Here is a 144179-nt window from a genome sequence, read left to right on the forward strand (position 1 = left end):
AGCCAATGCTAAAGAATTAAAAATAAAAAAAGCCATAAACATTTCTTAAAGCTCTAACTGAAATGGTCTGAGACCTATTGCACTGTGTGAGGGTGAGGGGTTGAGGGTGAGTGAGGGTGAGGGTGGGTGAGGGTGAGGGGTTGAGGGTGAGTGAGGGTGAGTGAGGGTGAGGGGTTGAGGGTGAGTGAGAGTGAGGGTGAGTGAGGGTGAGGGTGAGTGAGGGTGAGGGGTTGAGGTTGAGGTGTTGAGGGTGAGTGAGGGTGAGGGTGAGTGAGGTGTTGAGGGTGAGTGAGGGTGAGGGTGAGTGAGGTGTTGAGGGTGAGTGAGGGTGAGTGAGGTGTTGAGGGTGAGTGAGGTGTTGAGGGTGAGTGAGGGTGAGTGAGGGTGAGTGAGGGTGAGTGAGGGTGAGTGAGGGTGAGGGGTTGAGGGTGAGTGAGGGTGAGGGTGGGTGAGGGTGGGTGAGCGGTTGAGGGTGAGTGAGGGTGAGGGGTTGAGGGTGAGTGAGGGTGAGGGTGAGTGAGGGATTGAGGGTGAGGGGTTGAGGGTGAGTGAGGGTGAGGGTGAGTGAGGGTGAGTGAGGGTGAGGGGTTGAGGGTGAGTGAGGATGAGGTGTTGAGGGTGGGTGAGGGTGAGGGTGAGTGAGTGTGAGTGAGTGTGAGTGAGGGTGAGGGGTTGAGGGTGAGTGAGGGTGAGGGTGAGTGAGGGTGAGGGGTTGAGGGTGAGTGAGGGTGAGGGGTTGAGGGTGAGTGAGGGTGAGTGAGGGTGAAATTTGTAACTGACATTGGTTTTCCCAAAGGAAACATTCTCTGCACTCATCCCTGAAACCATTGAACAGAAATACGCCAAATTCTAATGGCACAGCAGTCTTTTCGTCATCCAATGCCTCTTTTTGATGCAATTAATTCTTTTTCAGCTGTTTTGGAGATGGAAGCGAAAATGTGACTATTAGGAGTACATGTGCCAATTAGATGTGTGTAAAATATATATATATATACTGCCACGACTTCCTTCGTTTTTTGCAAAAGAGTCAAGCACTCCAAGGGGGTAGCGTAGTGGATCTTTATTTAGCAAACAACTCCACCAAACAGACGCTTTTCGGAAAATCCTTAGTCAGTGTCAACTATGATCACTGCGAGGAAGCTATTTAAACTAATTGACGTCACCCGAGTAACAAACTCGATGACGGTAGGGAACACTCTCACAATGCATCGATAATGGCGGCCATCTTAGCATGGTACTTTTCATTGCATCACAATGCTTACTCTTTAAATAACATAATCCTTCTGTTAGAAAACAGTCCTTAAATGTGCAGTTATGGCAGTATCATGCCCCTACATACAATTTCATGTGCCGGTTACATTTGTGTAAAACATTCTCATAATTATTTATAATTCACAACAATCAATGCCGTGTATCAGCTTTCCTGGGGTTAGCGCGGGACGATCTCCCGGGTCCCAAAACAAGCTGAATGCTGGTATTATGGGGCCAGCCGTCTTATCGGGTGGTACTGGATGTTGTTTGGGAGCTGCAGTAGGCGGTGTGAGGATACTGGATGGAAGAGAGGGGAGGGGAGAGAGGGGAGGGGGAAGGGAAGAGAGGGGAGGGGGAGGAGAAATGCGACACGGCGGGAAGGGGAGGGGAGTCTTTTCGTCATCCAATGCCTCTTTTTGATGCAATTAATTCTTTTTCAGCTGTTTTGGAGATGGAAGCGAAAATGTGACTATTAGGAGTACATGTGCCAATTAGATGTGTGTAAAATATATATATATACTGCCACGACTTCCTTCGTTTTTTGCAAAAGAGTCAAGCACTCCAAGGGGGTAGCATAGTGGGTCTTTATTTAGCAAACAACTCCACCAAACAGACGCGTTTCGGAAAATCCTTCGTCAGTGTCAACTATGATCACTGCGAGGAAGCTATTTAAACTAATTGACGTCACCCGAGTAACAAACTCGATGACGGTAGGGAACACTCTCACAATGCATCGATAATGGCGGCCATCTTAGCATGGTACTTTTCATTGCATCACAATGCTTACTCTTTAAATAACATAATCCTTCTGTTAGAAAACAGTCCTTAAATGTGCAGTTATGGCAGTATCATGCCCCTACATACAATTTCATGTGCCGGTTACATTTGTGTAAAACATTCTCATAATTATTTATAATTCACAACAATCAATGCCGTGTATCAGCTTTCCTGGGGTTAGCGCGGGACGATCTCCCGGGTCCCAAAACAAGCTGAATGCTGGTATTATGGGGCCAGCCGTCTTATCGGGTGGTACTGGATGTTGTTTGGGAGCTGCAGTAGGCGGTGTGAGGATACTGGATGGAAGAGAGGGGAGGGAAGAGAGGGGAGGGGGGAGGGAAGAGAGGGGAGGGGGGAGGAGAAATGCGACACGGCGGGAAGGGGAGGGGGCGGAGCGGGTGGTGCTGGATGTTGTTTGGGAGCTGCAGTAGGCGGTGTGAGGATACTGGATGGAAGAGAGGGGAGGGAAGAGAGGGGAGGGGGGAGGGAAGAGAGGGGGGAGGAGAAATGCGACACGGCGGGAAGGGGAGGGGGCGGAGCGGGTAAAACAAGACGGACGTGCACGCGCTTTTAAGCATAATGCGCATGCGCATTGAGCTTAAAAGTCACGGGCACTGCAAGGAATCGCCACGATTCCTTGCAGTGGATAAAGAGTGGATAAGCCCCCATAGTCTCGCTTCCTCGATGCGCATGCGCATCGACAGGCGAGACCTAAAAAACAACAACGCACAAGCGTGTGTGAAAAGTCCTGAATGATTCTGTGATTCCCATTCTGGCAGGTTTACGTTTTATTTTGTTCCCAACCCGAAACCACATGGTCTATAAATAAACAACTCACGTATGCTGATACCAATGTGTCTCCGTGCCTGCTGCTACTATTGTGCTACCTATGCAGGTCCTACTTTATGCACGACATAACACTAACTTCAGCCAGCAAATACATTCCTGGCCGATCTAAAAGGCTAACTTACGCTAGTAGATAAATTGCCAGCTGGCCAAGTAAGAGGCCATTCATCGTATTCTTGTGCAGTTAGCAGAACTTTAGATTGTAACATTACTGCATATGTGCGCAATGTTTCGAATTTGACTTATGTAATGATGCATTTCTTCGTTTTTTTACCGGTGTTATATAGCACGAACTCGACTTGTAGCGCTTTGCACGAGCACCAGTGATATTACACAAGGATATATTACTTTTTTCTACGCATGGGGAGATTAAGTGATTTGCCCAGAATTACAGGTTAAGCCAACGCCAAACTCGAACCCGGTTCCTCTGTTTCAAAGTCTGCATCCTGGTTTGCATGCCGTAGGCCGGGTAATGAATATATAAAACCACATATATAGCTAGATGGAGCTATAAGTTTCATGAAGCTATTCGTATGCTTCTAAACCCCTGGCTCCGCCACAGATCAGATCTTTCTTCTGCATGTATCGAGTCTGTCCTGCCGCCGAGTGGGCTTTCCGTTTCGAATGACTGGAGTACAAGTCTTTCTATTCTTTCCATGAATTGTCACAATGGCAGCACAATAATGACTCTTTCGAGGGAGGAGTGACGTAACGCGTGACGTCTTTGAAAATGACAGCCACTAGGGAGCACAATACGGAGTAAATTAAATGTTGTGTTTTGTGCAAACATGCAGGCTCTGGAGCGGAGAGCGAGCGTCCCCCGGTGTTAAGCCGCCAGACCGAGTGCTCGAGGAATGTCTGACCGGTGCAGCCGGGGCTCGGCTTGTCCGCCCCCATCACCTTACCCAGGAGGCTTTGCGGCGGTCGGCCGCCATGCTGTGTTAGGAGCTAAGATGGCGCAGGGCGGCGGTAATGCTGGGCTGCGGAAGCCGCCTGCAAAGGAACCTACGGATTCCACCAACACCGTGGATCCTGCCTTCCTCGACTTACTGCGCCAGTACCATGAGAGCGACAAGCAGTGGGACGCGCGTAAGCAGTTCATCATGCGGCACATGGCCCAGTACAATGGCCCCGGACGTATGGACCAACTGTTGGCTATGTCTATGGTGTGGAGCAACCACGTCTTCATGGGCTGCCGGTGAGTGCAGGGGAAGGAGCTGCGCGTGGGTGCATATTTCTGTCTTCACTACCCAAAATTGCAGCGTACACGTTGGTCTGTGACATGACCCCAGCAGCTTGACCTCCTCTAATCGGTAGATCTGCCTCCACCGAAGGGTATAGAGACAGTCGCGCAGGAGAGCAGATTGCTTTAGGAAATCGAAGGCTAGGTGCATCACAGTCCGTTCTCGAACTGTACGAAGTTGTCTAATAGTGTGCAGTGCTCGAGGGATGCTTTCAAGTAAAACTGGTCTTCATTAGAGATATATAAAGTTACAAACGGCTGCTAGTTATCTTTAATGCCATCTAATTACATCGGAATGCGCGAGCGTGGAGAGAGAGGAACGGAGACCTAGAGGGAACAAATCTAAGGGAAAAAACCAGAGTAAATTACAACACCAGTTACGATATTTACAGAACGCGAATCGAAACTGGAAGTATCCTCGTTTCGATCGTTAAAAAAGCACACATTATATACAAAGTATAAGAGGAGGCAGGTGATGAAGTAGTATCATCAAGGCTAGGTGAGGGGAACTCGGACTATTGCAGTTAGGTTGACAGCCCTGCCAAGTTCCACGCATTAATCGTTAAACGAACGCATTTTTATGTGGTGATCTACATCACCGCATTAAAATGCATTTTTAGCGCCTTGGCCACCCTTGCGTGCTTGAGCCTACTTGTGTTTAAGCAGGTAGTTATCATGAGAAGACGGAACAACAGATGAGTAATTAGAGAGAAAGCAGGTGTATTGGTAAGGGCAGGCAGTGGTGTTCCGATGACAGGGCTAGACCAGCATAAAATAATCCGCGAAAGGAATAATCTGTGCTTAAAAGGGGATGGGAGAAAAAAAGCTGTAGTTAAAAATGGAAAGAGGTATTAACTGAGATAGAAAGACATAAACGGAAGGCCGAGGTCTGAGTAAAGCTTGCAGAAACTAGTTTGGAAATGCATGGCGATTATGTTGAAAAGGTTAGTCATCTTGCAGGGGGATTGTAAGTATTTTAAAGCCCCTTCCAAAACATAACATTGTGTGAGATGAACCTCATTACATGGACGACGTAACTTTTTTTCAGCTGACCTTCAAGTTTCCTGCAAAATGTCACACATAATACATTAAAATGTCACACATAAGTACACAGTAGAATTAGAAATGTCACAAATAACCATACATGCTACTTGTCAGCTATGGTTTCAGTATCTTGGGGGAGGTTGGCTAAGGGGTCAACTAGCCATAATATCTTTGAGGAGAGGGGCTTTTAGCTCAGTTTTTAAGATCGACAATGAGGTAGTGGTCCGTAATTTCGGGGGTAGTTAGTTTCAAATTCTAGTCACACTACCTGGGAAGTATTGAGGCATGAGTTGTTCCTTTGTAAGGTTGGAGGCTCCAACAGCAAAGCTTCTGCATTTCATGATTGTTTCCTGAAAGCTTTAGTTTGTTCGCTAGGTACTGAGGAGTGGATGTATGCAAGGCCTCGTAGGTGATACAGACCATTTTATAAATCATCCTGGTTACCACGGGGAGCCAATTGAAAAACAAAAGAGGGGCCCTGAATCTAAGGCTTAATGACAAGAGGGAAACAACCCGCCAGGGCGAGAATACTAGAGAGAAACATGGAAATGGGTGTTCCCTAAATACCAGAAGAGACAAAGTTCTAATCACACATTCAGCTAGCCCACACAACCACAAGAAAGATGTATTTATTCAAAAAGAATTTTTAATTTTAATTTTTTATATGTACATTGTTTTCATAGAAAAATCATTTCATTAAGACAGTGGAATAGTATCTGAAAAACTTTTCATAATCATATACAGAAATACAGTATAAAAACTAGGACACGCAAAGATAATTCAAAAGAGGCACAAAATACATTCACTCATACACTCAAACACACCTTTTATACAATCAAATACATACACAAACATTCACATACGTATCACCACACACAAAAGCGCCGACGCGCGTTTCGGACAAGTGCCAATACAGGCTTCCTTCATCAGGGCGCACTTGGTATAGAAAGCAGGCAGACACAGTAAATGACGTCTGACACAGGGTCCTGGGAAGCGGTCCTAGTAGCAGCAAAGGCTGAGGGTGGGTATTCTAGGGGCCCTCAGAGAACGGGACCACTAAGATGTTTCAGAGGAATAGCAGGTAATTGGCAAAAAACCAGATATAAAAGGGATCCAGTAGATGCATGCGCTCGCTAGACGGTCGAAATTCGGAGCAACTCAATTTCAGGGGCCTGTAGATAATCCAGGCGAGGTTCAGGGAGGGAGCTGAAGTTCCACTGCAGGTCAGGGGGGCACAATAGACCAGCCCAGTGTCTTTTAAAAGGGTCCCAGAAGAGCCAGATAATAAAAAACTCTCCAGATAAATGAAAGTACTAATAGAAGGGCCAGGAATCAGAATTCGATGGACCTCAGTAAAATGGTCGGCTCATGTCCTCTATAAATGGAAAAGCAGCATCGTTGAGCACGAACTTAGGCAAAGTTAAGACAGAAAAGCAGAAAGCCTGAGACGACCCAAAGGTCTGAACTAAATGAAGACCACGATGGAGGCAGCGGCAACACTCCTTCTCCCTGCGGCGGTGGAATTCGCCGATGAACGGGGAGCCAGCTAAGATTGACGAGCATTGGCAAGTAATTGCCGTTCTTTTAGCCTCATAGACAAAATGTGCAGCTAATGTAAAACTGATTTCAGAGAGGTGAGGTGGGTCTTTGGTAGATCTATTGAGTTACAATAGCTGATTCTGGAAATAGCCAGAAATTGAGTAATATGTTTCAGGTCTAGCTCGGGGATGTAGCTATGGATTCCCCAAAGAAGGCATAGTTCCTGGCCATAGCGATGATTTGAATTTGAAGGTTGAGCCCTTTACCTAGAGTGATTCCCAGAGATTTGGCACTGTCAACGATGATGGGCTTGCTGTTCAGGATGTTGAGTGTATCCTTCCAGGTTTATACTGGTGGTGGGGAATTCAAAGAGGAAACAACAAATTTGGTTTTGCAAGGGTTCAGTCTTGGGTTGTGAGAGGTCATCCAGCCTTGAACAGTTTATGGTGTTGGCAAAATGGGAGATGTCATGTGTGGATCCAGTGGCGGCTGGTGTGAGGGTAAAAAGGTGAGGTGGTGGGCGGGGACGACAACGGAGAAGGACAAAAATGAAATACAAATTAGAACTTACCTCCCGCATTGCAGCTCCTCTGATCTTCGGGCTCCACTGCAAGCAGCACAGGCTCCCAGACTTCCCTTTGGCCAATCCTGACGCAGCTATTATGTCATGAGAGCAGCATCATGATTGACCAGAGCGCCCTCGATTTGCGCTCCCATGGAGACTGGGTGCCTGTGCCTGCTGTCTTCAACCCAGCAACACAGATGAGGTTAAAAAAGCTTTGGGGCACCCAGCGGTTTTGCCGGCCGTCATGCACACTGATAAGTGCCCACCACTCCCCCTGCGCCTGCCCAAGCAAAAGTGAAACAAAAATGAACACAATGTATTATCATTTTATATTTGCCCTTTTTGAGACTGCTGATGCCGTAGTGACGCTCCTCCACCATAGCCGAGGAGTAGCTGCTGTGTTGGTCAGATATTTAGTCAAAGCTGGATGTCATCTGCATACTGATTTGATATAATCCCAGCCTTTCTTTGTCGGTCTCCCAGAGGGTCAGTATAACACTTGACCCTGGTGTCTGGAAGCCTATGGTGATTTACTGTATCAAAAGCCGCCACCAGGGCGAGGAGAACAAGGAGGCAGGAGTTGCCAGAGTCTAGGACTTGAAGAGGTTCATCGACAACTTGAAGCAGTGCTGTTTCTGTACTGCATCTTTGATTGAAGCCAGATTGAAATTCGTTCAAAAAATTATTGCTTTTTGATGTGTTGGGCGAGTTGTTTGGCAGCACATCTTTTGATGATTTTTGCAAGAAAATGTAGGTTGGTAACAGGGCGAAAGTTATTTAGGTCATTCACATCACATATTTTGGGAAGTGGAGTGACTTGGCCAGTTTTGAGGGAATCTGGGAAAGATCCTTGGCTGAGCGAGAAATCAACTAGTTCTGTCCAGTAGGGGGTCGTGTGTGTAAAAGATCTTTGGGAATAGTACTCTGGATAGGGTCCACAAAGTGATTTAAGGGTTTTGTTTTCATAATGTTTCAAGTAAGTTATTCTCTTCGATAATGTCAAAGGTTTGCAGGGTGTTTCTGGCTTTGCAAACCGTGTTGGTGATAGGATATTCATTGCGGTATAGGAGTGATTTCACTTTGGAATCAAAACATTGTGATAACTCTTCTGCTTTCTTGGAGGGTTCATAGTTTGATGGAAGCATGCATGGGATGGCTGGTAGCTGTTTTGATCAAATCGAAGCATTGCTTCAGTCGATTTTTGATGTGCCAATTAGGGATCTGAAGTGATATGCTTTCTCATGGAAAATTTGCTTTTGATAATGGATCTTGCATTGTGGTGGCATGCCTAATTAGTGGTGGAAGGTGCCGGTTTCTTTTATTATATTGAGATCTCAAGGTTTTTCCTTCCTTGAATAGGGTCTTAGTGAACCAAGGAGCAGATGGTGGTGTTCTTTTCTTTTTGCTTTGGAATGGGGCTTACTCATCAAGCAAAACATAGAGATTTTCGATATAGTGGAGACACTGAACTGGGAGTTGAGACGAATGGGGGCGAGGGGGAGGGGGGGACTACCTTCGTTGCAGATTTGCTGAGTTAAGATGAGTAGATAACCCAGAAGCTCATAGGAAACCGCCATGAACCTAGGAACAAGAAGATCACACGAGACATTTCGCAATTTCAAAGATGCACTCCTGTATTCAAGGATGATCTTGCAAAGGCAACAGAAAGCCACACCAAGGAAATGGAGACGAGTCTCCAGAGCCTAAACAGGCGGCCTGCAGACCCGTGTGGCTGATTGAGGAACTATAAACGTGTTGGACGCTAAGTTTATTTTGTTAACAAGGGGGGAGATGTAATACCGTGATGCAGTCTAGTGGTTGGGGTGGAGCTAACTGGAGGAACAGGAACGGGAGGAGCCAGGGAAAGACCTCGGGGCAGTTAGTGTAGGGACAGGGTCGAGGTAGGATGTATGAATAAAGGCTCCAAATGGAATGCATCATGTGACTGTTGTAATTTAGTAGCACAATGCTACACCCGCCTTTGCCCAATTGCATGCTGTCTTAGCACGCAAAGACCAATAGGAAAAATGCTAAATAAAACAACAACGCACAAGCGTGTGTGAAAAGTCCTGAGTGATTCTGTGATTCCCATTCTGGCAGGTTTACGTTTTATTTTGTTCTCAACCCGAATCCACAAGGTCTATAAATAAACAACTCACGTATGCTGATACCAATGTGTCTCCGTGTCTGCTGCTACTATTGTGCTACCTATGCAGGTCCTACTTTATGCACGACATAACACTAACTTCAGCCAGCAAATACATTCCTGGCCGATCTAAAAGGCTAACTTACGCTAGTAGATAAATTGCCAGCTGGCCAAGTAAGAGGCCATTCATCGTATTCTTGTGCAGTTAGCAGAACTTTAGATTGTAACATTACTGCATATGTGCGCAATGTTTCGAATTTGACTTATGTAATGATGCATTTCTTCGTTTTTTTTACCGGTGTTATATAGCACGAACTCGACTTGTAGCGCTTTGCACGAGCACCAGTGATATTACACAAGGATATATTACTTTTTTCTACGCATGGGGAGATTAAGTGATTTGCCCAGAATTACAGGTTAAGCCAACGCCAAACTCGAACCCGGTTCCTCTGTTTCAAAGTCTGCAGTGCTGGTTGTTACGCTAAATCCTGGTTTGCACGCCGTAGGCCGGGTAATGAATATATAAAACCACATATATAGCTAGATAGAGCTATAAGTTTCATGAAGCTATTTGTAGGCTTCTAAACCCCTGGCTCCGCCACAGATCAGATCTTTCTTCTGCATGTATCGAGTCTGTCCTGCCGCCGAGTGGGCCGCCATGCTGTGTTAGGAGCTAAGATGGCGCAGGACGGCGGTAATGCCGGGCTGCGGAAGCCGCCTGCAAAGGAACCTACGGGTTCCACCAACATTGTGGATCCTGCCTTCCTCGACTTACTGCGCCAGTACCATGAGAGCGACAAGCAGTGGGACGCGCGTAAGCAGTTCATCATGCGGCACATGTCCCAGTACAATGGCTCCGGACGTATGGACCAACTGTTGGCTATGTCTATGGTGTGGAGCAACCACGTCTTCATGGGCTGCCGGTGAGTGCAGGGGAAGGAGCTTCGCATGGGTGCATATTTCTGTCTTCACTACCCAAAATTGCAGCGTACACATTGGTCTGTGACATGACCCCAGCAGCTTGACCTCCTCTAATCGGTAGATCTGCCTCCACCGAAGGGTATAGAGACAGTCGCGCAGGAGAGCAGATTGCTTTAGGAAATCGAAGGCTAGGTGCATCACAGTCCGTTCTCGAACTGTACGAAGTTGTCTAATAGTGTGCAATGCTCGAGGGATGCTTTCAAGCAAAACTTTACAGTAAAACTGGTCTTCATTAGAGATATATAAAGTTACAAACGGCTGCTAGTTATCTTTAATGCCATCTAATTACATCGGAATGCGCGAGCGCGGAGAGGGAGGAACGGAGACCTAGAGGGAACAAATCTAAGGGAAAGACCAGAGTAAATTACAACACCAGTTACGATATTTACAGAAGGCGAATCGAAACTGGAAGTTTCCTCGTTTCGATCGTTAAAAAAGCACACATTATATACAAAGTATAAGAGGAGGCAGGTGATGAAGTAGTATCATCAAGGCTAGGTGAGGGGAACTCGGACTATTGCAGTTAGGTTGACAGCCCTGCCAAGTTCCACGCATTAATCGTTAAACGAACGCATTTTTATGTGGTGATCTACATCACCGCATTAAAATGCATTTTTAGCGCCTTGGCCACCTGTGCGTGCTTGAGCCTGCGTGAGTTTAAGCAGGTAGTTATCATGAGAAGACGGAACCACAGATGAGTAAGTAGAGGGAAAGCAGCTGTATTGGTAAGCGCAGGCAGTGGTTAAGCAGGTAGTTATCATGAGAAGACGGAACCACAGATGAGTAATTAGGGAGAAAGCAGGTGTATTGGTAAGGGCAGGCAGTGGTGTTCCGATGACAGGGCTAGACCAGCATAAAATAATCCGCGAAAGTAATAATCTGTGCTTAAAAGGGGATGGGAGAAAAAAAAGCTGTAGTTAAAAATGGAAAGAGGTATTAACTGAGATAGAAAGACATAAACGGAAGGCCGAGGTCTGAGTAAAGCTTGCAGAAACTAGTTTGGAAATGCATGGTGATTATGTTGAAAAGGTTAGTCATCTTGCAGGGGGATTGTAAGTATTTTAAAGCCCCTTCCAAAACATAACATTGTGTGAGATGAACCTCATTACATGGACGTAACATCTTTTTTTCAGCTGACCTTCAAGTTTCCTGCAAAGTGTCACACATAATACATTAAAATGTCACACATAAGCACACAGTAGAATTAGAAATGTCACAAATAACCATACATGCTACTTGTCAGCTATGGTTTCAGTATCTTGGGGGAGGTTGGCTAGCCATAATATCTTTGAGGAGAGGGGCTTTTAGCTCAGTTTTTAAGATCGACAATGAGGTAGTGGTCCGTAATTTCGGGGGTAGTTAGTTTCAAATTCTAGTCACACTACCTGGGAAGTATTGAGGCATGAGTTGTTCCTTTGTAAAGGTTAGAGGCTCCAACAGCAAAGCTTCTGCATTTCATGATTGTTTCCTGAAAGCTTTAGTTTGTTCGCTAGGTACTGAGGAGTGGATGTATGCAAGGCTTCGTAGGTGATACAGACCATTTTATAAATCATCCTGGTTACCACGGGGAGCCAGCTAAGATTGACGAGCATTGGCAAGTAATTGCCGTTCTGTTAGCCTCCTAGACAAAATGTGCAGCTAATGTAAAACTGATTTCAGAGAGGTGAGGTGGGTCTTTGGTAGATCTATTGAGTTACAATAGCTGATTCTGGAAATAGCCAGAAATTGAGTAATATGTTTCAGGTCTAGCTCGGGGATGTAGCTGTGGATTCCCCAAAGAAGGCATAGTTCCTGGCCATAGCGATGATTTGAATTTGAAGGTTGAGCCCTTTACCTAGAGTGATTCCCAGAGATTTGGCACTGTCAATGTTTATGGGCTTGCTGTTCAGGATGTTGAGTGTATCCTTCCAGGTTTATACTGGTGGTGGGGAATTCAAAGAGGAAACAACAAATTTGGTTTTGCAAGGGTTCAGTCTTGGGTTGTGAGAGTTCATCCAGCCTTGAACAGTTTATGGTGTTGGCAAAATGGGAGATGTCATGTGTGGATCCAGTGGCGGCCGGTGTGAGGGTAAAAAGGTGAGGTGGTGGGCGGGGACGACAACGGAGAAGGACAAAAATGAAATACAAATTAGAACTTACCTCCCGCATTGCAGCTCCTCTGATCTTCGGGCTCCATTGCAAGCAGCACAGGCTCCCAGACTTCCCTTTGGCCAATCCTGACGCTGCTCTCATGTCATGAGAGCAGCATCAGGATTGATAGAGCGCCCTCGATTTGCGCTCCCATGGAGACTGGGTGCCTGTGCCTGCTGTCTTCAACCCAGCAACACAGATGGGGTTAAAAAAGCTATGGGGCACCCAGCGGTTTTGCCGGCCGTCATGCACACTGATCAGTGCCCACCACTCCCCCTGCGCCTGCCCAAGCAAAAGTGAAACAAAAATAAACACAATGTATTATCATTTTATATTTGCCCTTTTTGAGACTGCTGATGCCGGAGTGACGCTCCTCCGCCATAGCCGAGGAGTAGCTGCTGTGTTGGTCAGATATTTAGTCAAAGCTGGATGTCATCTGCATACTGATTTGATATAATCCCAGCCTTTCTTTGTCGGTCTCCTAGAGGGTCAGTATAACACTTGACCCTGGTGTCTGGAAGCCTATGGTGATTTACTGTATCAAAAGCCGCCACCAGGGCGAGGAGAACAAGGAGGCAGGAGTTGCCAGAGTCTAGGACTTGAAGAGCTTCATCGACAACTTGAAGCAGTGCTGTTTCTGTACTGCATCTTTGATTGAAGCCAGATTGAAATTCGTTCAAAAAATTATTGCTTTTTGATGTTTTGGGTGAGTTGTTTGGCAGCACATCTTTTGATGATTTTTGCAAGAAAACGTAGGTTGGTAACAGGGCGAAAGTTATTTAGGTCATTCCCATCACATATTTTGGGAACTGTAGTGACTTGGCCAGTTTTGAGGGAATCTGGGAAAGATCCTTGGCTGAGCGAGAAATCAACTAGTTCTGTCCAGTAGGGGGTCGTGTGTGTAAAAGATCTTTGGGAATAGTACTCTGGATAGGGTCCACAAAGTGATTTAAGGGTTTTGTTTTCATAATGTTTCAAGTAAGTTATTCTCTTCGATAATGTCAAAGGTTTGCAGGGTGTTTCTGGCTTTGCAAACCGTGTTGGTGATGGGATATTCATTGCGGTATAGGAGTGATTTCACTTTGGAATCAAAACATTGTGATAACTCTTCTGCTTTCTTGGAGGGTTCATAGAGTTTGATGGAAGCATGCATGGGATGGCTGGTAGCTGTTTTGATCAAATCGAAGCATTGCTTCAGTCTATTTTTGATGTGTCAATTAGGGATCTGAAGTGATATGCTTTCTCATGGAAAATTTGCTTTTGATAATGGATCGTGCATTGTGGTGGCATGCCTAATTAGTGGTGGAAGGTGCCAGTTTCTTTTATTATATTGAGATCTCAAGGTTTTTCCTTCCTTGAATAGGGTCTTAGTGAACCAAGGAGCAGATGGTGTTGATCTTTTCTTTTTGCTTTGGAATGGGGCTTCCTCATCAAGCAAAACATAGAGATTTTCGATATAGTGGAGACATTGAACTCGGAGTTGAGACGAATGGGGGCGAGGGGGAGGGGGGACTACCTTCGTTGCAGATTTGTTGAGTTTGCTGATGTCGATTATCATGATGTTGTACAACCAGGAGGTCTCTCTTTTTGGGTGACCTCATCACAGCATGAGAGTTGTATTGAAGGATGAGATAGTGTTTGGAATAGTCTACTGGAATGGGTTCGTCGACTGAGAGCAGGTCTTCTTTAGAGATTAATAAATCATGTATGGAGCCATTTTGTGCATTGGTTTAAGGCTGTGTTCTAACAGTTTGTGGAGAGGAATGTGGCAAGCTGGTTAAATGAAGAATCAACTGCGTTGCCCCAGTGAAGTTTAAAATCAGCTAGAAAGATCACTTTGTCAATTTGTGTTGATTGGTCACTTGCAAGATCAATGTATTCCTCAGTGAAGGCAAGTTGTTACCCGGTGGATAAATGACATTAAATCTGATCAGAAAGTTGTACACCTAGTTATAAATTTAGGCATTGGAGTGTGTGAAAAGTACCATTGGGGAAACTTTTTGCATTGTAGGGCTCTGAAAACTCCAGCCAGCCTCCCCAGATTGTGTTTACTTTGTCATTTCTGATGATGGAATACGTTCGGAGGAAGAAGGTCAAATATGGTACGAGTTGTCATTGAACCAGGTCTCAGTTAGAATAGTTTTTTAAAATTTTTTTTTTTTCTCGGGACCTGTATAATCATTCAAGCAGTACACTCCCTAAGAAGGGAAACATGGTGCATAGTGAGTAACGTATCAAAGCGAGGGGTCAAAAAAAAAAACTCACCATAGAATGCAACCAATAAACACAGTATATCCCCGATCAGGATATATTTGTGATACAAAGTCAAGTGAAAAACTTAACTGTTAAGAACTAGGCAGAAATTGACAGGACAGTGTAGTAGATATGTTTACAGATAACATAGATTGACGCAATCCAACCAATAAGTCCATCTCATCCTCTCCCCTGGATGGAGCTACAGTGTGTACGATAACAGATGGACGGGCTTTTATGTGAAGGATCTGCTGGCACTGCGGGGCTGGATGCTGACCGAAATGGAAGAGGATATCATTGCATTCTGCAGATTATTACAGTAACCTCTACCCCACCGCCAAGACCAGACGGCCATTCCTGATCCCCCAAGCCCACCCGATCATGTTGGCCAATGGAATGTCTCTGTGAGACTTAGTAGGTTTGTTATAGTATGCCAGGCCTCAAAAAACTTAAAAATGTTAATAGACCTGCAGGTCTAGTGACTTAAATCTACTTGACGTAATTCTAATGATCTTAACGCATAAAAATGTTTTCAGATTGTGTGATCCTGGGCAAATATTTGAATTCACTGAGCCGCCATTTTTTTTTTTTTTATCACATATGAAAAGGCCTTCAAATACGAGAGTTCAGCAGGTCTGCTGAAGAAAAGCACGTTTGTTTGATTTTAATAGCCCAAACATCACTTTTAATAATTACATACCAAAAAAATTAAGTGGTAGCACCCTCCTGTGCAGTCACCAGATTTTCAATAGAAATGGCCACAAAATTCCCACTAACTTGCGGTTTTACTGATAAAACTATTTAGCATACAAAAATGTTTAGAAATCGAGTTTCTGCAAATATTTGTCATTTGCAGATCACCAAGTAAAATGTGCTTTTGTAATTCTGGACACATTTTGAAATATTTACTTTTCATTTACAAGCTGTGTAAATTATGTGCGTTAGAAAAAAACGTAATCTTACATTTGTTTCACCTAGCTAACTTGACAAAAACCTCTAATAAAAGAAAGAAAAGTAAGCACCATTTTCATGCACACGATGAGCAGCAATTAGTAACACGCATTTACGATGCAATGGCCTCGGCATTATTAAAGGTAGAGCTATTGGCATTGCTCATGACATTTTTTTTTTATATAAAACATAAATAAATGGTATTGTCATTTACAATGGCAATAGGTGAGCATTAGAGAGTATTTGCGGACACAGCCACACACACACACACAGAGCCGCGCACACACACAGAGCCACGCGCGCACACACACAGAGCCACACACACACACACACACACACACACACACACACACACACACACACACACACACACACACACACACACACACACACACACACACACACACACACACACACACACACACACACACACACACACACACACACACACACACACACACACACACACACACACACACACACACACACACACACACACACACACACGCACAGGACAAAAGGACTGGCTAAGAAAATAATGTTTAGTGCCTCTTTTCTCTCCTGATCTTGCACAGGTAGGACAAGCCAAAAGCGACTTGTATTAATGACCACACAGGATGTTTGCAGCAGGGATAAAGGCTTTACTGGTACCCAGCACGTAGCAGCTACTGGCTGATCATTGTCTGCGGGGTTATGGTTTCAGATGCTAATACCTGCACTGGAACAATAATCACAACAATCAATTAAAGAGAGCCTTTCAAGCGAGCAAAGGGACATTACAGAAACTCGAATGAGACGGAGAGAAATTCGAATGTTTGCTTGCAGGCAGCTGCAAAGGACATGGCCTGGACCCCTGCGCAGTGAAGCTATGTCACCAAGAACGCTTAAAAGAAATGCAAAAGAGATTAGGCGGGTGGCAGCGGCTGATAGCAGGGGCACGCAGAGCGAGCACTACAATCAAATCTGGGGACAGCAGCCCTGATCAAGAAGGGCCCATGGGAGGCCATCGTGCATATTCTGGGGCCTGAGGGCTATTTCATTACTGAAAATGAATGATTAAAAAAGTGCCAGGACAGAGTCTTGGAATTCAGAAATGCATTCAAAAGAGAATATGCAGTAAAAAAATCACACCTAAATTATATAGTGCATTATATAGTGCTTCTTCCTCTGACAAGGCGCTGAAACTCAGTTTTCTGCACCAAAAACACTATTCAATTGTACGAACGGCTTGCTAGAGCCACGTTCAAAGCACCTGCCTTGGAACGTTAAATAAATCCTGCTCCACGCTGAGTATGTTGATAAAGAAAAAAACAAGGGAGGGGCTGTGCCAGAGGCACGAGGAGTTGTGCCAGGGAGGAGGAGGGATGAGCTTGCCAGGGCAGAAGTGACTGTGCCGGGGGCATGGGGTGAGTGTGCCAGTGTAAGTGTGCTGAAACGAGGTCTGTGGACCGTGGCTGGGTTATGCTAATCAGATGAGGGTTATGTCAGGGTCAGGAGGGGTCATGCCAGCACAGGGGGAGCCGTGGGGGTGCGTTCTCTGTGCCAGTGACACAAGGGGCATGCTCTCCAGAGATAGTCTGCCCTAGCGTGGGGCCAGGGGGCATTGCCACAGCGCAGGATACGGCAGGTGCATAAGGAGTCATACACGCCAAGCTATTATTTCTAAGGCAGAGGTTATGCCAGGTCTGCGAAGGACGGTGGGCTATACCAGCTCTGGGGGCAGCGCTAGGGCCGGGGCACAGAGGGCAGAGCCCCCACGCTACACCACACAGGGCTGAGCCCGTGCAGGACCCATCCCACTCTGGGACTGGGGCCGTGCTAGGGCACCTGGAGGCATGGCTCTGGGGGAGGGGCATGCAATCCTTAAAATTAATTGATAAACGCGCACTCCCAGACATATATACATGCATGACCCCTAATATTATCTAACAATTAGCCGATACTCGAATATGACGTATTGATACACACGTACATAATTACTAAATGCACCATACGGTCTTCTTTCCCACCATCTCCGTGTCTCCAAAGAGGAGGGTGGCACACAAAACAGCGCCTTGATGTCTCAAACTCTTAATTTTTACTTTAAAATGACATTAAAAAAAAAACTGTTCCACTGAAAGAGCGCAACATTCTATATGTATATATTTAAATATATTTTAAGGAAAGGTATTCATCTGCGACCCTACGACTGATATCTGAAATGTGCAAACGCTAAATCTATTTTATGTTATTGTGTTTTTATCTAGGAACCAGAATCAATATTGCTATTTTATGCCCTTGTACGGCTATAATCAATAATATCCCTATAATGGCATAAGAATCAGATCCATATTTAAGTAAATAGCCCTTGCAGTCCAAGGCACGGCAGAAGCTACTTCCTTGGATTCCTAGAAAGCACGAGTTCTTTCGACACACCAAACCTCCAGCAACCTGGGAAATCCCCGTTTGCTTTGTTTTGATTTGTAATAGAACTCCTGCGAGCACTGTAAGAACGGCCAGTTCTTAGTGACATCTTTATTGACGTCTTATGTCCAACCTTACGTCAAACCCGGCACCTTTCAGGTATAAATATACCAACGTTGCCTTATGGAAACACAGTGATGGTTTTGGAGCAGAGCAGCTATCTACTTGCCGAGAGCCCAGCTGATGCGAGAGCCCACGTACGCTGCCCCTCCTCTTTGACGCGCTGAGAAAGACGCTGTATTTTTCTCCAGCCGAGAAAATCCAGCTCTGGCGTTTCCAGCCTACCCTTGCGGGTTGCTGGGATATCGAGTCCTGAAAGAGAGATACCAGACCTCCTGCATTCTTTTCCCAAGGTACGGTGCTGACTAAACCCTTAGAGAGAATTTTTGAACCAGATTCTTGGCAAAAACCACCAACTTAACTTAAACTGCTACTTACTTACTCCTTCCCACGTATTAGGCTTAGGTCAGGTACACCGGGGTAGGCGTATTTTAGTAGCACCAGTTGAGTACGTTAGTCAATGTATATATGTATGTATATATTTGATCCATTTTAAAGTATCTTATGGCTAAGAAACCATATCAATGCTTTTATAGTATTATTTCATAATACTCCTTTTACTGTACGCACATTACTTTATATTAAGTATTGCAATTGTGGCAATTCATTTCTCTTGCATGTGAAGGAAGACTGCTCAATAAATTATACCTTTTATTGAAAACGCCAGTCTTTCTTCTCTGCACTCTGGTGAAACTAAGAACGCACAATTGACTGAGTGAAATAGCTGTCTATTGTTTTCACACGACTCTAGAGATATACTCTTATTCTGAGGGAGCAAAGTTGTCATGTTATATGGTTGTCGGAAGCTAATCCCTTCTTGTCTATCCAGGGAGGTTAAACTCCTCCTCGTTTATTCGCGAAGCTTTCTAGTGACCTCTGAGCTAGCTGGCAAACCTTAAGTCTAATGTAGTCAGTAGAGACCTAGTCGACCTCAGTCCTACGTCTACACCGCTGAATATATTATTCCAATGCGCAGAGCCTATTGGGAATATAGGAACTACACTACATGGTGCCCAACGTTTGGTAAGGCGATAAAACTAACGCAAGACGTTAGAGTAACTCAGTCGTGCTTTTTCACACAGACCCTTTTTCCCGTAAATACGCCAAAAGACGTCTGGAGTGGGTAAAAGGTTAAAATCCGCCGGAACTTAGTAGGAAGAGATTCCTATGTAGAGTTTTGGTTTAGTCAACGTTGAAGGATACAGTGTTCCAAAATATTGTGCACCTAATCTTTGTTTCCTTGGGGACCTGCTCTGCAAACTTTCATTAAAACAATGTCAATTAATGGCGACAACAACGAAACTGGTGAAGCTGCAGTAGATGTGAATCAACGGGGTTTCGATGTTACAGGGTTTAATGAAAATGAACCGGGTGCAATTTATCATCCCGGCAAATTTAAGAAGAACTATCACTCTTAAACTTATAGAAAACGGACTGACATCACGAGGTGGTACAGTCATATTCGTGGTAGAGGCCCATGAATATCGGCAGACAGAGGTATTCTATTCATGGATAAACTTTCCAGCAGCAAACGCTGTAACACACGAATTCCACTATTACAAAATAGAGGAACCTCCGGATGAATTCACTCCTTTCGAGGATGTTGAAATCCCACTAAATTACCAAGAGCACCTGCTCTGGTTTAAAGGCGCCCTAAAACATAATAATCATATCACCAGGCTCGGTCCACTAGGTAGACCAGGAGCAACGTGGCCGGTTCTAGCCAGCTACACAGCACAACCAGACATCGAAAAAATGTCAGACCGGGAACTTTTAGCCCAGCTAAAAGTACTAATTAAAATTCGTAGACAGTTAGTCCAATATGTAATGCGTACTGCAACAGTCCACAGCTGACCCCTCATCAGGGAAACACAAACAAAATTACACCACAGAACATACAATCATGTCTTGGTAAAACACCCGCAAAACGGGAACAAATTCCATTCTGGCTAGCACAAAAGATAACTCAAATATAGGCGGTATTTCCGAATACTACCCCTAGTCAGAAACACAGAATTCTGACTATCAGCCTTCCACTGGGGGTCACACCACATGTGGAGGATTGTGACACTTGGGGCACAGTCTTTGCTTCCATTTACACAAAAACACATGGTGTTCCGTCTCTGGCGGTAATACCAGATGTACTAAGACAGATTCAAAATGAATACGGTCCAGAACCTGCTTTAACTCTGGGTATGAAATTACTGAAAGACTTCAAGCAGGTCTCGGCTATATTAGTATCCAACATAAAAGGAGAAGCAGCATCTGTGGCGATCCGCCAGAAATTGAAAGAAACCGATATAGCAGACCAACCAATTGAACTTGCCAGAATCATAGAAAAATCCTATGAAGAACTAGGTAGAGATAGTTTGGGTGGGAAACCGGTAAAACCCCCAACTAACTGAAAATCCTGAAAAGATATTTATTAAAAATAATCTAAACACTCCAAAAAGGAGCTGGGATGGAAATAAACAATCCACTCCCAAAGAAAAAAGATTCCAGTCCAGAGGAAGGTCTCCTCGGCGGAGAGAAAGATCTCCGGACCAAGGGCACAAGTCTTCCCAGAGGGAGCCCTCTGAGAAAAGATACAACCTTAGAAATAGGGATAATTTGAAAAAGCCTGATGGATATCAAGATATTGATACACGTCCCTCTCGATCTTTTCAGACTTCCTCGCAGAAATCGGAAAGAAGAGGACGGTCAGAACAAAGGGAAGAGCACGTCCAGTCCAAAGACAAGGAACCTGCTCAAAGTAAAAAATTAAAATTTCCAAGAAAGAAGGTAGCAAGTATTAAAATAATCAAACATGCCGAGGATACTGAGGACACAGCTGAAAAACGGCGAGTGGGCCCAGACCATGCTAGACAGCGCAGCAGAAGTGACAATAGCTTGCAAGATCCTGATGAATCATCTGGAGACAGTGGACACGAATGAATACATTCAGGTGGAAACTGCAGATACCAGAGTTAGCGAACCTCATAAAATATACGAAATGACATTGCGTATAGAGGGAGATAAGGCTAGGAAAATAAGGGGTCTGTTTTGGGATAACCTTTCAAAAGGCTATGACATCCTATTAGCTGAGAAAGACTGGCCACCAGAGTTTGTCAGGGAGTGCCCTCATGGCGAAGAAATGATTATGCCCGCCTTCTCAAATCATATTCCAATTCATAGAAAATACACATTCAAGAAAATGGGCAGTAGCTCAAGCACCTGCATTATATAAGAATCATGTAGAATGGGATGAGGACTCTCCTCCTCACAAAATCCAGTTAAAATGTCAACCAACTGCACAAAGGCAGTACCCAATTAAGCAAGACGCTAAAAAACAAGTCGGGGAGATCTTAGATCAACTTGAATACCAAGGGGTGATCGAAACATGCACCTCTTAAATGAACAATCCTTTGTTTCCTGTCTCCAAACCAGACGATTCATATTGTCTAGTCTTGGACTGCAGACACCTTAACTCATGTTGCAAGACATTTGCTGTACAAAACTCGCACAGTGCAGCACTAATGAATAACATTATTCGCAAAAAATTCAAAACAACATTAGACATCTCTAATGGATTCTTTTGTCAAAACATTGCACCTGAAAGCAGGTATTTAACCGCTTTCTCAATAAAGGGGTCACAGAAAAATTTCTGTCGACTCCCACAGGGATTCAAGAATAGCCCAGGATTATTCTCAGCAAGGGTAACGGAGTTACTACAAATATATGATGATGAGGCTTTTTCTTATGTCGATGACTTCTATCTCACAGATGATGACCTGGGTACTCACTTGAAAATAGTGAACACCATAATACTTGGGTTTGCAGCTGGGGGTTACAAATTCAACTTTAAAAAGTCACGAATTGCCCATTTACCAGTCCTATTTTTAGGTCTCGCGACCTATCGATGTGCGCAAGCGCATCGAGCGGAGCGAGAATTCAAGTGGCGAAAACATCGTGAAACCAAAGGGCTTTCAGCCCCGCGGTTTTCATGCAGTTCCCGTGTACATGCACGCGCATCGCATGCAAGCCCAGCCTCTCGCATTCCCAGGCTCTCCCGCCCCCATCCGGCATCAGGCTTCTCCTCCCCTAGCAGCACTCCTCCCACACCAGCAACTCCCCCCTCCTACACCAGCACCTCCCCTCTCTCTCCTCGCAAACACAGCCTTGCCGTAGCAGCACTCCTCCCACACCAGCACCTCCCCCTCCCACACCAGCACCTCCCCTCTCTCTCCCCGCAAACACAGCCTTGCCCTAGCAGCACTCCTCCCACAGCAGCACCTCCCCCCACACCAGCACCTCCCCCCTCCCACACCAGCACCTCCCCTCTCTCTTCCCGCAACAGCACTCCTCCCACACCACACAGAGGATTCAGCAGCCGCTCTCACCAGCTTGTGGCTCTTGCAGGCAGTCTCCTCTAATCAGGCCCGGCCGATGCACCACGCTCCTGATTCAGCCGTATTGCAGGCCTCACCCGGGCCTCATGTTGTCTGCCGCAGAGAGCTATCGGCACTTTGCAGGCATTCTCCTCTAATCAGGCCCGGCCGATGCACCACGCTCCTGATTCAGCCGTATTGCAGGCCTCACCCGGGCCTCATGTTGTCTGCCGCAGAGAGCTATCGGCACTCCGCATGTTCCACCCAATGCAGGGCGGCAGCAGATCCAGATCACCAGGGCGAGCCAGTCATCTCATCCCCAGTCGCCAGCAAACCGGCACTTTGCAGGCAGTCTCCTCTAATCAGGCCCGGCCGATGCACCACGCTCCTGATTCAGCCGTAATATGTACAGTATCAAATCCCACTTTATCCAGGGTATGAATGCCGATGCACCACGCTCCTGATTCAGCCGTAATATGTACAGTATCAAATCCCACTTTATCCAGGGTATGAATTTCGGAAGAACTTAGATTCTAAATTATGCAGAGAGGGTTAAACCTCTCTACGAATTAATAAAACCTGATTTTAAACCAATCAATTGGACTCCGAAACACACAGAAATTTTGAGATCACTGCAATCAGACATGTTAGCTAAAACAAAATTACAAACTCGCGACAACACACGCAACCCTGTAATCCGAGTCATCCCAGGAAGATGCGGATTCACGTACCTGACCTCTAATGAGGGAGAAACGGTACCAATAGCTTACAAATCACATTTGTACGCAGAAGCTGAAAAAACATTCAGTCTTACTGAGAATATTATAAATGCGGTGCGAACTATTGTAGCAAAAGAAAGAGCCCAAGGCAAAAGAATAACTGTTTTTACAGCAGAATCAGCCCTTGAGGCGTTATTAAGCCCAGTTAATCTAAAAACAGTGGCATTAGATCCAAAATGGATACAGTGGGAAAATTCTCTTGCAGCAGAAGACGTGAAATACTATTTTGACCCGAACATGAAAAAACTGAAAGATCTAAAATACGAAGAAGAATATCCTCTGCCAATCGAAATTCTGCTTCTCCAACAGTACTCTTGTATAATCTATACGGACAGATTTACACAACATTACGATGTGGATAATAAATCCTACAATGCAGCATGCGCTGTTGTTAAAGGTCACTGGCTCTGTGGTAAATTCAGACCAAAAATAACAAAAGCTGAATCACTGAGAAACTGTTTGGCTCAGCGAGCTGAAATTAGATCTTTAAAGATGGCGCTTGAAAATGCCGATCGTGAATTCCCGACACTAATAGTGTGCGATTCGCATTTCTGCGTCAAATCTTACAATAATGACTTGCAGAACTGGGTTCAAAACGATTACAAAGATGACACAGGTGCCACAATAAAGCATAAGAAGCTTTGGGAACAGGTAGTTCTTTTACAGAAAGAACTACAGAAGACTCACATGATACATACACTGAGTCATCAACGTGATGGCGTTCACGTTGCAGGGAATTCATTGGCTAATACAGCCACAGCAGAAGCAACTCAACCGGCTTCCGTAGCCACAAAAAAGCGTTCAGAAAAATACACAGACGGGGAAACCATGCTGGCGGTAAAAACGTCTTCAAAGGGCGACTGTGCAGCACTACTCGTGAACTATCCACTCAATTATACATACATAATTGATGCAAACTCCGTTCCTTTTGCTCGAATCCCTGGAGTGGGGGATAGAGTAATTCCAAACACGAACAGGAGAGTCTTCTTAATAGCGGATGCACACATGGGATTGGGTCTAAGGCACCGAGAGATCAAAGAATCTCTGAAAGAATTACAATCATAATACTGGTGAGCCTGCAACATTACAAATTTGCAAAGAGCTGTCCAAACTGCAACAGAGATCGCAGTGGTTAACCGACCGGAGTATTGCCATGGCCATTTTTGTAGTTAGCATATAGCATGTAGTTATCTATAAGTAAAATTCAGCGTCCCATTTAATTTATTTTTAAGACTAGATTCACTTAAAAATACAGACCCCAGCGCTCGGCTGACGCCAGAACTGTTATAAAAGATTTGCGAGTCTTTATCTGCACATACGCAATTGGCATGCTACATTCTGACCAGGGTCCTGCTTTTAGCTCTCGAGCTTATAAGGAGGCCATTACCAGCATGAGCATTGCATTGCGGTACTCTTGTCCCTTCCATCCTGAGGGAAATGGGATTGTGGAAAGAAAAAACTGGGACATAATCTATAATGGCAAGGGTATTAGGCTCGGGTGATGGGTGGGTCCATCATTTAACAAGTGTCCAACGTAGTCTTAACAATCTGCCAAGAAATTCTGTAAAAGGTTTCAGCCCGTACGAACTATTGTTCAGAACTAGAATGTATATTCAGGATTTAGATAGTCAGACTTCAGTGGTAGAAGATAAGAAAAAATGCTTTGACATCAAAGATCGTTGAAACAAGAAAAGCCCTGAGCAACATAAAGTTAAAACAGCAGCCAACAGCCACTGAAGATAAACCACCTGTCCCAGCAAGGCCTGTCTGGATTCCAAAGATTGGGGATCTGGTCAGAGAGAAGATCGCGGTGAAGACGGAATTTGGGCCTTCTTACAGAAAAGCAGTACCTGCCTTAGCTGTCAGCGGAACAAGATCAGTTGTACTACCACCCCTTGCTGGTAAAAAGGAGAACCGAGTTGTATCCATCGACCTGGTAAAACCACAGTCATGTGGCCAATAATAAGTAGTAGGCCCAGTGGACTCCCAAGAAATAGCAGAATACCAAAATTTGCTACAATCCAAGAGGTTCAAACTGAGAGACTAATCACATTTGATAAAGCTACAGTGAATAAAAAAGGACTATGCAACAATGCCATGGAACTTGTGCCTCTTGCAACCCAAATTGAAACAGTTCGTCAAGAAACACCTGTCTACAACGATGTTGCCTCAGACTATGCTAATGAAAGAAAAAATGAAAAAACAAAGGAAAATTTGGAGGCAATTCCAACAATTGACAGAACTGCATCTGGCTACTTCATCAATTTCGATAACTTTTCTGAAAATCCGAGCGAACCTTAAACGCCAGCAACAAAAACATTCAAAGACAAATTAACTGAACTCTTTCATCAACTCGAAGAAACCTATCTGATTTCTCCATGGATTGAATTTTGGATTGTGTTCGGTGTAATTTTCCTCCTGCTTTGGCTCATCATGGTACTTTGTTTGGGAAAATTCATTGAGGGAAAATACAGTACAATGGACCCAGCAAGTCAGAACATCAACTTGATCCTGAAGCCACACAAGTCATCTCACATCGAGAAAAGAGAACTATCATCAGTGAATGACACAGCCATTCCAATACCCGGCAGGGTAGCTTGGCACAAAACGGATTACGAAATCTATGGCCCGGTTGAACTCTTGAAATATCCACATCAGTTCAAGGTTTCATTAAGTGACTTTGTAAAACCAAGTACATTCTCTGATGATTGGGACTTTGAAAGCATAAATAATATGATGTCAGATTTAGTATTATCAGCAAAATTTACAGAACATGATTATTTGCAAGGTTCATCGAATTATGAACAGATGTATTGCTATACCCACTATGCAGACCACTATTTGCATAAATCTGCTCAACCTAGAAATATTTTTAAATATAATCAATGGGAACATTGTGCAACTCCACCTAAAAGCAGTTCAAAAATATTTTAGGAGAAATTCCCATACTTCTCAGGGTTTAACACAAGTGATGCAGAAACATTTTATTATAAACTGTTAGATAAGACCGGGATAAAAACTGTTGACAAATACTAAATTGATTTATTCTGAAACATTTTATGAAAAAATGATTACATTTGGTTTTGATTTCTGGAAAAACAACATTGAAACAAAAACCATCTGGGGTACAAAAGAATGGCAGGTCCAAGGTTTAGAAGCATTATTTCGAGCCTGCCTGATCCCAGAGCAAATAATGTTCTTGAATGACACCATTCAACTTGTCTTGGCCTAGCTAAGATTAAAGACTTAAGCAAACCGTCTATTCCAAAGCCAATACCTGAGAGTAATACCACTACAGATATTGAGATAGACGTATCCCATATTTTACACCAAAACAGAACACATCCTGATTGGAAAAAGTGGTTGATCTGGCCAACAGACACAAATAACTGTCAAGATAGATTCCTGAACAAAAAACAGGGGTTCAAAATGACCAAACCAGACCCTAGATACTCCCAGAGACAACATCCAGGGATAGTAACAACATACAGTGTAGGGAAACTATGCCTTGAATGGCTACAGACATACACACTGGCTGAAATTAAGCAACACTTGACTTAAAGACGGTGCTGACTTGCGCGATTTCATAATGGGACCATGCAAACAGCGTCAAAAACGTTTCATAGCGGCCGGTATATACGCTGCGTACAACGAAGCTTGGAAAGTAACTCAAATTGAGACAGCAGAGAAAATACGAGAAATAGATCGTATTAATTTGGAAAAATCACTTTCTGTTGTGGACAATGGGTTAATGACTCTGTCCTCCAGAACTCCTGCGAGCACTGTAAGAACGGCCAGTTCTTAGTGACATCTTTATTGACGTCTTATGTCCAACCTTACGTCAAACCCGGCACCTTTCAGATATACATATACCAACGTTGCCTTAAGTAAACACACAGTGGTGGTTTTGGAGCAGAGCAGCGATCTACTTGCCGAGAGCCCACGGACGCTGCCCCTCCTCTTTGACGCGCTGAGAAAGACGCTGTCTTTTTCTCCAGCCGAGAAAATCCAGCTCCGGCGTTTCCAGCCTACCCTTGCGGGTTGCTGGGATATCGAGTCCTGAAAGAGAGATACCAGACCTCCTGCATTCTATTCCCAAGGTACGGTGCTGACTAAACCCTTAAAGAGAATTCTTGAATCAGATTCTTGGCAAAACCAACTTAACTTAAACTTCTACTTACTTACTCCTTCCCATGTATTAGGCTTAGGTCAGGTGCACCGGGGTAGGCGTATTTTAGAAGCACCAGTTGAGTACGTTAGTCAATGTGTATATATGTTTGTATATATTTTATCCATTTTAAAGTATCTTATGGCTAAGAAACCATATCAATGCTTTTACAGTATTTCATAATACTCCTTTTACTGTACGCACTTTACTTTATATTAAGTATTGCAATTGTGGCAATTCATTTCTCTTGCATGAGAAGGAAGACTGCTCAATAAATTATACCTTTTATTGAAAACGCCAGTCTCTCTCTTCTCTGCACTCTGGTGAAACTAAGAACGCACAATTGACTGAGTGAAATAGCTGTCTATTGTTTTCACACGACTCTAGAGATCTACTCTTATTCTGAGGGAGCAAAGTTGTCATGTTATATGGTTGTCGGAAGCTAATCCCTTCTTGTCTATCCAGGGAGGTTAAACTCCTCCTCGTTTATTCGCGAAACTTTCTAGTGACCTCTGAGCTAGCTGGCAAACCTTAAGTCTAATATAGTCAGTAGAGACCTAGTCGACCTCAGTCCTACGTCTACACTGCTGAATATATTATTCCAAAGCGCAGAGCCTATTGGGAAAAATATGCTCTGCTCCAAATCCACCACTGTGTGTTTCCATAAGGCAACATTGGTATATTTATACCTGAAAGGCGCCGGGTTTGACGTAAGGAACTACACTACAATGTATGTATCTCCCTCTTTCTTTTCATAATATATGCACACACCCAATTATTTGTATGTGTTATATGCTCATATCCGATAAATGATCTATTGATTTTCGGTCATTTAATATTGTTTTATAAAGGTGACCGGAATACTATTAAATGCGCCCTGAAGTCTTAGTTAATGAAAGTAAACGCCCTCATATTATCTATCTACACAACCGTCGGTCGTGCGTGGGTCTCCGCTACCCTCCTGCCTGTCGGCAGCCCAGAGATGAATGGACACAACGTTTTTGTCTATGGTGATAAATGTATACGGGGTGCCCCCCACCCCCCCCCCCATCATTGGGGAGGGGAGGCAATATATGTGACAGATGTGCAGAGTTCTGTACATCCACGAGTGATGACAGTACACATACACACCGGAAGGCCCTGGCGCCGGTGTGCAGCGCGCTGTGAAATGCCTGCACGTGTGTCCAAACTGAATGGCCAGAGGTGTTCCTTTCATGAAGGGGCACATGCCCCCCGGGGTATTGTGTGCAGTGGCTGCAGGGGACACACGTGGCCCTGCCCAGGACGGTGCACAGACCACGTGCCATATGATGTGGCTCTGTATATATCGGCGCCACAGACTTGGGGGCAGATTGATCCTGAAATGTGACCACCCCTGCGACTATTGTACACACCCCCATACACCCGCGTGAGATATACACACACTCTGCCCCGGCCATGCGTGCACTCCCACAGTATTACATGGTGCATACTGCTCAACGCCCCTTCTCCACGCAGGGGGGCCAGTAATTCCACTTTTCACGATAGGTGTATTTCAGTGACGCATGCATGCATACCGCCCCTGGTTCTGAATAAGTCTACACTGAACAGTGAGCACACGCATAGTGAATGTGTGCAAAGCCACGCATAGCGTTTGTATCATTAATGTCCGCACACACACTTCTCCTGGTCAATGCAGTGACAGGTAGGCTTTCCCTTACAGGTGCATATTTAAATGATTAAAGAATGCGCACGTATAGCCACTAATAGTACAAATACCTGCACCCCAAGGGGCGAGGCACGCATACTCACCGTAATAATGCGCGCACCTCTGTGCATGTCAATATCACAAACACACGCACACCCTTCTCGGGGCAATGGCAGGGTCTATCTTTTTTCACAGATGCTTGTCTAAGTGACTAATACATAGGCATATACATTGTACCCCAGCGGCGGATGCACGCAAACCAGTGCGGACTAACCTGTGCAGATTATGGCATATCATTACTATACACTCACTCGGGCACGCCCCTCTGTGTCCGTGCATCGAACAGTTACTCTGTTATTGCCAGATGCATTCAAGTGATTAATGCACTAGATAGTAGGCATAGATATAGTACCTACTAGCATATATACGTTAACACCTCAACCGTGGGTGCATGCATTATAAATAAGTACACAGATGCGTATTGTTATTGGTGAATGCACGCTGGCTTCCTATTCCTGGTTCGGGTCTCTGTACAGGTGCATTATTAATTACCGATGCAGATTTCCTGATCAGTGCGCACGTGCACTAACTTTGACTGCGCGTATGCCCGCAGCCGGAACCACCCTAAGTAATTATGCAGATCTGTGCAAGGTGTCGGTGCACTCGCGCCGCGCCCGGATCAGTGTACTGAAGTGATGCCTTATTAATTACTGATGCAGATTTCAGTAACCAGTGCACACGTGCGCCAGGCGCGGAAGGGCACACCTGCTCGCACGCACAGTCTGCCTAAGTAATGCATGCATATGTGCGAGTACGTGGTGATTAATGTATACGGCGCCTGCCCTTCCTCTGTAATATATGTATACATACACCTTTACAGTAGCTCGGCAGCTCATTGTGCATGTCTGCTGCGCTGGGCTCCCAGCCTGCAGCCCTCTGTGCCTGGCTCCTGCCTCCCCGGCTGCTGCTGTCTGTGCTGGGAGCCCCCTGTCTCATGCCCGGGCTGCGAGCGTGTGCGGATCCGAGCCTCGCGCTGGCCTGGGGCATCCTGCAGCCCCCGCACGCTCCGCCCGGTCCCTGCTCAGCCTCCCCAGGTTGTGCATCTCTGGGGCTGGGGTTTGTCTTCTCCGGTGGCAATGACCTCTGAGCCCCGGGCGCGGCCGGCTGCCCCTGCTTTGTCCGGAGGGGCGGACAGACCTAGAAGCTGTGCCCAGTGCAAGCCGAGCCCACCCTGCCCTGCGGAGAGGGCTGCCTCTGAACTGCTGACTCTGGCTCTTGGAGAGCGTTCAAGGACTTCGGGGCTCCCGGATCCAGGCTCCTGGACAGGCTCCACGGGGAGACATCCAAGAACGCATCCTTGTATATGTCACCACAGTGAGTGCTTTTACACTTGGTTCTCTGCTCTGTGTACGTTTGTATTTCTGTAGGGGACAAGGGGGGCGGGAACGGAGACACGGACAGCAGGAGGGAGAGAGGACGGATGGACAGCGGGAAAAAAAGTAAACTCCACAATCGCCCACGAAACAAAGGGGCGGGGCTTAAAAAAAGACCAACTCCCACAAATCTGCTCCCACAAAGATTGACACATCTCTCTTCCAATGGCTAGCCTCCATTTATGGAGTAGCCAATGGAAGAGAGAGGCGGGTTAAAGCCCAGTACTGAAGATCAAAATTTCTCGGCTGCGCGACACTGCTGCGCAGTGTACGCTAGGCCGAGACCTAAAAAGACAAACTGACATTTGACCTCTCCTTGAACAGACAGCACGTGTCGAGATAAAACAAGATTTTAAAGGCGTCTTTATTTAAAGGCATCTTTATTGCTCATTCAGTTTCAGGACTGACGCAACACCTGTTCCTTTTCAGCTGAAGTTCATTTGCCAAAACCAGCTAAAAGGTTCTATAATTAGTTGAACCAGATAAAGTCTGACTTGCCATAGCAAGTGGGCGAGTAGATTTTTTGAGGCCTAAATGCAATATATCAGAAATTTCAAGCTTATGTTCCATTGCTGATCTGTAATTATGAAGCATGCAGAATAGAGCCGATGTGTATGATTTGGTGTAAGGAGTGTCCGGTGTTTTGGTTGCAATCGGGAAGATATTTCTGTTGGCCAGTCTTCTTTAGGGGAGACTAATGTTTGGATCAAGTCAGAAAAATAATTGGTATTTGGTTACATATCATTTGCCGGGTATGGACAGTAGGGAGGGTGAATGTCAGGGTGTTGTAGCTTGTAATATCGGCTTGAGAGAGGTAGAGAGTGAATCTCTTGGGGTGAGGGTGGTGAATGCTCCTGGCTATTGGGTATCGGGGTAATGTGCCTTTTGTTGGGGTAATTGAGTCAAATGCAGCAGATAGCCTGGAGCTTAGGTGGGAAATAGTGGTACCACGTTGGGAGAGTGTTGAGGTGAGGTTAAGTTTGTGTTCTAAGGTGTCCTGTGAAAAAAGAGTGGTGCGATGTGATAATTTGTTGTTGGAGGATAGTTATGAGTCGTATTCATAGTAATAATTAGTGAGGTGATATGCTGTTTGTTGTAGGGGTTGTGCTATCTAATTAGTGCAATGCTAGTGGGATACTTTCACACAATTTCAGTCTAGTCTGCTTTCCACCTGATTAGCAATAAAAAAAAAATAGATGTTTATTACGCTATGGGAAATTTGGTCCCTGGCTGTTTTTCTGATGAGCGCCGTTTCAAACTTTGGTCTCAATATTCCTGATGCATTTTTAGGTTTCGCCTGGGGCACGGAGCTCCTAGCTCCGCCCCCAGGAGAAATCTTATGTCTCTACAGTGTACTGCTTAGTCCCGCCCTCTGTTCCATTGGCTAGCTCCATAAATGGAGGCTAGCCATTGGAACAGAGATCTGTCCGTCATGGCCGGACCAGATTCGTGGGCGTTCCTGCATTTTTTTTCCCTCTCCACCCTTTTTGCATAGTCATTGGGCGGTGGGCGGAGTTTGGTTTTTTTTTTGGGGGTGTTTGTTTTCGTCATTATGCCGACCACGGCTGCCGGAAGAAGTCCAGGTGAGTGCGTTCCTTCCCCCCCCCCTCCCGCTGTCCGTGTCTTTCCCGCCCCCCCTCCTGCTGTCCGTAACCGCCCCCCCCTCCCCGTGTGCCCGTAGGTGCTTGTTTTTCTGAGTAAGGAGACCCCCCCCCCTTGCCCTCAGGGGCTGAGTCTGCCATGAGAGGAAAACAAATTCCTAGTGCTGGGAAGAGAGCTGACTAAGCACAGTACTCCGAGGCCTCCAAAGGGCCCGAAACGAGCCTGGCTGGGCCGGGGACAGACGCACGGGGCCCTGTGAATATTGCACCTCGAGCACTCCTCCGCCCGGCTTAATCGCATCCTCTCCCGTACCCTTACGAGTCCCTCTGTCGCCCCGCCCCGCCCCCCCCCCCACCTACATTCATGTCTGCGCCCTCGCTGCTCTTCTGTGGTGCCCCCCCTTTGGTCATGTTCTCCGTTTTAGGACTTCTTTTAATAATCTGTTGTGTGCTGGGAAATGTAGTCTTCTTTCCCTTTCCGTGAGGCAGATAGCCATGTCTTGTACATGAAAGGGCTAGATCTGGAAACCTGGTGGCCTGCTGACCGGGGGTGACCCCCAGATACTCAATCTAGTGGTCCTCTCATTCCCCTCTACTCCTGTACGTTGCCTCGTAAGTCTCTCAGGACACCTTTCGGCCTGGTGAACCCATGAAGTATTGTCTTTCCCAGTTAGTCAATAAGTGGAGGGGAACATTTCTGGGGAGGTTAAGGGCAACTACGATTTTCACGGAGACTGATCTCGTTGAAGTGTGTAGGGGCCCAGTGTGTAGCTGCCCACTACATCTACACAGAGATTAGAATAATAAAACCCAAGAGGTCCGTCAGAACCAAACCTTTGATAGGCGTCCGCCAGCAGACACGGGTCGGGGGGGGGGGCAGGGAAGGTGACCGACCCGAACACTGCGCTGTGCTCGTCCACCCTCCCTCCATCTCCCCCACAGTACCCTCTCGCAGTCCTGCTGGGCCCCGGCGGCTTCTCCCACTCTGGGCCATCACAATCCTCGCTGTCCCCATTCTCTGCCTCTCTATTCCCGCTATGCCCGTCTCATCCCCCCCCCTTTGCTCGCTGCCACCCCTCACTGCTTCAGTATAACCGGGTCAGTGTGGAGGGGGCTGGCTTCCTTGTGGGCCCCTTGCATCGTGGTGCCCGCTTCACGTTCAGACATGACAGCGGTGACAGTCAGCTGAGGCCTGGCTTCGATTACAGATGCCAGGCCGCTTCCAGGGTCTTGATGTGGTTGTGGAATGCATCGGCGTTGAGTGTCTGGGAAAGACCCCTTCGGTATTTATTTATTTATTTTATGCGTTTTTATATAGCGCAGACTTTACCCGAAGGTGTCTGAGCGCTTCACAATAGGAACAGAACTGATATATGAGGAGAAAATTACAAGTGAACAAATGACAAATTACAAAAGCAGACGTTAAGTTACATGAGGCAAAAGTGAAAATTGTGAGCAAACAAAATACAAGAGGAAGCAAACGGTGCATTGCAGGAGGAAAAAGTGACATGTGTGCAGGTTACAAACGCGTACAAAATACAAGTAGAGGTAGTACTGCAATAAATGGCAGACACTCAAACACAAGAACACACGTTACATAGGCAATGGTGGCACTTGTGCAAGTATCTAAAGCAAACAAAATGTAAGAGGTAGCAAACAGTGTGTTACAAGAGAAAAGTGACGTGTGCATGTTACAAAACAGTACCAAACACAGGTAGAAGGATAATACTGCAATAACTGGCAGAACACCCTGGGAAGGCACTTCCATAGTCATGGAAAAAAGGATTCTCTATAATGTAAGGTCTTCCTTCAGATAATAGAAAGGGTGTGAATTAAATTTGGAAGTGTCTTTGAAGGAGAACTTTGAGGTCAGTTTTGAAGACCTGGGAGGAGGTGGTGGTCCGGAGCTGAGGCGGAAGTGAGTTCCAGATATTCACTGCGTTGCCTGAAAAGGATTGGGCCATCGATCTTTCCTTCTTGAAAGTGGGAGGTTCAAGCAGTAAACTTTCCGCATTATGTGATGGTCTAGAGCCTCCAGAGAGTTTCAGTTTATTCGCCAGGTTGCGAGGAGAGGAGGAGTGCAAGGCTTTGTGGGTGATACAGGCAGTCTTGTAAATAGATCTTGCCTCGATGGGAAGCCAGCGGAGGGTGGATAACATGGGTGTGAAGTGGTTGCTTCTTTTGGCCCCATAAATGAAGCGAGCTACTGAATGGAGAACAGATTTAAGGGGGGACAGGTGGGATTTCGGGAGGCCAGTGAGAAGAGAATTGCAGTAGTCCAGCCTTGAGAGGACCAATGATTGGACCAGGGTTTTAAGGTTCCCCCCTATCCCCCTCCCCCCCCCCCCCCCCCCCCCCACACCAGGAAGAAGCAACAAATTCCCCAAAGAAGGTGCAGTTGGTATCAAGCAGACTTTGCAATGGAGTTGATGTGGGAGATAAGATTGCTTTGTTTGTCGAGTATGACGCCCAGGGATTTTGCGCTGTCGACAATGATGGGTTTATTGTTAAGTAGATTCATCTGATCCATCCATGATTGAACCGGGGGAGGAGAAAGTGAGGAGGAGAGGAGGAGGAGGAATTCAGTTTTGGAGGGATTCAGAATCAGTTGATGTGTTGACATCCAGTTTTGAATGGAGTCCAGAGTAGAGCTTAGGACGGAGAGATCGTGAGTGGAGGCAACCTTGAGGTAGATTTGAATGTCGTCTGCGTAGAGATGGATTTACTTAGATTTCCCATTGGTTCTAAATAGAGATTGAACAATTTCTTTATGCCTTTATGAACACCTTGACCTACCGCCAAAGGAGATGAAAGACTGTTCGCTATTTTGATCATTTGGGATCTATCAGAGGGGAAGGGAAGCAAACCATTTAAGCACAGTGCCCTCCATGCCCGTTCTCTGTTGAAGAGTGTTGAGGAGAGTGTTGTGATTGACGTGGCCGGTCAAACCCGGCTGAGTAGGCTTGCCTCTAGCCAGGCAGCCCGGGCAGCCCCGGACACTTCGCCCAGTCGACTCCAGCTGAGTGGTCATGCCTCCAGCTTGCGAGCTCTGGAAGCTGTGTCCAGTCGACCCCAACTAAGACGCTTCCCCATCCCCTCCTTTGAGGAGTTTTGCGGCCTGGCACGAACGGTGCCATCGGGTTCTCCGCTTGACCCATTGCCACCCAAATTCTGAAAGACATTTCAGGCGGAACTCTTCCAGCCTTTGTACTCAATCTGCCTCCAGTCTTTGGACTCGGCAACGGTTCCCGAGTGCTGGAAGCTGGCAGTCGTGTCACCACTGCTTAAGAAACCGACTCTGGACCCCGCCTGTCTTTCCAACTACAGGCCGATCTCTTTGCTCCCTTTTCCTATTAAGATCGTGGAAAAGTTGGTGACCCGCTCCCTTTCGGGCTTCTTGGAAGAAATCGGGTGGTTCGATGAGACAGTTTAGTTTCCGTCCAGCGCATGGGACAGAATCCGCGCTGTTAACCGTACTTCACAATCTTCGTTCGCGTGTCGATAGTGGTCGGGCAGCCTTTCTGGTGCTGCTCGACATGTCGGCCGCGTTCGATACGGTTTGCCATCGGACCCTCATCAGGAGGCTAGAGGAGTGCGGGGTCACAGAGGGGGCAAGAGACTGGCTGGTATCCTACCTCAACAACCGGCAGCAGATGGTCGCGCTTCCTCCTTTCCGATCGGAGTTGCGGAAAGTAGGGCAGGGGGGTTCCACAGGGCTCGGCCATCAGCCCTATACTTTTCAATCTTTACCTCCGCCCTCTGGTCCAGCTTATAAAATCTTTTGGTATCTCGGCTTTCAATTATGCTGATGATACCCAGCTGGTCTTCTCCCTGGAAGGAAATAATGCGGTCCCGCTGGAGACATTCCATCGCTGCATGGCAGCTACAGCGGATTGGCTTCGGGCCAATTCCTTGCAATTCAACAGCACAAAGACCGAGGTGCTCCACTGCTCCATGGACCGGATTCCTCAGGTACTTCCGGAGAACTTCTGGCCATCTACTTTCCCCGAGACCGTGTCGGCCGCGGAGTCCGCTCGTAACTTGGGGGTGATTTTCGGCCCAAATTTACAGCTGGACATGCATGTTAATAAGACCATCTCCACGTGCATGATGCTGTTGCGCATGCTGCGTAAAGTCTTGCCCCTTCTCCCTGAGCAGGCCAGGCCGGAAGTAGTGCGCGGGACCATACTGAGTCGTTTAGACTACTGTAACGCGCTGCTTCTGGAGGCCCCAAAAAATCTGCTGGAGAAGTTACAACGGGTGCAGAACATGGCCGCTAAGCTGGCTCTCTCTCGCGCTAACCTTAGCTCCTCCACCTTCGCCTTAAGGGACCTACACTGGTTGCCGGTGCACTTGCGTGTATTGTATAAAGCGGCGTGCCTAGTGTTTAAGGCGGTACATCGACGGGGCCCAGTACCACTGCAGAATATGGTCGCTTGGTACTCTGCCTCGCGGTCCCTTCGCTCTTCTTCGGCACAATTGCTTGTGGTTCCGAGGTTCCAGAGAGTAAGGATGGGTGGCCGCTCGTTTAGTGTCGCAGCGGCCAAACTCTGGAACTCCCTGCCACTCCCTTTGAGAAGTCAAAGGGACTACTTCCCGTTTAGGAAAGCCCTAAAAACGCATCTCTTCCCTAGGAATGTCTGAGCAGTGGAAGTGCTGTTGACCGGATCTCAAGCGCCAGGATGCCCTTGGGGCGACAGGACCGCGCTATACAAGTACACCTACAATACAATACAATACAGTGTCAAAGGCTGCAGAAAGGTCAAGAAGAATAAGAAGACAGAGTAAGCTATTGGCATTGTAAATGACAGTGCCATATATTTATCTGTTTTCAAAACCAACACATAAATAAAAAGTTTGTCATTTACAATGCCAATAGCTCTAACTTTTCCGAAGGCAAAACCGTTGCATTGTAAATGCTTGTTGTTATTTTACTGGAGACGTGAACAGGAGTGACAATTAACCCCACCCCTTTGATCTGCCCATTTTAGTTAAGAGCTTTCACAAGAACTGTCAATAACTAATTAGACATGCTTACTAGAGAAATGGCTTTGATTTTCCAGGTACTTGTAACTTGTAAACTATACTCAATTGACCTGGATTTAGTAAGCTTCTAAAAGTTTTTAAAGTTTCTGCTTTTTTGTCAGATAGGGAACAAATCCAAGAAAACGAATCAGGGACCGTGGTAGGTAGATTGGGAGCTATGTAAGGATCATCAAAACAGTGTGTTGCTAATTTTAACACATCAACCAAGAAGATGGCTATAGACCTTTTTTGGTTCATAACAGCATCTGTTTTAGTCTAACATGAACCCTATAATCCAATATTATTTTATGAACTGTATATTGGCCATCTAAATGCATGTGCCCATTTTGCTGAAAATCACTATTTTGTCAAACCAAAATTATTTTCCACAGTTTCACTTCGAGTAATGGTTATAGAATTGCAGCAGGGGAGGGTTGGCTGTGGTCGTGGACTAAGAATGGATTTCCACAAATTCATTAGTAGTATGCCACGTGTCAGTACTCAGTTACTCTGGCTGAGGGGTTGGGAGCATAAATTCTCCTGCGCCCATATATCACCCAGACTGTATTTTAGGAAGGTATTCCATATGAATGCTGACGGAGCGAAAGGGCAAATTTTGAGGGGCCTCTGTGTCGCCCCTCCCCCTTTTTTAGGTCTCTGAGTCAGCGCATGAGCTGCTGTGCGAGACATTCAGAAGCGAGTTTTCCAAGTGCTGCCCGCATGCTTTTTCCAGCCGCCAGCTTGCTGTTACGCGCACAAGTGTGCGCAACGTGCACAGCTGCCATGTGGCTTTATCCTGTGAATCCGATCGCTATAACTTTCGCGGCGTGCACACACAACTCCCGGGCTTCTTTTCAGGCACTTCAGGTGCCCACTTCTTTTAAATCACTTTTGCGGCACGCGAGCACATGGCCCCCGTTCCCACTGTTGCGCATCCAAGACCCAGGCCCCCTCCTTTTGCTGTTTTGGTCACCCCGGTTATAAGGAGCATTTCACAATCGGCCATATATGTTAGCACTACTTTTTCTTTTGACTCGGCTTGTGGTTTAGGATTCTTGTGTTTATTGGTGGCCCCAGGAACCTTGGTGCATGTGCCATTGTTAATTTGCTCTCCATGTGGGTAACCCCACACCTCACTACCTGACACGCTCACTTTCGGTGGTACTGCAGTCTTCATGTGGGCACCCTGTGGCTAGTTAGTCTTTATTAAGCCAATTCTCGGCTTGTAGACAGCACTTTTATACCATTTTAATGTGTTCTCATTGTAGGCTTCCATGTGCCACACTACTTATCATCTTTTCAGGCACCCCGCCGGTGTCCCCATGAAGCACCTGTGAATAAAGTGTTCCGTTCAGCAGTCTAGTCCTTCTTGCCCCAAGCTGCTTCCAGGAATGTGTCCCCCGCAGGCACATCGGCCTTTAACCCCTTCCATGCTGATGACGGCCCCAGCCGTCCTGCATCACGGTGCTCGTGTGCTGATGACGGCGTGGGCCGCCATGAACCCGCCCACTCTTCATAACGGGCGCAGAATCGCGGCCACGTCCAAGGGGTTAATTACCGCACTCCCTGCTCGACTATCAGCACAAAGACTCACGCTGGCGCTTTCAACAGTGGATTCCTTCCCCTACTAAACTCTCGTTTCACTCTGTTCCTCGGCCCAGTGGCATTCATCCCCAGGTGAGCGAGCGACTCTTCTGTTTGGCGCTTGTATTGATCATTCACTTTTGTAAGCGCTTGTGTGTAAACCTGTAGCAGTAATGTCCAAAAAATGCACTGCAACTCTTGTTATATTTCTCTAGTAATTGCGCTGTTTGTCCTATGTACCTTTCTGATTATTTTAGAAGGAGAAAATTAAAGAAAGTAGTTTTAGCTGTATTCTCGAATGGTTTGCATGTCTAAATTTTCTACACAGCCATATGTACCTGCTTGTTTGAAAAACTGAATGATATTGTGTGTTTCCCACTAGTAAACATTCAAAACTTGCAGACGCCCTTAGTTTCATATTTTCATTCAATTCAATCTTGTAATTTTTTAATACTTTTTATGGCTCTTGTAGGTGTCAATAACATGCCTCCATTTAGTTTTTTGGTTATTCCACCCCCAAAACCATACCACTAACAAGAACTGTCTAACCCAATATGTCGACCCTTAACAAGCTGTCGTGCTGAAACAATATTTCTACTTGTATTGTCACACCAAACCTTGTCGCTTCTTCTTCTGTCTTGCAGTTAAATGTTTATCCATGGCCTAAGATACGACTGTGGAGAACTTAGTCACTCATTTTGTCACCCCTCCCCAAAAAATACAAGCTAGTGCCCAGAGGCGTAGCTGCCATTGGTGTACACAGGGGCCCAGAGGCAAGAGGGGCCCATTGAATCCTGATTATTGTTGTATTTTATCATTCAAGCATCAGTCAGGCGCACATTTCCGTCCATGCACTAGGGCCCATTTCACACTTTCTAGGCTACTGATAGTGCCCCATCAGTTTATGACACTGCAGTGGCATTAGGAACAGTCATTGGCATAGCCAATATGTCTCGCCTTTGGGGCCTTATAAGTGTTTAACCATGCAGCAGTTAATGTTGTTGCCCCAAGGATATTGTGCTGCATAACTAAATACTTATAAGGTCCCAAAAGCGAGACCTATTGGCTATGCCAATGCTTGTTAAATGTGTTCATTGCATTCTTCCATGTATAACTAATCCACTTATCGCATAAAGAAACAATATTCTTGCCTGGAGAAGAGAAGTCAGGTAGATTTTGTCCATGTTTATTCATGGCAATATCCAATGTAACATGAGTACGCTACCTACTCATCCTACATACTCAATTGATCGTGGAGGAGCAAGCATACCCAACTGGGGTAACAGGAAGCACACGTTAGCATATGGATAGAAAAATTGGAGGAGAAAATTTCAGAGTCAACTGCAACAAACGCATTCAAATTTCGATATGAGCACTACAAAAGAAAAAAACAATCAATATGAACCATGTAGGGGAGAGGATGTGGCCTAGGGGCTAGGGCGGCCGACCTCCAATCTGAGGAACCAGGGTAGAGTCTCGGCAGGTACGCTCAACAACCTGTGATTCTGGGCACATTATTTATTTATTTATTTATTTATTTATTTGAAAGTTTTATATAGCGCGGACAAGATCCTTGCGGATATCAGAGCGCTTTACACAGAAGGGGAGCATGAGGGAGCATAGTCAGATAGGTAAATCAGAGGAGCAAACAGTACATAGTCAAACAGGTAAATCAGAGGGAGCAAACAGTACAATCAAGTAACCCATGCATAGGGTGCAATATGAGGTAACGATCGGTGCATTAGAAACAAGTAGAGGTATAATACTGTAATAAAAGGCATACATTCGCTAGTTGATAATAGTCTAAAGAGGTCATTTCTTAGGGTGCTATATGAGCTAACGATCAGTGCAATATAGACAAGTAGAAGTATAACACTGCAATAAAAGGCAGATACTCGATAATTAATAATAGTCTAAAAAGGCCATTTCTTAGGGTGCTATATGAGCTAACAAGTAGAAGTATAATACTGCAATAACAGGCATACATTCGCTAGTTGATAATAGTCTAAAGAGGTAATTTCTTAGGGTGCTATATGAGCTGACGATCAGTGCATTATAAACACGTAGAAGTATGATACTGCAATAAAAGGCAGACACTCGTTAATTGATGAGTCTAACAAGGCCATTTCTTAGGGTGCTATATGAGCGAACGATCGGTGCATAAAAAGCACGTGGAAGTATGATACTGCAATAAAGGCAGACATTCGCTAAGTAAAATGAGTCTAAAGAGGCCATTTCTTAGGGTGTACAATCAAGTAAACCATGCATAGGGTGGAATATGAGCTAACGATTGGTGCATTAAAAACAAGTAGAAGTAAAATACTGCAATAAAAGGCATACATTCGCTAGTTGATAATAGTCTAAAAAGGCCATTTCTTAGGGTGCTATATGAGCTAACGATCGGTGCATTAAAAGCAAGTGGAGGTATGATACTGCAATAAAGGCAGACATTCGCTAATTAATGGTAGCCTAAAGAGGCCATTTCTTAGGGTGTGTGCAAGTAGTGAGAGAGACTAGTCCAAGATGGCCGACAAAGAGAAGGAGAGAGACCAGTCTAAGATGGCAGCCAAATTATAGGGATTACAGAGTTTGGTTTCCCTTTCTACTCTGGGAATGTCGAGTTAGTCCATCTTCCATGTTGATTGAGGGGGAGAGCAGAGTTCAGCTTCTATGCTGCTGGATGATTTATCTCTGTTTTGCTGCTACCTGACCTCGTTGGTATGTAGTTTCATGGTCATCTGGTGGGCAGGGGTGCGACTTATGGTTCCAGCTTTATGGCCCCAGCCAGATTAGCAAATGGAGAGTGAAAAGCCCGCGAAAAATACCAGTCACATAAAGATATCAGTTTAAAATTCCGGTCAAAGCGTAAAAAACAGAGTTAAAAAACCTCCATGAGTATTTAAGATGATGGGATTGCGAGTAGTAGCCCTTCGAGTCGCCCCTAAAGCTTTTCAAGTAGTTTTGTGTGCAGTATTCCAGGCAGGGAATGAAACGACTTGCATGGGTGATAGGGTAAATAGCTCTGCGAGCAGTTACCTTACAAGTCACCACTGACGCTGCTGCTCACATCAGGTTTATCCCTAGTTGCGCAGTGGTTACCCCCAACACACAGGCAAACAGGGTATATCGGCACTGTGAGGGGGGAGGGGGGAAGCCTCCCGCCACAACGCCGCCCCAAACATCCAGACAATGACACACCGGAGCCGTTCCAGATGCCCCCGTTCCGTACTCACCGCACCGCTGGAAGGAAAGGGGGGGGGGGGAGGCCTCCCGTCGAAGCACCACTTAAGACACACCACAGGGCACACCGGAGCCGCTCCAGACTCCGACCGCTCCCCTCTGAAAGAATCCTTGGGAGGGCGCAGGGGGGAGCGCTCGTTCACCCGCGCCGGCTCAGCCAGCGCCAGCCCCCTTTCACCCGTCCCTCGCGACACCGCTCGGTTGGGCACACCGGAGCCGCTCCAGACGCCGACCGCACCGCACTGGAAGAGTCCTTGAAGAGGGGGGGAGGGAAGAGCGGTCGTTTACCCGCGCCGTCTCAGCCAGCGCCAGCCCCCGTTCACCCGTCCCCCGCTACACCGATCCGTTGACCGTAGGCAGGGCATCTCCGCGTACAAAAGTCAGACTTTAATCTCCTTGTGCCTAAAAAAATTAATGTGTCAGTCTGTAACACAACTGGTGCTTATATAAAGCGCTCTGATACCTTCAGGTCTAGTTTGCACTATATAAAATAAACAAAAAAAGCATGTGCATATAATCCTCCCGCCTCCCCATCTCCTTGTGTCCATCCAGTTTCTTTATCCTGTATCAAGACTCAGTCTTGTCTAGCGGCACTGGTGGTGCCTATTGGGGGACATTCGGTTCCCATGCCACTTGGACCCCATGGAAAAAGTGAGCTGAGTGCCGCCTCCTGCTAAGCACAGCTCTTTAAACAGGGTGATGTTTCCTTCATTGGGGGTGGTGATCTGAGTTCGCCTCTAGTTTCTCCAGGTAGACATCCCAGTAGTTTAATTGGCCCCCACTCCCCTTTTGCACAACATTCTATGTGCCGCTAGTTCAGCTACAGCTCATTTATGCATTTCAGCCCGCCATCAGTTCAGAGGGGGTTCTGCGGCTGATTTCCACGCCATGGCTATGCAGCACTTTGCTAGAGTCAATGCCAGGTTTTGAAATCTCAGCAGCCCCTTCATCTTCTTAGTAAAGTACCCTATTTCTAGTATACAATGGATAGGGTCCAGTGGGAACAGCCAGCCCGTTACAGTCTGTGTGACATGCAGCCAGAAGGAGGATATCGCCACACACGACCACACCATGTGTATGACGTCTGCTTCCTCCATCCTGCACCTAGGACACTTAATATTCACCCCTGGATACATCTTTGTGACCCTATTCATGTTTAGATATGTAGGCTGCAGGAATTGAAATTGAATAATTCAGAACAAAGCAATGCGTGTTACCATGTCTGAGATTTTAGTTGTCAGCATAGTCCTCCTCCAGTCTCCTAGTGTCTTAGTTCCCCCAGCAGAGTGCTGCCCTCCCCAAAGTCAGTACAGCCTCTAGTGGAGCCCAAATGGATGACTGCTCCCGGTCAGAGCCACACGTCCTCCGCATCACTCCTGAGGGCCGAGTAGAGCAGAAACTGTTCCAGTCCATAATCTAGTACCATCTCTTCGGAGGTATGCGCCTCTTCGTCAGTCATCACTTCCACCCAAGATCGGATCCCTGCCTCCTCCCAGTCCGGTATGTCTCCCTCAAACCAGCACATTCTAGCATGACTCGTATCAGAAGGCTGGGAGCATAAGTTGTGGGTCTCTCACCTCCACAGGCGTACCGCCTCCATGTCTGTAGGGCTGCCTGTCGTAAGAGACAGACTGAGATCCTGGAGGGGAATGGTGTCTAGGGGTCTGTGTAAGAGGGCTCGTCCACCCAATTCTTTCAGTATTCCAGTTCTCGTTTAAAAGGGCATTTAACTTGGTAAGGGCCACATGTCCTCTACCGTTACCCCATATCAGGTTTGCCAGTAAGCCCTGCAGTTCCCTGAAAAATGACTTCCTTATGACCATCGGAATGGCCACAAGGAAGTACAACAGTCTGGGTAACACCAGCATTTTATAAATAGCGATCCTACCCATCTGTGACAGTTGCAAGCTGGACCAGAAAGGGAGCAATCTACATCTGGAGGTCATTGGCAATTGATTCGGAGTCCCAATATACTCCGAGTCATCTAGTAGCAACATAACTCCCAGCAGCTTGGTAGTCTGCTTTTAGGTACACAAGCGCATCGTCCATGTATAGGGATATGATGTGTGGGTCCCCCAGTATCGTGAGGCTCCACTGTGATGTTCGGTCTCGTAATAAGCATGCCAGTGGCTCCATTGCCCGGGCGAAGAGCAATGGGGACAAAAGGCAACCCTGTCTTGTCTCCCTAGTTATTGAAAATGGGTCTCTTATTACCCTCCCGGTATGCACCCAAGTGACTGGCCTAGTGTATAACAGCACCTCCCCTCCGTCCCCATCTGAAAAAGGACATCCAAATCCCTTGTGTTGCATGAACGCCAAAAGATCAGGCCATCCAAGGGTATCAAATGCCTTCTCTGTCTAGGGCTGCAACCCAACCTACAGTTTCCGTGCATCCCGCCCAGCCCATGATCTAAAACAGTGGTCTCTGATTGACGGACATGTTATGCCCAGCCATAAAACCATTCTGGTCGGAGTGTACAAATGTGCTAGCGACCTCTGCTAACCGATAAGCCAAGATTTTGCGAGCATCTTATAGTCCTAATTTAGAAGGGGTAAGGGAAGATAGGACGTCACATTGAAGGGGTCGCTGCCGTGCTTAGGGAGAACAACGATCACTGCCTCCCTCATGGAGTTCAGGAGGAACCCACAGGACATCGCCTCATTATAATCATTCAATAACCCAGGTGCCAACTGAGCGCGGAATTTGATTGGGAATCCGTCTCTGCCTGTTACCTTACCACGTGCTGCCTGTGCTTTTGCTCCCTTTACTTCCTCTCAGGATAACCGGCTAGCCATTTCTTTCCAGTGTAGAGGACTGACTATGGTGAGTTTTAACCCTCGCTAGATACGTGGAAACCGCATCTGCTGTTACCACTTAGGTCTCCCTATGCAGTCCCTTATACTAGCAACCTGCAAATACCGCATTGACCTCAAGATGGAGTTCACTACCAGTGGCGAGATGTTATTGGACAACTGGGGGATTCCGACCTCAGCCTAGCCAATAAGCGACCAGCTTTGTCTCCCTGGTCATGTTGTCGCTCAAGGACTGTGTTGCAGTCTGTTAGACAGTCTGCTCGAGTGTCTTATAGTACTTTAATAATTCTATCATTGCTGTGCAACTGTCTTGGCAAATCACACATTTTGTCAAGCATCCCAATGTGGTCCTCTATGGTAAGCACTTTTGTTGTCAATCACTTCCACACACCACACAACTTTTCCAAATACTATCCCCTCAGAACCCCCTTGAACGCGACCCAGCTAACTAGGGTATTGGAAGCAGACCTCTCAATTTTGTGGAAGTATTGTTATGGTTTGACCTATTTATGTGCTGACTCCCATGTCGTCTAAAGCAGATGCCAAGTAGCAATCTCATGTCTGGGTCGCTCCCACTTGAGTGATTTCAGCAAGGGGTTGTGATCTGAATGGTTCACCCCAAGTGTATTGCTTGTGCGCGCTGTGGAGCCAGGGCAGATGAGCCAAATATCTGTTCCAGCCTGGAGTGTAGTGCATGTAATGCTGAGTAGTGAGAGTATTCCCTATATACAGGGTGTAGTAGTCTACATAGCTCCCCTACTTGCATGTTGTGTGCAGCTATTGGAGGGAAATAAGCATTTGCAATGCAATGGGTCTTGCATTTTCCGCGAGTTAGAGCTATTGACATTGCAAATGACAATGCCTTTTAGTTTTTGTTTTTGTTTTAAAACCTAAATAAAAGGCATTGTCATTTACAATGCCAATAGCTTAAACTAGCATAATTGCAAGACCTATTGCATTGCAAACGGTTGTTTTGCTAGGCGCAGATTAAGTGATCTGCCCAGAATCGCAGGATGTTGAGCGTCGTTGCCAATACTCAAACTGGGTTCCCCAGCGTCGATGTCGACCGCCCTAACCGTAAGGCTACATCCTCTCCCCATGAAAATCAAATAGTTTGCACCTTAAGCCTGCTTTGCTTACTGTACAGAACCAGAATGACAGTGGTTTACAAACGTCCACTAGGCCGCAAGAATTTACGTGTATGAAAATTATATTTTGGACTTGAAACTATAAAGCCGTTCATATCGACGGTATCGATGTCACATTGAGATGAAGCTATATTCATCTATGACATATTAAACAAACGACGATACCTCTGGATTAAGATTCTTTGAAGCCAGAGTTTAACTCATAAAATTAAGATATTAGGTTCCAACAGTAGGGATTCTGTGTTGCCCTAAATGAACCAAGAGGCTCCCTTCCTCCTCCTCTAGAACCGGCAGAAGGGGCGCAGGTAAATATGAGTTCTGAACTGAGTAACAAAATATGTTTTAGTTCGCACTCACGATCAACGTGTCTGTTGGGCAGCCCTGTAATTAATGTGACAGTACTCAGCGTACTGACCAATGAAGAATGAAAGGCAGCATTGGCCCCATTGTAATTCTTGCTCATGACAAGCAGGTCAACCATGATGCCAGCAGCGAGCGCATAACTCGCCGGCTTTCACGGTTGGTAGCTTAACAAGTTGCAAAGCATTCACCACGCGTGACTAAAGTTAAACAAAAAAAAATAGCATTTGATGCCCACCACGCATGCGCACCTAGAATATGTTAAAGGTGCTATTTTTTTCTTTTTACCTTCTAATCGGAGTTGAATTTGTAACTAAAAAGAAAACCAGCAAAAGCATGTTTTTAAGACACAGGGAGAGGAAAAATTATTATGGAAGGTGGTGGGAACATCAGACCAACATGGGAGACATTAGTGGGCAAACAGCAAATTAACACTGGGGCATGAGGGAGAGGATGAATGCTGAAGCTACAAGGGGGAGGTGGGGATGCAGAAGCAACTTAAAAGGCTGGGGGTGTAAAAAGCAACAGGGGGTGGCACAGGCAGCTCTTGGGTTTGGGGGAAAGCAGCACAGTAGGCGAACGTGAGTGGAAGCATTGGAGAGAAGCTTGCAGGTGAGTGCAAGGGCAACAGGAGTGTGGGGGAGAGACTACATGAGGGAGATGGCTTAAAATGTGTGCACTCTATAGAGTTTCACACAAAAGGAAACTAGACCGAGATCTTACCTTATCCCTCTTCGGCCAGTGCACGATGGGCAGCCCCATCAAGACAATCTTCTTGGGGTCTTTGCCGTGTTCCTAAAACAACTTCTGAACGAGTGGTGCGCGCGCGCCACAGCGAGACATGTGGTTTTAATTATCATGCCCGTGTCTGGGTACGATAATTGAAACCACATGCCGACCGAGCGGGTAACCGACACCAATAGGCCATGGTCGGAGCAATGCGCCGGCCTTGGCCAATTGCGTGCTGTCTTTGTTAAAAAGACGCATGCAAAGGCCAATAGCGTGGGCCAAAACAAAAAGCACACTCACAAGCGTGTGTAATTCTTAGGTTGGTTTTGAAACCCCCAAAATGAAGTCTTCGCCAGAACAGTGCATGGGGGCTGTTACAGGCTCGACCTAAAAAGGGCATTAAAAAAAAAGTTTTGCAGTGGCCCCTACTACAGCAAAAAATGTTTTTAGGTTTCACCTGGCGTTCACTGCACAGCAGTGTCGCGCAGGCGAAATGTTTTGTTTTCCAGTACTGTGGCTTTAACCCGCCTCTCTCTTCCATTGGCTAGCTCCATAAATGGAGGCTAGCCCTTGGAAGAGAGTTGTGTCAATCATTAAAGTGTGGCTCACCGGTTAGAGGCGGCAGATCCAGAAGCGGAGATCGGCCCGGGACCAGGGTTCAATTCCCGACGCGGCAGGGTACGGAACCAATGTCAGCGGGCTAGATAAATCTCGCCTCGGTGCCTCTCTAACCATGGGTCCCATGCTGCAACTCTGGGCAATAGCTTGCTTAATCTCCACAACGGCCCCCTCGCTGCCGGGGATGCCTGGCTTCACCTTGGGGATGCCCAATAGGGACCATCTCACAGGGAAAGCCAGGACGGGTTCCCCAGCCGTACACAGCGCCAAGAAACCCTGGGGTGAAAGTGCGCGCTCTACAAATTCATACTAACATAACATAACATTGTGGGAGCAGATTCGTGGGCGTTTCTGTGTTTTTTTAAAGCTCCGCCCCTTTTCTCTATCATGCAGCGGTGGGCGTTTGTTTATTTATTTTTTTCCTCCAAGGTTTGTTTTTGTCATTCCTCCGAAGATGGCGCCCGGGCAGTAGCTTACTTGCGAAGCTCCGCAGTGCCGTCTTAAACCAGCGGAGTGCATCTCTGCCGTGAGTGAGGGGAAGCAGAGCATTCAGATGTGCTGCCCTCAGGTCGATCCTCCGGAGGCTGTCAGAGCAGGACACGGCTCGCCTGTTCAGTGTCGCAGCAGAGCAGGGGAAGCCGCGAGGGTAACGCTCCCCTCACCACCAGTGTGGCGCTACGAACCAGGTAAGTTTCGGCGGCCTGTGCAGCACTCAGCCCAAAAGCACTTCCATTTGTGGCTTAATTTAAGCACGAAGGTCAAGTGCGACCCTCGCCTCATTTATACCCTCGAACCGCGCCCAGTCACAGGGGGTGATGCTTGGATACATTTTGACGTATCGGCCGGGTGGCCTCTACAGTGCCCAACACTGAATTAGGCGCACCGTGGTTTAATTAATTTTTAAGCTGTTGTTTACAGTTCCCCTCTACTTCCGGGGAGATAAACATAAAAGTAGGACAAGTTTGGAACACCGGTGTCGGCCATGATGTTATCAGGAAGGGTCCTGAGACCACAGGTGGCTATCGCCTCTTTTTTGGCACTTGCCCTGGCCTTTGTGAAATTACTGTTCGAGAAGGAGGGGAAGTTGGCATTGAGATCCGGGAGTCAGGCCAGCAAGGGACTAACAACATGAGCACAAAGCATTTTTAGCTTCGAGGCACGAGTAGGAAGATTCGTTTTTTTTTGCCCTGAAGTGGAAACAAAACAGAGGAGGATTTCTGGATTTGTGTTTTCAGTTCAAGGAAAAAAACACCTGCCTCCCTAGCCATGGTATGTGAATTATTAGGTGAGCGAGAGATGTTGCATAACCAGGCGGACAAACGCTGACTATACATTCGGTTTCGGCCGTGGATTTTCTTGAGCGCCTGCCAGGTGCTAATCCGTGTATCGCGGCGTCCGGACATCCTTTCCTAAACCTGCACATTAACAAAGAATCTCTGATGTATGGCCCCCGACAGCGTAAGCCCTTTCGCGCAGGTGCGAAAGCGAGGCCAGATATCCGGTTTAGATGAAGGGGTCGCACGCTCGAGGCAGCGGGACAGCAGGTGGTTTAGCCGCCTGTTCCCCCTTCATTTTCTTCTCCATAATCTTTCGACAAGCCCAAACGGGTGTTATGGAAACTGTTCAGGGATTTTCAGCGGCAATTCTAAAGGAATAGCTCAAACGTCCACAATGTGCACGGGTGCTTTTAAATGAGCTACACTTCTCTGTAGCGCAATAGCTGCTAAACCCAGTAAGTTATAAGTATTAGAGCGTATAATGTTTACTTCTATTTTAATAATAATAATCGTTGCCAAGAGACTGCAGTCTCATCTCCATGGAGGTGGCAATGGAGATATTCAGTTTCTTGAATCCCCTTTTTCCGAGGGCTTCATGTGTAATAATGCTTCCTGGGACAAGGGTCATTGCTCCGCAGGTCACAGTGAGGTCGGGGGTTCGGGTCCAACAACGCCGCCCCCCCACACCCCCCCCCCCCCCGATTGTGAATAAACAAAGTTATTTTAAATGTAACAAATCTTTGTTGTGCAAATAGTTAGTGCCTTAAGAACATTTCACTGTTTAGAACATTTCCAAACTTATTGCAAGCTCCCACAGTCAAAGGAACTTTTGTGCTTTTAAAAAGCATGATTCTGGCTGCATGATTCGGTGATGACACTGATGTGTGGGCAGTGGGGCACCCGGGTTTGCGCTGACCAGCTGGTGCACACTGACATTTTTATTCAGTGCAAATGTCGGTATTGCACTGATGGGAATTGAAGAGGACAATCTGCACAACATTCTGGTGTGTGCCGTGTGGAGCAGGCGGTTGGCTGGTGGTGGTACCCGAGGAACCACGTGTGCTTCTTCACCCCTCAAAAACCGGTGAATAAGCGGAGTGTCTATTGATCATAGCGTTACACGAGAGCCTGCAGGGTAGCTCAGTCGGGGAGTGCCTGCTGCAGCGGTCTTTGTGGAAACTACATGTCAACATTGTGCAGCGGGGCAGGTTTGTCCAAGCCTTCCCTCCTCCTGAGGTCAAAACAGTTGCCCCACTCAGATGGGTAATACTGTTATTGTAGGCACTGAACAGACCAATGTTAAACGCTTTAAAACTCAAATTATTTTGAAAATTGTGATGTTCCCCTAAGCAGAAGTAGGTAACATCACGGTATAGATTATTACTTTGAAAAAAAAATGTTTGAGGCAATGCCTACAATTCTTGCCTCTTTTTTTGTTGCCTTTTCCTTGTGACGAGGTGATTTTTTCCCCATTGGCATCATATTATAATTAATCCTGTAAAGAGCCTTTTTCCTACTTTGTATTTCATGATTTGCTTTTAATTACCTTCAAGGGTACCTCGTGTTAAGGTAGTTTTTGAGTGTTGCGTTAGATTGCCTTTTGTCTTAGCCTGTTTGAAATTGTCTTGCTTTTTGTGCTGAAATGTGAGGCATATATTACTTTGGTTTATTTTCTGTTTGTTTCCCTTTTGGTGCCCTGCTTTGTCGTGTGTTGCCTTAGTTTGCCATGAGTTGCTTTGTCTCAAGTCTTGTCGTAGGTTCTCTTGTGTTGTTTTACTGACCCCATTAGTTGTCTGTGTTTGACGTGTCGCTTTATTCAAGGATTGGAGGCCTTGAATAAAGCAACCTAAGGCATTGGCCTTAGGTTGCCCTGTGTTACCCTAGCTTGACTTGTTGCTCTACTTTTCTATGTGTTGTCTTTCATCGCTCCGTTCTTTCTATGCCATATGGCTTTGCTGGTCTTATCTTGCTTAAGTGAGCTCTAGTTTTTGTTATGTGGCCCTAATTTGCAGATGTTGGTCTACTGTGCTATATGGCGCCATCGTCTAAGCTTGCATTGTGTGTGTGTGGAGCTCTGCGTGTGTGTATGGGGCTCTGTGTGTGTGGGGCTCTGTAGTAAAAGCTATTATGCGGTCACAAAGGCTCCAATTTTGCAATCAGAGCCTTTGCCACAAAATAGCTTTGAACATGAAGCCCTATAACCCTGGGCCAAGTTGTAGCAACAATCCTCTAATATGGTTGGGTCTACAAAAAGTCCATACAGCTTTGTCGAATTACTTACAATGCACAGGAACCTGGGAGGACGTTTACCCAGGTTTGATGGGAGAGAATGAGAAACAAAACTTCGAACTGGAGCATTGAGTAAGGGGAATAGCATAGACCGGATTGCTTCTTGGGTTTGGAAGAGGAGGACTTGGATCATTGGTTGCCCTCGTTTTGTAAGGAAGAAGGCTGTTCTTTCCCATTACCAGCTGGTGCTCAAGGATACGTAGAGCAACTCTTGCGAAAAAAACATTGAAAATTGTTCTGGTGGTTTAAATTGAAGTATAAAGGTTTGGGCATGTTTTTTTTTGTTTTTTTTATTAAAAATGTTTAATACTCTCTTCAAAAGATCTTCCAATTACTTTCCACAGAAGTGGATTCCTCAAATGAAAAATGTAACAAACTAGCTTTTGAACATCTTCTTTCTTGGAGTCTCCATATTCAACCCATTGCTAAAAGCAAATGCCTTCAGAATGTCACAAGTTATTTCAGACAAACTTTGCTTACTGCTACATTCCTGACCACAAGCTAGAGCAGTCTTTATCTACCTCAATAGGAGTGGTACAGCTAGACTTGCATGTTTTTTCTTAAAGGCAGCCTCAAATTGTGTATCCACAAGATTTAAACCTGAGACATCCTCTAATATCAAATGTTTGGTCAGTTATCTAGATACCGTGGGGTCCAATTTGCTTGCTGCAGGAAGTTATAGTTCTCGCTGTTATAAAGGATAAAGTCTCCTAAAAATCTGTGTAAATCCGCCTTTTCGGGCTTCTTCTATTCTAGTAAACAGTTATACATTTCCTGACTCTGTTTTTAATCTTTCAGTGGGGTAGTGGATGGGGAAGCAACTTGGAAGGCAGGAAAAAGCACATAAGGGAGAAAAATACAGGGGCATAGGGAGAAGCACACGAGCGAGAGAGAGCAAAAAGATGGTATATAGGCTGTGTGTCAGGGGAGGGGTAAACACAAGATAAACAAGCTGCAGCAAGGAAAGCCACTGAATAAGCAAGCAAGTGAAACTAAAGCCAGTCATTGGTAAGAAATGGGTAGGCTATAAGTCCAGGTAACACAGCCAGGCAGCTGCACTGTCTGGTTGGATCAACCAAAAACTCATCGAACATGTGGCAAAATCATACATACCACTCTGCTTACATGTGTGGTTTCTCTGCTCTGACTATTATACACGTTTGTTGGGCTGTGGAGAGTTTAACAATGACTAGCTGGTGATAGCATTTTGGCGACTTTGTTCTGGCCATGGTGGGAGCGTTTTGAGAGGTGGTAAACCAAAACCCTTGATTGCGTGGGTACCCATCAACAAAAGTGGTGCATTAGTGGTGTACCTCCATGCGTAATATTCTTACTACTTTGTCTTACTTAAGATGGCATACTTTAGTGTTCATCACATTCTGTATGACTGACATGAAAGCCAGAGCCCCCTTCTGGCAGATCTGCTAAATTTCTATGGTTTTGTGAGGGTAAAACATGAGCATAACTATAACGTCCCTGTAACCTTTGTCTTTTTTCTGTGCATTTGTATGTTTTAAAAAAAAAGTAATATACTATTGAATCCATATTTAGATATACGTTTTATTTCTTTAAGGACACCAAAACAACGTAACAGACCTACACCAAATTACAACAAGCATTGAAAATGCAATAGGTCTCACAATGGTTTGATGTAGAGCTATTGGCATTGTAAATATTAATGTATATGTGGGGGGAGTGAAGGGCAAGGACAACGGGAGGGAGGTGGGGGGTGGGGGGGGGGGTGGGGAGAAGGCACCAAAGCAATGGGAAGGAACAGAGCCCAGAATGTCGGTGCGGAAATAAATACATGTTTTTGATGTTGGATTGAGCACCAACGTTCACGCACAAGCAGCGCCTATAATTCACACCAAGCACAACTGTGCAGCTGAGGTGATTACGCCCTCAAGCAGCAGCTGAGCTAACCCCTGAGCACCGCACGCACTGAGCTATTATTCCCTGCCCCTCTCCCACCAACTCCTCCAGTACTCCCTGCCCCTTCACCTTCTTTTGCGAATAACCAGCTAACGAAAAGGAGTGACGAATGGTCTGTTAATGAAAAGAGAGAAGTATAGCAATAAAGGTGGGAGGGGTTTATCGGGTGAATAAGATTTTATACAGAAAAGATGTGTAGAAGAAACTGGGAAGGGGGTTGTCTAGCAGGGAAAAGAGGGGAGAGACTATCTCTGATACTACTCGCAGGTAGCTCTTAGGACTCCAGGCAGCGCCAGCAGACTTGGGGCAATACGGTCTGTGGCACTCTTCACCTCTGGTTGCTTGGGGGTGTGACAGGCTTTCCGGGATCCCAGCATTCTCTCTTCTGCAACACCTACCAAGGCAGTCCTGTCCTCCTGCCAACACCTGCCGAGGCAGTCCTGTCCTCCTCCAGCCAACCGACGCGCGGCTGAACTCGCACAACGGAGGGACAGTCCACCGCCGCGCTGGCTCCGGGGGCGTGCCGTGAGCCTCACAGGATGTCATGCGCCTGGGAATAAACATAGGGGGAGGGGAAGTTCCGCACCTGCACACACTGCGGCTCAGCTTCAATCACTGCTTGGTTTGCACACCCCAACAATCCCAAACACCATCCTCTGCCCAATGCTGGAGAGAAAGGCGAGCTAGCCAAACCACGAATGTCAAGCCACACATCCATTCAACAAGCGCAAACCTGCTGGAGTAACGGCCACCTGAGCCACTGCAGTGAATGTGTCGGTCTGCATTTGGTCGACCAATTAGATGCAGGGTGATGTAAAGCTGCTGTTGAACAGAGGGCACAAGTCGACAGGCCACAAAGGGGAGGGGCACAGCACAGCGTATCGTCGTTTAAGTCCGCTACCATGCTTGAATGGTTTCCTTTCATATACATGGGGCATATATACATAATGTCGCGTTCTTTGCTATCTCATGCAGTACAATGTAGTTTTGAATAAACCAGTGTTTTTAGTTTTTTTAAATTATGTTCACTTTGAGAATAAATCATAAAAGTATTTGTTAGGACGAAATATGAATCCAGTTTGTTATAGCATCACATAAATAGCTGCCCTATCAATGTCTGTTTGTGTGTTTAAAAATGCACTGAAATACACTTCTGCTTCTAACTTGAAGGCGTTTGTGGTCATCTTATGTATTTTATTATCCGTGTTAGCTGCTGAGCTAGGGCACTAAGGACAGGATTCTTCTACAGATTATCGCTCATGCTTGTGGTACTTTTCCGTGCACTACCTGAAAATAACAAGCTGTCGCCATTGCGGAACGGCAGTCGCTTGTTTACATTGCGCTTTCTCCCCCTAAAAAGTGCATACACTGAGTGATGGAGAGAGTGTCGCACCGCTAGTAAAGCATCCAGTCCAGTTGGGCGGGGCTAAAAGTAGACCGGGTAGTAACCACGAGGGACTAAAACGCGTCACTAACAATGGGAAGCCAGGGTTTAGCATGCATGATGACGCTAGCGAATGGAAAGAAGGGGCAGAGCCTACACTCCACGTCTGAAATCATATCAATCACAAGACGACCTAAAAAGAGTTCTTTGGTGTGAATCCGTTCAGCGGTTCGGCTTGTAGCAGTATCTAACAAGCATTTTCAATGCAATGGTTTCGCCTTTGGCAAAGTTTGAGCTATTGGCATTGTTAATGACCACATTTTTATTTATGTGTTGGTTTTGAAAACAGATAAATAAATGGCATTGTCACTTACATTGTTATTAGTGTAATCTTTGCAGTCTCTAGAACTCTATAGCACTCCCTAGTTACTCTACACTCCCTAGCACTGTGCACTCCCTAGCACTCCGCACCTCTTAGCATTGTGCACTCCCGTGCACTCCTTAGTCACTCCCTAGCACTCTGCACTCTCTAGCACTCTCTAGTCACTCTGTACTCTCTAGTCACTCTGCCCTCTCTCGTCACTCTGCCCTCTCTCGTCACTCTGCCCTCTCTCGTCACTCTGCCCTCTCTCGTCACTCTGCCCTCTCTCGTCACTCTGCCCTCTCTCGTCACTCTGCCCTCTCTCGTCACTCTGCCCTCTCTCGTCACTCTGCACCGTGTGACAGCAACTATGCACGTGCCCCCACGCTCCCCTCTAGATACCGATCGGCGAGCATGCACACCACCGTGTGACAGCAACTGACTGTGCGTGTGCACCCACGCTCCCCTCTAGATACCGATCGGCGAGCATGCACACCACCGTGTGACAGCAACTGACTGTGCGTGTGCACCCACGCTCCCCTCTAGATACCGATCGGCGAGCATGCACACCACCGTGTGACAGCAACTGACTGTGCGTGTGCACCCACATTCACCTCTAGATAGGGATTGGTGTGCATGCACACTATCTTGTGACAGCATCCACATGTGTGCATAGGGCCAACACTTGATACCAAAGGGCGTACATTCACACGACCATGTGACACCCGTCACTGAATATTGAGCAGCACACATATGACACAGATCCGCGCGTGCGTGTACACTTGCTCTCACCTCAAGACACCAGGGAGTGTATTCGCAAAATTATGTTATGTGTGTTTGTAAAGTGCAGTATCACCCGCGAGCATATCTTGGTGCTGAAAAAGTCTGACAAATTATCGTACTTGCGCCATGTATCTGTGCAATCACCTCTATAGATGACGTGTGTGCCTGCGTGGTGGTAGGAATGCATACAGAGACACACGGCGAACGTGTCTGCGCACAAGCACACGTATTGCTATAGATACACGTTGAGAAATGTACTTATGCCTGTTTAAGTGGTCTGCACCTGTAGGACCTAAATATGTACCGAAACGTGCACAGAAACTGCCCCATAATCTTTGCACTTACATACCTAGATAATGGCGTGTGCCCTACAGATACAGTACCTGTACATGTCTGCAGAGGCAGCTGTTGCTATATACTGAGGGCTGTACATACATCCCAGGACAGTCTGCGCACAGACATACACCGTATCACAGTATTTTCAGGCATACAGATATGCAAATGGACACGATAGAACCTGCGCGCGTGAAAGACACGTGGCTTGACCTGCACCGTGTTCACACACGGCTTTAAAAGCGATCCGATGTATGCAAATACACATGACTATATCTACCAATGTGCACGTACATATCAAGGGAGAACATGCCGGGGCATTTATAGGACTTGTTTAAGTGCAAACATGTTTGTATCTGTAGGCTTTCTGTGAAAACACACACACAAACCATTCGATAGCTGCGCATATCACCACACATATACGACAGGCACAGCTTATGTTCAAATGCAGTCTTATACTTATGTGCCCTCTGCATCACAAATACATCCGCAGGTAAAAATAACTCCTAACGTTCCAAGTCTAAATTTCACGTTTCAGTTGATTTTAACAATAACATATATAATTCCCAGTATGAGCCACCTTCCTGTATTTTTTTTTTTTATCTACCACAGTGTATGTGATGTGTACAAATCAGATACCAGCGTGCCATATTCATGTCAACACATATACTGGAAATACACAAAAGCATTTTTGAATAAGCGAAAATTATGATAAGAGGTTAAACTGCTCACTCCAGCGATCGCGCATCCAAATGAACACTTATTCCTAGCTGTCCGGGGCACGTTTCCGTTGATAAATATTTTAGACGAAACGAAAATGCTCCAAATTCCCCCGTTTTACTTTTTAAAGGACGCTCACCCCAGCGGGAGGCCGATTTCACCCATGCCAAATAAAACAAACCAGGAAATAGCCAATTCGTTTCGATTCGTCCTCAGTCTGCACTGGACGGGGGTATTTTTGGCGCCAGCTGCTAGCGCCTCGGTTCGCAACACTCTAACATATATTTACACATGCATTTTGACAATGCACGGACAGCGGGAGGGGGGCGGGAAAGGAACGGACAGCGGGAGGGGGAGGCGGGAAAGGAATGGACAGCGGGAGAGGGGGCGGGAAAGGAATGGACAGCGGGAGGGGGGGGCGGGAAAGGAACGGCCAGCGGGAGGGGGGAGGGAAAGGCACAAGATTGTTTGCCAAAAGTAGTTCTTTAAAGCGCAGCGCCAGCCCCCCCTTTCACTTGCTCGTTCAGTCACGTTATTATTCGCATCGCACACCTTTCACTTTGTGCGACCCGGCACCCATACATTCTCGTTCGCTCTACATCCAGGTACTGCACCTACGGTACCGCACACTGGCAGCCCTCATTCAAGGCAGGGCGCATCACGGACTTGGAGGCGCTCCAACTAACACCAACCTATCGGTGTAGGCACAAAGGCACAATCGCTAAAGTTTCAGGGAAGCAGTTTAAAATTCAGGGCAAAAGAAACATTTACAGAACCATCTGAGGCGGTAACCCAATAATATAAAGCAGGTAAACAGCCAGCTGTGAGTATAAATCGGTTTAAGTTAGCTGGTTTGTACAGTGCTTCGCCATAGTAATCAAATACTCACAGCAATGGAGATTGAAAGGGGAGGGGGGGTCGGGAACGGGATAAATATAAAAAAATGCTGCTTACCTGATCAGCGGCCTCAGTGCACAGCCCACCCCTGCAAAAGACACGGTGGAAATGGAGTAAACATCACGAGACAAAAAAAAATGCACACACCCACCGCCGCAATGACGTTCGGAAAGGGGTGGAGAGGGAAAAAATCTCGGGAACGCCCCCGAATCTGGTCCGGCCTTGACGGACAGATCCGGCTCCCAATGGCTAGCCTCCATTTATGGAGCTAGCCAATGGGAGCCGGGGGACGTTCCTGAAGCCCATATAGTAAACAATAGATTTCGCCTGCGCCGAAAAGCTGCGCCGAGCGCAGCCTTCGGCAGGCGAAACCTAAAAATCACAAAATCGCCATAGACATTACATTGGGAAAAATGGTTTTGAGTCCCATGGTACGCACTTTACTGTTGATAAATGAAAGATTTGCTATTTAGAATGCAGTTCGCCTGTCCTAGAGTGAACATTTAATGGCTCTGTGTGGAATTAAAAGTGGATACAAATTCTGAGTTAAAGCAAAGAAAAAGATGTGCGACTGCGTTCATCTAATTTTTAAGGCCTCTTCTCTGCCAGATGAATCGCAATTATGCTTGCTGTTGGCTCAGCTTAATGAATCATTACAAGCCACTGGGTTGTGGCGATACGATGTGCAGCTATAGATCACAAAAAGTAATTGGCTGTATGCTATTCTTTCTTACTATTTAGTGAGCATTTGGCACATCTGTCTGTACTTGCTTGGTTCAAGCATGCTAGTGTGTAAGCAAGGTACTAATTAAAAAGTACAGGTCTTGGCAAAGCAAGAAGGTCTCACCTATGTAAAATGTATTTGCTTTGTTAATGTGTTTTAGCCATGTTGTGCACCAGTGAAGTTGCTGTTTATCATGGCTAAAGGTTTGTGGCGTAGAGGAGAGTGGAGTAGCATAGAATGGAGTAAATTGGCATCGTTTTGTAGAGTGTTGTGGAGTGGACTAATGTTGCGGAGTACCGTGTCCTAATCTTGCTTTATTTTGAAATATATTTACAGTTCATGTAAAGACTGTTGTTGTAAAGTGCCCTATTTGGATGATTATCCCCAACACTTTTTGCTACTTGATGGCTGTGCTAATTGATCTCTAAGTGTGCTGGGTTCTGTTAACAAGGCCCAGCACTAGTGCTCTTTCCTTTAAACTGTAAATGTGAATTGGCACACCCAATTGGGAACTACTTTTACACCCCTGTAAAGCCCTAGTATATGGTACTAATGGTACCTAGGGCCCGAATGTAAAAAAGAATACCAGGGCTGCAGCACTTATTGTGCCACCCTGAGTGACCCGAGTAAAACCGCAGTCTGTAGGTCTGTCACGTCAGCCCTTAAAGAGCAACTTTCCTGCTTGAGTTTGACCCTGCACACACAGTATGTCACCTCACTCCATTTAATAAGTCAGTCAACCCTAAGGTAGGCCTCCTTTAGTCCAGGACACAGGGTGCTTTATATTATGTGTGGAAGTATATGTGCAAGCATATATTTCCCCGTGGTAGCATTCTAAACCTAATTCTACCGCAAGTGACCGGTGACCCATCAGATAACATGGGCTGGCATATGAGCATTACGTATATGTCTAGCTCCATGATGCCTGGTCAACTTCTTTCATGTTTGGTTTCAAACACCGGGCTCTTTAACCCCCAACACGATAGGGGTGTTGAGGTTTAACCATCACGCACCTAGGTGGTGATTTAGACAGTGTTCACCAAGTTAACCCAGTCTTCTTGTGCATTGGCGAGCTTTTTTGAAGGTTTGCCACCAAGACTGTAGTCTGACGGAGGCGTGGCTTGTCTAGCGGCGATGGCGATGGTGGTCGCGTGAGCAGAGTGCTCCGCGACAGCCTCTCTATTATCCTGTCTGCACGATCAGCCGGAGCGGACTTTTGTGTCATCAAGCCCTCTGAAGAGGCTGGGCTCCAGCGGCGAGGATCGGAAGGGACGAGAGGAGATGCCTGACCGTGATTTGCTGAGAAACGGGTCGTGGAGCTGCGAGGCCAGGAGTCGACAAAATGGCCGCAACAACGAAGAGGGCTGCCGCAGGGATCTGAGAGCTGATTCCTGTGTGTGGAGAGCCCAACAGAAGATATTGTGCCGAATCGATACTGCCCTAGAGGGGGCAGCTGACCGGAAGGGGGTAGGTGGCCTAGGCGGCTGTAGGGCATCTTGGAGTGCTGGGCAGTGGGGACCTGCCTGCTGCCCGTAGTATAAATCTTGCTGATAGCGGAGGGGCACGATTCCCAGACAGCCAATCGAAAGCCGAAGGAGCTCCCCGGCAGGGGCGTGGCTCTACGGTGCTGTCTACACGCAAAATGGCCTTGGAGACAGGGTTGCTGAGACGGCTGAGGGGATCTGAACGCTGGACTGAGTGCGCCGAGAGTCCTGCGGGTGCGCTCGTATTAGCGCGACTGAGCACAGGAGGCGGCAATCGGCCTGTTTGGGAGAGGAAGCATTAAGGAGCCGAGAGGGGTCGGGTTCTGACTCACCCCCCCTCTCCCCCGACCTGGTGTAGAAAATTGCCTGCTACCAGGGGAGCGCTGTGTGTGGTGGATTGACGGCGGTGAGCGGGACGCAACCTGCACGGCGGTTGGAGGCCCTGAAAAGAGTGGGAGCTGCCTAGGTCCCAAATAGAAGAACTGGGGCAGTTGCTTGCTCTTGATGTCTACACAGGTGCCCCGGCGGAGGAGGGCGAGCGGAGGGCGCCTTGAGGATTTGTGGAACTGGGCACTTCGAGGGACTGCGCTGGGAGCCCCTTGACCCCGGGCCTACAAAGTGGTCTGAACCGGGGGGCTGATCTCGCTGGGGAGCCCTGCTTTTAGTGAACTTCCTGCTAGGAACCCGAGCTGGAGAGATGGCTGCATATTGGTGGGCCCCCTGAGAGGGAGAAACTGCGGTGTCCATTGGAAGGGTCCTGGAGCGAATGCTTAACGCTATAATAGGGCCCAGCGATCACTGCAGGGTTTGAGACTTGGCTGTGGCATTACACCTCGGGCAGAGTGGCCCCCTATACTGCCTGCATACGTTCTGGCAGCGAGCTTACCGAATAGCTGCTTGGAGTGCGCTTGAGCTTCTGGGAAGAACAGGGCCCCTACTGAACAGCACAATTAAAGTTCTGCTGGTCCCCCGGAGGCGATGGTGTGGCTTGAGTGGGAGGTGCGGAGGACTCTGACCCCCTGGCAAGTGGACAGTGACTGAGGAGGGGTCGGAGAGAGATCCGACGTGTGTTCTGATCTGTAGCCCTTATGGCGGGGTTGTATACACCATGCCCCTGCTGCGTGAAACGGAACCGTACAAAGGGAAAGGGGTCCCAGAACACTGTTTATACACAATAGATACAACTTAGTGTAGGAATAGAAAACAAATATGATCAACTGTAAGGAACATTGGTATTTATTCACAATGCGCCATAACAGTGTATTGACAACGTGCATTTTTGTGTACATCATAAAAAGTAGTAGTGCCCCACAGGTAAAGGGAAGGAGGGTGTCAGGGAAAGGAAGTAGTGCAGGGTTAGGGAAGTGGTACAGTGCAGGTCATGCGACCTTAATCAAAACAATTCTCAATCCTGGCTTCAGCAAAGAGCCGGACAAATATACAATTAATGTTTATAAATTGTGATAAGCCATGCTTCTAAAATTGCAGTAAAAATCAATCCTCTCGGGGTAGAAGCTGGCAGGTGGACCGGTTGTCGACATTTTGACCCCACAAAATGATGGGGAGTAGTAGGACCTTACAGGATGGTCTTCCTCAGGATGGGGGAAGGGATAGGGGCAGTGTTCCGTGAGTCACGTAGTTACACACGGGTCATTAGGTTGGGAAAATCCAAGTCAAACACGACTTCAGAGGGTAATCACATCAATGAATACATGGAGTATGGGCTGAAAAGTCATTGTCCTAGTTGCATTCACTACAATGCACAAAAGCCGCCAAGACACAGTCCGCTATCCGTGGTTCTACAGGCTGGATTCAATCTGTCGTCCCGGAGGGGGTCGTGTATTTGGAAAGGCAAGGCGTGAAACAGAACGGTGGTCCTTGCTGTGCGGCAGGGAAAACTGAGGCTGGCATTGTAGAGCCTTCAGCAAAGTGTGGGGAGTGCAACTGCAGAAGCGGGAGGAATTCTGGCAATCACAGACAAGCTTGGAGGACTTCAAGCGGGACTTCCCCAGGACCAAAAAGGATCGCAGGCACTGCTGAGAAGTACCTCGGATGACCCAGTGCAGCAGCAGCTGCAACAGATCTTGGCAGCCATAGCTGACACGAAAGCGACCCTACACCAAGACATTAGCACGGTCGCTGTGGGACTTGGCCTCCTGCGGGACGAGCACAAGAAACTACCTCAGAGGGTCAAGAAAGCAAAACTTGACATTGCGGAAACTGTGCCAGCGCATAAGGATGTGGTGGAGCAAGTGCAGGCTTTAACGGATAGGATGACGACTCTGGAATGTAGGGCCAAAGATGCAGAGGGCCGCAATTGCAGGAACAGCGTAAGAGTCGTGGGCCTGCCGGAGGGAGCAGAAGGAGACATGGTTTCTTATCTGGAACGATGGTTCCAGGATGTAGTGGCTCCGGAAGGACTTAAAACCTTTTATATGTTTGAGGGTCCATAGATTACCGGCCCGACTGCCGGCTCCAGGGAGACCCCGAGACCGGTAGTGGCTTGCCTGCTCCATTTTCGTAATAGGGATTTGTTGTTACAGAAGGCAAGAGCCAATGGCCCCTTCACAGTGGACAATGCCATGGTCACGCTATTCCCGGACTATACGATGGAGGTGCAAAGAAGGCTCGCCTCTTGCATATCAGTCAAGAACTCTCTAATGTTTCCGGCCCGATAGTGCGTAGTGCCATCCAGGATAATGCGCAATGTGGACTCTCCCCAAGAGGCATGAGATTCGCTGGAGAACAATAGGAAGGAAACCCCCGAGGTGTGGGGAGCTGCCCAACTGCCTAAAAGACCTGTGCAACCGAGCCGGCGCAGGGCTCGAAAAATTTAGAAAAATGCACTAGATCTGCAGGTCTAGTACGATAACAAGACCTGGATTAGTAGATTTGGGGCTGGTGGGGTTAATTAGGAGTTTCTTGAGCCAGCTACAGTCCCCAGTGCCTCTGAATTCGTCAGAGGCTTTTTGAGTGTGTTGATTTTATGGTTTGGATGGGTACTAGCACAATAGTAGCTGTCCTGGGGAGGGGGAGTTGGGATTGTTTATTAGTTTTCAGGGTTTATACGGCCAGGCATGTCACTACCTTAGATAGAAGAGGTGCTTTTCAGATGCCGTCAGGATGGGCTCCACGAGTGATTTGAAATTTTTATCCTGGAAGTGCAGGGCATGCACTCAATGTGGCGTAGACAAAAATAGCATGAATATTTGGTGTGGCGTGGAGTTCACATTGCGTTGCTACAGGAAACACATATGCAGGCGCAGGAAGGGGCAGCGTTACAGAGACGTTGTTGTGGTCAATTGTATTATACAGTTTACTCCGCCTTTGCCCGTGGGTGCGAGCGGGAGTGCCTTTACAATGCAGAGAAAAGATTATTGATCCAGAGGGTATGTTTGTAGTGGTCATTGGGAAATTGGATGGGCAGGACATCACCCTTGCTAATGTCTATGCACCCAACATGGAGCATCCAGCCTTTTTTCGCGCAGATATTCACGAAGTTGGCACCTTATCTTACCGGGTCGGTGTTGATGGGAGGTGATTTTAATTTTAACTGATGTGACTGTGGATCGTTCCCTCCCCTCCCTAATGCTCCCACTCATAAGATAGCAGAAGCCAAGCGAAACTGGCAGGCTCAATGGGGCCTGGTAGATACTTGGAGGGCCGAGCAGTTGGCTGACCAGGATTATTCCTATTTTTCTGCATTGCACTATCTGCACGTGCGCTTAGACTCGTTGCTATGCACTCCAAATGTGCACGCCGGGGTGCAGTGTAGGGAATACCTTGCCAGAACGCTCTCGGATCCTAGTCCAGTGTTGCTCCAGATGTGCTGGTCGCAGTCACGGATACCTAATTGGCGGCTCCGCCCAGAGGCTTTGGAGGACCCAGTGTTTAGGGATGCAGTGGGCATGGCTATCACTCAATACTTCGGGGATAACATGGGAACTGCCTCCACGCCGAATGTAGAATGGGATGCATTTACAGAAGTGCTTCGGGGGCGCTGCATAGCCGAGATGGAGGGGTTGCGTAAAGTGCTCTTGGAGAAGATAAAACGAGGTTGAGCAACACTTGTGTGCGGCTGAGCAGGCTCGTCCTGGCAAGCCGGATAAACAGCGGGACCTGGAAGAGGCAAGAGAGGCAGTGGCAGGTGGAGCGCCTGCGATGCTTTGATTACAAGGCATATATAGCATGCACTCATGTCGAAGGGGAGAATTCTGGGGGCATTACTGGCCTGGCTGGCTAGCCCATCGCGCAGGGGCTCGCCCATTATGGACGTTCTTGACTCTCGGGGAGGTGTTTGCTTTACTCAGGAAAGTATAAATGGGTTGTTTTGTGATTATTACCAGGACTTATACAGGAGCAGGATAGTCAAGACTGGAGATGATTTTGAGGGGTTCACTCACGAGCTACAACTCCTCCAACTAGGGGTCGATCAAACTGCATCACTAGGTGGGGACATCGAAGTGCGGGCGGGTATTAAGCAGAAGGAGCTAAGCAAAACCCCAGGAATGGGCGGCCGCGGTTAGTGAATTTGTATAACGGGGCGAGGCACCAGGGTCACCTTCCAGTGAGTACGAGAGAGGCGGTTATTATCCCGCTTCGTACCATCCGCTGTCCATGCCTAATACGGACTATAAGATATTAAGCCGTATCTTGGCCACCCGTCTGATGCCCTACATGACTACCCTAATTCACCATGAGCAATCTGGTTTCATTCCTACTAGGAATATGACCGTAAACGTACGACGATTGCTGCGTATATTGGAGGCGGACACTTAACCTAAGGCAAATACCGCGGCAGTTGCCGTTGATCTAGAAAAGGCCTTCAACAGTTTGGAATGGACTTACCTCTTTCATGTTATTTCCCGGTTTGGTCTGGGAGATGACTTCATAGCATGGATGGCTTTGCTTTATAAATCCTCTACAGCGCGGATTCGGACGGGAGGGGTGATATCGGAGACTTGCGAGGTGTCCCAGGGCACACGACCGGAATGTCCGTTGTCCTCCCTCCTAATTTGCGTTGGCCGTGAAAGTTAGGACGGGAGGTACTTCTGAGGTCTACAGGTGCAGGATCAAATTCATCACATAGACCTATATGTGGATGACCTGCTTGTGTTCCTAGGAGACACAGAGAGGAAATTACTGGGAGCGAAGGAGATATTGCATGAGTTAGGGGAGATATGTCTGGCCTTCGAGATAACTGGGCTAAATCCTGTTTGTTCCCCATAGACGGGCAACAGGAAGATCTACAGGATGTAGCAGGAGTGTGGTGGGAATGCAGGTGCCTACCCTACCTGTGGGTCCAGATATATCATTCCAGATTTGATATATTAGAGGGGAAAATTGGTAGAGCAATACAGGGCCTAGCGGGCAGTTTTGATTTTTGGGTAACATTGCCGTTATCGGTTGCTGGGCGGATGGCATTACTTAAAAAGGCGGCCCTTCCACGATTGTTGAATTATTTCAGAACCCTACCGATATGGATTCCAGTGAGGATATTTAAGCAACTTACATCTATGATTAAGGGGTTTCTGTGGGGTACTGGGAGGCGATGGGTCGCCCTGAAATTGATGCTGGAGACCACGATCAGAGGGAGGTTGAGAGATACCTCATTTTGAGACCTACTATCTGGCTGCCCAATTGCAATGGTTGATACAGGGGCTGCGAGGCACGGCAGAGGAAGGAGTGGGTACTCTGGAACTGCAGCAGCTCTCTCAAATAGTGTTGGACCTTCCTCTTCGGATGGGTGTTCTCTCGGAAGAACTTAGAACAGCATTGCAATGCTGGTGGCGCAGTCTCAAGAGGGCGGGCTTGAAGGTGCCATATGCCCCTCATATACCGCTTTCAATGTGCGAGGCACTTCCTCACGGAGGGTCTTGGCATGAACTGAATGACTGGGTCGAGAGGGGACTGACTACCATTGGGGATTTATACGAGGACGGAATCCTGCTACCTTTTGGTGCTTTATAGGAGCGCTTTGATTTGAGAGGAGGGGGCTTTTTGCTCCATGCGGCGCTTACTGCGGCTATTCGTGCGCACTGGAAAGATAGCCAGGTGGAACCTAGGGTTTAGTTGGGATGTCCATATGTAGTAACTGCAGCGGGGAAGGTGAAAGCGATCACATGCCTATACAAGCGCCTAATTACTGAGAGGTTGGCCCCTCGGAATGAACTTAAGCGAAAGTGGGAAATGGATGTGATTCCGGAAAGAGCCTGGGATGAGGTGGCATAGAGAGTGTGGAAAAGCACCACAAATGCCCGCTTTCAATATCTTCACTTTTATATTTTGCACTGCGCCCACATCACGCCGGCAAAAATTCAAACTTATTTTAACACTGATTCAGACGAATGCCCAAGGTGTCAAGGAGAGGGGGCGGACTTTCCTCATATGCTGTGGGGCTGCCCGCTGCTGAAAGGTTATTGAACTGAAGTGCATGCACTATTGAAAGAGGTGATGGAAAGAGAGTTCAAGTTGTCAGTGGGGACTTGTATATTGCATTGCTTCCCCATACAGCCAAAACTAAGATCACCAGCAAGTTTATAGACATGGGACTGGTGTTAGCCTAGAGGGAAATAACGATGCATTGGAAGGCGAGTGGGCCCCCAAACATAGATCGCTGGTAGAGAGGCTTTCTCAAATGGGCAGAATGTGAGGCATAGTTAGTTTACAACTAGCAAGAAGTGCTGGGAGCAAGAAGGCGTTGGAGGCAGCTGGAGAGTGGGAACACTTGGTGGGATTACTGAGAGACCCGGATGCTGTGAGTGATGATTGAACAGAACTAGGAGCCCCGGACACGGAATAGGGTCTTTGCGGCGCACAGATGCACTTACTCGCCCCACTCCGCAAGTATAAGATCTGCGAGGCGAGAGTGGTACCCTGCACAAGACTGAATTGTTTAAGAGTTGGAGTCCACTGACTGCACATACTTCATAGGGCTTGAAAGTTACGAAGAAGCACTGAATGTGACATGCCTGGAAGGGAGGTTGGGGGGGGGGTGGGGGGAGGGGCGGGGGTTAGTTAAATTAGTTTAAGATTTGTTGGGATTACTGATGTAGTGTATTACGGGATATGTTGAAGAGTAGATAATGCACCCCTGGTTTATTGACTATAGCCTTTCATGACCAAGATAAATAGTAAGCATGGAAATGTACTAAATATTCGTAAATGACCTGGAATGATATGTGGGTAATGGCTGAGAGATATGCTGTACTACTGGCTAAAATTATAAACCTAATAAAGCTGGTTTAAAAAAGACTGAAATCTGACCTCCAGTTGGAGTGTGTGTACCGCTCCCAGAGACCAAGACCTGTGTGAGCATGAGTTGGCACCCACATAGGATTGGTAGTGATTAAAACCGGTGCAGCGGTGAACCTCAAAGGCTTCACTGGCACCACTGGACAAAGGAAACCCCAACCCCGCCCACTCGATGACAAAGCCTCCCCTTTCCCCAGGCATTGTGTTTCGTGGGCAGGCATTTGCTATTCAGGAGGCGTCCACCTCTACAAAAACTTTAGTTTAGGTGTAAAGTCGAGAATGGTTTTGCCCATCTTGAATTTAGGCTAGAAACCAAGTTTGGACTAGTTTTAGTTATCTGCACCCACAGGATGTCGTCACTACTGGGGCGGAGTAGGCGCTGGACAAATTGGCCACTGGCTACTAGTCCTCACTCCCACGAACATCCCCTAGAGGAACTAGTCCCCCATCAGTTGGCAGGCACAAACTGCTAAGTCCACGACCTCGATGTCCTGCTCCCCGAGCCTACTGATGTGGCCCTTCAAAGTCCCTGGGCAGGTGGCTTCTAGAAACTGTAGTTTCGCCCGTCATGAAGCTTAGGTTTCCACAACGTTCCCCTGGTCCTCTGGATAAAGATTCCCTCAACTAGAGTGCTTGCAGGTACATGTTGATCAGTCCTACTCAAGGCTTCAAGAGAAGAGAGTAACCTGCACGAACGACCAGCCACCCATGTAGCTCCCTTTGGAAAGATCTTTCATTTGTTTTAACCCACTCTTGGCATGCCTGCCAGATCCTCTGGCCACATGTCTGGGTCAGCACCATGGATAGCAAAGAGCACTTCTGCACCAGAATCCTCCAAGCCAGGTAAATCAGATCTGCCTGGAGGTTCCTGGTCCAGGGCCTAATCCTTGCTTAAGTTCCAACTAGTTTTGCTCAACTAACCTGCATGAGCCTTTTTGCTAAGGTAATCATTTCAACACCGCAAGCCTGATTGAAAGCTTTGTTTGACAGCTAAAGTGCACCTCTGCACCCTGTTCTCCTGAGCTAGGTAAAATTGTGCTAGCTGCCCTGAACTGGTCTAGGGATTCACCAAACCTTAATTCCAAGTGGGTTCCGTTGAACTCACTCTCTATGTAACTGATTGAATGTTTGTGTTTTTCCGATTGACCTGAAGGTGAATGTTTTCACATTGCAAAGTTCTGATTTATTTACTGCTTTAGAATTGATAACTGAATTGATTTAGTTTTGGTGTCTGAAGATATATAAAAATCAAAGCTATTTTATATAAATTGGTGTCTGATGTCTCTTGAGTCCTGTCAGTTACTTATCACTCATGTTGGTGATGTGAAATGCATGACACATGTTCCTCCAAGTACCCTGTCTGCTCTTTGCCACTTTAACGGTACTGAAAGAAGGTGTACAGAGAGCACCTGGAGGCATTCTTTGTGTATTGTGCTAGTATTATATGGTAAGGCACCCCACCATACCACATAGTTCTTGCACCTTACAACACAGTTAGTTGTTGGTGTGTTCGAGGAAAATTACCAACCTACAGCCTTTCCCCTCACATGGGTACCCGGCATGATTGTCACATAAATCCCCTCACTTTGAAATCTGAGAAAGAAAAGTAAATGCCAAGCTTCATTAGAAGACAGAACTTGACATTTGCACAGCAAACGTGACAAGATAAGAATAACATTTAAAAGCCCGTTTACAGAAAACAAGCACTTGTGGAAGAATACAAGGCGTGGTGGTGAAAAGGCTATGCTCCATATTACGGGCAAAGAAATGCTGGGCAGCCTAAAACAAATAACGCTAACAAATAGAAAGCAAGCAAATGCGAGTTACAAACCACAAAGCCAGTGATGAGCAATGGGCGGAATGCATTCTGAGAGCAGCATTCAGAATGTCCCCAAGATGTCTTTGTAAATCAGACAGCTGCTCTGTGTGGTAGACTACAACCTAAAAAGTAATACAGCTTCATATGTTGATGATTTTTTAATTTCAGAAACTTTTATATAGAGTAACGAGCAGAAGACCCATGTAACGGCCTTCTACCTCCACTAAGGGATACAAACCCCTTACATTTATTGCTTTACTCCTACTTGGGAATCTAACAAGTTCCTTGGTAGACACGTAATTCCGGCAAGAAGGATGCCATGTATGCAAGGCTAGTTAACTGCATCTACTCCCATCTTGATTCACCTAAGTAATCAAGTTGGTTTGTTGAACTTTATTTCACTTATGGGGGAGTTGAATTATTTGACTGAATTTTCTGGTGCAAATTCTACCCATATGTTGAAATCCCACAGAATAGTTTACCTTGTTTGTTACAATAATGTGTGATGCCTGTTGCAGGACCATTTCTGGTCAGATAGCGAAACGTTGATTTGAAGAAAAAAAAAATTAACGCCGTGTCCATGTGGAAAATAAAAAAGGAGGGCGTTAAAAATTATCTGTCAGAGAGGAGATGGGGTGGGGTATGTAGGAAAACCTTTCCCCCAGTTCCATGAACAATAGTAATATATTGATTTGCATTAAATGCAGGTATGGCACAGCACTCATGCAGAAAGTTCTGGAGATGTCTGAAGGTATTGATATTGGGACGGTTCCTTCATATGAGCTTGTTCCAGGAACTACAGCAATAAAAAGAACAAGTGCTGCCATACCTGGTAAGTATTTTTTGCTTTTGAAGCAGCTTTGAATTGTAAAATATTAAAGTAATTCATGTTCATTTTTATAACAAACCATTTTTTCTATTTCTTTTCAACATGACCTTTTTTTTTCTTTTTTTTTTTTTACAAACTCGTTATTTTCCTATTTCAAAAGAATGTTTATCGTAGTTTTAAATTCATAAACGTTGTTTCACAGCTTTTTATGCATAATAATTATCTTGCTATTTAATGAGCTTAATATCTGTGGCTCATAAGAAAGTTGATACTGTGTATTGGACAAAATGGTGCATCAGCTGCCCATTTCAAGTTAACCAACTTGATTTACCCTCATCTTAATCAGGAAGGCTGCTACTAATGTTGGCTTGGAGAATATACTCCATAGCAACCAAGAACTATGATCATGTTTTTTTTCTTCAACTATTAACTATCTAGGAAAAAAATTCAGAAATGTCTTATTTGTATATGTTTATGCAGACAACTAGACATGTATGAAGTACTTCAAATCATAAGGTCAAGTAACTTATCTTATAGATCTATATATATAACCTATAACACGGATAAAACCCTGAATCTGAGACGTCGCTCCACTAATTCTAAAAATCTACACCTCACTGGAAGGCAAGTTGCCCTCACTGTTAAATCTGGACCGGTTTTTCCATTGCTTTAACAACTCTGGTCTTTTCCTGTACATAAACAGAGTCTAGGTCAGTTTCCAAGTTCCCCATTTCGAAAGTGACTGCTTCACATTTCCAGTAATGACCGTACACTCATTTCAGTCCAGATTTTGCTGCAAGTGCAACACTGAAACAACAACACTGAAAATGTAATATGCATTGTAGAGATTCTGGATAAAGGAGAATCCTAACTTGTTGTGTTAGGCCTAACAGCCTTGTTTTGGCTTGGCACCACTTACCCAAACTCCTGATGCAAACTCTCTTCCATTTTAATGTATGTGACCATGTGTTGGAAGCCCTGTTGACTACTACTTCTTTTGAATATTCATGCATTCTGGTGGCCAGCTTAGATGTTGAAAAAATTCAGAGGCCAGAGATGCAGGTTCAACTACTGTAAGTTATAGTGTCATGTTCTGCCTTGGTCTTTAAATAAGTGGCATAGCCTTTACTACAGTCTCTGTGTTTGCTTTGTCAGCCAGGAATCTATTCCACGCAATAAACAGTACAGGCAAATCCAAGAGAGCTGGTATACTTGCTGCAGGTAGACTTAAACATGGGAGGCCTCTCCTGTATGTAATATATATATATTGTGTGTGTGTGTGTATACTTTATTACACAAATGAGGCCGCTCACACTAAAATGACCTAAATAGTGCTCAGGGGTGTTATTTGTATGTGAGTGTAGGCATCTCACAAAAAATTTAGGACTGACCTCACACACAAGCTGGTGTCATGCTTCATCATCGGCCATCCTTGCCCTCTGAAAACTTGTTTTGATAGAGGGCGGGCATACACCTGACGACAGGGATACACTTCTAAGCTAAGTGGGAGCCCAAATTGAGTGAGTGAGTGAAATTAAAAACCATTACAGTTGCCTCACTGATTTTTAATGGACTAGGTAACTGTATGGTATCTAAAAACAAGTGAACGGCGGTATGGGGAAAGTTATGAACCCCTCGCCGTGTAGAATTGGGTCGACATGTGCCTAGTGTCAGCAGTGGTGCATGGCATTCATCAGAACCTATCTTTATATTTATAAAGGGCTCCACTCTTACCTACAATGTGGTTAGAAAACCAAAGGTGGGGTGACCTTTGTCACTCTACACTACCTGGGGGTCCTTTGTACCCTGTGAAGGAAAAAGAAGAAGAAGAAACGCACAAAACAATCATCAGGTTATTTAGGTCATTCATGTAAATTAATTTTATTTATTTATGCAATTTATTTAGCGCACAAATACCATAAGGTGTCTTGGCGCTGTACAGATCAAGTGCAGAAAGGGATCAAGTTCTTACTGAATAAAAAGCCATGTTTTTAATGGTCTCCGGAAAGTCATCAAGGAAGGACAGGATTTTATGTGGAGGGGGAGAGTGTTCCATAGCCTGGAGGCCGCAACTGTGAAGCGTCTGTCCCCCCAATTCACCTTTTTAGTGCGCGGAATTTGTAGCAGATTGGCTGTAGAGGAACGCAATGCTCTTTTGGGCGTATCAACTGACAAGGCTTTCTTTAAAAATTCTGGCCCTATGCTGTTCCTAGCCTTGTAGGTGATGCATAACGCCTTGAATTTAATGCGGCTCCTAACCAGGAGCCAGTGCAGTTGTCGGATAAGTGGGGAAATGGAGGAGAATTTTGGAGTATGGGTCGGGATTCTGGCATGGCATTTTGGACAAGTTGTAGCTTGTTCAGTACTTGTTCTTGGGCATTTAGTAGTAATCCGTTACAATAGTCAACCTTAGAAAGAACTAAAGTTGACATCAGGGTTTTGCCTGCGCTGGCTGGCAAAAACTGCAGTAATTTCTTGATCATCTTTAAGGTATAAAAAGATGCTGAGACTACCGCATGGCATGGAACCACTCAACAAATTTTAAGCGCATGTGGTTAGGTGTGTAACATGTGTCTGGTGTCTGTGATACGTGATCACACAAGTGATTAAAACAAGGGGGAGAGAGAACTCCCACGTCTTACCCACAGCCTTCGCCCTACGTACTTCGTGGGAGGGGGAATAAAGGGAAAGCCCCTGTAGTCAAACCCTGAGTCTTTAAGGTTGGTCAAACACGGTAGGTGTTCCCTTCTAAACATGCATCCATCATCCATTCTCACACAGTAGCCTTACTTCATCAAGGTGTGCTTTCTGCGGCATCACCTAGCAGTATTTAGCTCTCCTCCCCGGTGATGAATGAACCTGGTGGAGCGAGCAGCATAAGTAGTGTGTTTAATTGGTGGGACTAGCGGAAGGGGCGAGCAGTAATCTCTAATTGAAACAACCTGTAAGATTTCTGTAGTCCCTGCGAGCGCCAGTTATAAGTTAGTCATAAATAGCCTGACCTGCGCCCAAGCTGTCGCTCCAATGTGCGTAGATATCCGCTGTCACAAGCGGCGTTTGTGTAGATCGCATAGTGTGCACCTGATTCTAGGTGTAAAGGCGTATTCTGGTGCATGTTACTCCTTTAGTTATTTACAGGAGCAGCTCAGTATCCACAATTCTGAGAAACAGAGGAGACTAAAACAAGGTGGTTGTTTTTTACCGCCCCATTTGTAGCCAGGGGATTTCATCATTAAGTCCAATATCCCATGAGCGTAGACTGAAAAGCCAACATTGCACTCTTACAAACAGAGCTTTCGCTATGTCAGTTTTGCGTTTATTCATGACCTCCAGGACCACGCCTCTTAGGGCAGTGTCTTTGTGGTTTGCTTTCAGGCAGTGTTTGGTTAACTTGTTGTTGGATTTCCTACACCTGATAGTGCTGCAATGTTTGTTTATACGAGTTTTTGTTTTTCTTGTAGTCATGCCCACTTATCGGAGGTCACATGGGCATGTGAGCAGATATACCACCCCCTCAGTATTGCAATTGCTGAAGTCTTTTAACCGCCATGGGTTGCCAGTACCTATATCCACTTCCTTGGTTGTGTACGTCTGTGGGCAGGCTACGCAGCTCCCACATGGGAAATGTCCATAAGGTCTCGACTGGTTCCATGTAATTGTGCCTGGACCAAATCATCGCATAGGCTTCTTCTCCGTTTGAACGTGAACAGGGGTGGTGTCCATTGTTTGTCTGCGCTGTTCAGAATGGGCCATTTCTTTCTGATGATGTTTTGGACTAGATTTGATACCGGAGTATAAGTAGAGAAACAGACTACACTATCTGTTTTTAGGTCTCGGCCTGCGTAGGCTGCGCTTGCGCTGTCTCGCTCCGAGACTTTGTCTTAAAGAGTGGGGCTTGAACCCGCCCCCTTCTCCATTGGCTGGCTTCCTAAACGGAGGCCAGCCATTGGAGGAGAGGGGCGTCTGTCGGTTCAAGCCCCGTGTTTTTGAGATTGAGGGGCGTGTTTTTTTAGGTTCTTACTCTCCTCTTCCCATTGGCTGGAAAATGGGAAGAGGAGAGAAAGAACTTAAAAAAAACACGCCCCATAAGCCCGAAAATGATGGTGGTTTCTCCGAGGCATTCCTGCTTCGCCTCGGAGAAACATGGTGGTGTTAGACTGCCCTCCTGACGGCTTGTTTTTATTGCAGAATTACGGATTTGCCAGATAATCTTTACCCAGGCAGTATTAAAATGAGAAAATAAGGAAGGAATACTAAAAATGTGCCACGTTGTGCCGCATAATTTGGCTTTTCGTGCCGCATAATTTGATGTGCCCCTGTTGCATACTTCCTGTGGCCCTGTTCACAGCCACTCTGACGTTCTAACCTCTGGTACTACGGAAACACCTCGTCGGGCCAACAGGGAAGTACAAGACTTCAGCAGACTGGAGCGGAGTCCCTCCTCTACGTCTAAGGAGCTGAGCCCTTCCTTAATGTCTAGGGACCCAGCTGAGCAGTGTAACAATATTTACAAAGATGGCCGCCTCCTGCACGGCTTCAATAAGCCCACACGGGTCTGTACGTGTTGCCAGCTTTCAAGGTGGCTGACTTGGCCTACACAACGGACGTAGAAAGAGGACCTTTCCAGGAAGTTGGGGGCGCAGAGGAGGACTCCTCCCTCCTCCCCCCGCAGCCGCCCCTTCCCGAGCAGACCCCGGCGGAGAGGTACTGAGCCCCGGAGGGCTGGGAGCGGGGCAGTCAGGGTGTGCGAGGGCAGGGGGGGCCCACGGAGGGACTGGGGTGGGGAGGTGGGGATCTGTCCTCCCGTCACACTCACTGCTCTGGAGTTTCAGGTGCTCTGCCACCCCAGGTATCTCCTCACCCCCTCCGCTCATCCTTCCTATACACCCTCTGCCCACCTCTCTCCTGCCTCTATCCTCTTCACCTCAAGAGTCTGGAGATGAGGCTCTGCCCTCCCGTCACACTCACTGCCCTGGAGCCTCAGGTGTTCTGCCACCTCAGGTACCCCTCATCCTTCCCACACACCCTGTGTCCACTCTCTCCAGCCTCTGCCCTCTTCATCTCGCACACCTCCTCAAGGGTCTGGAGATGAGGCTCTGCCCTCCCGTCACATTCACTACCCTTTAGCCTCGGGCACTCTCTTCTCCTTCCCCCCCCGACCCCCCCCCCAGACCCCCCCCAGCCCGGTACCCTCCTCATCATTCCCAGTCACCCTGTGTATACCTCTCTCCCGTCTTTATCCTCTTCATCTCACACCCCCCTCTAGGATTTGTAAATTGGACAGTGCTCTTCTGTAAAACACACTGCTTTCTGTCCTGCAGCCTCAGATGCCCTGCGATGCCCTTGCTGTGTGTGTGTGGGGAGGCTTGCTGTGTGTGTGTGTGGGGGCTTGCTGTGTGTGTGTGGGGGGGCTTGCTGTGTGTGTGTGGGGGGCTTGCTGTGTGTGTGTGGGGGGCTTGCTGTGTGTGTGTGGGGGGGCTTGCTGTGTGTGTGTGGGGGGGCTTGCTGTGTGTGTGTGGGGGGGCTTGCTGTGTGTGTGTGGGGGGCTTGCTGTGTGTGTGTGTGGGGGGCTTGCTGTGTGTGTGTGTGGGGCTTGCTGTGTGTGTGTGGGGGGCTTGCTGTGTGTGTGTGGGGCTTGCTGTGTGTGTGTGGGGCTTGCTGTGTGTGTGGGGGCTTGCTGTGTGTAGGGCTTGCTGTGTGTGTGCGTGGGGCTTGCTATGTGTGTGCGCGGGGCTTGCTGTGTGTGTGCGGGGGGCTTGCTATGTGTGTGCGCGGGGGGCTTGCTATGTGTGTGCGCGGGGGGCTTGCTGTGTGTGCGCGGGGGGCTTGCTGTGTGTGCGCGGGGGGCTTGCTGTGTGTGGGCGGGGGGCTTGCTGTGTGTGCGCGGGGGGCTTGCTGTGTGTGCGCGGGGGGCTTGCTGTGTGTGCGCGGGGGGCTTGCTGTGTGTGCGCGGGGGGCTTGCTGTGTGTGCGCGGGGGGCTTGCTGTGTGTGGGCGGGGGGCTTGCTGTGTGTGGGCGGGGGGCTTTCTGTGTGTGGGCGGGGGGCTTGCTGTGTGTGGGCGGGGGGCTTGCTGTGTGTGGGCGGGGGGCTTGCTGTGTGTGGGCGGGGGGCTTGCTGTGTGTGGGCGGGGGGCTTGCTGTGTGTGGGCGGGGGGCTTGCTGTGTGTGGGCGGGGGGCTTGCTGTGTGTGGGCGGGGGGCTTGCTGTGTGTGGGCGGGGGGCTTGCTGTGTGTGGGCGGGGGGCTTGCTGTGTGTGGGCGGGGGTTTGCTGTGTGTGGGCGGGGGGCTTGCTGTGTGTGGGCGGGGGGCTTGCTGTGTGTGGGCGGGGGGCTTGCTGTGTGTGGGCGGGGGGCTTGCTGTGTGTGGGCGGGGGGCTTGCTGTGTGTGGGCGGGGGGCTTGCTGTGTGTGGGCGGGGGGCTTGCTGTGTGTGGGCGGGGGGCTTGCTGTGTGTGCGCGGGGGGCTTGCTGTGTGTGCGCGGGGGGCTTGCTGTGTGTGCGCGTGTGTGTGGCTTGCTGTGTGTGTGTGTGTGTGGCTTGCTGTGTGTGTGTGTGTGTGGCTTGCTGTGTGTGTGTGTGTGTGGCTTGCTGTGTGTGTGTGTGTGGCTTGCTGTGTGTGTGTGTGTGTGTGGCTTGGTGTGTGTGTGTGTGGCTTGGTGTGTGTGTGTGTGTGTGTGTGGCTTGGTGTATGTGTGTGTGTGGCTTGCTGTGTGTGTGTGGCTTGCTGTGTGTGTGTGGCTTGCTGTGTGTGTGTGTGTGTGTGTGTGGCTTGCTGTGTGTGTGTGTGTGTGTGTGTGGCTTGCTGTGTGTGTGTGTGTGTGTGTGTGGCTTGCTGTGTGTGTGTGTGTGGCTTGCTGTGTGTGTGTGTGGCTTGCTGTGTGTGTGTGTGTGTGGCTTGCTGTGTGTGTGTGTGTGGCTTGCTGTGTGTGTGTGTGTGGCTTGCTGTGTGTGTGTGTGTGTGGCTTGCTGTGTGTGTGGCTTGCTGTGTGTGTGGCTTGCTGTGTGTGTGTGTGTGGCTTGCTGTGTGTGTGTGTGTGGCTTGCTGTGTGTGTGTGTGTGTGTGTGTGTGTGTGTGTGTGGCTTGCTGTGTGTGTGTGTGTGTGTGTGGCTTGCTGTGTGTGTGTGTGGCTTGCTGTGTGTGTGTGGCTTGCTGTGTGTGTGTGTGTGTGTGGCTTGCTGTGTGTGTGTGTGTGTGACTTGCTGTGTGTGTGTGTGTGGCTTGCTGTGTGTGTGTGACTTGCTGTGTGTGTGTGTGTGGCTTGCTGTGTGTGTGTGTGTGGCTTGCTGTGTGTGTGTGTGTGGCTTGCTGTGTGTGTGTGTGGCTTGCTGTGTGTGTGTGTGTGTGTGGCTTGCTGTGTGTGTGTGTGTGTGTGTGGCTCGCTGTGTGTGTGTGTGTGTGTGGCTCGCTGTGTGTGTGGCTCGCTGTGTGTGTGTGGCTCGCTGTGTTGAGTTGAGTTGGGATTTATAAAGCGCATAGCTACCCTAGGGCATCCCAGCGCTAGTGACCATAGATCCAGAGAGAGAGAGAAGCGGGGAAGAGCCAGGTTTTCAGTTGTTTCCGAAAGCTGAGGAGGTTATGTTCTCTCCTCAAGGTGAGTGGGAGGGAGTTCCACAGTTTAGGGGCGTTGTAGGAGAACAGGCGACCGCCGGTTCTGGCCTTCCTTATCCTTGGAAAGCTGGCAAGAGCGAGGGAGTTGGATCTTAATTGTTTATTGGACTGGTGCGGTTTCATCAAAGGTCTCAGAATAGGAGGGCCTTCATCGTGCATTATTCTGTGGGAAATACACAGGGTCTTGAAAGTGACCCGTTCTTTCACTGGAAGCCAGTGAAGGCTTCTGAGAGCTGGTTTGGCCGAACATCTCGCTTTAGTTCCAGTCAGGATTCTGGCAGCCGCGTTCTGTGCGCACTGCAGTCTGTGAACTACTGAGGCTGGAGCCCCCAGATACAGAACATTGCCGTAGTCTAGTCTGGAGTTCACTAGCCCCTGCATCAGAAGTTTTCTGGATTGGGGAGGAATCAGATGAAGGATCTTTCGGGACATCTTGATGAGGCCGAAACAGGTACCTGCGGTTTTTCTGGCCTGAGTTTTAAAGCTGAGATCCTGGTCCAGCCAGATACCACGACTCTTCACTTCGGATTTGGGGGTTGGAGGCATTCCCATGCATGGTGGCCAGGGGAGGGATGTGGGGATCTTTTTTTTTTTTTTTTTTTAAATTTTTGAAAACCTTTATTGTGCATGGATAAAAGAACAAATACGGGCCTACAACCGTCAGGCCGGCCACGATACTTTGTCAGCACAAGTGCAAGCATTACAGGTCCCCAGCAGCAATAGTTAAAAGTTCAACAATCAATAAGCATTACACTGGGAAGAATCATGACGCCAGGGAAGAGGAGAATTGAAGGTTAATTTTTTAGGTTTTTTGCGTTTTCATCATAATATAAGTCAGTGAAGATTAAGAACTAAGAAGATTCGAGTCCACACAATAACTTCACACCATGGGTAAGCGGCGTTGTAGCTGAAAACAATAATGGAGGTTAACATCAATGACAATGTGGCGGTGCAAAACAACTGCAAGTCATCACCCATCATTTACGCACCCCACCCAGCGCCGCTCCTACCCTGCCAACCCCAACCCGGACCCAGAATCGAATCAGATGAAAAAAGCGAAGAAAATAGAAAAAAGAAGGCCCATAGAACTAAAAAGTTTCCAAAATACCCCACCCACCCTGCAACATTGTGGAGGCTACGGCCTACCCCCCCCCCCCACAGAGTGCCTGTCGCCCTTTAAGAACCCGAAATTTAGACAAGAAAGAAGAGAGAAGAGAAAGGAAAAGGAAAAGGAATAACAGTAACACCTATAATATAGGGAGTAGGAAAGAGTAAATCAACCTAAACTCCCAAAGAAAAGAAGGTGGGGAGGAGCCCACTCGATAGCAGGACACCCGGAGATCACGGCCCTCCACAGACTCCCACAGCGTAGTTGTCGTCCATTACTAAAGCGTCGGCACAAAATCAATCAGAAGCTCTGACCCCACAACCCACACCGACCCTCCACCTCAATAAACAGGAGCAGTCAGAAAACAACCAGCTGGTGTACCCTCAGCCACCCACACCCGGACCCTCGAACCACAGAGGAACACAAAGAATCAGCTTCACCATTTGAGTCCTACAACCCCGAGAGTACACTCTACCGCAGATCAGGATAATAATAGCATCTTTAGCCCTGGCCCCTACGATCTGGGGCACCGACGTGGTCAGACTGTACAATGGCCATGGTGGACTGGAGAGATAGTTGAAGCGATCTTAACATAGGACAACGTCGCCCAGCAGAGCATGTCCACATCAAAGTCCTGCAATCCACGATACCAGGAAGGGGGATCCCCTGTCGGTTCAGAGCGTTCGAAGCAGCCAGCCAGAACAAAGCCATCCGCATCAGGGGAGAGTTGCGATCAATGCCAGCTGAACTCAGAGGAAGAACCAAACATGGCGTCCAAGGACAGCTCGCCAGCCACACCTCAAAGTCTCCGTCCACAGGTAGCCGCTCACGGAGATCAAGCCGTGCCGGAGCATCACCAGTCTCCCTCACTGGCAGGATATACGGACACAACTGGGTAGGCTCCCCCTTGTAATAGGGATCAGGATACGGAGAAGCGTCCTGCGGACGGGCACAATCAGAGACAACGGGAGTAGTATGGGGGGCGCAGGCATCCAGGCGAGCCATTAAGTCCCGGGCACTGTCTAGCACTTCAGAGCGGAGAGAGCCCAACGCCCGCATGATGTCGTTCAAACTCACCGGCATTGCAGAGGCGCATCGGGCATCAGATCTCCGATCAATGGGCTCGCAGCAGAGTAGCAGCTCGCGAGGCTGGTCATCACCATCTCTCCCGTCTGGATGGACGTATAGTCCGGGTGCAGGATACGTGCGTTCGTGGAGCACAGGAGCAGCGCACGCCATTCCGGCGCCATGCACGGCGCCAACGCAGTAGAAGCAGCAAGGCATCTCGCTGGCAGCAGCCCGGAGGAATCACAGGGGCAAGGAGCACAATGAACCATACGGCATCAACCCTTCCGCCTTCGGAGGGTAGCGAGCCAGCAGCTCCGAGAAGGAATTAGGGCGCAGATACAATGTACCAGTACCGGCTACAACTGTATCAAAGCACAATATCCGTCGAGGCTAAACTGAGCCCCGCAGCATAAAACACGGCGCCGCTGTCTTTCCCTGCCGGTCAAAGCGCCTCCGCAGCGTTTCCATGAAGAATGCAAAGATGGCCGGTCATGCCGCAAACAAAGGAACCGTCCAGCTGCCGCCAGCGCCGAAGAAGAGACAAGGGCGTCACGGCACTTCCACTCCACGGAGCGAGCAGGGAAGCACACCGCTGGATGGCAAATCGTCTCCCGGCCCCGAAAATGCAGCGTGAAAACAGGATGGGCAGCAGAAAAAGTCACGGGCCGGGAGAGAAGCGGAGAGATCGGCGGAGCCGAGGGATCAGGCGGCCATCTCGGATTCAGGTTAGGCTCCTCCCCCGGATGTGGGGATCTTGTTTGGATTTCCCAGGAGAAGTATCTCCGATTTATCTCCATTTAGTTTTAAACGGGATTCACACATCCACTGATACACCTTCTCTAGGCAGCAAGCCAGATTGTGTTGGCTATTGCTTGATTGGTTGAGAGAGACCACCAGCTGGGTGTCGTCGGCGTACATTATAGTTTTGATGCCAAAGGGTGCTACAATGTCCTCTAGAGGGGACATGTAAACATTAAAAAGCGTGGGGCTCAGGGAGGAACCCTGTGGAACCCCACACTGGAGTGGCTTGGCCTTGGACGTGACGTAACCATCTGACACTTGGAAGGATCTATCTTCCAGGAAGGATTCGATCCAAGCTAGGGCGGAGTCAGCGACTCCTATCCAACTTAGCCGGTGGACAAGGGTTGCATGGTCCACCGCGTCGAAGGCGGCACTCAGGTCGAGGAGGATCACTGCCACTGAACCTCCTGCATCCATGTTGCTCCTAGCTTCTTCGACCACGGCTAACAGTGCGGTGTCTGTACCTTGTCCAGGTCTGAACCCTGTCTGGGATTGGCGAAGCAGATGGTTGACTTCCAGAAATTTAGAGAGTTGCTGGTTGGCCATGCGTTCGGCGACTTTGCTGATGGCAGGAAGAAGCGATATGGGTCTAAAATTGGTTGGATCCATGGGGTCTAGGTGAGGTTTTTTTAGGAGAGCCCTGACCGTGGCTTTCTTCCAATTGGCCGGGACAGAGCCTGATTTAAAGGAGGCATTAATGAGGTTAGTAAGAGAGGGAGCTACCGTTGAGGTGACCAGTTTAAGCTTGCTGATGGGAGCTGGATCTGACGGGGCACCACTTTTTACAGTTTGTAAGATGGATAGAAACATCTCTGTGTTGATCTGGGGGAAGGTACGTAGGCAGGGGGCCTCTGGGAGAGGGGAAGGGTTAGTGCAAGCTTGTGTGAAAGTGGGGGCTGGTAGCGAGGTCAAAATTTTGTTCATTTGTGTGTGGCTCTCTGTATGTGTGGCTCTCTGTGTCCGCTAATACTCTCTACTACTCACCTATTGCCATTGTAAATGACAATACCATTTATTTATGTTTGCAAATGGCATTTTCTTCATTTTTAGGTCTCGTGACCTATCAATGCGCAAGCATTGAGGTCACGAGACTATAGGGCTTTAAACAGACTTTAACTGACTGGCGATTTGGTCCTGTGCCCGTGCACTTTTAGGTCAATGTGCAAGCGCATTGACCTAAAATGCGCGTGCACAGCATCAAATTGTCAGCCATCTGTTGCCCAGCTTGGTGCCGCTCCACCCCCTGCAGCATCAAAGGCTTTCATGGCCGGCCAGCCGTGCTTTCAGTTTCACGGCCGCCCAGCCGTGTGAAGTGCTGCTGTGTCGCATTTCTCCTCCCCACAGCAATGCCCTCCGTCTTGTTTCTCTCTCTCTCTTCAGCTCGTCGTGAACTAGAGGGGGCCAAGAAAATGGGTTAATTTGCTTCCCGAAAACACAGTGCCTGTGAACCGCACTCTCAATAAATTCCCAAAAACTATTCTTTCTGCTGAACTCTTTTTCAGTCTCTGTTACTTGATGGAATAAGTAACTCGCGGGAATGTCTCGAAACCACATATTTAATTGCGAATAAATCACGTTCTACAAATCTCAGTTTGGCTCGCTTCTCCCCCTTCCTGTCACGCAGTCAGGCACATCTCTGGGATCTGGGAGGACTGTTCACTTCTCGTTGTTTTCTTTTGCAGCTTCAATCCGTTTAGTTATGGTATGCCGAGTTGAGGAGATTCCAGGGGGCACACAAAAGGGAAACGAGTTTGACACTTTACGTAGCTGTTGCTGGGGGCACACCCCCTCCCCCACTGCTGTAGGTATCTGCACCCTCCTTACCCTTCCTGTTGCTGTCTGCCCCCCATTGAGAATGGTCGCGCACTGCTTCTGCATCAGAGCAGAGTGCCGGGAATGACCTGGAATCAGGTACCTGACAATGGCGAGCAGTTTGTGCCAGACTATCAGGCTGAAAATTGTAAGTACCCCATTCAATGATGTCAGTGCATGGTCCCTCCGAAGTGGCACTGCATCCGCCTGGGTACTATCCCAGAACAATGCTGCTCTCTGCTTGCCACATTGCCGCTGTGGGGTCATTCTTCTACATTAGCCACAGGCCATGCCACGCTTTACCTACGTGGCCACAGTCTCGCTCTGCAGATGCTCTCTGCCGCTCTCTATCCCTCTTTGTCTCCCTCTCTTCCTCTGTACCTTATCTGCATTTTTTTCTCGGCCTCTACCTACGAACTGCGCTTGTTCTCCAAGTCTGTCCGCGTTTGCAGGGATTCTAGCAAAACCACCATGCTGTCTCGGTCTGCAGCCTCTCTAGCAACTCTTCACCTCTTTATCTTTGAGTTTTTTTATTTCTCTTTCTAGCTTTTTCAGCCTCTTTCCCTCTGTCCGCCTTTGTTTCTCCAACATTTTCTGTCTTGCTTTCTTTTCTCACTTATACGTTATCTTTGTTTCTTCCTTTGTCTTTTCTTCTCTTTTTCTCTCTCCGCTAAGCTGCCTCTGCGTACTATGAGTATGTAGCAAATCTTCTTTTCTTTGAGTCTCATACTATCTCTATTTTACTTTATTTCTTAGTTGTTCTTTGTCTCCATTATTTTTTCTTTTTCCTCTATTTTTTCTTAGTTTTCTATCTTGCTACTTTGATTTCTTGCTATTTTTTCTGTTCCACTTTTATCTTCCATAATTTGCCTCCTACTTCTTTTTTTCATCTCTCCATTCTATTTTAATTTTTCCGCTTTCATTCTCTACTATGAGAATTATGATGAGTGATAAAACATTTGTTGGCAATTTGTTAATCCTGTAAGCATCCCTATCGTTTTTTCCGTTAAATTGTAAAATCTAACCTCTAATATGTACTGTTACATGTCTTTCCATTTATTTACAAATGGGGAACTCCAAGTCTAGCCCTAGACCTTAGCCTACACTTATCCTTTACCCTTATCCTGTTTACCAGGCCGGTCGCTCCCCTCACCGCCACGCAGCCCCCTGTGTGACAACTGACCGCTGCTGCATTGTGTCTGCCTGCGTTAAGATTGACTGTGCCCTCCTTCTCTTCTGTACCCACGAGTGAGTGATTCTAATGCCCAGCTCTGCTGATACAAGGCTTCTAGACAATATACACAACCACCCCATCCACCACCGCATCCACCATCACCACATCCACCGCATCCTCCACCATCACATCCACCACCTCATCCACCATCACCTCCACATCCACCATGACATCCACCACCACCGCATCCACCACCATCACCACACCCACCACCAGTACATCCACCACCACATCCACCACTACCACTACCACCGCATCCACCACCACATCCACCGCATCCACCACATCCACCACCACATCCACCGCATCCACCACCACATCCACCGCATACACCACCACATCCACCATCACCACCACATCTACCATCACCACCACATCCACCACATCCACCACCACCACATCCACCACCACCACATCCACCACCACCACATCCACCACCACCACATCCACCACCACCACATCCACCATCACATCCACCATCACCTCCACATCCACCATGACATCCACCGCCACATCCACCACCACATCCACCACCATCACATCCACCACCATCACATCCACCACCACCGCATCCACCACCGCATCCACCACCACCGCATCCACCACCACCGCATCCACCACCACCGCATCCACCACCACCGCATCCACCACCACCGCATCCACCACCACCGCATCCACCACCACCACATCCACCACCACTACATCCACCACCACCACTACATCACCCACACCACCCCCCCATCCACCATCACCACCACATCCACAACCACCACCACATCCACCACCACCACCACCACCACCACATCCACCATCACCTCCACATCCCCATGACATCCACCGCCACATCCACCACCTCCACATCCCCATGACATCCACCACCACACCCACCACACCCACCACCACTACATCCACCACCCCATCCACCACCCCATCCACCACCACATCCACCACCACATCCACCATCACCGCCACATCCACCGCCACATCCACCGCCACATCCACCGCCACATCCACCACCACATCCACCACATCCACCACCATCACATCCACCACCGCCACATCCACCGCATCCACCGCCACCGCATCCACCATCACTGCATCCACCACCACATTCACCATCACCACCGCATCCACCACCAGATCCACCGCATCCACCACCACTGCATCCACCACCACATCCACCATCACCACCGCATCCACCACCAGATCCACCGCATCCACCACCGCATCCACCACCACATCCACCATCACCTCCACCATCACCTCCACAACCACCACCACCACCACCACATCCACCATCACCTCCACATCCACCATCACCTCCACATCCACCATGACATCCACCACCACCGCATCCACCACCACCGCATCCACCACCACCACACCCACCACCACTACATCCACCACAACCACCACCCCATCCACCACAACCACCACCACCACCCCATCCACCACAACCACCACCACCACCACCACCACCCCATCCACCACCACCGCATCCACCACCACCACCGCATCCACCATCACCACATCCACCGCATTCACCACCACCGCATCCATCACATCCACCATCACCACCACATCCACCATCACATCCACAACCACCACCCCATCCACCACTACATCCACCACCACATCCACCACAAACAACAACCCATCCACCACCACCACCGCATCCACCACCACCGCATCCACCACCACATCCACCACCACATCCATCGCATCCACCACCACCGCATCCACCACCACATCCACCATCACCACCACCACCACATCCACCATCACATCCACCACCACATCCACCTCAACCACCACCCCATCCACCACCACCACCGCATCCACCACCACCACCGCATCCACCATCACCACATCCACTGCATCCACCACCACCGCATCCACCACCGCATCCACCATCACATCCACCACCACCAAATCCACCATCACCTCCACATCCACCATGGCATCCACCACCACCGCATCCACCACCGCATCCACCACCACTACATCCACCACTACATCCACCACCACATCCACCTCAACCACCACCCCATCCACCACCACCACCGCATCCACCATCACCACATCCACCGCATCCACCACCACCGCATCCACCATCACATCCACCACCACCACATCCACCATCACATCCACCATCACATCCACCACCACCACATCCACCACCATCACCTCCACATCCACCATGACATCCACCACATCCACCACCACCACCACCACCACACCCACCACCACCACACCCACCACCACTACATCCACCACCACATCCACTACAACCACCACCACATCCACTACAACCACCACCCCATCCACCACTACCACCACTATCGCATCGACCACTATCGCGTCCACCACTATCGCGTCCACCACTATCGCATCCACCACTATCGCATCCACCACTATCGCATCCACCACTATCGCATCCACCACTATCGCATCCACCACTATCGCATCCACCACTATCGCATCCACCACTATCGCATCCACCACTATCGCATCCACCACTATCGCATCCACCACTATCGCATCCACCACTATCGCATCCACCACTATCGCATCCACCACTATCGCATCCACCACTATCGCATCCACCACTATCGCATCCACCACTATCGCATCCACCACTATCGCATCCACCACTATCGCATCCACCACTATCGCATCCACCACTATCGCATCCACCACTATCGCATCCACCACTATCGCATCCACCACTATCGCATCCACCACTATCGCATCCACCACCGCATCCACCACCGCATCCACCACCGCATCCACCACCACATCCACCACCACATCCACCATCACCACCACATCCACCATCACCACCACATCCACCATCACCACCACATCCACCATCACCACCACATCCACCATCACCACCACATCCACCATCTCATCCACCACCACCACCACCATCACCTCCACATCCACCATCACCTCCACATCCACCATGACATCCACCGCCACATCCACCACTATCACATTCACCACATCCACCACCACATCCACCACCACATCCACCCCCACATCCACCCCCACATCCACCCCCACATCCACCATCACCACCACTACCACATCCACCACCACCAAATCCCCCAGATCCACCACCACCACATCTATATGTGTGTGGCTCTGTGTGTGTTTAGGTGCAAATGCAATGTTCTTGGATTTTCGTCACAATAAAATACACTGAACATAATCTTCACAAAAGTTATTTACAAACGTTTAAGCTATTGCCATTATAAATTACAATAACTTTTATTTAAGTATTAATTATTTACAAAATTAAAAGCCATTGTTATTTGTAATATCAATACATCTAAGTCACGTAAATACAACACACATTGCATTACAAATGCTATAGGTGTCACATTTGCAAAAGTTAAAACTATTGACATTGTAACTGACAAAGCTATTAATTTTGCTACTTTCAAAACCAACACATAAATAAAGTCATTTAGAATACCAATAGCTCAAACTTTCCTAATGCGAGACCTATTGCATTTCCAATGCTTGTTTTTTTTAATGTCACTAGCTCTAACTTTAACAAAGCCGAGGCCATTGCATTGTAAATGCTCGTTTCTTTGGTGGTCTCCAGGAGTCCCTCCCGATAGTTGTTCCTGGCCCTCTTCTTTCCTTTTTTCACCATTTTTGCAGGATAATTGCGATCCAACATAGCTTGCTCTTTGAATGTTTCTATGTTTGAGCAGGTCCTACATATTCGAAGGAACTGGCCCACCGGTAGATTTTGTCGTAGGGCCCTCAGGTGGTAGCTCTCGTATAGCAATAAACTGTTTTTGTCAGTTGGTTTATTGTGTGCTTTGGAACATATCCCTTCTGTGGTCATCGAGATATCCAGCTCCAGAAAGATGGCATGTTCTTTACCAAAAGAGTGTGTAAACTTCAAGTGTTCATCCTTGGTGTACATTCGAGGATGAAGTGTACCGGGGTTGTAAATACCCACTCCATGTTTAGTAAGAACTGTTCCACCAGAGCTAGAGTGCGCCTCTGCGGGATACTCGTATAGAGCGCCTCTATATCCATAGTTATGAATATATCTCTGGTGCTGTTTATCTACAGATCCCGCAGATGGCAGAGGACATCCATTGTGTATGATGCGGATTTCTGAACACTTGGTTTGAGGAACCAATCACAGAACTGCGACAAGGGTTCCAAGAGTGAACCTTACCAGACACGATCGTTCTTCCTGGTGGCGTCATTTTATCCTTGTCGATTTTCGGGAGGGTATAGAACCCTGGTGTAAGGGGGGGGGGGGGGTGTTTATCATTGGTGAGAAGCTCAGCTATATGTCTTGATCCAGTCGTTGGTGACCGCCTCATCCACCATGCTCTTGATTCTATTCATGAGTCAGCTGGTCGGGTCGCTGTGTTACACTTCATAACTGTTGGTGTCACTTAACAGCCTGTTGCACTCTTCCCGGTACATTCTCAGGTTCATGAGCACAATTGCGCCCCTCCCTTGTCGGCTGGTTTGATTTGTCACTGTGTATATACACTTTGCCAAGATACTTTTAGATAGCAATGACTGCTTTTTCAGCCTCCACAAAGAGTACTGGGGAAGAGAATCATGTATCGACCTCCAAGTGAAGTGGGGAGGGTATCTGGGGTGGTTTGTATTCTAAATTATTACCATGCAGTGCATTTGCGACTTACGGTAGAGTGAAAAGGATGAAGGCAAGAAGCGTTGGTATTTTATGGACCAGGCATTAGTAGGAAACTATATATGGGAAGCCACCTTGCTTGGCCAGAAAATTGTTTGCTTGTGGTATATATTCTTCACTGGTCACTAGAGGCACGTTGGCTTCATGATATGCTGTGATGGTTAGGAAGGGACTGTGTTCCTGTTACTCTCTCCTCACTGTGATCATGGGTAACCTAGATTTTACCCCAGGTGTGGACCAGCAGCAGTATTTAGCTTGGCAAAGGATGTGTTTTAAGAATGTGAGGAACTATTATTTGAACGTCCGAAATACATTCAATAATATTAACATTGAGGGGAGGAGCTTCGCGGGCAACCAAGATGGCCGCGTAAGCTCGGAGCTCCGAAGACCCTCCGATCCTCCGTATTGATCCTGCCAACTATCCTGTCCCACGACGTTGGGAATCAGTTGCGGTGTTGACGCGGACGCGGCGCCTGGTCTCAGATTGAAGATCCGAGTTTCCTGGACCGAGTTACACCGTCGTAAAGCCTGATGACGACGACGCCATAGCTGCCTGGCATTGTTGGGGCGGTGACGGAGCCCCTGTGCGGTGGCACTTCGAGTGGGACTAATTGAATTGCTAGGTCCGGCGGCCCTGCTGACCTCCCTGGAGGCTTGCTGTTTCCTGGGGACGGTGGAGGGACTTGTTGGCTTTGATCGAGTGGAGGTGGTGTTATTGGCTTGCCCCCTCTTGGATCGTACGATTCCCGTCGCCCAACATGGCGGGCAGAGGAGATCCAGACAAAGGGAAGCCCCCGAGGGTCAGCAGGAAACCCCTCCACTCGCAGTCCACCATCCCTGAACGATTCTCTCACTCCAGAGGTTCGCCGGGTGCGTCGGGTCATACCAAGGACCCACAGCGGGACGTGTCCCCAGAAGATACCGAACTCACCCTCCGGGATGTGATGGGAGCCATTGCTGGCGTGAAGGCCGAGATGCACAGCCAACACGAAGCGCTGTCTGTTAAGGTTGATACCCTCAAGATCGAGCTTAACCTCATCAGGGCCGACCTCGGGAAAACAAACTACAGGGTCAAGTCACTCGACATTAAGACGTCGAGCCTGACTTCTGATGTGTCGGACGTGCAGACCGAGGTACGGGACTTGAAGGCCGCTAATGTGATGCTTGCGCGCCGGCTTGATGATTTTGAGGGACGGGCACGGCGCCAGAACGTCCGTATTACAGGTGTGCCGGAGGGTGCGGAGGAGGATGCTGCGGACTTGTTTGTGGAGGACCTGGTGGTGAAGCACTTGGCGCCGGGAGGCCTGAGTAAATTCTTTTCAGTCGAGAGAGCTCACAGACTGCCTGGTGGCCAACCAAAGTTGGGTGCGTCCCCGCGCCCCATCATTGCCAGACTGTTCAACTACAGGGATCGAGACGCAATCCTACAAGCGTCAAGAAGTGGCGGCCCGCTGCGGTTTCAGAATGCGGACATTAATTTCTTCCCCGATTTCACTCAGGCTGTCCAGAAACGCCGCCAAAGTTTTATGGGTGTGAAAGGAAGATTGAGGGAGATGTGGTTGAGATACTCCATGCTTTACCCAGCGAAACTGCGAATAGAACATGGTGATCGGACGCTGTTCTTTGATTTGCCGGATGCTGCAGGGGACTGGTGGACACTTTGCATCAGCGTCGGACTACTCCGGAGGATCTGTCGGAAGGGGCGTCGGGAGGTCCAGGTTCCCAGGAATAAACTTTAAAAATGTTGGCCTTCTTTCTGCGAAGGGTTCTGCGGACGGCATCATTCATTGACTTTTGTTTCCTTTTTATTTTTATTTTTCCTGTTTTCTCAACTTTGGAGGGTAACGGGGGGTGATAGGATGTCTCCATTCTCCTCTGGGGGCTTTTTGTAGGTTAGTTTATAAGGGGCGACAGGCACACTGCTAGTTGGGGTGGCTTCTAGTCTAATGCAGGGGTGCAGGGTGGGGGTCAGTTGGGTTCTGTGTTCTTCTTTCTCTTCTTTTCCTACTTTTCTCATGGCGAGGGAACTACTGTCTTGAATACACCGTTTCGGTGGCTGCTTTCTGGGGGGGGTGGCTGGGACCGGGCACCTCTGACGATGGGGGGTAAGACCTTGAATGTACTCAGTTGGAACGTGAATGGGTTGGGGGATCGTATTAAACGTGGTGTTATGATACAAATGTTTAAACGTTGTGTTCCAGATATTGTTCTCCTGCAAGAAACTCATCTCGTTGGTAATACTTGTAAGGCTCTGAATAGAAAGGGGTTCAAAATGGTGGCCCATTCCGGGTTCTATACGGGATCCCGTGGGGTGGGGATAATGATGCGCATGTCTCTTCCCCTGGAGGTGGAGTTCACAGTGGTTGATGATAGGGGCCGCTATGTTGCTGTGGTGAGCAGATGGGAGGGACGTACCCTGGTTTTGGTTTCTGTTTGTCCCCCCGGGGTTGCAAGCGGCTACCTTCCAGGATCTTGGAGGCGCCATTTTGGGTCTCCCGGAGGGGCTGTTAATACTGGGTGGGGACTTTAACACTGTGGTTTCGGGCACGATGGATCGTTTTCCGTCCAGAGATCTACGCAGCGCACAATCATGGCTCCCGGAATTCATGAGCACCATGGGCCTCATTGATTGTTGGCGACTCTTACATCCCGCCCAACGACAGTACACTTTCCATTCCGGGGCTCACGGTAGTCTTTCCCGAATTGATTACATCCTGACGCCCGCGGCTCAGGCACAGACCGTCTCTGGGGCTCGCCTCATGGCCAGGGGTATATCGGACCACTCTCCAGTTTGGGTGTCCTTTGACTTTGGCATCGCGGCGGCGACGACGGGATGAAGACATGGTACGGTTGGAGTCGGATATTGCAGACCTGAACTCCCAATTAGCGCTGGGACCAACACCTGAACTGCTACATGCTCTCTCCCTGAAGCAGTCGGAGTACAGTGCCACTGACGCGGCCAAGGCGATGGGCAGGGAACAGCAAGGGAGGATTTACGACGCCGGAGACAAGGCGGGCAAGCTCCTTGCCTGGCTGGACAAGAAAGAGCTGGCTTCTCGAGTGGTGCCTGAGATCCTGGGCGAAGATGGTCTGGTTGTTACTGACCCCACTGCTATTGCCGCGGCTTTTGCCGACTACTTTGAGATGGTTTATACATCAGTCTCCGCTCTGACTGAATCGGATTCGGCCTCCTTCTTAGAGGGGGTTGAGCTCCCTTGCCTGTCTGATACTGAGCGCGATGACATGGACCGCGGCATCACGGTTGATGAGGTGGCGCTGGCGAGAAGGTCTTTGCGCTCCGGGAAAGCTCCGGGTCCCAACGGTCTCCCGGTGGAGCTGTATAAAATCAAAGCGGACACTATTGCCGCGCCCCTGCGGAAAATGTTCCTGGAAGCCTGGGACGCCGGTGAACTCCCACTGGATCAACGCTTGGCTACCATTGTGGTCATCCATAAGGAGGGGAAGCCTAGAGACCTTTGTAGGTCGTATCGCCCTAGTTCCTTGCTAAACGCCGAGCCCAAAATCCTGGCTAAGTTGCTGGCCAATCGGCTCGTGGGCGTGATCGCGGACTTGGTCCACCCGGACCAGTCTGGTTTCATACCCCACCGTAACACAGCCCTTAATCTTAGAAGACTTCACGCTGTCATGGCGCGGGCGCACACGCTCTGTGAGTCAACCGTCCTGGCCTCGCTGGACGCGACGATGGCGTTTGACTCGCTTGAATGGAACTATCTCTGGGCGGTGCTGTCTAAGTTTGGGTTCGGCCCTGACTTCATCAGTAGGGTTCGGCTCCTCTATTCCTCCCCAATGGCCAACATAACGGTCAACGGCCGCATGTCAGCTTCCTTTGCCTTGCGCAGGGGTACCAGACAGGGCTGCCCGTTATCGCCGCTCCTTTTCGCCCTTGCGCTGGAGCCACTGGCTGCTTGGATCCGCACTCACCCAGATATTACTGGTATCAAATGGTCACCGGGGTTTGAAGATCGTGTTTCGCTATACGCGGACGATATTCTTCTTTACCTCACCTCCCCCTGTCGGTCCTTGATTGTGGTGTTTGATGTACTGGGTACCTTTGGTTGCTACTCGGGCCTGGTCATCAACTGGTCCAAGTCCTACCTCTACGTGCTACGCGGAGACACTCCGCGTCTCCATAGGGGCTGTGCAGTACAGGTCTCGCAACAGGGCTTCAAGTACCTGGGCATCTATATTTCAACGGATGCCCGGGCACGATACGCAAACAACTTGCTCCCTCCTCTGACACGCCTTCGGCGTGACGTGGAGGGTTGGAAACGATTGCCGCTGTCCCTGTTGGGCCGTGCGGCGTTGTTCAAAATGATGTCCCTGCCGAGATTCCTATATGCGCTTCAAAACACGCAGGACCCTGTACCTTCTAAATATTTCGGGGAGATTGAGGGCTTGCAGCGTACCCTCTTGTGGGATGGTAGGCCGCGCATTGCCGTAGTCAAACTGACCATTCCGTGGTATGACGGTGGTATTGCTTTGCCTGACGTGCGCCGGTACTACTGGGCTTCTCAATTGGCGGCCATCAATCCTGGCTTCTACGGACCGGTGGTCAATGCAGGGTATGCCATGGATCGCTGGCTCATGAACGACGGGATGTACTATAGAGCGCTGTATTCTAGATCTCTGGACCGGAAATTGTCTGGTCCCACCAGGACCGCGGTGCACTTGTGGAGGGCGGTTACAAAGGCACTGGGGTGGAAGGATAGGCTCACCATGGCTACTCCCCTTTATGACTCTGACTTGCTGGGGAAATTGTGGCATTCCAAAGGATTTGACCGGTGGGACCTCATTGGTATATCCAAAGTGGCGGATGTGATGGCCAGGGGGGAAATTAAATCGTTTGCTGTTTTACAGGCGGAATTTCAATTGGGGGCCACGGAGTATTTTCGGTATGCACAATTGAGACATGCCCTTACGTCCTCCTTGCCTGTTGGTGAAAAAGTCCCTGAGTCATCCCCGCTAGAGGACAGAGTTCTGGACGGCCACATGCCGGACAGCGCCATCTCCCTGACCTACAAAAAACTTATTAATGTTCGGACGGACCTGTTGGTGAAAGTACGAGACCTCTGGATGAATGATGGGATTGAGATGGATGACGAGGACTGGCAGTCTGCGGTTTCCTCCCCTAAGGAGGTGGCTATTTCGGCCAGACTGTGCTTGGTCCAGCTGAAAGTGCTCCACAGGGTGTATGTCACTGGCCCCAGATTGATTCGTATGGGGCTTTCCCAAGATGGCCTTTGCAGGAGGGGTTGTGGTGCGATGGCCACTTTCATGCATACCATTTGGGAGTGCCATGTCATAGCCTCTTATTGGGAGCGAGTGCATGCTGTTATGCGGGTCGTGACTGGTGTGAATTTGCCTGCGGAGGCTCGACGCTGCTTGCTGAATGTGTGGGGTCCGACCGACTACAATATCGCTCAGACCCGCTGGGTCACCCTGGGTAATATGGTGGCCAAGAGGGACATTGCCCAGAGATGGGGTGCTCCGGCCCCCCCCCCCCACTGTTAGTCTTAGGAAAACCAACATGGACTGGTGCATGCTCCGGGAGAAAACTGTCTACTTAGCCCGGGGTAAGCCCAAGATGTGGGGGCTGGTCTGGGGTGCCTGGAATTCGTATAGAGGTGACATTTGTGTGCCCCCAGAGGAAGTCCAACCGGAAATTCGTCTCTCACCATAGCTACTCCCTCCACCCAGGTTTCACGTGATGTAATCCTGTCTTTTGCTCCCCTTACACATGTTTGCTTATTCGAAATGGTTATTTCATGATGCTGAGGTTCCTGCCTCTCCCCCTGGATATGTGCCTTACCGATATTCTATGCTCCTTAGCCTTGCCATCTTCTTCTCCTTCTCCCCTTCTTTCTTCCCTTTTCCTTCTTTCCTTGTCCCTCTTGGTTTCACTTTGTTCATTGAGTTCACTTTCAAAACTACAAAATTAAACCAGATTGCTCCTCCTACTGTTTTGTGCACACTTCCAAGTTGCTTTTTAATGCTGCCTAGCCTCCGGGATGTATGGCTGAATAGCGGTGTACTTTGAGTTATAAATAAAGGTTTTCCAAAAAAAAACAAAAACAATAATATTAACATTGACTTAGTGCAGCCATTCAGTCTTTGGCACAACTATCTCCAGATTAGACAATGTGTCTCCCATACAGGTGTAAACGATGTCGTGTGGACACTGATGACTCCTTCAAGAGATGGCGCCTTACAAAGACAGATAAGCACAAGCTGTACAAAATGTATACGTTCACATGGCAGATCTTTTTCCCAATAAAACAGCAGGTCGGAAGCGATGGAAAACCGACCAAGGGCTAAATTGTACACGTAAGAAATCGAAGGAAGTTTTCACTGCATTGGGAATGAGCGCCACCAGCTTTGCTTCTAAAGAGACCTTAACTAAACTAACCCTATATATTCTATTCTGAGTGGGATACACTCCACGAATAAGTCCAGGAGAAAGAAGTGCTGGATGATGTGTGCAGGGACGGGCTCCCTGTTTTTTGTTATGGCACTGTCCAGAACGGATGAGATATTAGTCGCAAATTTTAAATGAAATAGATTTGAGGTTTAATATTCTGCTTAGCAGACTTCCTGCCTACGTTATTCTGAAGTTAGCAGATAGACCATTGTAGAGTAGCAACAGGTGCTATAAACTCTGGGAACTAGTCTGGAGGAGCATAATAATCTGCTTTATTTAGATTGTATATAGGTAGTCCTTTCTGCTTCGGACACATGTCTAGCTTCAAGTTCTGTCCTAAACACATTTTATAAGTGTGATATAAATATTATGGCACCAGTACTTAAGGAAGTATTCGAGGACTCTTTAGAGGTAGGAAAATTGCCCAGATCAATGCGCGAAGTGGTAATTACGTCCCTCTTGAAGCCAGGGAAGGACTCTAGGAGTTGTGACTCCTATAGATCGCTGTCACTTATAAATTGTGATGCAAAAATATTGGCTAAAGTGCTTGCTATGTGGCTCTCCCTTTTAATGACAAAGATAATACTCCCGGACCAATCGGGTTTTGTCCTGACCAGAGCGACATCGCACAATTTGTGCACACCATTTTCGCTCCTACAAACAGTGGCTCTCCAGATTCCCCTGGCTGCGGTTTTCTTAGATTCCTCAAAGGCTTTTGACTCTGTGGAGTGGCGATACCTTTTTACTGTATTGCGGAAGATGGGGTTTCCGCGGATATTCCTTGACTGGGTGCAACGGTTATACACAGAACCCACGGCGAAAATTTTAATAAATGGGCACCTGTCGGACCCGCTCACCATAACAAGAGGTACACGGCAGGGATGCCTGTTGTCCCCACTTCTCTTCGCCATTGCGATAGAGCCCCAGGCATGTCTAATACGACAGTTACATCGGGAAAGCGCTTTTCGCTGTCTACAACGCCAAATATCAATATCTCTTTATGCTGATGATGTCACGTTATATGTAACTGACCCTCAGAATAAATAAAATGCCCTATTGCGAGAATTTGTCATCTTTGGCAGACTGTCAGGAGTCGCGATAAACTGGGGGAAATCGCTGTTCTATCCTTTAACTCCTGCCGTGCAAGACTTTCCCCTAGACTCCCCATTGGAATGGTGTCGTACTGACCTAAGATATTTAGGCATACAAATTTCCACAGATAGGGAGGAGACGCTGCGGCTCAATTATGGTACGGCTGTTATGAAATTGAGAGACCCCTGAACTGGGATGTATGAGAAAGAAATGTAAAAAGCTGGAGCGAGAATGGCGGAAGAACTGGGCGACCACCAAAAAAGACAACTATCGTGAAGCCATGAGAGCATACAAGGTGGCTCGCAATTTGACCAAAGCCGCCCATTTTGAGGAAAGAATCAGAATGGCAGGTAACTCTCCTAGAGAAACTTATCAGATCCTTAAAGAGCTTCTCACTGTCCCCACTCCCCCGGTAACTCATGAAGTAAATTCTGATAAATGCAACCAACTGGCCCAGTTTTTTGATGTCAAAATACGGAACATCTTAGCCAGCCTTCCTCTGAGTACCGGTAGGGTAGACAAAGCAGCTCCGGAGGCCGCATTGGATGGAAAGGTGTTTGATAGCTTCCCCCCCATCTCAAAGGAGGCTTTTTGTGAGGAGCTCTCAGCCCTGAAGAGCGGCTCCCCTTTGCCCATTCGGATCCTCAAGCAATTTACGAACATCATTGCAGGCCCAGCAATCGACCTGCTGAATGCCTCATTCACCCATGGCATTGTTCCACCTAGTTGGAAGCAAGCCATTGTCAAGGCCCTTCTGAAAAAGCCAGGCCTTGACCCGGCTGATTTGGCGAATTACCGTCCTATCTCGCTTCTGCCCGGGCTGAATAAGATCGCCGAGAAGTTTGCCAATCGCCAGCTTTCGCACTTCCTGGAATCTAATGATCTACTGGGACGTACTCAGACGGGCTTTCGGCCTGGCCAGGGAACCGACTCGGCCTTGATCTCAATGGTGGAGGAAGGCAGATGCATCTTGGATTCGGGAGGATCCGCTGCGGTGGTCCTCCTGGATCTAAGCGCTGCATTTGATACGGTTGATCATAATATCCTGATCAACCGTTTGGGGAAGATTGGAGTGAGAGGGTCGGCCCTCAAATGGCTCGCGTCGTATTTGAGTGGCCGGACTTATCAGGTCTGCGAAGGCAATCTTCGATCTCTGCCTACCCCCCTTCAGTGTGGAGTACCGCAGGGCTCTTCATTGAGCCCTACGCTTTTTAACATCTACATGGCCCCACTGGAGGCGGTGGTTTCACCTTTCGGGGTGAAAATCGCAACCTACGCAGACGACACTCAATTGATCGTCTCGCTGTCCCTCTTGGAAAGCCAGGGGGAAAAGTTCGCATCATGTTTAGTTAACATCATGTCATGGATGTCGGATTCCCGGCTCAAACTAAATGGGACAAAAACGGAGCTGATGCTTCTTGGCAATCTGTGCACAACACTTCCCAAATCCATGTGGCCGGATAGTCTAGGTGCCCCCCCCCAGTTCCCAAAGAAGCAATAAAAAGTCTAGGGGTCTGGCTAGAACCTGAACTGTCAATGACCACTCAAGCTAAACGAGTGGCAGGGACTTGCTATGGACTGCTTAGGTCAGTACGGAAGATCCTCCCGCTACTCCCTGAAAACTCCCGGAAACTACTGGTGCAAGGATTAGTCATGTCAAGGCTGGATTATAGCAATGCCTTATTCCTTGGCTCACCAGAATCCACTCTGAATGTGCTCCAAAGAGCTCAGAATGCGGCTGCACGAATGCTCACTGGTACTGCCAAAAGATCATCAGCTAAGCCTGCTCTCAAGGCCTTGCATTGGCTTCCAATCCGAGCTCGCATAAAATTCAAATCCCTCTGCATCGTGTTTAAAGCTTTGCAAGGATCAGGCCCTCCAATCCTTAGAGACCTGGTGCGCCCTTACAAACCTACGCGAGCCCTTCGCTCGGATGATGGTAATTTTGTGGTGATACCCAGAGCCAAAAAGGTGAGATCCGGTGGTCGCCGGTTCTCTATTAATGCAGGCCAATTATGGAATGCCCTGCTGATGGCCCTGCGGAAAGAATCCAATCTAGTGCGTTTCCGCAAGGCATTGAAAACTTATCTCTTCCCCCTTTAGGCTTTCTCTTCAGTTGTATTTGGGTGGTGGTCCTGTGTTTTTTTTTTAGCGCTGGGACGCTCAAGGGCAGCCATGCGCTTTATAAATCTTTTTTCATTTCATTTTCAGAGACACTGTTGCAAGATAGCTAGAAAGTTCAGGCTGGGCTGTTCTTAATAAAGAAGGTACACGCCTATTTTGCATGTGGCTGGTCTCCGTCTAGAGTAGATGGCATTGTGGGCTAAAAAATGATAAGACTGGGATGTAGCCTGAAGTAATTGCCAGTTAGAGAACTTCAAGCATGTAGCCCATCACTTTTTTTGTTTCACTCTTTAGAGAGTGAGCATTTGTGGAATATGCTATATACTATAGACCATGAATTAATGCGAGGGCATTGGCACTAGTATGGTTAGAGAGAGAGTCACTATAACCTCTTCGCTGCTGATGACGAGCTGAGCTCGTCATCAGCCACAGTGGTCGTGTGCGGATGACTAGCTGAGCTCGTCATGTAACGCGGCTTTTTTAAATGTGCCGCACTATAGATCTGCGCTGCACGCGGAAAAGAAGGAAACTAACATCAGCGCGCCGGGGTGGGACTTATGTGTCCTCTCGGACATCACGTCCGTAGACGTCAGGGCGGAGTCACGTGGTGCCGCCCCCGGCACGCAGAGATGCAGTGGCAAAAAGTTTTCCGGATTCAGTCTCACACCTGGGGATAATTCTACATTAAGGAATCTGCGGCTAGAATTGTCTCTACCGGGTACATCGTTATAGAAGGTAAGTAACTTGTACATTAGCCCTTTGTGGAGAGCATCTACTATATAATATTTTGCTGTATATCCTTTTTACATTCACCACTTACAATGCAAAATGTTGTATTCATACGCTGGTAGTACATCCTAACTGCACTTTTTCAGTCTTGTTTAGTAAGTAGGCACTATTCCCAGCTTTCATATTGTTACCCAAGATGTTGCTTTCCCTTTTGCAAGAGCAGGGGGTAGCACACACAACTTCACACAGCTGTTACCAAACACTTGCCCTAAGAAAATGTCAGACCTGTTGACTCTCCCAATGCTCATTTTACTTTTTGTAAACAGAAAATTGTCCTGCCCCACAAGGATTCACCTGTTGAAGTTGAATTGATCCATAAAAGGGCATCTATTCAATCCAATTATATTGGTTGCTACATTAATATATGAAATGATGAAAGCTTGAAAGGGAGAGTGGCCGAAAAGTAAAGTCTGATTGGAGGAGATCTCACTTTCGCCAGCTAGAGAGCTGTCGTAGATTCTGCTACATTCCACAGGCTTGCCCTCCTAGTCAGTAGCATTGTGTACTCCTCATCACTCTCAAGTTCTCAATCCCTTCCTACCCCAGTCTTCTTTCTGCAACCTCATCCTTTCTCTTCTCTCCTGCTCGCTCCCTCCATTTCTTTGTCATCTAACTAATCCAACTAATTTTTCGCTTTTTCTCTAGTCTTCCTATCTTTTTACTCTCTTCCTCCTTCCCATGCTTCTCTCCATTCTGCTTCTCTTCCTTCCCCTTGCTTTGTCCTATTCCCCAGCTGTATTCTTCGTGCACATCTTCCCTCCTCTGTCTCCCCTTTCCTTTCCTGCCATTTTTCCTGAGTTGTCTTCGTCGGGCCATTTTGACCTAGCTTTGCTGTTTCTGCTCTAATCCTTCCCTCTTCCCTCCTCTCGTCTGCTCTTCCCCTTCCTCTCTCCTCTCTACCCCTCCTCTCTTCTCACTCACTCTATTCCTTGCTGCCTTCCCTTTAGCACGTTGTACTAAATAGATTGTGAGAAGATCCAGATGAATTGAGAAAGTCCTTTATTAAGTTCTAGAGAAGTAACGAGCGGACTCTTCTCTGCAGCAGCAACCAGTAACTGCCACAGAACAGAACCCACACAACATAAGATAACACAGAAGTAAATGCATTCTTCACATGAAAACATTCTAATAAAGTATTCTAGAAAGACTAGAGCAAAACCCAATATACTATAATGTACTACACATCTTCTTCCTTTCTATTAAACAAAAGAGATAAAACAAAAAAAAACTAACACACAAAGTCTTGTAAATATGCGAAATCTTGGAATACGCTCATTCGACAAACCACACACAGGTAGATCGGGAGCATGAAAAGTGCGATCTTGAGGCACATGAGCTTCTCCAGCACCATAATTGCTGACCTCATTCAAAGGCAAAGACTACACTGGAGTATGAGCAGCTAAAAGATAACCACTGGTACTAGGAGACCACATTGACCACTTGACCACATTTCTCCTGTAAAGAGCCACTCTCCTAAAATTCCAACACACCCCATTTTTGAGGATAACGCAGTGATCAAGAACTTTCTTCACTTTAAAAGACCCTTTGAATTTGGATAAACCTCTCTGCACCCTACCACTCTTAATTGTATCTAAGTCACCTACCATGAAAGGAGGTGGAACACTTGTGGCAGTAGAAATGACAGAATGCTTTTGTTTGTAATGTAACCACCTGCTTCATACAAGCTGGTACTAACTTCAAACCAGGATTCTGTAATCTCATTATTTGTAAAGGTGAATCCTGACCATGAACTGAAGGAGTTGTACGATAGGCCCATAACATTTCATTGACCATTTTCCTGTCAATACCTCCATTAGTAGATGTCATTTGGATGATACCCGTAACAACTTTGTTTTCACTCTCACATATGGCATTACCTTGAGGATTGTACAAGGACGTGCGATGGTCCGATACGCCACACCCCTTCAAAAATGTTTGCATCTCTTTTGAAGTAAGCTGTGTGCATTGTCGGTGATAATGACCGAAGGGATGCCTTCATCTTTAAAGAGGTTGCCTAAGAACTTAGTAGTACTCTCAGTGGTAATGTCGTTAGTGAAATGTACAACTAACCATTTTGAATAAACTTCCACTATGGCAAACCTATCTTTCTCCTTAAGTTCGCCCATAGGACCAATAAAAATCAAGGCAAATAGTATGCCAGGGTAAACCAGGATTTTGTATGTGTCTCAACAGATTTTGGTCCCACTTTCAACTGCTTCTCACCCTCTCTAAACATGACACAATTCTCCACCCTCTCCACCACTTGAGCATCAATGCCCGGCCACCAAAAATGACTTTTAAGGCTCCGCTGAGTGAGTTTGGCCCATATGACCCTCATGAGCTAAGGCTAACTATTTGTTCCTGAGGCCAAATGGAAGTATAAACTCCATCTTTAATTAAGATGTTATCATTGATGATAGAAAGATCATCAAACTCCTTCATGAAAGGTCTGACTGAGACAGAAACAGAACTCTCCCGCCTAGAACCAAGTTTTAGGAGTTTAATAACTTCTTGGAGGGTATGATCATTGGCCATCTCCCTCTCCCAGTCACTGGCCAGAAAAACACCTTCCCCAACAAATGCAGCATCTTCTATAGAAGCAACCGCAATGTCATCCGTGCTTTCAGATACCTCAGAGTTATGAAAAGTACGCCAATCCAAAGACATTCTAGAAAGGCAATCTGCTTGCACATTCTTCAGTCCTTGGATATATTCAGCTAAATATTGGAACTCTTGGAGTCTTGCAGCTAACTTCATAAGTCTAGCAGACCCTTTACCAGTCACCCCCAGGGAAAGCACTTTGATGAGGGCTTTGCGATCCGTTCTTAGAACAAATTTCATACCCCACAGATATGTTCTAAAATACTACACTGCCCAGGAGGCGGCTAATGCCTCTCTTTCGATGACGGAATAGTTTTTTTTCTGACACAGTCCTTGACGCGAAGGCAACAGTGAATTTAGACCCACCTTTGATTTGTGAAAGTATAGCACCCAGGCTCTGGTTTCCGCACACCCCCCGGACGAAAGTCACTAGTCACTTTTGTGATTTGGGCTTAATTCTGGCCAAACGAGAACTCGCCTTGCATTGGAAGTCGCGCCGTGGCCCTAGTTATGCACGGTGGAAGGCGGTCCTCCTGCGCTGGGCGCGTGCTGAGAGCTCCTTCCGGCTGCAACAGGCCAGGCGACTAGATAACGACAAGGCAATGGAAGTGGCTAGGGCATGGGAGGCATTGGTGGCAGGGTTGCAGTGACCGGCGGATGGTTCGAGTGAGGAGGAGGAGGATGTGCCATAGAGCTGGGGGCTGGATGGGTAGCCCGCTCTTGCAGCGGACTGGTTCTTAGCGCAGGACTGGTGGGCGCACGCAGACGTTGTCCCCCTAGAATAATTGGATAAGATGGAGCACGTTGTTCGAAGGAGGGTGCTCATGGTTGTTGCATTTGTATGAGTTGAGAGGGACGCACTGACAGGGGTGGGGAGGGTCGTTGGGGGGAGGGCAAAAGGGGTTTAATACTTGTATTTCGGAACAGACGAATATAACTGTAATGAGGTACAGGACGTTCCTTCTGATTAAAATGCCAATAAAAACTATATTTACAAACAAAAAAATAGCACCCAGGCCTGTCGCACTAGCGTCCTCTGTAACAATAGATTTGTTGTGCACATCAAAAGGTGACAATACATTGGCATAACAAATTTCTTTTTTGATGTTGTCAAAACATTCCTCATGCTAAACATTTCATGAAAAACTGACCCCACGTTTAAGCAAAGACCTCAAGCATGCAGTTTCATCCGAAAAGTTTTTAACAAACTTCGAGTAGTACTCGATAAGCCCCATGAAGGAACGTAGTTGATCCTTGTCCTTCGGCTGAGGCGCAGAACGAATAGCCTGACACAGATCTCTTTTTGGTTTGATGCCCAATGGAGTGATAGTGTAACCCAAATAATCAACATGATCGACTGAGAACAAGCATTTATCTCTGCGAAGTGTGAGGCCAGCAGAAGACAGTTTGCCCAAGACAATTTTGAGAGTGGTGTGCAGTTCAACAGACTTTCCATAAATCAAAATGTCATCCTGAAAGTATACCATGTTTTCCTATGCCCTCAAAAATATTGGAAACCATTCTCTGAAACACGCTAGCCGCAGAATTGAGGCCAAAAGGAAGGAGAGTAAACTGAAAAGTACCCCAGGGAATAATAAAGGCAGTCAAACTTTTAAAATCTTTGTGTAGGGGGATCTGGTGGTATGCACTCCTGAGACCCAGTTTCGAGAAAACTTTGGCCCCCTTAAGAGTAGTGACCAATTCAGAGATATTGGGCAAAGGGAAAGTATCTGCCACTACACCTATTCAAAGACCTTAGATCCACACAGAAGCGGAGTTTGCCATCCGGCTTCTTCATGACGACAATCTGAGAAATCCATGGAGACGCCTCCACAGGCTCAATAACCCCATTTGCCAACTTGTCATCAATGAGTTGTTTGACCTCGTCCCTAACAACAATAGGCATCCGCCTAACTTTGTGTTGTACAGGGATTGAGTTTTTTTTTTTCAAATAATCTTGTGTGAATACCCTTTAAGACGACCAAGGCTCTCCCCAAATACATCTGCAGCTTCAGAGAGAATAGTATGTAACTCCATCTTCAATGATCATGACCTGTGGGTTAGCCCGGGGATTGACTATGATGCTTAGATCGTATTGATGAACCCTCCCCAAGATGGCAGGACCAGACACAGACACATTAACTTTCCCTTGAATTTCTCTTGACGAAAACTTAATATTTGCCTCAAAATAACCAAGAATGTCTAAAGGTTCCCCTTGGTAACCCCCAGGAGAAATGTCTTTGGGAAGAAGAGGCCCCGTGCCCCACACTTCCACAAACAAGGCATTAGGAATGATTGTGTAGCATGAACCCGTGTCAATATCATCATCTGCTTCCTTTCCCTTTTGTCCCTTTCTATTTTACTTTCTATCTTTTATTTCTTTCCTCCTGTCCAGTCTCATCTTGTTTCTCTTCTCCGCTACACTCCACACCACTCCGAGTGCTTCCAGTAGGACACGCAATCACCACATACCAGTCTTGTCAAACCTCCTCACATTGCCAATTGTATTATCACACCAATCATTATGGACCCTCCTCACATTACCCATCCATGACTCTTCTTCCATTATCCATCCTTGACTGGAATATGCCTCTAGACATTGCTGCGCTGGTATGAGACTTAATGGAGATGATTCTTTGGGGTATGGTTGGAGGGTAGATTTCTTCCTACCTTTTAGGTCGTGTGTGAGGCACTTTGTCTCTGTAGGTCAGTAGAGTTAATCTGCTTCTCTGAAGTGGAGTTTTGGTAATGGTTTACGGTACATATCAAGTGTGGAACTCTGGCACAAAAACCTCTAGCGATAAGCTACTAAGGTAACTACTAGAAGATTATTGGTTGATAGTTACAAACCTTGTAAGTCTTGCTGATGTGGACCCTGGTATAGAAAGACCTGGGGATAATCATACTCGATGTCATTTAACCTAGAAGGCTGAGTTAATGCGACGAAAGACTAAGACTGCAGTTTGCCATAGAGGCAATATGTCCGCAAAGGGGAAATGCTAAAACAGAAAGATTTGGGTATACAGAGTAGGAAGCTTTCTTGATTGGACACTAAATTAGAGCCCACTGAACCCAGTACTGTAGAGGGCAGCTATTATCAGAACCGATGTAACCATCCGCATTCTTTCTGTCCATCAGTTTCTAGGTGAGGAACAGAGATCACCCCCTTAAAACAGATTACCAACATGAACTTATTCTGTATTGGAGGTAATTAGTTGACTGCTAACAGTTTTCGAGAGCTGGCACTCGGTAGTTTGAATGATACAAAACCAAATCCACAATAGGATAACTCTGTGCAGAAAACTAGCTTTGGCAAAGCCATTCAGCCTCGTTTTGTAGACGTGGGTTTGCCAATGCTGTTTGCCGATGTTGTACAGCTTAGGCAAAAAGTGTCTGTTGCGGATGCTATATAGCATCGATTAAAATACAAGAAGGAAAGGTTGCATCATTTCGAAGGCGTGCAGTGGTGACCTATGCGCACACATGTAGCAGGCATGTGAGTGCCTACTACAAAATTACATGTGCAATGTTACTTTCTTTACCAGTCCAAGATGGATTAATAAATAAATTAAAATACTAATAAAATTAGTTTGACTATGCTGAAAGTGCTTTTTAGCTCGAGCCTACAACAGCACATGTACCATTTGTGCTCTCGCTTGCAAGATGTATTGATTACAGTAAAGGGCCTGGAGCCCACTCATTGCTTAGTATTTGCCAGCTTCAGTGTCACTATTCTTTGCTGTCTCCTGTTTGGCTAGCAGGCCAACTTCTGTTCCTGTCTTTGGTGCATGGACCAAACACAGATTGGTTGAATTTAATTAGTGCCCATCCACAGTTTGCGCTGTGATTCAGGTACTATTTATTATTTCCCCTCCCGCCCTTCCATTCTCTGTATTGCTGCCCCATCTGATGTGCCGTGCCTCCTCCCTTGTGCCTCACTAGTGTTACTCCCCCCTCACCCCTGCCTTTTTTTGTAGCATTGCACACCAGTGAGAGCTATTGTGCAACATGGTGTATAAAAAACAAAAGCAAAATGACGCTGTCTACGCTGTCTGAGTCGTAGCGTTTTTTTTATTGACTTCAAGCCATGTTACACAGCAGCACGAGCTGCTGTGCACCATGTCTAAATAACATTGACAAAGCCAATAAATCTTGCATAGGTTAGACCTATTTGCTTTGCCAACGCTTATTGTATGTGGGACCGGCCAGCAGCAGTTTGCTGAAGGGTGGCGGGCACATGGAGGCTCTTTGAACTAGTACAATATGGATAGCACAATCGTAAACCATACGATGGTGGCCCCCAGGGCACTGTCGTATATTGCTGAATGCTTCAGCTAAACCTTTTTCAATAAAGTTTATTCACAACATAAACCAAAAGTCTTTCTTGTTCTTTTCAGGGTTTTTATTCATCCTTTTCAGTTTCAACCATATATACTGGTAGTTAGTGGATGTAATCACATTTAATTTTTCTTTGATTTTTCAAACATGAATTAAAGTTTCACAATCCATGGAAAATCCAATGCATTTCGCCCCTAGGGCTTCATCAGGGAAATCTATGATGTAAAAAATATATATCTATCACCAAATCATATATAAATGTTCTGTTTCATCACAATGTTATATTGTAAACACAACTATTACTAATAAAGTTAAAAATCCATTATAGGTCAAAAATATATGTGACCACTTAATTATAAACGATTCATGCATTCCTAATATGCTGTTATACCAATTTCCTATGAGTTCTAGGGCGTACACTACTGGTTAATTCACCAAGATCTTTCAAAAATATGCCGTATCATGTATACATTTTAGCGTGTAAAAAGTTATCGAGACTACGCACTAGTTACAGTACCCATCCGGGTTGATCGTAATTCATTAAGCTACTAAACATGTTTACGCGCTGCTTACTTTAGGGGATCGGCAGTTCTTACCCGTAACAAGTCAAAATTACGCGCGCTTCGCTCGGTGACTACAGCGTTCAACACAATCTCCTCTGCCGGTGGCGTGTGACGTGCTAACCGGAAGTGTATGGGTTTAAAGACCCAGAATATTTAAAGAGACAGTGTCTTCAAAGAAACATTCGTGCTTTCTCAACCAACGTATACATTCATAGATCAATGCTTAAGTATCATTAGGAAATACATACATATCTCGTATTGTAATACAAATAGGTTGGTACATGATAGTCAACAAAAAAATCAAAGTCTGTGTGCCAGTCACAAAGCTCATATGTTCATCGTTAGTGGATCATAAGTAACAGCTGTATTCCACTCTTTCATTAATTCCATAAGGTGCCAGGCTCTGTAAGTAAAAGATCCAGTGGTTTTCCCGCATAAGTAAAGTTTTTTTGTTGTCTTTGTCCTCTTTTTTTCTCAATGATTTCCAGGATGCAAGCCTTTATTTGGTTAATTTGATGTCTGTGTTCCACAAAATGAGTAGCCAACGTGGATTTCATCACTTTTGTTCTGATATTACTTTTGTGTTCTGTTAATCTATCCCCTAAAGTAAGCAACGCGTAAACATGTTTAGTAGCTTAATGAATTACGATCAACCCGGATGGGTACTGTAACTAGTGCGTAGTCTCGATAACTTTTTACACGCTAAAATGTATACATGATACGGCATATTTTTGAAAGATCTTGGTAAATTAACCAGTAGTGTACGCCCTAGAACTCATAGGAAATTGGTATAACAGCATATTAGGAATGCATGAATCGTTTATAATTAAGTTGTCACATATATTTTTGACCTATAATGGATTTTGAACTTTATTAGTAATAGTTGTGTTTACAATATAACATTGTGATGAAACAGAACATTTATATATGATTTGGTGATAGATATATATTTTTTACATCATAGATTTCCCTGATGAAGCCCTAGGGGCGAAATGCATTGGATTTTCCATGGATTGTGAAACTTTAATTCATGTTTGAAAAATCAAAGAAAAATGAAATGTGATTACATCCACTAACTACCAGTATATATGGTTGAAATTGAAAAGGATGAATAAAAACCCTGAAAAGAACAAGAAAGACTTTTGGTTTATGTTGTGAATAAACTTTATTGAAAAAGGTTTAGCTGAAGCATTCAGCAATATATGACAGTGCCCTGGGGGCCACCATCGTATGGTTTACGATTGTGCTATCCATATTGTATTATGTAACTCCCGAGCAGGGAGTAAACCCCAAGGAGCACGCCATACACAGAAAATTTGTGAAAAAAACACTGTTGTGCACAGTATATAACCACGGCTCTTTGAACTAGGCCAGGAATGCCCCCAAAAAGTAATTTTAAAAAACCATGGCTAGAAAACACATGCAGTTTTGGAGTTCTGAAAGAAAAAGAATTGAGTAGTTCCCTAAATGTGACCAATGCACGGGGTACAAGTCCTTCAAATAAAAGATGGTAAAGAGGTTATGCTCCTGGCAGGGATACACCGAAGAAGGGAAGGGACAGACGCAAGATAGACAGGTAAAGCCATCAAATAACAAGCATTAGAAATGCAATCGGGCGCGGATTTATTTGAGTTTGAGCTAATGGCATTGTAAATGCCAATGTATTGTTGCTATGTGTTAAGGAGTGTGTTCATGTGGTGTGTACTGCCAGTGATCTCCTTGTGAGTGTGAGAATATTGCAACACTTGCCTGTGATGTCCTTCTTGTGAGTGTGACAAACTTGCACCTTTGCTGCCTGTGGTCTCCTTGTGAGTGTAAGAAGCTTGCACTGCTGCTGCCTGTCATGTCGTTCTTGTGAGTGGGAGAAGATTGCACCTCAGCTGCCTGTGACCTCCTTGTGAGTGTAAGAAGCTTGCACAGCTGCTGCCTGAGATGTCCTACTCACTACTCTACTCTACTCACTACTCTAATCACTACTCTAATCACTACTCTAATCACTACTCTACTCACTACTCTACTCTACTCACTACTCTACTCACTACTCTACTCACTACTCTACTACTCTGCACTCACTACTCTGCTACTCTGCACTCACTACTCACTACTCTACTCACTACTCTGCACTCACTACTCTGCTACTCTGCACTCACTACTCACTAATCTACTCACTACTCTGCACTCTCTACTCACTAATCTACTCACTAATCTACTCACTACTCTGCACTCACTACTCTGCACTCACTACTCTACTCACTACTCTACTCACTACTCTACTCACTACTCTACTCACTACTCTACTCACTACTCTACTCACTACTCTACTACTCTGCACTCACTACTCTGCTACTTTGCACTCACTACTCTGCTACTCTGCACTCACTACTCTGCTACTCTGCACTCACTACTCACTACTCTACTCACTACTCTGCTACTCTGCACTCACTACTCACTAATCTACTCACTACTCTGCACTCACTACTCACTACTCTACTCACTACTCTACTCACTACTCTACTCACTACTCTACTCACTATTCTACTCACTATTCTACTCACTATTCTACTCACTACTCTACTCACTACTCTACTCACTACTCTACTCACTACTCTACTCACTATTCTACTCACTATTCTACTCACTATTCTACTCACTACTCTACTCACTACTCTACTCACTACTCTACTTTCTACTCACTACTCTACTTTCTACTCTACTTTCTACTCTACTCTCTACTCTACTTTCTACTCTACTCACTACTCTACTCACTACTCTACTCACTACTCTACTCACTACTCTACTCACTACTCTACTCACTACTCTACTCACTACTCTACTCACTACTCTACTCACTACTCTACTCACTACTCTACTCACTACTCTACTCACTACTCTACTCACTACTCTACTCACTACTCTGCACTCACTACTCTGCTACTCTGCACTCACTACTCTGCTACTCTGCACTCGCTACTCTGCACTCACTACTCTGCTACTCTGCACTCACTACTCTACTCACTACTCTGCTACTCTGCACTCACTACTCACTAATCTACTCACTACTCTGCACTCACTACTCACTAATCTACTCGCTACTCTGCACTCACTACTCTACTCACTACTCAGCACTCACTACTCACTACTCTACTCGCTACTCTGCACTCACTACTCTACTCACTACTCTACTCACTACTCTACTCACTACTCTACTCACTACTCTACTCACTACTCTACTCACTACTCTACTCACTACTCTACTCACTACTCTACTCACTACTCTACTCACTACTCTACTCACTACTCTACTCACTACTCTGCACTCACTACTCTGCTACTCTGCACTCACTACTCACTAATCTACTCACTACTCTGCACTCACTACTCACTAATCTACTCACTACTCTGCACTCACTACTCACTAATCTACTCACTAATCTACTCACTAATCTACTCACTAATCTACTCACTAATCTGCACTCACTACTCTACTCACTACTCTACTCACTACTCTACTCACTACTCACTTCTCTACTCACTTCTCTACTCACTACTCTACTCACTACTCTACTCACTACTCTACTCACTACTCTACTCACTACTCTACTCACTACTCTACTCACTACTCTCCACTCACTACTCTACTCACTACTCTCCACTCACTACTCTCCACTCACTACTCTCCACTCACTACTCTCCACTCACTACTCTCCACTCACTACTCTCCACTCACTACTCTCCACTCACTACTCTACTCACTACTCTACTCACTACTCTACACTCTACTCACTACTCTGCACTCACTACTCTACTCACTACTCTACTCACTACTCTACTCACTACTCACTTCTCTACTCACTACTCTACTCACTACTCTACTCACTACTCTACTCACTACTCTACTCACTGCTCTACTCACTGCTCTACTCACTGCTCTACTCACTGCTCTACTCACTGCTCTACTCACTGCTCTACTCACTGCTCTACTCACTACTCTACTCACTACCCTACTCACTACTCTACTCACTACTCTACTCACTACTCACTACTCTACTCACTACTCTACTCACTACTCACTACTCTACTCACTACTCTACTCACTACTCTGCACTCACTACTCTACTCACTACTCTACTCACTACTCTACTCTACTCACTACTCTACTCACTACTCTACTCACTACTCTTCTCACTACTCTTCTCACTACTCTTCTCACTACTCTACTCACTACTCTACTCACTACTCTACTCACTACTCTACTCACTACTCACTACTCTGCACTCACTACTCTACTCACTACTCTACTCACTACTCTACTCACTACTCTACTCACTGCTCTACTCACTGCTCTACTCACTGCTCTACTCACTGCTCTACTCACTGCTCTACTCACTGCTCTACTCACTGCTCTACTCACTGCTCTACTCACTGCTCTACTCACTGCTCTACTCACTGCTCTACTCACTACTCACTACTCTACTCACTACTCACTACTCTACTCACTACTCACTACTCTACTCACTACTCTACTCACTACTCTACTCACTACTCTACTCACTACTCTACTCACTACTCTACTCACTACTCTACTCACTACTCTACTCACTACTCTACTCACTACTCTACTCACTACTCTACTCACTACTCTACTCACTACTCTACACTCACTACTCTACTCACTACTCTACTCACTACTCTACACTCTACTCACTACTCTGCACTCACTACTCTACTCACTACTCTACTCACTACTCTACTCACTGCTCTACTCACTGCTCTACTCACTGCTCTACTCACTGCTCTACTCACTGCTCTACTCACTGCTCTACTCACTGCTCTACTCACTGCTCTACTCACTGCTCTACTCACTGCTCTACTCACTGCTCTACTCACTACCCTACTCACTACTCTACTCACTACTCTACTCACTACTCTACTCACTACTCTTCTCACTACTCTACTCACCACTCACTACTCTACTCACTACTCTACTCACTACTCTACTCACTACTCTACTCACTACTCACTACTCTACTCACTACTCACTACTCTACTCACTACTCACTACTCTACTCACTACTCTACTCACTACTCTACTCACTACTCTACTCACTACTCTACTCACTACTCTACTCACTACTCTACTCACTACTCTACTCACTACTCTACTCACTACTCTACTCACTACTCTACTCACTACTCTACTCACTACTCTACTCACTACTCTACTCACTACTCTACACTCTACTCACTACTCTGCACTCACTACTCTACTCACTACTCTGCACTCACTACTCTACTCACTACTCTACTCACTACTCTACTCACTACTCTACTCACTACTCTACTCACTACTCTACTCACTGCTCTACTCACTGCTCTACTCACTGCTCTACTCACTGCTCTACTCACTGCTCTACTCACTGCTCTACTCACTACTCTACTCACTACCCTACTCACTACTCTACTCACTACTCTACTCACTACTCACTACTCACTACTCTACTCACTACTCTGCACTCACTACTCTACTCACTACTCTACTCACTACTCTACTCACTACTCTACTCACTACTCTACTCACTACTCTACTCACTACTCTACTCACTACTCTACTCACTACTCTACTCACTACTCTACTCACTACTCTACACTCTACTCACTACTCTGCACTCACTACTCTACTCACTACTCTGCACTCACTACTCTACTCACTACTCTACTCACTACTCTACTCACTACTCTACTCACTACTCTACTCACTACTCTACTCACTGCTCTACTCACTGCTCTACTCACTGCTCTACTCACTACTCTACTCACTGCTCTACTCACTACTCTACTCACTACCCTACTCACTACTCTACTCACTACTCTACTCACTACTCACTACTCTACTCACTACTCACTACTCTACTCACTACTCTGCACTCACTACTCTACTCACTACTCTACTCACTACTCTACTCACTACTCTACTCACTACTCTACTCACTACTCACTACTCTACTCACTACTCTACTCACTACTCTACTCACTACTCTACTCACTACTCTACTCACTACTCTACTCACTACTCACTACTCTACTCACTACTCACTACTCTACTCACTACTCACTACTCTACTCACTACTCACTACTCTACTCACTACTCTGCACTCACTACTCTACTCACTACTCTACTCACTACTCTACTCACTACTCTACTCACTACTCTACTCACTACTCTACTCACTACTCTACTCACTACTCTTCTCACTACTCTTCTCACTACTCTTCTCACTACTCTACTCACTACTCTACTCACTACTCTACTCACTACTCACCACTCACTACTCTACTCACTACTCTACTCACTACTCTACTCACTACTCTACTCACTACTCTACTCACTACTCTACTCACTACTCTACTCACTGCTCTACTCACTGCTCTACTCACTGCTCTACTCACTGCTCTACTCACTGCTCACTACTCTTCTCACTACTCTTCTCACTACTCTTCTCACTACTCTTCTCACTACTCTTCTCACTACTCTACTCACTACTCTACTCACTGCTCTACTCACTGCTCTACTCACTGCTCTACTCACTGCTCTACTCACTGCTCTACTCACTGCTCTACTCACTGCTCTACTCACTGCTCTACTCACTGCTCTACTCACTACTCTTCTCACTACTCTTCTCACTACTCTTCTCACTACTCTACTCACTACTCTACTCACTACTCTACTCACTACTCTACTCACTACTCTCCACTCACTACTCACTACTCACTACTCACTACTCTGCACTCACTACTCTACTTTCTACTCACTACTCTACTCACTACTCTACTCCATTGGTTGCAACTTCAATTTTTACATATTTATTTTTGCAGGCACAAGGAGAGTAAGCGATTAGCGCAGAATCAATATTTTTGGACAGGTACCAAGTACATGGTTCAAACCCATATTACTAGGCTCCAAAATTGGCAGTTAGTTACTAGACCATTTCTCCTCCTAATAAAGTAGAGTGGACAGAAGAAAAAAATCCGGTCTTAGTATGTGGAATATCTGTTTAATGACTCAGGAGAGGAAGCCATATGGAGTAACAGGAGTTCATCTTGAGTAGCCTACAGTGGCTAAGGCTGGGCTGCTGTTTTGTGCATGGTGTGGTTGGATCCTCAGTTAAACCATTGGCCCACGCTCTCACTCTTGGTGGTTGCAACTTCACTGGTTAGTGGCAATGCAACATCACATTCCTCAAGGGCATATATTGCATTGCCTTTATGAATTGCTTCTAACCATTTTGGGGGTGGTTGGAATGTAACGTTAGGGACATGGAGTTGCCAAGCTGTGTTCCGCCAACAGTAAGTAGCCAAACTAGCAGTGTCCAAGACGACTCCATTAACTATAGACCTACCTTCTGGATTTCACTAAAATTACTGTAGCCTCTCGAGAAGCAAACTCCTGTCTACTCTCCCTTGTTAATCTGAGGAAGTCAGCGGAGCGCTAATGGCGTGGAGTTTTAATGGTGTGGAGGCCAGATGGACTTAACTAGTAGAACAAGGTCAGGAAAGCTCCAGTAAAGTGTCCATTGTGGAGCTCCATCACATTCTCGACTACTACTTACGGTGCCCATGAACAGACCAAGTGGAAGAGCTGAAAAACCTTGCAAGGAGTTATTGTGAGGCTGGTAAACCTTCCTGCCATACTTAATGTTGATAATTAAAGGACAGATGAAGGGTGCCTTGACTGTGTTTAGAAGGTGGTGCCCACAACCTAGGAGTATGTTTACCTAATTCGGAGGTGTTTTTTGAATTGTGTAGGCTATTGAATCTGCACCAAGACAAGTACTGCAATACTCCATGAATAATCTTCAACTAACATAATGCTGCTTTGTGTTCACGTGATCCCCGGGAGCAGTGGGTGTATGCTAAGTGAACCTTGAATATCCAACTGAAGGGCTTCTGCTCCTGCAGGATTTAATACAAGAAAAAACACTAAGCACTTGTCTTGCGTAAATTCACCAGGGGGTGCTCTTGCAAGATGAAAAGAAAAGTCACAGGTTCATAGAGCTGTAAGTTGATAGACCTCTGTGACGGGCAGAGCATATCTCATGACGTTGAGACCGCAGGTAAAATGCAATTGTTTGTTGCAGAAATGCATGAACTAACTTTACAGTGAAGCTTAGCCAGAGCAGTTTCAAGATGGGTCATTTGTTGCATTCATTCAAAGTCTTAATGTGGCGTTGTATCAACAAAAAGTTGAGCGCCCTTTCCCAAGGCAAATGGAAGAAGCAGTTTCACCTAAAACTTTAATTTGTGGTAACATGCTGCTAATGCGCAAGTTTATATTAGGGAAGTGTGCCATTTTAAGCAGCTTTTGCACCTGTGTCTGGCCGAAGTGCCACCTTGCTAAATATGGAATGTGTTGTCTGTGTATTTGCTAGGTTCAGCTGTAAAGACCCAGTGCTAAAAGCCACTTCGAGGTGATCTTTACTACAGTGTGAGCAACCATGTAATACGAATTGTAGCATCAGAAATCCCACAAATTAAAGTTTGGCCATATGTGGAAATACTGAGGGACCACCAACAGACTGTGTAGGTGAAATTATCTGTGTGCCAGATGTCGTTGTTAACACACCAATTACTTTGCCCCCCATTTGTTGTGGTTACTGCTTTTCTCACTAAGGACATGCTGTTTCAATAGCTGGCGGGAATCCTGTATAAAAGATCTCCAAGCAGTGGTGGCTTGCTGCTGAAGTGCAGGTGCACAGGCTATCTTTGTGATGTTTCCTAATGTAACCAGGGTGTAGTGATCCAGATATTGTATTGTTATGCACTTCGACTCCTGGGTAATGAAGGCATGTTGATGGTCTGAGATTAGAGGGGCCTTCTCAGAGCAGACATCCTCTAGAGTGCCAGCGGGTTGCCTTCTGTTGTCGTGGCGTTACTGCTGTCTGCCGGAATGCCTGATCAATAATGGGGTATTTATATATAATTCCACACACATGAAAAAGCCCGTTGTGTAGCAGTTTCCAGAAATAGTGGAACATGCAGAGGTGCTTCCATGGAATTCCTGGTGGTCAGATTTGCGCATCTAATCAGCGAGCACAAACAGGCTTTGTGTGCAACTCTCTTTAAATCAAAGGATATCCTCTCTGTCCTGTAATGGTATGCAAGGAACAGGCGATGACGCTGCCGCTTGGGAGCCAATCCCAGCGCGGCGTTCGGTGAGGGGGCTCGGCACTTCGAGCCAATCAGGGCTCTGCTCCTTCGGTTCTCGCCCTCGGCGGCTTCGGCCAGATGCCGACCTTTGCAGGGATGATTCCGGCCACGGGCAGCGGCGATTCACAGGCGGCCAGCAGATTGTACGCGGCCAGGAGCGGGCAGAGTGCTTGTGAAGCCCCCACTCTTGCTAGGGGGATAGCTTAAAAAATACTGTGCCTGCCCTTGAAGCTACAGGAAACTTCTTTCCATTATCTCCGCCGTGAACGCGGCACCGCGCATGATACATGCAATGGTGAACGCGCTCGCAGCATCTGGATTGCATTACACGGGCACTCTGACAGCTCCTAATTAAGATTATTCACTCTCCGTGCTTGTTCGCGCACAGAATATGCAAAATCGGGCACGCGTACATTACATACAGCCTATCACGTCAACGCTACTAAATACACAGCACAGCGAAGACGAATCACTAGGCAGATGCCATAAAAAAACTAAGGAATGTGCCAGCCGGAGCCCTTTCTGAATTTTTTTTTTCTAAATACTAAAGGGCTCGCAAGCTCCGCCTCCACTTCGTGGAAGGCGAGGCCCGAGCCCTAAAAAGGAAATATGAATGACAGAAAAGGTAACTAATGATAAGCAGTAGATTGGGTCAAAGCCCACTAAGTTTTTGGTCTAGTCCTCAATAGGCTTTCTGCCTACCAGACAGCGAAAAGCTGTCTAGTAAGCGAAACCTAAAATCCATGACTTAGTTAATATATACACACTGGTTATGCTAGAAGTTGTCAATGCCACCTTACACTTCCACCTTCTCTCCACAATTCCACCACCCTCCCCTCCCCACTTACCTCCACACCTTCTTACAGAGCACCACTGGGGTGAAACATCAAATTACTTTACTCATATTCCCTATGGTCTGGTGAAAATTGATCAGGCTCGAAATTCAGACCTAAGCCTTTCACGTGAGGCTCCGAAATGCATAGAAATGTGTGAGTGCAGCACTATGACAAAAAATACTCGCTATAATGCATGCATAAATGTTCAAAACGTTCTTGAAAATGATTGCTCCATCATCTTGTATCTAAACTCGTCGATATATCAACAATACTTGGTGGCCTGTTCAACGGTTCCTATTTGTCACGTTTTTTAAGGTGCCACATGTTGCTTTTCAGAGTGATACATTCAGGGCAAGTGCCTGTACAGAGCAGTGACGTGGTTCCTAAAAAGTTAGAATGTTCTTGTGATGTATGACTAACTTCGCAAGAATATTTTAGAATGTGCTAGAATGTTGACCACCTTTCTATTATTACCACCCCAGAAAAGGCAGTGAATTGCTGACAAGGAAAGCGACTATCTTTCTAAAATCAAGATGCTCAAGGGAGAGTTGAGCAGCATCTGTCTCGGGGAGGGAGTAGTGGATGCACCACCTAATGGTCTTTTCCTGATCATCTGAAGGCTAACGTGTCAGCACGATATGGAACTGCTATTAGTTTGACAAGTCTAGGTATGATGTAGTGAATGACTGATCCGGCTTAACCCAGCTATAACAAAGATGGGGGCTGCTGGTGCCTTTCATGAGCTAGGGATTCCCAAACAGAACCCCCTGGTCAGATAGTGTGTATATTATATCCCAGAATGGAAAACTTCTTTCTTCTTCTGGCCCCACTCTTTGTCCGTTTTTTTAACACCTCACCGCATCATAGGTAGTATTACTCCAGAAATGGAGGGTAATTTTCAGATTTGTCAAAGTAGTGTGAGCCATGCGATATTCAGCCTGGTGTGATAGTGTTGCTAGGAGGCACATTGCAGGTTATTTTCTGAGAACACCTGCTGATTCACAATATAAATGGGAAGGAGAAATAAATGTATTGTCCTATTTACAGTAAGTGAGTTATCAAATGGAGGATAAACAGTACAGTGCTCGCATCAGAGATTACAAACGGTGATAACTATTATGATTGTAGAGACATCCAAATATGTATTCCAGGTATTGATTGAATGGCAGTCTCAGGAGAAAACGTGGGAGTCTGAGCATAAATCATTTATGGTGTGTGGAAAACTCATAATTCAGCACAAAGATATGTTTAGTGAAAAGTTTGCCCATTGTTTGCACATTGTTTGACATTTTGTTTGTTCTTGCTTTTATTCCACAGGTCAAGAACCTCCAACAAAGCAAACTACTTCCAAGTTTCGTCCAAGACCACGTTTTGAACCTGTACATTTTGTGGCCAGCACCATTAAGGAAGAAGAAAATAAACCATTTGAAGTAAAGAAAGAATCTACTAGCCGTGATGCACCAAAGTGTTTTGATAGCACAATGGCTTTCAATCGTATGCTTGAACGGAGTTCTGCAGACTTTGCTTTGGATAGCTTCAGTGACCACGAAGAAAATCCACAACTTAACAAATACTTGCAAAATGATCCGGACTATAATGAAACTTTTATGACTAAAATGGAGCAGAACTATTCTGCAAAATTTGAATCTCACAATTCAACTTTATCCAAAAACTTTAGGTCACATGTGTTGGATATGTGGACCGAGAACAACAAACGGGGGCGAAAAGGCATTGGTTTTGTGAAAGCGCCTCGAAAAACAGGCAGAATGCCGTTGAATCGTAAGGGACCTAAAAGAAACATTACATTGGACCTGTGTTCACCTACTCAAAAAAGAGAGATGTTAATCCAAAAACTTTCATCCGTAGCATTGCAGAATCTTAATGCTCCTGAAATCATGAGAGCTCCAGAAAAAGTGAATCATACATTTTTGTTGACTCGTTGTATTCAGGCATGCAAAACCAATCCAGAGTATATTTATGCTGCTTTAAAAACCATTCCACCTGCTGATCTGCCAAGAAACAAAAAGCTTCTTGGAGATGGTTATGCTTGTGAGGTAAGATGCCAAAATGTGTACTTGGCCACTGGTTATTCTGGTAGCAAAAATGGAGCCAGAGACAGGGCTGCAGAGCAGGCAATGAGACTTTTACAAAAGCCTGTTGAAATTAGGAGTGTCCAGCGAAAGTTTAAACATGGCTTCCAAGAAGACCTGGTAGTTTGTCAATGCGGTGCACCCACACCTGAATTCCCACCAGCCCTTAAAGAGCTGCAACAAGACGACAACGATGATGTTACATTTCGAAAGGAAGATTCTTCTAATGGGCAAGACGATGCTAATCCAAGCAAAGAACCATACTCGGCAAGACCTTGGACTAGTTTCGTCATTACTGAAAATGCCAGTGATGCTGTGTGTATCCTTAACAATTCTGCTTCTACCAACAAAATGAAACTAGAATACAAGTATGACTTGATGCCTTCTCTTGCTTGGCGTTGTAAATTGTTTTTGCAAGACCACTGTGTTGCCGAGGGATATGGAAATAAGAAAACCAGCAAGCATGCAGCTGCTGAGGAAGCCGTCCGGATCCTCAAAAAAATGCAGTCTAATGTCCAGAAAATCAGACAAACAGAGGGCCCAATGACGAGCAGTGCATCTATTCCACAGAAGAACAAATCTCGACAGGAGCTTGTTGTTTATGAAATTTCTGCAAATCCGGTTTGCACACTTCATGATACTGCTCAGTTCAATAAGGTAACAGTTGAGTATACCTTTGACCAAATGACTGGTGAGGAGTGGAAGTGCAAGGTGTTTTTGGACAGTCAGTTTATTGCTGAGGGAATAGGCCTGAAAAAGAATGTGAAACACATTGCAGCAGAAGAAGCTTTAAGAGTACTCAAACAAACCCACCCTACCGTGGTAAATAAATTAAAGCAGGGCCCTACAGAAGAGGCAATTTCAAGAAATCAGATTTGTGGCCGATCGGCACAAGAAGCTTACAAACAAAAAATTAAAGATGACAACATTGGTAATCAGCTACTAAGAAAAATGGGCTGGACTGGTGGAGGTTTGGGAAAAGAGGGCGAAGGTATAGCTGAGCCCATCGTTGTGAAGGAACAATTTAAAAGAGAAGGATTGGGTCTTGATCTTGACCGAAACCATGCAGTCAATAAAAGAGATATTGAGATGATGATAAGGAACTATGCAGCCTCCTACAGTCAGGAGAATCTAACTTTTTCTAACGAACTTACCAATGACGAGCGAAAGCAAATTCATCAAATTGCACAAAGATATGGGCTCAAAAGTAAATCTCATGGGCAAGGTGCTTCTAGGTTTTTGGTAGTGAGTAGGAAGAGGCGGAGAGAAGATTTGATTGATGAACTTAAGCAGGTTGGCCAGGTGGCAGGCTATCAGCTAGTCATGCCAGTCTCAAACCAGTTTTAGTGCTTTGCATTTTAGTTCACTGCCCATTTATTGACTAACTGATAGAAGCTGGTCATACAGTAAATGTTCTGCTTTGTTGCAGAACGTATCCATATTAAAATTGATGTTTTACTTTGTTTATATAATTTCAAATACTTGGTTAGAGGAATGCGTAAGTTATTTTCTTGTGCTAGCACATTACAAGATACAATGTAGAGCAGTTGCATTATGTGTCTGATACAATTTGCCATATTAATGTGGAATGAGGAATCCGTTTATTTTCAAAATGATTGATTAAAGAAAACTGTAACGACTATCATTGATCTATCTTTGCCCCTGTAAAAAAAAAAGTATTTATACTTATAAACGTGGCCGCTACTGAAGAAAGTATCCATTCAGTGTCATTCAACTTGCAGCATAACCTAATTTATAATTCCAGATGAGGCACGTGTTGGTGTAAAATATGAATAGATGATATAAAAGTGATTCTATTAATAAATATGTCCATATTTTTTTTTTATCTTGAGAATCTTATTTTGTATCTGTCATGATGTTGGGAGTTCTTGTTCTGAATACATGAACGTGTTGCTTGAAAAATATCTGTTTTAATAAACAATATTCGGAGGACGTTTTCAAACTAGATGTATAATTTCAATATTTTGCTCTAGGTCAACATAAATCTTGATGGAGCCAAGATATACATTTAAACTTCGTGTTACTAATAAATCTTTCAAGAGATCAGAAACTCGTAAGTTGTTTTTTGGGCAACTGCATATTCTATCTATTTTATTATTTGAGGTATATTTTCTTTTTTACTAGTATGCTTATTTTGGTACATAGATGTATAATTAGCTATTACGTTTTCCCTTTTAAAATGAGTTTTGATGAGTAATATTTCGATGTGTAATATTTCTAGTTGTGGATAGGAAAGGCTAGTGCTGCCTACTGATAACCTAGAAATTGAATTTAGTATGCGCTTGGTGCTGCATGTTCATATTTTTGTGCACGGGTGCTAACGACATACCATAGATGACACACCCAATTTGTTCACTGTTTTTCTCCATCAGTGTAGACTTAAACATGCTTTATATTTGTGTTCACACTGGGTGATTACTTTTTTCTGCAGCTCTTGACTCTTTGACCCATATGCCACATATGAAAGTGTATCTTTGTTTATTTGAATGGATGTTTACCTAAGACAAATCTTTATCTTTGTGGTTTGCTACTGCTAATTAAAACTCCAGATACAAAATCTCCTCCACTTTAATGTATGTGACCTTGTGACAGAAAGCCGGTTGGCTTTTTATAAATGCTCATGCAGTCTGATGGCAGGTTTAATTGTTGGTTGCAGAAATTCAGGAGCCACACTCCTTAGCTTGACTGTAAGTTGTAGTGCCTTGTTCTGCCCTATACTCTAAATTGTTGGCGCAGCCTGCATTTCAGTCTCCTGTATTGCTGTCTTAGTGGTGTAGGAAGGTCACTCTGGACAAAGATCATTTGTATCTGGGCTTTTTTCAAAATTTCGATTGCTTCCACAATCACAAAGAATAATGGAAAATACAGAGAAGTGAATGACCAGTTCATTAAAAGTGCATTCATCTTTGGTCCAGCCTATGAGTACCTGCATATCCGGTCCTAGCATTATGAGCTTTTTGCTGTTGGTGGATTTCACTGTAAACGACGTAGTAAATAATATAGTTGCGCTTTACTCGTTTGGTGCTGTGCAGTTTGTTTTTATCTGCTTGTTTGTTCTGTATTCGTCGCAGGGATACTGTATAATGATGAGGTTCTCTCAAGAGGGTCCTCCCTCTTGTCCCTCCCTGGTTTTTCTAGTTGTGCTTAACCTTTGTGTTGTGTCTTGCTGTCACCGATAATTTGTGCGTACTTGCTGGTAAAAAGTGATTTCAGAAGATTTATATCGATAACCCTTAGTTCAGCCCTTTAATGGGATATAGTGACTCTGCTTAGACTATAGTCTCTAGCTAACTGATGTGCGGCCCTCACAGTATCAGGTTGCTTTCAGTCGCTGTGGTCTGAAATGAGGCCGTAGGTTGAACTGACACTCCTTTGCTCATAGTCTTTTCCTTTGTCCACCACACAAACAACCACATAACTGCTATCAGGCTTATCAGTTGATCTTTAGTTTCCAGAGTGCTGACTCCACTGGTCCTTTTATACACTGCTGCAGCGATCCTGTAAAAAGTTTCACATTCAGAACTAAAAATATTTATGCCACAATGGAGCAGATAGAAGACTAGATCCCATTGGCTTGATTGCAGCAGAATTTAATGGAAATAGTCTCTCCTCTGAAGACTTACTTATTTTGTCTGTCAACACTGCCAAGCAGTAAACTTTCTCCCCTAAAAAAAGCAGTTGAATTGCCAAGTGAAACTTTGCATAGTTGTCTTGTGAGTTGGCCTTTAGCAAAAATTCTTCCAGATATGGCTATTTCCCTTTTCCTCCGTGATAGAATGCCATGCTAAATGGCAGGACTTTAAATTAGTCCTTGTTTAATAGGTACCTTGAAAACCTCCTTTATTTATGCACAGTTTTAATGTGCTGTTGTGTAGTTCCTAAAAACCTATATAGGATCTGCACGTTTAGACAACATACACTGTAGGTTTGGTGTCCAGACTGATTCTAGACCAGGTTTGGTAGACTGTATACCAGCTGATTCACAGTGCCACTAGAAACCTTCTTACCAAGGAGAGAATAGTTCTTGACAACTATTGAACATGACAACCCTCTGCCCTCAGGACTGTGGAAACTGTGTACCACTTTTCGCTCAGTCACTTGTGCTCACTTCATCTCAGAGAGATGCACAGAATAAACAGGGATGTTTTTCGATAAGCATTTATTGAACCAGCGCCATTCTAGTGTAAAATAGGTGTGCTGAAACAGCCATTCGACAGTAACAGATATAAATGATTATTAGCACTAACTGAGTAAAAGGATGGTATATTTCTACCATCGTGCTAAAACAATGAATACAGCCAAGTATATAAAATACATGATCGTAGAATGCGTACTCCTACGATTCTACCTTAACTGGATGTACCGAAGTGTACCTAGCATGTATGTAGGTGTAAATGCAAGAATCACTTTAGGATAAATTCAACCCCGTTACCTGAAGTGAGAGACTGAGAGCTGGATTGTCTGCGTGCAGGAGCCTCAGCGTCTCGCGTCAGTGTGTCTGCATGGAAGTCCTTTTCTCCGCTCACTACCTCGGCAAGATATGGTGATATATACCTAAAGTGGTGCCCCCAGGGGATATACGTGCTGTGTCAAGTCGGACTAGGATGACGGAAGGAGTGGCCCTTGTACATAATGATTATGCAGGAGAAGGTGTCCTGTTGTGATTCCAAGAATCCTTGTGCATAATGGATGAGGCCAGATTTCAGATAAAACCCCATGTCATTTGGGCACTACCGGAACTAGGTAAAAGGTCAGTCCCAAGAATCGTTATGTAGTGTAATGGTTCAGAGAATATAGGTGAAAGGTTAGGTGACTACCTGAGCCTATATTGGGGTACCTATATGGAACATAACAGCCACTCCTCATCCGACTGGACGACATACTAAAAATCCTACGTACGGCAAAACGTGGTACGCAACTATTAATAAGTCCATTAAAATGGCATTTAAAAATGTAAAAATAAAATAAATGCTAAAAAGAAATTTAGGGCATGCGATAGTCTGTACTGAATAAGTTCATATATATCGTTCAAACAATTGGACTGAAAGCCATGCAGTTTCGGAAAATATATTTTTTTTTAATTCCAAATTTGGTTGTGTTTGAAAAAGGTCGAATTTTCCTAGCACGCAATGAGCCAAATGTTTGTGGCCTGGCTGGGAGACGTAACATTACTGTTGCCTGCAATCGTAGATAACGGTTCCTGCAACACCTTGCAGATCAGGTCACTCGAGCCCAGATGCTCTTCTGCAATGACCACAGTCGATGCTGGGGAATCCTGTTTAGTCTCCATGACTGGTGTGCCTGTAGAGGAGCTGGTCTCCATTCCAACAGGAGCTGAAGCATCCCATGGTGGCTTTAAGAATGCCAACATCAACACTGAAATACGCTAAGGACACTTCAATACGTGGGCCTTTAACGGTCCAGTAAAGCATCCACGTCCTGTGGCGCAACTGATGGAAGTGTTAGACAGAGATCCAACACGTTTTCAGGTCCGCAGAAAAGGCAGCGGAGGACAAGCAGAACAGTCTATCCAGACTGTTCGAAATGATAGGAACCAAGACTCTCTTAGTTCCCGTAGGCGAGGTGTGCCCAGATGGAGTACCATGCTATCATAGTATTGGCGCTCCAAGAGCGTTCTTTCCATCTCCTTGGTGACTGGGACGCCCATTGTGAAGCAGAAAAAGGACAATCAGGATACCTGCTATTAGAAACGGGATCAGGGGAAACCCTCCAAAAATGCTTCCGAACATAAACACTGAAATACGCTGAGGACACTTCAATACGTGGGCCTTTAACGGGTCCAGTAAAGCATCCACGTCCTGTGGCGCAACTGATGGAAGTGTTAGACTGAGATCCATCACTTTTTCATGTCCGCAGAAAAGGCAGCGGAGGACAAGCAGAACAGTCTATTCAGACTGTTCAAAATGATAGGAACCAAGAATCTCTTAGTTCCAGTAATCAATCAACAGCGCTGCGAGGCCTTCAGGTACTTATGCGCTATATAAGTGGAATTTTTCATTTCATTTAATTCATTTCCCATAGGTGAGGTGTGTCCAGATGGAGTACCATGCTATCATAGTATCGGCGCTCCAAGAGCGTTCTTTCCATCTCTTTGGTGACTGGCACACCTGCTATTAGACACAGGATCGGTGGAAACCCTCCAAAAATGCTTCCGAATACATGGTGTATAAAGTTGGGAACAACTCAGAGGATTGTGTGAAAGGTGCTTAACTGTCCAGAATCTATCGTATCAGACATGTTAAAGATACGTTATACCATTTCTGTAAAATAGGAAGGGCAGTTTGTTCGTACTAGTGCCTGTATGTCAGCTGAGGACCTTGCAACCTGGCGATCATAAGTTTCTCGGGCGTAGGTTAAGGGCACGGTTTGCTGTAAAAGCATGACTTTCGTTCGGCTCAGAGCATCAAACCATATAAAGGAAACATTTAACGAAGGCCTTAACGGTGCCTCCCTGATTGTGTGGGTCGGTGGAAACAATACTTGCATACAGCAAGTAACCCTGGAGCCTACAGTGACAAGATATGCTGATGGCCGATAGCATCTCACAACAACCTTGATCATTCAGCATCAAGTAACTCACATTTGAAAGTAACAACAATCCCGGTTTAATAACTGCAGCTGGGGTCCTTTTCAAGTGACAGGATAAGTTAGCAACTGAATCATTGCAGGCCCCATGAAGCATAATATCCTGCCATATGAGAGATCCACTTAAGGAATTCTCGCAGTTGGTTCCGATAAGAAACACTTCTGTGTCCTCATTCCTGCATCACAATCTGTACTGCTATTCCCAAGATTCCTTGATGAAATCTCTACTCATTGCTTCATATCTGCCTGCCTGTTGATGTTCTAGGCAATACTGAAAGTGGAAAGTTGTGACCGGTAATTTTATATGGCTATGGATTAACCATTCTGTGGATGGTGAATCTGCCACAGTAAAAGGTATTTTGTCAATTTTTCAATACGCAGCATTGTATATTTTGCTCCCCTTTGTGCCATTGTAATCTGTTTTCCAGTTTGATTGTATGCTGAAACGTACTGTTGATAAATCTCCGAGGCACATAGCCCAGTCATTTTGTAATATATCAATAGCAGAAGATACAATGTTGCCCAGTGAATAAATCCTGGATGTTAACATAGTCATACAATTGTCAACTATAGCTAACGCCTTTTCTAGGTTAATTGTATCTATTTCATGCAATCTTTCCGCAGCTTCTTGTTGAGAGATTTCCCAGATTTCATTATAGACCGCTTAATAAAAACGTTTGTGGCGTGGCTTTCTTGGACCTAATGAAAAATCCCTTAGTTCCATCTCATCTGAGAGTAAGGATAAATGCTTTTTCACCTGGGGCAGTGTCGAGGTTTTTAGCAAATCGAGGCATAATTTCCCTACACTGTAGGCTGTCAGTACCCCCGGATGTTCTTTGTACATATCGTGGGTCTGGCGTATGGATGCTAAACCCTTTGGTTGTACCCCTGAATCTTGATTAACCTCTGTTTGTGTCTGTGGGCCAAACTAACCATCCCTCCCATTTGGTGTCTGAAGTATTGTACTGCATGATATCATCTATTGTATCCCTCTACATGATGTGAAATTGATGTGTGGAAAACTGTGGTGTGTTCAAATCCTTGTTCTTGGCTAGTCCAAGACAGAAAGTCTGTTGCACAGTTTCATTCAGAAATATTATTTGTTGCGGAATGAGGCATGCTCTAAATACTGCTTCTTTTCCCTGAACTTGCCATTCCTTAGAACCCCAGACTGATTTTGTCTATTGGTTCCTTCCATAAGTCGAAACCCTGTTCAGACAGTTAGGCAACATATTTTTCAGTGCAGGTTTAGTGCAACCTTATAGTAATATGAGGTTGAGCCAGAAGTGTTAAACCCTGAAAAATAGGAAACTGTGCAAACTTTCTCGAACCACCTTTTAGTGGTGTCGGGCAATGTTCCCATTGGTGTTATGTGAAAACATTATCTGGGATACTGGATTTGTGTAAAAAGCGATGACCATTATGATGGTCACATACTATAACAGGTTTCATTGTTTGAAAATGCAGTGGATTTTTCAAATCAGACAACATATTATTTACTGTTTCAAAGTCCCAACCATCAGAAAATGTATTGGAGGTAATATCATTGAGAGATATTTTAAATAAATGTGGTATATTCAAAAGTTCAGTAGGGCCAAATACATCATAATCAACCTTGTCCCAAACAATACCATCAGGAATTGGAACAGCTGTAATGTTCATGGAAAACAAGTCTTTGTTCACGATGAGATGATGTATGAGGTTTCAAGGCCAAGTTCACAGTGGATACTGCAGAGCATTCTGGGAAATATTTTCCATTCAACAGTAAGGCCAATCCAGAACAGAAAAAACTATTTTCCAGTTATGATCCAAAGCTGGAGCCAAGGTGATACTAAATTTTTCTTTTTCATAAAAGTGTAGAATTAATGAATGTGTTGCTTACGGGAAACGGGAGCTGGTACAGTCTCCAGTTCGCTGTGATCAAGAGGGAAGGTATCAAAATCGATGAAGTAGCCAGATGCAGTTGGATCCATCTTTGGTAGCTCAGCAGGTTGTGTTGAACTAGTAGTTGTCTCTTGTTGAGGCATATTGATGGAGACTTCGGTGGTAGGCCGAATTGATTTTTGTCTTTCAATTGTAGTTTTGTTTCCATCTGAACGAGTTTTATTTCATTTTCGGAGATTCCATCACTACGAATTGGTGACTCTTCGAATGTTATGAGTCTTCCTGTATGTTATGAGTCTTCCTGTATGTTAGCGAGAGGAGAGTGTCTGCTACCCAGGAGCCCACATGGCCTACTATTCAGTATCTGCCACATTGTGGTTTGTTCAGTTCAATGGAGACTAATCTCTTTTCGCCGGAAAGAGGCAGAAGAAGTACTGTTCTTGTTCCTTCGATGGCCAAGACAGGTGCAGGCTTTCTGTAGGATGGCCCAAATTCTTTGTCCTTGATTTATTTATAGGCTTTCCTGTTTTCAGTTTCTATTTTTGGTAAATTCTGGTGGTTTTTTTTCAGTGTTTTCAATATCTTAAACAGTTGTTATCAGTGGTTACACATTTTCGCGCCACTAAAAACAACAGAAAAAGTGTTTTTCCGGAGTTTATGGAACGTTTTGCTTTTATTATTGCTTGCTTTCTGCACTGAAAGAACATGGTATATAGACAGTGTACTTGTAGTGTATATGAGGTCCAAATAGATTTTTGCAAATTAATCTTATTGTAGTACACCACACAATACTTCTTCAGTGAGTCTTTGGGTCCTGTGCGCTCGCTCATTCCTTCCCATGTAAACTTCTGTGAAAAGGCCCTCTCAGCATTCTTAGCACATTGGGCTGAGAACCATCAGCTAAGGGACACAGTTGGGATGACTCTTTCTTTGGTGCCACATAAAGCACAAAATGATAAATATTTGCGTTTTAGTTCCTGTGCATTAGAAACCAGTGCACCAGAATGGACTAAAAAGTCAATAGCATCCCTCATTAACTCTTAACATTGTAAAGATGCTTTCAGCATACCATCTAACAAGTGGCAAGGATCTTCTACAGGGAATCACTTCAGCTCTGGTATCAATTTTGACAGGTCATCACACAACTTTTTTATATATGTAGCGGAATCACTGCAAATACAAACAATATCACTCCAATCTTTGTTGAACTTGGAAATAATCTTTTTTGCAGAGCATTACAAGTGACGCTGCGTTCCATGTTTTCCAAAAGTCTGGTGTCATGTTTTCACCACTTTCCCAGATGCTTGGTGATATATATACTTGTCACTGTACCTTGCATTGAATGTTTAAAGCCTGAGGTGTGGCAATTCAGCTACTATCAATACTGACCTACTAGATACTATGGTCTGATGTATTAAGAGTTTTTACCCATTCTCTGTGGGTAAATGTGATGACACATATTAGGAAAGATTTTTATGAAACCAGCCATTTTACCTATCGGGGAAAGAATCAAATGCAGCCAAAATATCAAATATGAGTTTATTATTTCCTGATTCTCTATAGTTTCCCATTCCTATCAATATACTAAAACTATTGGATACGCCCGCCCTTGAAATTATTGCAGACACTTTAAATTCATCCCTAGAGTTGGCCACAGTCCCCACCCTATGGAAACATGCCATAGTGACCCCACTGTTGAAAAAACCCACAGCAGACCCGGAACAACTAGCCAACTGTAGGCCCATCTCACTCCTCCCAGCTTTTTCCAAATGTCTGGAAAGACATGTACACTCAGCCCTCACCCTTTTTTCAGATGAAAACGCCCTTCTCCATCCTACCCAGTCAGGATTCCGAGCGGGTTTCTCCACAGAGACTGCCCTACTGGGAGTCTCTGAAACCATCAAGAAACTCCTCGACGACGGTCATACGGTTGCGCTTATTTTACTCGACCTAAGCGCAGCCTTTGACACTGTGTCGCATAAAAGGCTACTCACCACGCTTGAAAAAAAATGGAATCTGTGGAACTGCCCTGCAATGGATTAGATCCTTCCTGAGCCAACCTACATATCAAATAGCATCTGCCGCTGCATGCTCTGGACATATCAACTCCCCTCATGGAATACCACAGGGCTCAATCCTCAGCCCTCTCTTTTTCAATCTATATCTTAGACCCTTAGCAGATCTAGTGGAAAAAGCGGGACTCACCTTTATGACGTATGCAGACGACTCACAAATTGTCTTTTCATTGTCCGAATCCCAATCATCATCTTCGTCCTCTCTTAAAGACGGTCTCCTAAACATCTTCAACTGGATGACAACTAACCAGTTGAAATTAAATGGAGACAAGACAGAGATCCTCCTTCTGGGCAAACAGCCAGAGCTCTGGAATACATCACACTGGCCTGCCCAGATGGGTGATCTCCCAACACCAGTGCCTCATGCAAGAAACTTGGGAGTAATTCTAGACAATACACTGTCCATGAAACAACAGGCGAGCAAAGTAGTGGGTCTCTTTTTTACCATCATCAAATAGCTCAAGAAGATCCTGTGGATGCTGCCTATCCCCATGCAAAAAACAATAGTCAATGCCTTAATTACATCTCGCCTTGACTACGGGAACATCTTGTATCTGGGGGCAAACAAGGCAGTCCTAAAAAGATTACAGCTGGTACAAAATACGGCTGCCCGACTCCTTTGCCACATACCTAAAAACGCCAGCGTGTCCCCCTACTTGCGTCAACTGCACTGGTTGCGGGTGGAAAATCGTATCAGATTTAAGGCCTGAAACTACATGTTTAAAATCAAATCAGGTACCGCTCCTAAATACCTTCAGACTTTAGCTCATCCCTATATTCCAACAAGAAACCTACGGTCTCAATCAGCTGAAAAGTTCTGTGTACCTAGATTCAAGCTCTCCGGGATGGGAGGAAGATCTTTTGCCCATCAGGGTCCCACTATCTGGAACTCACTACCACTCCACATACGAAAGGAGGGAAGTCTCTCCAGGTTCCGTAAAGAGATAAAGACCTGGTTGTTCGATCAGTAACCTTGAACGACCTCTGCTATATTTTCCATCCATGATGTTGTGCTCTTAGGCGCCGGGAAACCCTTTTTGGGTAGCTGTTTGCGCCATATAAGTTTAAAAAATATATATATATAGTTTATAAAATCTTTAAACTAGACGTAAAACATGAAACTAAACCCTGCATCTTTAGACCAGAGGTCACGAAACTGAAAAAGTAAAAGGAAGAAGAAACAATATTTTAGTGGCATCCCTAAAGAACAAAACTCAAGCAGAATAATGTTAGCCAGTCAGTCTTACTGCTACTTGTATAACAAAGTTACATTGTATTGACCCCTTCAGAAAGAAAACAATGACTTTCACTCTCTTTTTCCGTTCTTTGAATGGCATTTAGTATGTGGTTGTCCAGGTGTTTTTTCAGTGTTTATGTGTTTTCACAGGTGAGGGCTATTTTTCTTTCAGTGGGGTTTTATCAGTTATAGGTTTAAACCTAAAACCCCACAGCCTATTTATTTATTTATTTCTCTGACCAGTTTCCTGACTTTTGGGAACCAGACAGATCTTTCCGTGACTGATTGTACTTTCTCTGTGGCGGTGCATTTTACTTGCACGTTGCTTAGTAGTGCTCTGGATTCGTTTAGATCCTGTTAAACAGGTTTTTCGCCCACCACTGTGCTTTTATAATCTAGATCAGGTACCCACATTCTTGTCCTATGACCTCGTAAGGAGTGACTCTTCCTAGAGGACTAATTGGCAAATTATTAAGGGCTCGCTGTACCCCATATAAATGATTGACCCAACTAACACCCAAACCTAATACTTTTGCTGTTAAATATTGCTTTAAGTCCAGGTATTTCCTCTCCACAACCGAATTTCCCTTGGGATGGTATTGAGAGTAGTACCGCACTGCTACACCCAAACCGTCCATAGCTTCCTTTTAAGCCCTAGAGCTAAACACAGGGCCACGGTCAGAATTTAATGTGCCAACTGTGTATGTCCCTATAAAGACTCACAAATCTTTTATAACAGTTTGAGCGTCAGCCGAGCGCTGAGGCCATACCCATAGGAATCTGAAGCATGAATGTGCTGCCACCATGATATACTTGCTAGCCCCATCTAGTCGTAGGGGGCTGCATGGTCCAAATACACATGCGAGTGGTCAGTCTGATATCAGTAATGGTGTCTGCGCTGGACGAGCTATGGTGGAACCCTTCATCTGCTGGCAGATGTCGCACTGTAAGACAAAATTCTTCATCTGCGTTAAGCCAGGCCACCAATAGTGTTGTTTCAGTAAAGAAACGTGCGGTAATCCCTGCGTGTGCAGAACCTAGACCCTCATGTGCAGCTAGAATGAAGCCTATCCGCAATCCATGTTTTGTATTACTCTATCCTCCTCTCCTAGAATTTGACTGTACAGAATGTTGTTTGCATCTAACTTGTAGGAGTATTTGGGGGCATGGCCAAGCAACATGGCTGACAGGATGTGAACCTCGCCAGCTCTCCGTCCATCCGCCCGAGCTCTGACCCTATTTTGCGGGGATCGCGAAAGTACGTAGTGCTGGCCGATCCTGCTGGCAACCCCCTTTGGACAAGTGGAGAGCCGATTTGTGGTGCTCCCTCCCTGCGCCCTTGATCTCTGGGCGGCTGGCTGCGGCTGTTTGCAGTCGGTTACAGGGGCGTAGGAGGTGATCCCTGCCGCAGAGAACTCGAACTGCTGAAGACGCCTGCTAGAAGGACGGCCTGTTGCGGACCCCGTCCGGGTGTGAAAAGTGCACCTGGGAAGCGCTGCCTGCTATCGGCGTCCTGAAGTTAATGGCGGTGAGACGGCGTTTGGAGGCCTGCACGCCCGTCGGACACTGGTGAGTGGGCCTGAGGCGGGTGCGGCTCCACCACCACCCCCTCCCCCTTAGTGGCTGACCAGGCAGACTGGCAGAGACCGAGACCGAATAGATGCTGTTTCTGTGGATGTGAACCTACTTTCGGATGTGTTTGGAATATAGAGAGCACGCAAGCGCATAGGGCTCTTGTCCCCTCCCCGCCCCCGGGGGCACCGCCGCAAGCTACTATTTCTAAAATTCTAAACTATCAAGATAGAGACTGCATCCTGAGGGCGGCAGGGGAACACCAGAACCTTCAGTATGAAAGTGATAAAGTCGCTATCTACCTGGACTACACTAAGCAAGTTCAGGACCCCCGAAAATCCTTCCTAGGAGTGAAGCGCAAGCTGCGGGAGCTGAACATGCAATACATACTCCTGTATTGTGCCAAGCTGGAGGTGCTCTCAAGGTGTAAAGCGCAATTCTTTGATTCCCCAGAGGATGTCTGGCAGTGGCTGGTGATCCATGATGATGGGCTGCCACCTGGAGAAGCGAGGGGTCAGAAGCGCAGATGAGGGGCGCGTCCTGATGGGGCCCGCCGGCAGCAGCAGAGCGAGCGGAGTTGCAGAGTGCTCCGGAGATATAGCATCAGAGGATAATCTTGGACAATGATGGAACACTGCAGTCGGATCCCCTTGTGGAGGGTACTGTGGATATTAACTCACTGGGAGCTGCTTCCGCTGATCCTGATTCACAGGATCAGACTCTACAATTGACAATGTGCCTGAGACTTTGTTGGAAGATTTTCCTGGGAGAGAAAATAATTAAACATTCAATAGAGGGCCCCACCATTGCTCGCTGCCCCCAGGATTACTACATAGAACTGCAGGAACGCTGTATGGTGTTGTCTGTTGCTGTGGGTGGACTGAGTGGGAGCCGAGGGGGGGGGGGGGGGACTTTTTTTACCGGCTTATGTGTATACGTAAGGTATGCACTCTGAAATGACAGCGGACTTCTGGACCAACGGGGTGGGCTGATTAGGGAAAAGCCTTTTCTTGTTGCCCCTGTTCAGCTTAGTGGGATGCTGTGCACGTCCTGGCACGATCGGCAAGTAGGCAGAATAGTCTGTGATGTTAGTCTAGTATTGTCCGTGGGGGGTGTGGAGGGGTTGTTTATCTAATTGTTATTGTGTGAACGTATGTTGTGTTATGAAAAAGGGCGTGTCATTGCAGAAGAGTGAGGAGTCCTGGCACATTGTCAGACAGGGTGTGTGAATGAATGAATGAATGACAATGGCGTGTGTGGTAAAGTTTCTTAGTTGGCACTTTATGGGATTAGGCACCTGCACTAAACTGCATAGAGTCCTCTCATTCCTTAAGCGACATAACATAACGATTGTATGTTTGCAAGAGACACATCTGGATGATGCTGGGGCTGTGTCTGGCGAAAAAGTGGAGGGGTCAGGTGTTTCACTTGTCGTATTTTACATATGCAAGGGGGGCATTGATTTGGTTGGCACCTGGTGCCCCTTTTACGCTACAGTATACCTAGGCTGTTCAAAATTCGGTTAAAACAGACGTACCCTACCGGATGAAAATCAGCTGACTCGGTTTAAACAGAGTGTTACTGATTTTCAGAGTTATTGCACCATTTGGCCACTTGATGGAGCCAAAGCAGTACAAGACAACAGCTATTTTGGCCCGAGAAGAAAGCAGCTCGGAAGGTGAGTCACCCCCATTAAGGTGTGAACGGCCCAAGGGCCAGAGCAACACCAGGCCCCCTGCCTGGTTCACGTGGGCGGGGAGAGGAGCTGTTGTGGTCTGCCGTCTGTCTTATAGTGGCCGCACCCAAGTACTTCACAGGTCTTTAAAAAGACCATTTACTTAACGAGTCTTTGTTGTGCTTTCGCCCCGTCTTAGAGCCCCTGCAGCTACACTGCCGATTTTGACTCTAGTTGCGCCTCTGTGAGCTATGTAGTACTAACATGTAAACTATGTACAGTAACTGTATATTTACTCACTCATGACATGACCCTCTGTTGTACGCAGCGGCTGCGGAGGTGCCAGGACAGGTGTGCCTGAGAAGGGAGAAGCCCCTCTCCCGTCCCAGGCTCTGCCCATGACTGTGCCCCGCTCCTAGCCGCTGAGGGCACCCGTCGCGGCTGGATCCGATCAACCAGCTGCTGCACTGCTGCCTTTGGTCATCTTGCGAAATATAGCGTGAACTTGACCCAAAGCTGTTAGCGCATTTTTCATGAGAACCCGATTAAATTACTCTAGGACAGAGCATATTTTTTATTTTGGCGTCGTCTGGATCGTTACAGCACCGTGAGCTTTCGATCCGCTTGCGGTCTTCGCAGGCATGTGGAAATCCTGCTGATTAAGACTGTGTCCTTCCTTCCACAGCGTCCAACATGGTATGGTATCTGCAGCAGGATAAAGCCAGCAGTGAAGCCCAGGAGTACTGAGTCTCCCCATATCAGTCAGAACAGTAACGTGAATAGCTTCTCCCCAGCACATACTCTCATTCCGGCCCGGAGCCGCAGGCCTGAACGTGTTATGGGGTGAAAGAACAGGTTTGTTGGTTTGCTATAGTAAAGCTGCTCCTCTCACTCGTGCCGCTGACTGACATGGAAATGATTTTCATATCTGCTCGCACAGCAAAGCTTCGCAGCCCTCATGCCCCCTCCCTGCAGCTACCAAGCGGCCTTTGGTCATCATTAGCATGGCAGCTGGGCCTAGGCCTCCTTTCACCGACTGCACAATATATAGGCGCTTTGTAATTCCAGGGACACTTGGTAAGAAAAACAATTATTTTCCCCAATAAAAATCAATACAATAATGACCGCTCCTGGGTTCATTGGCAACGCACGATGCTATCGATATTCTGAAACACTTTTTATGTTTTTTTTTTTTACTAGTGCCGGTTTTCAGAAAAGGCCGCATTGAAAGATTTAATGCTTTCCCATGACCATTTAATTTAGAATACCAGTTTCCAAACACAGAATTTAACACCTGATTGTATTTCCAGTTGGGTAAATACGAGACAAATGTCATTAATTTACTTTTCAGTTTCCAGTTAAAATTAGTTTGAAGTTGACTCAAGGGTAGCTGCAGAGTGCCATGGCAGCCTTGGATGGTTAGCTTGCACTCATAAAACAGTGCAATGCCCTCCATCATAAAAAGGATGCTCCAGTGTTATGTACTAATATTCTAGAGATTCGAGAGACGCTGTGGTCAGCTGCACTAGTATTGTAATGGTCTGTGATTTCCAAATCTGAAAGGGAATAAACAGACACGCTTATTGACTCTCTCACTTGGAGGGAGCTGCCCGAGCAGCAGAGTCAGGTAGATTCAATCAGCACAGGCACTGCCCTCGCAGGAGTAGGAAATCCACAGCGCTGGGGTCTGGTTCAGAGGAGCGCATATAGGCCCGTTCTACACAGCTGCCATCTTGCCTGTTCCCTGGCCAGCCAACAGTCTATGGTTGGCCAGACGGTCTTAATGACTTCATTCAGGCATTTGCATTGAACATATGCTTGCCACTGCTTATGAAGGTACTGCTTTATGGTCTATTTAGAACATGTGTATCTACAGCTACACAGGAAAATGTTACCCTGAAAGCATCTGTTGGGTCCATGGTATCCTTCCTAACATGTGGAAAAACGCCAGTTCAATGCCTATGGTTCAATGCATATGTTGCAAAACCTGTCCCAGAGAAGGCCAACCTTCAGGTGCACCAGTATTGGCATGGAAAGCTACATCAGTGGCCAGAGTCCCCAAATTGTGTACTGGCTGTTTTGGCGTTGCCAGTCAAGTACCAATGTCGAGAGGGCCTTTTCGCAAATAACAGTTTACATGGGAAGGAAAGAGGGAGCGCGAATGAACAAAGACTCACTGAAGAAATATTGTACGGTGGACTACAATAAGTTCGACTTGTAAAAATGTATTTGGACCTCATATACACTGTACATACACTGTCTATATACCATGCATCAATGAAGAAAGCAAGCCATAATAAAAGCAAAGCATTCCATAAATACTGGTAAAACATTATTTTTTTTTTTTAGGGCACGAAAATGAGTAACCACTGAAAGCACCTTTTTTGAGGTATTGAAATCACTGGAAAACACAGGAACAAAACACCACCAGAATTTACCGAAATTAGAAACAGGAAAGCCTAATTATCTTAGAAATCAGTAACCATGTTTTTCAATGTTTAGCAAAAACCACTGTCGGCAATATGCTAATAAAACATTTAAATTAAATATAACGTGTTTCTGCTGTGCTTGTTAAATCTCTTTTAAAGAAAATAAAATCAAAAATGAGCTTATGGCCCGTCCATTACTTACCACTCATTTCCTTGCTTCTCCTAGGGCAGCGATTCCTTCTTCCTCTGTCTCTTCGTTTCTTGACGTCTTCCATATAGTGTGGACCAAGTATAGTTTCCTGTCTGTGTCCTTCCACTGACTGCCCAATTGCAGAGGTACTTTTTTGTTAGTTGTTAAACTCGCACTCCATAAGAGATGGTTTTTTTCAGGCCCTCGCTATCCCTCCGTATCCCTTCCACCCCCTCCTGCTTCATCGTTACTATGTCTCTCCTATTCTCTTCTGCTTGGTAGTTGCTTGACCCCATATCCTCCTCAATCAATCAATCAATCAATCAATGCATTTATATAGCGCGCTACTCACCCGGAGGGTCTCAAGGCGCTTGGGGAGGGGGGGGGGGGGGGTCCGCTACTGCTCGAACAGCCAGGTTTTGAGCTGCTTCCTGAAGGCGAGGTGGTCTTGGGTCAGGCGGAGGTGGGTCGGGAGGGAGTTCCAGGTCTTGGCGGCTAGGTAGGAGAAGGACCTTCCTCCTATGGTGGCTCTTCGGATGCGGGGGACGGCGATGAGGGCGTGGCTGGTCGATCGAAGCTGGCGTGTAGAAGTTGAGGCGGCTTTTGAGGTATCTTGGGCCTTGGTTGTGTAGGGCTTTGTGTGCGTGGGTGAGGAGACGGAAGGTGATTCTCTTGTTGACCGGGAGCCAGTGCCGGTCTCTCAGGTGTCCGTGAATGTGGCTGTGTCGGGGGATGTCGAGGATGAGTCTTGCTGAGGCGTTCTGGATCCGCTGGAGTCTCTTCTGGAGTTTGGCGGTAGTTCCGGCGTAGAGGGAGTTGCCGTAGTCCAGTCGGCTGGTGACGAGGGCCTGGGTGACCGTCTTCCTGGTCTCGGTGGGGATCCACCGGAAGATCTTACGTAGCATGCGCAGGATGTTGAAGCACGACGAGGAGACGGCGTTGACTGGTCTGGTCATGGAGAGGGAGGAGTCCAGGATGAAGCCCAGGTTGCGTGCGTGGTCTGTAGGTTTGGGTGCGCTGCCCAGGGCGGTGGGCCACCAGGAGCCGTCCCAGGCGGAGGGTGAAGAGCCCAGGATGAGGACTTCCGTCTTGTCTGAGTTCAGTTTCAGGCGGCTGTTCATCATCCACTCGGCTACGTCTGTCATCCCTTCGTGTAGGTTGGCTCTGGCGGGGTCGTTGGTTAGAGAGAGGATCAGCTGGGTGTCGTCGGCGTAGGAGATGTTGTGTTGGCGTGCGATGGCCGTGAGGGGGCTCATGTAGACGTTGAAGAGGGTGGGGCTGAATGATGATCCTTGTGGTACGCCGCAGATGACTTTGGATGGCCTCGGATCTGAACGGGGGGAGGCGGACTCTCTGTGTCCTTCCGGCGAGGAAGGAGATGATCCATTCTAGTGCCTTCTCTTGGATTCCGACGTTGCTGAGGCGCTGCACTAGGATGTGGTGGCGGACAGTGTTGAATGCTGTGGAGAGGTCCAGGAGGATGAGGGCCTCAGTTTCCCCGTTGTCGAGCATGGCTCGGATGTCATCGGTGGCTGCGATGAGGGCGGTCTTGGTGCTGTGGTTGGCCCGGAAGCCAGCCTGCGAGAGGTCGAGGGATCCGTTCGTCTCGAGGAAGGCTGCCAGCTGCTTGTTGACGGTCTTCTCGATGACTTTGGCCGGAAACGGGAGGAGCGAGATGGGGCGGTAGTTTTTGAGTTCGGTGGGGTCTGCTGATGGTTTCTTCAGTAGAGCGCTGAGTTCGGCGTGCTTCCAGCTCTCCGGGAAGGTAGCCGTGTCGAAGGAGGTGGTGTTGATGTCCCGCAGGTGGGGTGCGATGACGGCATCGGCCTTGTTGAAGACGTGGTGAGGGCAGGGGTCGGTTGGGGATCCGGAGTGGATGGAGTTCATCGTGCGTCGGGTTTCATCGGAGTTGATCGGAGTCCTGGCGCGGAGGGTGGTGGTGGGGGGTGCAGGTGCGGTCGTGGGGTGCGTTGGCTGTGTGATGAAGCTGTTGTGTATGTCTGCGATCTTGTTGTGGAAGTAGGAGGCGAGGGAGTTGCAGAGGTCTTGTGATGGGGTGATGTCGTTGTTTCCGGTGTTGGGGTTGGAGAGCTCTTTGACGATGTTGAAGAGTTCCTTACTGTTGTGTGAGTTGTTGTCCAGTCGTTCCTTGAAAGCGGTTTTCTTGGTGGTGTGGATCAGTTGGTGGTGTTTTCGAGTTGCGAGCTTGAGGGTGGTCATGTTGTCTGGTGTTGGGTCTCTGCGCCAGGCTCGCTCGAGGGCTCGGCAGTTCTTCTTGGAGCTCTTGAGTTCGTCGGTGAACCAAGGTGCTTTCTTGCTGCCGGGTCTGCTGGGCGGGGTCCTCAGTGGGGCGAGGACGTCTGCGCAGTTGCTGATCCACTTCGTGAGGTTGTTGGCGGCCTGGCTGGGGTTCGCTGAGCTGGCGGGGGGGGGGTCTTGGCTCAGGGATGCGGCGAGCTGGTCGGCTGTGATCTTGTTCCAGCTTCTGCGTGCGACCTGTTGCTGGTGGTGGTGGTGGATCGTGTTCTTTCTGAAGCTGAAGTGGACGCAGCTGTGGTCCGTCCAGTGGAGTCCGGTGGCGTGGCTGAAGGCGATGTGCTTGCTGGATGAGAAGATGGGGTCCTCCTCTCCTGCAACCTTGTAGCTGACAGATCTCCGATAGGGATATCTAGCCGCAGATTCCTTAACTTTGAATTCTCCCAAGGTAACAGAAATACCTGACATTGGCCTTGCCCAAGTACACAGGAGAATATTGTACATAAATTCTCCATAAGGTGATTAAGGTTCAACACCCATGGCACCTTGATGAAACTGATCTGATAACAGATCAGATGTCAAAGTCACCGACAGAAGCTGCAATTTTAGTATTCCAGCAGCTCTCTTAATAGTCTCAGCAAAAGCTGCACTAGCTTCTGTCGCCATTCATGGCGGAGAAAGCAGATCATAATTAGGAGACGTGTGCAGACTTCTTTCTCCACCAAATGTCGCCAAAGAACCTCCTACCTGAGGCTGACCTAGACCAACCAAGGTGTCTGTCACCAGTATCTGCAGAATCTTCTTGCAATACTGGAGATATAGCAAAATAACCAGCTTCATCCTCAATTTGTAAAGGAGACGGTGAAGGACCTTCAGTGGCTAAAATACTCATCTCCAGTGCCGATCAGCGTTGGTGCGGTGTCGTATCGACGTGCACCATGAATGGGCTTCTCTAGCGTGGTGTTGGTGTCTTGGCTACCTCATCTGACACCAGACGTCACAACGGAAGCTGCACCGTGCTTTGTCCTGACATGGCGACTCCAGGTACAGAGTCTACGTCACCAACCGGTGCCGAGGGCGAACCCGCTGGCATGCTTCCGATCAGAATCCCTTCCACCTCTTTGGGGCCTAAAGGCGCACCAGGGGAAGGTGTAGACCCAAAGAAGGATTGTAGAACATGAAAATATGCCTGCATCTGGGTCATAGTCGCCCCGGCTCCAAGATAAGGAGGGAAGCTCGGGGTCGACTCCTGTGCTCCATCCTCCAGTAAGGAGCGGGAGGAACCAGCAACGACGTCACGACTTTGTGAGGCCGAAGACTTCTGTGACCTCGATCCCTTCCAATGGGATTTCCACGACTTGGATGAACGACGGCCAGAAATTTCAGAGCGGTAAGGAGATAGACGTCGCCTAGTCTCCGAATGGGAAAGCTGCACCGTCAACAACTTCATTCGCCTTACCCGCAAGGACTTGGGCTTCAGCCTCTTACAGGCGTCGCACTCCTCGGATTGGTGGTGCTCTCCTAAGCACTATATAAGATGTAATGTGGATCCATAGCCGACATCTGTCGAGTACAGATATCGCATGTCTTAAAACCCAAAGGCATAGGCACACTGTTCCCAGACGCAAAAAAGTGTTAAAGTAGGCCAAAAACAGAATGCCCGGGAACCGCTTCTCCAAATCCGCATTGCTGAGTGGAAAAGAAGAAACTGGCGTCCGTGCGCCAGAAGGGACTTGTATGGCTCCACTAACGTCACATCCAGAGACCACGTCACTGTGGAGCCATACGGCGCTGCCCCCTGGCGTGTAGAGGTACAGCTGAAAAATGTCCAGTCTGGCACCTGGGGAGAATGACAAGTTCAGGAATCTGCGGCTAGACTGTATGTCTGCCAGATATAGCGTTACCGAAGGTAAGTAACTTTTAAATCTATGTCTGCTCACTGTCTGTGGTGTTGAGATGACTTAAAGACCTGTGCTGTGTGCAAGTTCATGTGCCCCAAGGTGATTCACCAGTGTCTGATGATGCTCCTGGGAGTGCAACAGAAGTCTCCGTACTATTCTCTTCCCCTGTAACACTCTTAAGGTCCCGCCCGGAGCAGTTTTTAGGTCTTGCGACCTATCAATGCGCGCAAGCGCATTGAGCGGGCGCGCATTGAGCGGAGCGAGAATTCATGTCGGCAAAATCCTCTTCAAACCACGGGCTTTCAGCTGCGGTTTTCTTTAAGTTCACGTGAATCACGTGATTAAACATGCACGCGCATCGGCCGCATATCTCCTGCATAAGGCTCGCAAAAGGCTCTCCTCCCTCCCCACATCAAAGGCATCAATCACCCTCCCACAGGCTTCCACAGCGCTGCCCCGCCCCCTGCTTCACGGCCAGGCCATCTGTTCCCTGCCAGACCTCTCACAACTCCGTCACAGCATGCCTGTATACTTCAAAGGCTTATCACTTCACACGGCCGCAGGCCGTGCAACCAGAGCACTTCAGTTGGTGCGCAGCCCCCCTCCCAGCACTGCCTTGTTACTCTCGGTAGCCGTGACTCCCTAAACACTTTTTATATTTAATTAGCAGCAGCAGCATTTCTCCTGCGCCAGGCCACATCAAAGGCTCTGTGCCACTTTCACCCACACAGCACCACTTTCAGACACGCAACGCCACTCACACCCACGCAAGCCCACTATCACCCACGCAAGCCCACTATCACCCACGCAACACCACTCACCCACGCAACACCACTCACCCACGCAACACCACTCACCCACGCAACACCACTCACCCACGCAACCCCACTCACCCACGCAACCCCACTCACCCACGCAACCCCACTCACCCACGCAACCCCACTCACCCAAGCAACCCCACTCACACACGCAACCCCACACACACGCAACCCCACACACGCGCAACCCCACACACGCGCAACCCCACTCATCCACGCAACCCCACTCATCCACGCAACCCCACTCATCCACGCAACCCCACTCATCCACGCAACGCCACTCATCCACGCAACGCCACTCATCCACGCAACGCCACTCATCCACGCAACGCCACTCATCCACGCAACGCCACTCATCCACGCAACGCCACTCATCCACGCAACGCCACTCATCCACGCAACGCCACTCATCCACGCAACGCCACTCACACACATGCAACGCCACTCACACACGCAACGCCACTCACACACGCAACGCCACTCACACACGCAACGCCACTCACACACGCAACGCCACTCACCCACGCAACGCCACTCACCCACGCAACGCCACTCACCCACGCAACGCCACTCACCCATGCAACGCCACTCACTCACGCAAAAACACTCACACCCACGCAGTGCCACTTTCACCCACACAGCACCACTTTCAGACACGCAACGCCACACACCCATGCAAGCCCACTATCACCCACGCAACGCCACTCACCCACGCAACGCCACACTCACCCACGCAACGCCACACTCACCCAAGCAACGCCACACTCACCCAAGCAACGCCACACTCACCCAAGCAACGCCACACTCACCCAAGCAACGCCACACTCACCCAAGCAACGCCACACTCACCCAAGCAACGCCACTCACCCAAGCAACGCCACTCACCCAAGCAACGCCACTCACCCAAGCAACGCCACTCACCCAAGCAACGCCACTCACCCAAGCAACGCCACTCACCCAAGAAACGCCACTCACCCAAGCAACGCCACTCACCCAAGCAACGCCACTCACCCAAGCAACGCCACTCACCCAAGCAACGCCACTCACCCAAGCAACACAACTCACCCACCCAACCCCACTCACCCACCCAACCCCACTCACCCACCCAACCCCACTCATCCACGCAACGCCACTCATCCACGCAACGCCACTCACGCACGCAACGCCACTCACGCACGCAACGCCACTCACGCACGCAACGCCACTCACGCACGCAACGCCACTCACGCACGCAACGCCACTCACGCACGCAACGCCACTCACGCACGCAACGCCACTCACGCACGCAACGCCACTCACGCACGCAACGCCACTCACGCACGCAAGCCCACTATCACCCACGCAAGCCCACTATCACCCACGCAAGCCCACTATCACCCACGCAAGCCCACACTCACCCACGCAACGCCACACTCACCCACGCAACGCCACACTCACCCACGCAACGCCACACTCACCCACGCAACGCCACTCACACCCACACTGTGCAGTGCACAATAGGTCTCGCAGTAGGAAAGTTGGAGCTATTGGTTTTGTAAATGACAAAGCCCTTTATGTTTTTAAAATGAAAACAAAAATAAAAGGCATTATTTGCAATTGTAATAGCTCCAACTTTCCTACTGCGAGACCTATTGGCAACGCCAGTGCTTGTTGGGTCTGTTTCTGCGAATGGTCATCTTTGCACTCCAAGACCTCTTCCTCCAAGTTGGATATGTCTAAGAAGCACAAGAAAAAGAAATTAAATCGTTCTTCAACTTCCCCTCTAAACGTTGTGTTCCTAATCCACCTATAGAGGCGGTGTCGTGGCCTACTCCGCTCTACCCAGAGTTCCCTGGAACGACACCTGCCCCACTAAGAGTTCTAGAACTCGATGCATGCCATATTTAGGCCATCAACTCTCTGGAGCTCCTTTTGGCCCCACACAGGCGCAAAGTGCCCTGGCTGGCTTACCACTGGCTGGTCTGCCCTCGACGGCAGCGGAGCCCTTTGAAGGCCGACCCAGGATCCAGACCGATGCTGACATGGATGTCTTCTTCCATCCTGGCATACTCCATCCTGGCGCTGCTCAATGTTGATAAGCCCATCCTGATCCCAGACTCTGAGCTGACACAGCCCCAATGCCAGTCAACAGAGTTGCTGGCACTGTCCAGGCACTACCAACCCCTGGACATCCCACCACTTGATAACAATTCTCTCCCTGCTGAGGGCAATGACGAGGAGGAAGGGTTTGATACTATGGAGGAGGACCGTGATCCATGGAAAACTGGTATGAGGAGCTGGGAGAGGCAAGGGGCTGAACACTTCCCCAGACACTGACACGATTTACCCTCTGGGCCCAGATTTGAGGAGGGTGCATCCTTTACCATGATGCGCTGGGCAGGTGAGGTCCTTTACCTGCAGTTGTTCGCCTTGGAAGTAAAGACCAACATCTTGACAGAGGTGCTTCACCCCTGAGTGGGCTTGGTCGAGCCCTTACTTCCTTTTATTGAAGACCTCACCAACTTTCTCCTAGGGCCCTGGGCCAACCTTGTACATGTTCTTTTGCACCATATGATTGCCCGATCCCACCCCATGGTTCCCAGCCTTCCTCCCCCAGCACCCCTCCCCTGAGAGCCTGGTGATGCAGGCCTCAGCATCTAAGGTCAGCCCAAAAGCAATCACATCTCCTCCACAGGACAGGGAATCTAAGGCGCTCGACACCTTTGGGAAGTGCATCTATTTTTTCACCATCCTAGTTTTGTAGTTGGTGAACACAGCATGCTTCTTGGGCTGATACTCCTACACCTTGTGGAGATCTTTAGCAGAGCTGTTTGCTTTGCTTCCCAATGAGGGCCAAGCCATTCTCTACCTAACCCTCTTGATTGTCTGGATGCACTAAAGTTCACCATTCAGTGCGGGCTGGACACAATTGACTCCCTGGAGAGAGCCATATCCTCCATAGTGGCGCTGCATCGCAATGTCTGTTTGCGGTCTACTGGGTTTTCAGAGTGTGTCCAGGCTTCACTCATTGACATTCCATTGAACGGCTCCAGTCCATTTAGCGAGAAGGCTGGCATGGCACTAAAGAGCTTCTGAGAGAGCAGAGTCACTATCAATACAAAAGGGGGAACCTTGATAGGACGATATTTAATGGGGTCCACTGTACATGTCCCGACAGTAATCTACAATTAGAAGTACAGAGTTCCCCAGAGATTGTTGTGATAGTGTGTGACCAAGAGGAA

The 144179-nt window shown here is 47.0% G+C and overlaps 1 protein-coding gene across 2 annotated transcripts; it reads left to right on the forward strand.

Moving 5' to 3' along the window:
• Positions 1–3584: 3584 nt before the first annotated feature.
• NKRF (NFKB repressing factor) lies at positions 3585–120365 on the forward strand. 2 transcript variants are annotated; one of them, XM_086918558.1, is made up of 3 exons: positions 3585–4072; positions 69767–69891; positions 117522–120365. In XM_086918558.1, the coding sequence occupies exons 1-3, from the start codon at positions 3729–3731 to the stop codon at positions 119639–119641; spliced, it is 2589 nt and encodes an 862-aa protein (XP_086774684.1). In that variant the 5' UTR covers positions 3585–3728; the 3' UTR covers positions 119642–120365. The 2 variants fall into 2 exon arrangements, with proteins under 2 accessions (XP_086774684.1, XP_086774683.1); XM_086918557.1 differs by lacking the exon at positions 3585–4072 and adding an exon at positions 10073–10334.
• Positions 120366–144179: the final 23814 nt, after the last annotated feature.

Source organism: Lissotriton vulgaris, chromosome 4_1 (assembly GCF_964263255.1).
Source record: "Lissotriton vulgaris chromosome 4_1, aLisVul1.2, whole genome shotgun sequence".
NCBI classification, from domain to species: Eukaryota; Metazoa; Chordata; class Amphibia; order Caudata; family Salamandridae; genus Lissotriton; species Lissotriton vulgaris.

Coding starts and splice junctions, on each gene's coding strand:
- NKRF (XM_086918558.1), top strand. CDS start 3,729: ATGTCTGACCGGTGCAGCCGGGGCTCGGCTTGTCCGCCCCCATCACCT. Junction 4,073..69,766: donor CACGTCTTCATGGGCTGCCG/GTGAGTGCAGGG, acceptor CATTAAATGCAG/GTATGGCACAGCACTCATGC. Junction 69,892..117,521: donor AACAAGTGCTGCCATACCTG/GTAAGTATTTTT, acceptor TTTATTCCACAG/GTCAAGAACCTCCAACAAAG.